We start from the raw sequence: 139,776 nt of genomic DNA on the forward strand, positions 1-139,776 counted from the left end.
AAGTTTTTCTTTCTATTCACTTTATGATTTCTGCAATGACTGGCACTAAATCTCTTTCAGGAGGTGCAAGAGCATTCCTGTGGATGAGAAGCCCATGTAACTGCCTCCTTTTTGATCATCAGCTTTGTGTGTAGGGACATTCATCTGGAAGGGCTGGGGCTGGGTGGAAGACTACGTGCAGCAGCTGCCACTGGTAGTTGATGGTGCTTGAATCCACAACCAACCACAGTAGGGTTGGTGCAGCTGGAGATTGCACTTATGTAGAAAGCAAAGCTTTATCCAGAAATGTGCTGTGAACATATGCTTTCTATCTTATGGTTGTTCTTATCTTATTAGACAGTCAGGTTTGCCTTTGCACAATTAGCTGTCATAGGGCACTGGTGACTCATTTTCAGCTGCTTCCTATCAGAATTCTTTAGCCTTATGTGGAGGCCATGCTCTCCGTGATGACCCCCTTCCCAAAAATATGGTAGGCATTCTTATTTCCTGGATGTGCACTCTTGCGTTCTTCAGTGGTACACTGGATAGATGCTACAAGCTGCCTGGAAATGGGACAGGCTCTCAGTGGTAACTCAATATCCTTATTATGGGGTCATCCTTCTTGCAGAGTGCTGAGACATCATGACCCTCCCCCCCCCCCCAAGGATTCTTTGGCAGAGGGGAGGTGGAAGGAGGAAAACAGGAGTCACAGCCGTACAGCTGTGCTCTGAGTAGTGTATCTTCACTCTCGCTCTCTTGGCATCCACATGAAGAGGTTATTCTTTCAGCTGTTTCTGTCAGGCTGGGAGAGGGGCTGAGAGCAGTCAAACAAAACACTGGTAGTGTCTGGCTTGGGATGGAGGCTCAAGCTGCTCCGTCCTGAGTCAGAGGGCAGCAAATCCCAGCAATATTGGAGTGCCACCTTAATGTAGTTAAGACTGTGAATAAATAACTGTCTTTCATTTCCTGAAAGTTTGCAAGGATTTTCTTAACTTTTTTTCTTCTTTTTAATCTGTAGCTCAAACTAGACAAGCATGGCCTGTCCCTTAGTGTGCCGATGTGCACTGGGTTTGATTTTCTCTTTAGCTAACACTGACTGGCAGGGGCTGGGGAGATCCAGGCAGCATTCTCCTGGAAATCAATGATGACACCTGTCTGAGGAGGCAGCTCACTAAGGGAAGGGCCAAAATTCAGGACTGCTGCTGCCAGTCTCCTTCCAGGTGGTTGGTGCCCTGTACTTTGCTTTATACTTCTTTCCCAGAGCACAACCATTATAATCATCCTCTTCACTTTTATGTTTCATTTAGCTAATAAATGTGCCTACAAGTGGAACTTCACTTGGCATCAGTTCTCAGCAAATGATGAAGTTTAACTTCTTTATCTGAAAATAACTCAGTGCAATCATGATTTGCCAAATAGAATCTGACCTATAATTGTGCAAATTATCTTACATTTATATATGTAATAAATAATTTCTGTGCTTCGAACTCATAGCCTGTTCACACCATTCTGAAAAGTTTCTCACATGTTATATGTTCTGTAAATATTGATTATTTCCAGGATTTTCAAAACCATCCTGAACCCTTCTCAATCTCTAGATGAAAAAAATCATATATTAAACACAGAAGCTGCAACAGGCCTTGTTTTAAATCAGTATAAATACTTATATTTTAAAGTATTTAATCATCATTTATTGTTTCTCTTACTTCTTTTACCCCTAGTCGTTCCTATACTCCCCAAAAAAGAGTTGCAAGTTAAAATCATATAAAGAGTAAGGTACGTAAAGAATTAATGCACATCAAGTCCTTTCTTATTTACCACCTGGTGTTACTAGAGAAGATCTACTTACATTGGCATTAGCACATATCAATTCATTATTCACTTGAGTTAGATACAGCTGGTTTTGTTTGTTTGTTTTCTTCTTGTGAGACTTAAGCTTAATAAACCTATCATTGTATCATTTGGGAACCTAAAAATATCAGGAGAGCCAGTGGTATATTATAGGGTGATATAATTGGGATATATATATTAAATGCTGTTTGAATTGTCTTGCAGGTTTGATTAGAAAATAGATCACTATGGAAAAGTGAACATTGATCTCTACGCTCAGGCAGAATTATCTTCCCCAGAGCACTGCAGAGAGAAGACCAGGATAGCTAGCCTGTAGAAGCTGCTGAACTTGGAGTGCAGAAGATTTTGTGTTATGAAGCTGTAGGACATGCTTTGGCACCTCTTATAAAAGGTTATTAAGGATTAACGCATGGAGAAGGAAGGACTGGAAAAATACCTCCAAGTTTCTCATATGGTTTCTTGGGTCCCCAAAGTAGCTGGATGGAAGGTGTCCTGCCATCCTTTCACTGTCAACATCTATTCTGTTAGTTAACTTTCAGTAAGTGAATGTAAGTAGTAACTAGCTGGGTAGGTTAACAAGATCAGTTACGGGACAAGAAAAGCTGAAGTATGGCTTTTGGTTATACTGAAATACTTGCTCTTTCCAGTTTACCTACCAGTCCCACCAGTTTGTATCACTATTTCTCTTTCCTCCAGACTCAGTTTTGTTTTCTTTGAGATTGGGAACTAATCCTTGAGTAACTCACAAGAAGATTTGTTGATGAATCCTTGTTCACAATCCTAGTTCCAGCACTTAGCCAGTTTTTCATCTAAGTGAATGTTACTTCAATGTTACTCCTTTTTAGTTTATTTAAAAAATTATCAGGTAGTCCACAGTTGGATGCTTCTTGGAAGACATTGTATTACATCAGCACTGCTACCTTTTTCAAACTTCCTGACCTGACGAAAGCAAAGAGTTATACTACAAATCCATATTGACTGGCATTAATATTTTCCTCCTTAATTCTTGAGCAGCTCTCATTTTGGCTCATTAGCGTCTGGTTGAGACCTTGAATTTCCTTGCTTTTCCTCTTCACCTTTTTGAATGTTCAGCAGGTTTGTTTTCTTTCACTCCTCTGAAACTTCTCCAACCATCTGATCGTTTTTGGAAAATCAGTATTAATGCTCTGGGGAAGCTCACTGGCTAATTCCTCATAACAACTTTTGGGGCAAATTGAATTGGTAATTGCAAAATGTCTACTCTAGTAGCCACTACTAAGCATCATTCTGAGTTAGGACTGGAGTGGAAAGTGTCTTAATATCCTGCAATATGACTCCTACTTCTGGCTTTTTTCCCAAGTGCAGAGGAGCAATTTTTCTTGAAGACTTTCATCTTCTTTGCATCACTGAGTCTGGTATTTTTATCCAGTCATGGATAATTGCTTGCCAATGTGCTTTTCTAAGTACTCTGAATTTAAAAGCCGAGTCTGAGGAAGGAGGGATTAGTGTCAGGTGTGCTGCCATGCACAAAGGCACCTTGGCTCTTGTCCTAACTATGATCAGGTCTTTCTGTGTTTGCGGCTTCCCTCAAGTGCTTCCAGTCTAATGAGGGAATCCCAGGCATGAAGGCAAAGGGATCATAAGGAGTCAGCTATCCCTACCCCAAAGTATGATCAGCTCACCACAGGTTGTTTCTAATAGACCTTGGAAATATCTGATAGACGCTTCATGATCTTTCCAGGCACATTGTTGTCACTGTTAGAAAGCATTTCCAGTCCCTTGCCTAGATCTCCCTTGTCACAGTTTAAGTTTGTTGCTTCTTGCCTTGTCTCTTGTGCACATGGTAAATGTTTATTCTCTTTAATTTTGTGGCTGTGTATTTGAAGACTGTTATGGCTGCTTTCAAAAAGGGAGCCTCTGTTATCACTGGGCTAGAACTGTATTGAATTGAAAATAGCTGCATCATGTGGTGAGACATGGAAGAACTATGTTCCAAATACAGACTTGTTTCAGGGATTTCTGAGATACAGGCTGCTAAAACAAACACTTGCAAAATACAAATGCTAGCCTACTTATAATAGTCTATGTACATCTAATGGTACCTTCCCCTCGGTGCTGGGGAAGGCTGGGAAGGGGACATGGCTCTGCTGTGCAGACATGAGATGAGGGTGGAATAATGTAGCAACAAAACACCCTCACGAGAGCTCTGGCTGTTTTCAAAATCTCCAATGCCTTGTGGAGGGCAGAGGGGACAAAGGGGCCTATGGTTTGTGTCATCTTTTTAATGCCCTGCCTTTTTAAGGCCCACAGAAGGAGCAGACATGCCACTGTGTGTGTCTCAGAGATGAAGTGTGGTGCTTACCTCAGTCTCTGGCTGTATTTGCAGGAGGCAGAGGGGAGGATCATAGGGGATGATGAGAGGCTTACTTACAGTGAGCCCTGCAGATTGTCTGTGCTGCCTTCAGAGCTGGGGTCTGGCCAGGATAATTTTGAAACATGAGGCTGGGAAGTGATTTAATCAGGAAACTGAATTGCTCGCTCTCTGGGGGATAGCCCACCCTGTTCCACTGTTGTCCCAAAGACGTATCTCCAGCACCACTACTCTGTGCTCCCCTTTCCCTCCCTAGAGCACAAAAAGGGCTGAAGTACATAACTGGGCCAGGGCCTGCTTATTCCAACTTAATGTCTGTGAGTAAATTGTCCCTGAAGCAGTGTTGGGGATGCACCTGTGACTCCTACTCTCTCACTTTACCATGCAAGAGCCAGGCAATCTCCCTGCAGGGTTTCCAGGGGCTCCAGGGCAGCTGCCCATGTTTGCAAGGCACTACCTGCAGGGTCCCCACTGCTCCCGCAGAGCACAGGTTTGCGTCATTTGGGCTGTGTTGATAATAGCAGAGCTCCCATCTCCCGAGGCCTCAGAGAGAATCATCAGAGCAACTGCTTTCAGCCATCTCTAGTCCTGGCCTGGGTGGCCTGGGACGTGACACCCCTTCTTGGTGCCTCATGCATCTTGTGGCTGGATGAGACATGCTTCTAGGAGGAGGGCTATGGGCTGATTCAGTCATGTGTCTCTGTCATTTCAATGATGGAGAAATTACCACGTCCCACGTAAAAGCATCCTAGGTGTCAGGTTTTTTCCCCAGCAAAAAATCCACTGACTCTTTCCAGTCTGAATTTGAGGTTTTTTCCCTTGAGTAGAGTCCTTTTTGTGGGAACTCTTATCCCAGTGCATGGCCTTGCCTTCTTTAACCTCCTTTGCAAAACTGGATTGTCCCAGCAGCTCTCATATGAGTCCTCCCCAATTCAGCAGCGTCTTTAGTGAGGCTCAGACCCATCCCTGGCCATTGTCTCCCACGTGCAGCAGTGATGCTACCTTCCTACTCCTACTTCTGAAAGTAGGGGATTATCATCTAAGGATCACATTAACCCTCTTAGCCACAGCACAGCCCCAGGAGCACATGCTCAGTTGTTTATGCCCCATGACCTCTAAATCTCTTTCAGAGAAGCAGTTTTCCAGAGCCCCATCACGGGCCATTATTCCACTATGACCTACATACTTTACTCCAATGCATTTTAATTAGACTGATTACCATGAATCCCAGGTAAGGCTGATCATTATAGCAGAGATTAAATGCAGACAATTGGTAAGGAGAGTTCAATCTATCTGCCTCCCTGTCTAGCTGTTGGATACTTTATTCTTAATGAAGAGTGACTTTCTTATCAAGGAAAAGAAATTTCCCTAGTGAACAGTGATGAGGATGGGTGTCTAGATGGATTAACACACGTGATTCACTTTTTAATTCACATTATTTACAGTGGCTCACAAATTTTTTAATCAGTTCTGTCCATAACTCTTGTCATCTTTAGAGGATCTGCCCCAGTGCTGAGATAGTTTTCTGCTCAGTATTGTCCTTTTTTATTGTCTACTATTGTCAGACCAGGTCTGACTGAGTAAATATGGTTATATTTATCTATCTGTAAGTCCTAAGTTCCAAGCTACCTTTGCACAGCAGCCATAGCCCCTTGGGCACCTCAGTTTCTGTGGGACTAGCCAGGGCCCATTCTCCCACAGCACCCATAAATGAAATGCCCCTTCCAGAGCAGCAGATCTGCTCTTCGAGGTGCTCTGTTGACCAGGACAGGCTTTGTTCAGCTAACACTCTCCAACTCTGCTATGCAAGCAGGTATGGGCTTTTCCCCTGGTGATTTGGGAAGCTGCACAGACCCATAAAAGGCTGTGCCCAGGTCCTGTCCTGCAACTGTGGGACAGCAGCCATGAGCAGGGCTTTGCATGCCCAGGAAGAGCAGCCAGTTGCTCTCTACACAGCTGGGGGTACCAGCTAATTTTGGCCTTGCCGAGCACAGGAAGATCATGGCTCCAGAGTGGGAGTGGGTGAAACTAGCCTCCCTTTCCCCAAGCTTTTGGCAACTTTCCTGAGCATCTGTTGGGGTAGCAAGGTGGCCAAAGTCAGACCGCTGCCTGGCTGCCCACTTCCACGTGCGGATTATGAGAGGGGGGAGACAACACAAACAACCAACTAGTCAGAGCCATCACAGAACCAGTGTTTATAAGGGTGGCTGAATCAGCCCTCTTCTTACAAGCCATTATACAGAGGTTCCAAGCAGAGCCACAACATGGCAGGAACGTACCACTCTGTTGGCAACAGCAGCCTCCGCTGCGCCGTACCTCTCGACACATGACAGCCACGCAGTGCAAGCGCCAGGGTAGGGGCCAGACAGCAGCTACAATGCAAGGGCAAGGCAGAACAAGGAGCATTGTTTGCAGACAGCACACCATCAAAGAGCCACAGGCAGGTTCACCAAAGAGCTGGTGTATTGTACAGAGCTCTTCCCACGTGCACGCTGTGCTTTAGGCCCCCAGGCAGGCTCGGACCAGCCAGCAACCAGGGCCAGGCAGGAGAAGGAATATGAACAGTTCACCCACTGCCTGTGCCCAGCTCCTCAATGGGGCACAGCCAGCCCCACAGGAAGATGCAGAGGCTGCTGCACATCCACCATGGCTGCAGAGACCAGGGCATCCATGCTGCAAGACTTAGCAGTTAGGCAACCTAGTGCTTGAGTGATTGTTTCCTCCGTATATTTCTTCCAAAATATGCTAAAACCATATGGGCCTGCACTTTAGGTAGGGACTGTCGTCCATGTGTATAACTAGCCCATTGCATTGTCCCTGCTGGGGCCATCTCAACAGAGCCACTGAGCAGGGACTCCTGGCGATCACTCCATAAACACGCTATCATGAGCCCTGGAGTGCATGGGGCATTGTTGGAGAGGAACAGTCACCAAAAAGCACCTGTGGAATCCTGGCCTGAGCACAGGCTGGGTAACTGACAGCCTGGCAGAAGCAGGCACGGCAGGCTGAGCATTCCTTGCCCATGCAGAGAATGGCACAGGCAGAGCTGTTAGGGCACAGGGGGAAGGAGAAGGGCTGAGATTCAGCTACACTCAATGCAGTGCAGCCCAGGGAAGGCCACTGGGGACTGCCGCGTCAAGAGCAGGGCCTAGGAGGTTGCCGGAGCCTGCATGTCAGGAGTAGGTCTGGGCCCCATGGCTGCGCCATCCTCAGGACCGCACGGATCAGCCTCTGGCTGGCCCAACATGGTTGCAGCAGGGCAGGCGGTACAGCTGTGTGCCAGGTTCCAACACACCCTGAACCAGTCATCCCTTGCTGTCAGCGAGCCAGCCCTACACCTCCCTGGGCAAGGGAGCCAGGCTCCTACAGTGCAAGTCTGCACTGAATCCCGCTGTAGACCTGCTGAAGAACAGGCTATCTGCTTGTGTCCTGTAAGCACCCAGCCACTCACCCAGGCCTTGTCCTGCTTCCAGCTTGCATGCTCCCTAAAGCCCAGAGCCCCCAGCTGCCCTGTGGCCCCACTCAGCCTGACCTTTTGGGGGACCAACTCCTGTGAGCAATGCAGACCAGCCAGCTGAGGGGATGGCCAGCAACATGCTGAGTGCCCACTGTCTTTGCAGAGCACAGGGACGCAGGCAGGGAACTGCACTTGGTTCCTTCTTGAGCCAAGGAGGAACCTTGAGGGGCCTTCTTCTGGCCCCTCCCTCTTTCTGCTAGTGGGCTCAGAAGTACAGGAGGCATCAGGGCTGCAGGAAGAGCCCATACTGCGGCCAGGATGGGTAGCCCCCCAGGCTGCCTGTCCCAGCCCCCTGAGGGCCCTCTGCATCCCCAGCAGCTCAGGACCTGCACTGCTGGGTCAGCGGAAACAAGACATGCTGTTTTGGGGTCTGGGCAGGCTTGACCTGGGGCTCCAGGGAAATTGATGAGGACAAGGCTCCTTGTCACCAGGCCAGGCACTGTGTTTTGGAGGATGAAAGCTGGTTCCCAAGTGCTGGGGATAGGAAGGGAGGGAGCCAGCTCCCCCCTCCATGCTCTACTGGGAGTGGGTAGGGATGCATGAGTGTCACAGTCCCCCCCTGGAGAGAGCCACATGCCCAGGGCAGACCTGGCCCTGGTGGCTCTCGCTGCAGAAGAGACTGTGGAGAGTGGGGGGGGGGGAGGGGGGGGTTGGGCTTTGTCTGGGGGAGGAGGACAAATGCTCCCAGAGCTGTAGTGACCCAGATGCCCCGTCCCTTACAACATCATCTCTTAGACTCCTCAGTGTCTGCATCCGGCAGCCCCACTGCAGGCTGGGGGCTCGGCTGGACTGCTTGTACTGTCTCCTCCAGACTGCCACTGGGAAACACCACGTACCGGGCACTCACATGCTGTGGCTTGGGCTCCCGCAGGTTCTCTTTGCTGTGCCAGATGCCATAACCGAAATATACAAGTAAGCCTGGAGCAGGGAGGGAAGCAAGAGAAACAGAGAACCTGTTGTAGAAGAGGTCAGAGGAGTCCTGCGGTGGCTGGTATGCTCCTCTGGATGCAGCCAAGAGAAGTCAGGCATCCTGAGAGAGCAGCACATATCACAGTGCCTGTGGGGGCCCAGTCACTGCCCCATTCCCACCCCAAACCCCTCTCCATGAACCTTTCCATGCTCTTTGTTCACAGGAGCTCAAATTCCATCTCCCCAGGGCAGCCCTTTGATGTGATATCTGCCCTCTCAGTGGGTTAAAACTGAATCGCAGAGGCCATTGCCTCTTCCTGTCCCTCTCCAGGGAGCCAGTTCTTCAGCAAGGTCCTGGAGCAGCCTCCGTCACACATCATTTGAGAGCTCCATGTGCTTAAGGCAGAGGAAAAAGCTTATCTCCTTCTCAACCAGCAGCAGAACTGCCACAAGGAATCACAGCCTGGGCAGCCAGGAGCTTCACCAGCTCAGGTAGTGATTGGAGATGATCAAACGCACTCAGAAGACTTACAGAGGAAGAAGTCAGTTTTCCAGGTAAATACAACCCTGAGAGCCCGATCCCAACTGCACTCAAGGTGCTAGACCCAGTGCTAGAGAACAAAAATCAAAGACATGGGATCAAATGTAATGTGGTGCCTGAAGGTAGATTGTGCCAGGCTAATCTGACAGCCTTCCTTGATGACATGCTCTGCCATGAACAGAGGAAAGAGGGACTTCCTCGGTCTAGATTCCAGCAATGTTTCCACAAAGGCCCAAGGGAAACTGAACTGGAAAGGATGAGGATGAGGCAAATGGGGAAGCATGTACCCAGAGAGAAGAGGACCATAGCAGTCCTTAGAGAGAGAAGGGGCAGGGGAGACTCCAAGGGGAGCACCTCAAAGAACTGTTGTGGCACAAAACCTGGGAACGTGCTCATGGGTTGAAGTCTTGTCAGTGCAGGAGAGGATGAGGAAACTATATGGGAAGAACCAAAGGGCCTCAAAGGCTGGAATCAAAAAGGGATGATGCAGGACTGTGTCACACATCTCAGGGGTAATACTGAAGATTTCTACTGGCTGGTAGGGGCTGGATGTGATGAGGGAAGCTTAAAACCAGCTGACTGCAGGAAGGAAATCTTCCAGTGGGTTACAGCAAAGAGAGGGAAACAGTCCCTAGCTACATCAGAAGCACCTTGCATGGAGAGAGGGAGCTCTGAATGACTTTATGAGCACTGGCAAACCGCCTCTGGGATAAGATGCAGCTCTGTTCCAGTGCTTTTATGAAAGAGGACCCAAACTGAAACAGGAACAAAGATGTAACACAGTCAGGGGAACCAAGGAGTGTCAGGGAGATCCCAAAAGACCTTGGTTTCTGACTTTGAATGTAAACTGAAGGCAGAGAGGGCAAATGATGCACTTATAAACTTCATAAACAGTGGAGAAAAGAGCTGTTGAAGCCACCAGACACTGCTGGCATAAGAACTGATCGAGTATGCACACACCTGAGCTGAGAGGGGACAGATCCCTGCTGACCCTCTTTTCCTGCTCTCTGCTTGCTCTGACCATGTTCTCCAGAGCTCCCCATGTTAGCTCGCACTGGACATTTCACTCTCTCCTCCTTTAAAGAGCCACTGATTTCCCGGGAGTTTATACCCCTGTAGAAATACTCACCTATGATCAGCCAGATAGCAAACCGGAGCCATGTCATATAGCTGAGCTTCAGCATGAGATATATATTCAGGACAATACTCAGTGCGGGGGACAGGGGCACCAGGGGTATCTGCAAGTAAAATAGAGGAAGTGATGAGAGAGAGACCTGCCCCACAGCAGCCAGCAGCAGCTCCCACATACATTAGACACAGCTGTGGGCAACCACTCTGGAAGACAATGTTACTTATCCTTAAAATTGCAGAGACAAAACCTAGCAGTCGTACATACTAAGGACAAAGTGACCTGAACCCGTTATCTGGGCTTTCTGAAAATGGTCCAAGACAGCCAAAAGGAACAACAGGACAAGTGTCAAGCCAACAGGGTGGACATGGGGCACTGGGGAGCACAGACTCCAGAAACAGCTGGGGTTAACAGTGGCAAGGACCAAACAAGCTCCAAGCGCAAAAATGATTTAGAGGCCAAAGAAAAGAGTTCAGTCATGTAGTTCACTGAGGGAAAGCTGAAGGCTGAAATAGTGGGGACAGGCAGAAGGAAAGCTTGTAGCTGCTTCCTCCCACCAAGCTGTCCTTAACAGGGCCTGTCTGATGTGGAGGAGGGAAGACCAGGGAAGGCAGGACTGTGACCCTCAAATGCAAAACATGTTGCTTCCTGAGGGACAGGATAGGATGGGGTCCTGACCTGCTGTGAGGCATTAGGAAATGCTGAGAGTGCAGCCTGGGGCGCTTGGGGACATCTGCTCCTAGGATGTGGCTGCTACCACCACAGGGTTTGAAGGACCCATTAGCCCAACACCTGCCAGGGATGGTCTCAGTGGAGAGGATCACGCCCTGGGTCAGGGGACAGGACCTCTTCAGGTCTTCTCCAGCACCACCTTCCTGACGTCTCAACCCAGGATCATGTCTGTCCTCCTAGCCACAGCACAGCACCACAGCATATATCCCACTAGCTTTGCCCACTACACTGAGTTCCTCTCAGAGTCACTGCTCCGCCTTGCCCAACCCTAACTGGTCCTTAGCCCTCTGTCCCTGGCATCCAGCTGCACACAGCTATAAGCTGCTCATCAATACCTCCCCACGCTCAGTGCTCACTAACACTCTCCTCCTTTTCGTCTCTTCTTCAGTTATTGCAGTGATTTTACCCAATGGTGACTGAGGCCTCCTGTGGGTCCATCAGAACTGCTCCACCCTGCTGAACCTGGCAGAGGGGCTGGTCCTGCCTTCATCCAGTGCAACCTCCAGCCCCCAGTGCATACCTGGAAGGTCTGTGTGCTGTGCTGCTGCTCATGGGCCCAGATGAGGAGGAGGCTGAGCAGAAACCCCAGGCTGAAGAGGACCAGCAGCAGGGAGTAGCTCCAGGTTGGCAGGTGGAGGTGGGTGTTGCCAAACACCAAGATAGAGCACAGGCAGATGGCGGACACCATCAGGGTAACCACACCAATGGTGACCACCTCTCCTGGGTAGAAGTCACTGAGGAACTCCAGGTAGGGTTCAAAAGCTGCCTTCAGCTGCCCTGGCTCCCGCTGCTCTTTGCTCTTGTCTCCATCCACCAGCTGGAGCTTGTCGGAGAAGGACTCGTACTCCTTCAGCTCACCAGTGGCAGGGCCCTCGCTGGGCCCAGGACTGGTCTGCTTGCCGGCTGGCTGACCGGGAATATCTATTTTCTGCTGCTGGAAGCGCAGCACAATGATGCTGGCAGCCACAAAGGTGTAGGCCAGAAGAGTGCCAATGGACAGGAACTGCACCAGGGCCTCCAGGTCGAAGATAAGGGCCAGCAGTGCCATGAGCATCCCAAACACCACAATGCCAATGACGGGCACCTGTGTGCGGGGGTGGACCCGGGAGAACACCTGGAAGAAGAGCCCATCCTCTGCCATGGCATAGACAATGCGTGGCAGGGAGAAGAGGTTGCTCAGCAGGACTGTGTTCATGGCTGAGGGAGAAGCAGAGAGGGGACCCTCGTCAGACCTGGCACATGGCCCAAACCACCCCAGGATCCCAGCTGGTAGCATTGCAGCCCCAAGCTCACATGTACCAACCCAGAGAGAGAAGAGGAGACAGCTCCCACCCTGTCCTGCCCACTGCCACCCCCAGCCTGCCTGTACTCACCGCAGATGGAGCCAGCAGCTACCAGAAATCCTGCCCAGGAGTAACCCCTCCGGTAAAATGCATCCGCCAGGGCAGAGTCAGGGTCCAGTGTATACCAGGGCACCATCAGCGTCAACACCATAGACACTAGGATGTAAGCCCCAGTGGCCAGCCCCAAGGAGAAAGCTATCGCTCTAGGAACTGCCTTCTGGGGGTTCCTGGCTTCTTCACTCGAGGCTGCTATGACGTCAAAGCCCACAAAGGCATAGAAGCATGTGGCTGTTCCGGCCATGATGCCTGACAGCCCAAATGGGGCAAAACCTCCTTCCTTAGCACTCCAGTTCTTGGGCTGTGCAAGGATGAAGCCTGTGATGAGAATGAAGAGGATGACACCCATGCTGATGGCTGAAAAGACATGGTTGAGCCAGGAGGAAACTTTGGCCCCAAAGGAGATGAATGCAGTGGCTACTAGCAAGATGCCAGCTGCCAGGAAGTCCGGGTAGTGCGCCAGGAATGGCACCTGCCATGTGCCAATGTGGGTCTCAGTGAAGTTCTTTATTTTGTGGTTAAAGATGGAATCCAGGTAACCACTCCATGCCCTGGCCACTGCAGCTCCTCCGATCATGTATTCCAGCAGCACATTCCAACCGATGAGGAAGGCCCAGATCTCACCCACAGACACGTAGGTGAACATATAGGCAGAGCCTGTCTTGGGTACCCGGGCCCCAAACTCAGCATAGCAGAGAGCAGCCAGGAGCGAGGCAAAGCCAGCAATGATGAAAGAGACAATGACAGCAGGGCCAGCAATCTCCTTGGCTACAGTGCCTGTGAGGACATAGAGCCCAGAGCCCACCATGCCCCCGATGCCCAGCAGTGTCAAGTCAATGGTGGAGAGGCATCTGTTGAAGGATGTCTCCATCATGTTGTCCTCCAAGGTCTTTACTCGGTTGAGTTTCTGGCAGAAGCGGGTCAGGTCTGCAGAGCGAGGCAGCCATCTCGCCATCTTTGAAACACACAGGGCCTTGCCCTCTGGGAGTGCAATGGGGGACACAGCAGCAAGGCTCTTAAGATATCCCTGCTCAGAGACCTAATGGGGAAGTAGGAAGATGTGAGCAAGCCTATTCACATAAACAGCCTGAAAGCCAGCTCAGAGTAATGCTCAGCTCAAAAACACTCTGATTACATTCTGCTACACTGGACTGAGCCAGACTGAGTCACCTTACTACAACCCTGCAGAGACTCGTCTAAGCTGCCCTGTCTTCCATCACCCTGATCCCACACCTCAGGCAAGCGCATCTCAGTCACTGTGGGCAAGAGCTGAGCAGCCTGATGAGTGCGGTGAAACTCAAGAGGAAGATGGCCTCAAAGCGCCAGGTCAGAAGTGGTGGGGACGGGGCAAAAAAATCACTGGAACACATTTCCCCAGACTGAAACCTCCTAGGTCTAAGTGTCCCTCTGTCTTTAGCAACTAGGTATGGGGCTCAGCACTGAACTGTGCCTGTACTCCTCCAGGGTGGCTGGAACAGGAGAGCTAGCCATCCCTGCCAGCCACCCACGCACTCACACAGTGGAGACCTGTGCTGCGGTGCTGACCCAGAGGAATAGCCAGGAAGAAATCACAACATCCACAGGACAGGTTTTCCCCAGCTTTTCTTTTTAAAATAGGCATTAAAGCCCAAATCAAGCAGCTTTAGCCCTGCTGAATGTTTCTTTGCAGCTTCCCCTCCAACTTTTAATGCCTGCCTGGCCCTCTCACTTGCCACTGGTGGCCCTGACCAGCTGGGAACCTACTGTGGTCGCCTACAAGGGCTCTTCCCTATGCAGCATCTTGCTTTTTCCACAGGGAAAACCCAGGCACAGAGATGTGCAGCAGACAGCATGGAGAGGCCAGGCACAGGGAATTCCAGACCAACTCCAGGGATAATGTGGGCGTTCTTTGCCAGAACAGGAAACATATCAACTGCTTGGGTACCAGATAGATACAGAGCTAAGGGGGCTGGCAGTCATTTCTGAACAGCTGAAGGCTGTGGGAGGAGGCAACTCCTTGTATGGTAGGACTCTAATTCATGGATGCTCCTATAGAGCTGTCTGGAAGTTCGAGGCCACACGGACAGGCTCTCCGGTTCCAGCTGCCTCCTTCTTCCTCTGTATCCCAGGGCTGTCCACTAGGGCATGTCTCCATGCATCTGCAGTCCCCACAGGCCCTACTTAGAAGACCCAGAGCTAGAATGCAGGTCTGTGTAGCTGGGGACCCCAGCTGCTCAACCCTCCTGGGCCCATCTGCTCGCTGAACTCCGAGGCCTGAAGGTCACAGAAAGACCTCAGCCATCCTAAGCCAGTGGCAACGATCCCTGTCCACAGGGGAAACAGGCTTTGCCTGTATTGGTTACATTTGCTATGTGTTACAGGAGGGGAGCTGAGCCACCCCCAACCCTGCTCACAGAGATACATGCGCAAATCCTGCATCTGTGTTGCCAAAAAAAAAAAAAAAAGGTAGTCATCAGAAACATTTGTGCACTTGACTCAAATTCACCAAATAGTTTCAGCAGAAAAAGAGGATGTGAAGAATGACCCCTGAGCAGTGTGGAGGGGACGGTGCACCCGTGGCCCCGTATGGACCCACCTGGAGAAGACCCACATCTGAGTCCCTCCTGCACCTGCTGAGCTGAAGCTCTCAGTTCAAGCACTGCTTCCACCCCAGTTCAGACAGGGAGAGGGGAGGTGTAAACTCTGCTGCCAGAGCTGCTCAGGCTTCCCTGAACAAGCAAGCCCTCCTGGACCAGGAATTCAGAGCCTCAATCCGTCATCAAGCCACTGGAACCTGCACCCTTTGTTTGAGCAGTTACTTATCTAAGTCAGGAGCTCTGCAGCAGGGCCAGAGCTTCACAGAGTGTCCTATTGCCAGGTGGGTAAGGGGTGGCAGCGTTGGGTGATGGTCCCCAGGCAGGCTGAGGGACCCAGTGTTCCCTGGGACAAGCAGGCCCTTTGCTGCGCTCTCCCAGGACAGAAGTTTGGCCTCCTGTTTTATTTTTACTGTTTTGCTCCTTTGGGGGGAAAAGGAGAAAGTTTAAATCCTGATCAGCTCTTCCTACATGTTGTCCTTTGGGCAGCAGCCGAGCCCGAGCCCAAGACCAGCTTCCATGAGTCCACAAAAGCGCAAAGCACCGAGTGGCGCACCCGACGGCGCGGGCCGGGCCCCGGCAGCCCGCCCCGCCCCACCGCGCAGGCCGGCACCCCGGGATCCCGCTGCCCGGCCCGGCCCCGGCGAGCCCCGAGGGAGGGGGTCCCGCCGCGCCGCACCGCCCCGGCCCCGGCCCCGAGGGAGGGGGTCCCGCTGCCGCGCCCGACCCCGGCCCCGGGGGAGGGGGTCCCGCCGCCCGACTCGGCCCCGGGGCGCCCCGGGGGAGGGGGGTCCCGCCGCCCCGGCGTCTCCGGGGCGGCCTGTGCTCACCTGCGCTGGAGCAGCGCCGAGGCGGGCGGTGCCGTCGGCCCTGCACCACGGCCGCTCCGCGGGGGCGCGGCGAGGGGTCTAGGCCGGCTCTGCTGCCAGCCCTCGCTCTGCCACCGCCACCGGCCCCGGCCCCGGCCTCCGCCCGCACCTGCTCGGCTGCAGAGCCGCCGCCGCGGCCCGCCCCAGCCCCGCCCCTCGCTGGTGGCGGCCAGCCCGGGCCCGCCCCCGCGGCGGAAGGACGGGGACGCTGCGGGGGCCCGGCCCGCCTGCGCTCCGCGGGCAGCGCACCGCCTGGCCTCGGGGCAGCCCTGGGGCCGGGCTGGGCAGCGTTGGGCTTTGCTATCTCCGAAGGGAGACCGAGGGCACGGGAGGGTGGCGGGAGACAGACCCTGCCTGCGGGGGGCTGGCACGGCAGGAGACACGAGTCGTCCTTCAGCTGCTGGTGAGCCCCGTGAAAGCCAGCATGCAGGGCAGAGCCTCCAAAAGGCCCTTGTTGTACCAAAGCGTTCTGGTGGGGAACCGCCTCAGCTGTCTACCATCAGTTTCCCCTTTAGGCCAGGGCTTCCCACCATGCTAAGGGAATGGGGGTTGGCTGAAGAACCCCACCGAGGCGCCAAACCCAAATGTTTTGGGATGCTACAAAAGAAAGCCAGGTTGTACTAGTGCCAGTGGCGTTAAAGGATTATCTTTGAAATTGTGGAGATGAACAAAGCCGGAACACTTTTGTTTAAGGACAAAGCTTGGGATAGCTGGAAAATGCCCAGAAATGCTGAAGACCACCACAGTGGAGCAGGCAGTGTGTGACTGCACATTCCCCGTCAAGAGCAAATGGCAGGATTTTGCACAGGGTCCTGTCATGCTCATAGGCAGCATCTGCAGGCTGGACACAGATTGCTATGGGTGTAAAGGGCTTGACTACTGCAGTATGAGCGTTAACACATAAAGGAAACAGTAGAGGGTGAAGTTGCTGTCCCAAATCTGGACACAGTAGTTCTAGATGGAGTGAAGGACTCAGACCCTGCTCCTTTCCTTAATCTAAGGAGTTCTGCCTATATTCTAGAGCTCATGGCTAGAAGACAGAGACTACCTCCAAGCTCAGATATTTCTCATGAAAAGACAGAGATGTAGAGCGAGACAGAAAAAAACAAACAAAAGTAAAAACACCAAACAACCCCTCAGCTAGAGGGGCAACAATGGAAGATGACCTCTGGAACACATAAACAAGTCTGTCCAGCTCAAGGTCCTGCCTTCAAGAGTGACAAAAAGAAGGTGCCTGAGGAAGAGTATAAGAACTGAGTACATAATACTTCCACCTTGCTCCACCAGGCTGCAAGCATCTGCAGCTCAGAGATTTTTGAGATGTGATCCTCTTTTACTAAGTCACAGAATCACAGAATCGTTTAGGTTGGAAGGGACCTCTGGAGATCAGCTAGTCCAACCTCCCTGCTCCAGCAGGGTCACCTAGAGCATATTGCCCAGGATCACATCCAGACGGCTTTTGAATATCTCCAGCGAAGGAGACTCCACTACCTCTCTGGGCAACCTGTTCCAATGCTCTGTCACCCTCACAGTGAAGAAGTTTTTCCTCAGGTACAGATGGAACTTCCTGTGGTTCAGTTTGTGCCCGTTGCCTCTTGTCCTGTTGCTGGGCACCACGGAGAAGAGGCTGGCCTCATCCTCTTGACACTCCCCCTTCAGATACTTGTACACATTGATGAGATCGCCTCTCAATCTTCTCTTCTCCAGGCTGAAACAGGCCCAGCTCTTGCAGTCTTTCTTCCTAGGAGAGGTGCTCCAGTCCCCTCATCATCTTCCCAGGCCTCCGCTGGACTCTCTCCAGGAGTGCCGTGCCTCTCTTGTACTGGGGAGCAGCCCAGAATTGGACGCAGTACTCCGGGTGAGGCCTCCCCAGGGCTGAGGAGAGGGGCAGGATCACCTCCCTCCACCTGCTGGCAACACTCTGCCTAAGGCACCCCAGCGTACCATTGGCCTTCTTGGCCACAAGGGCACACTGCTGCCTCATGTTTAACTTGTTGTCCACCAGCACTCCCAGGTCCTTCTCTGCAGAGCTACTTTCCAGCAGGTCAACCCCCAGCCTGTCCTGGTGCAGGGGGTTAGTCCTCCCCAGGTGCACGACCCTGCAGCACTTGCCTTTGTTGAACTTCAGGAGGTTCCTCTCCGCCCAGCTCTCCAGCCTGCCCAGGTCCCTCTGAATGGCAGCACAGCCTTCTGGTGTGTCAGCCACTCCCCCCAGTTTGGTATCATCGGCAAACGTGCACTCTGAGTGCACTCTGTGCCTTCCTCCAGGTCATTGAGGAATACGTTGAGCAAGACTGGAGCCAGGACTGCCCCCTGGGGGACACCACTTAGCTACAGGCCTCCAAGTAGACTCTGTGCCGCTGATCACAACCCTCGGAGCTCTGCCATCCCGCCAGTTCTCAATCCACCTCACTGTCCACTCATCCAACCCACACTTCCTGAGTTTCCCTGTGAGGATGTGATGGGAGACAGTGTCCAAAGCCTTGCTCAAGTCCAGGGAGACAACATCCACTGCTCTGCCCCCATCTACCCAGCCAGTCATTCCGTCATAGAAGGCTATCAGATTGGTCAAGCATGATTTCCCTTTGGTGAATCCATGCTGACTACTCCTGATCACCTTCCTGTCCTCCACATGCTTAGTGATGACCTTCAGGAGGAGCTGTTCCATCACCTTGCCAGGGATGGAGGGGAGGCTGACAGGCCTGGAGTTCCCTGGCTCCTCCTTCTTGCCCTTTTGGAAGGCTGCAGTGACGCTGGCTTTCTTCCAGTCCTCAGGCACCTCTCCTGATCCCTATGACCTTTCCAAGATGATGGAGAGTGGCCTAGCAATAACGTCCGCCAGCTCCCTCAGCACTCGTGGGTGCATCCCCTCAGGGCCCATGGATTTATGGATGTCCGGTTTGGACAAAAGATCTCTAACCTGATCCTCCTCAACCAAGGGAGAGTCTTCCTTTCTCCAGACTTCCTCTCTTGTCCCCAGGGTCTGGAATTCCTGAGGACTGGCCTTAGCAGTGAAGACTGAAGCAAAGAAGGCATTCAATAACTCTGCCTTCTCTGCATCCTTCGTCCTGCTCTAGTTCTGTACACTGTACACTTCCTTCTTCTGCTGGAGTTTTGCCAGGAGTTCCTTGCTCATCCATGCAGGTCTCCTGCCCGCTTTGCTCGACTTCTTCCTCAGAGGGATGCACTGATCTTGAGCCTGGAGGAAGTGATGCTTGAATATTAACCAGCTTTCTTGGACCCCTCTTCCTTCTAGGGCCCTACCCCATGAGATTCCCCTAAGTAGGTCCCTCAAGAGGCCAAAGTCAGCTCTCCTCAAGTCCAGCGTTGCAATCCTACTTATTGCCCTGCTCCCTTCTCGGAGGATCCTGAACTCCACCATCTCATGGTCACTGCAGCCAAGGCTGCCCCCAACCTTCATGTCTCCAACTAGACCTTCTTTGTTTGTTAGTACAAGGTCCAGCATTGCACCTCTCCTCGTTGGCAAGTCGTAATGAATTTCTCTTCCAAAACTTCATCTCCTCTTGAACCAAAGTAAACTTTTTACATCCACAACATCCCATGGCAAGGGCTGTCATAGCTCTGCTATCTGTCACACAAAGAATCACATTTTGTTTCTTCTGAACCTGGCTCTTATGACCTTCGTGTAACACCCCAGCTCTTGCATTTGAAGAGAGTGAAGTTCCTTCTCACCCTCTCCACGCCACTTGCAGTTTCCTCTCTATCCTGGCCCCTCTTAGGCATCCTGTTTCCAGGTGGAAGAATCTAGTCTGGTTGGTTCTTCCTTGCATGGCAGGTGGTCCAGACCTTTGGCCTCCCTACTGAGAAGCCTCTGTCTTTCTCAGAATTTCTTCCAGCTCTCCTTTTGGAGACTAAGCGACCTGTGTTCCAAGTGCTGATGTATCAAAGACTTTATAGCAGCATGTTTTCCATTTTCTTCTCCTTTCCCAAATCCTCCCTAATGTCTCAATAACCACTCCCAAATCTCACTCCTGAGTGGTAATGGTCAATGGTCAGAGCCTGTCATTTGACACTAAGTTCTCCCATGTGCATAATTTCACTTTTATCCACACAGAATCTACTTCCTTACTTGGAGGAGACTTTGATAGCCTCCTGTCCAACTCAGAAAGGAGTAGAAAAAGCAAGCAGGGAACCTGATTTGTCCCTAACTAACATCATTGCTCATTCACCTTTTGAGCCCATTAAGAAACACAGGACTGGCACAGAACTGTAGCTCTCCCTTTGGTCACCTTTCACCAGGATGAGAACAGGTAATCCAATCCTCCCTTTTTGCATTCCTTCTTGACATTGCTATTGGCACGCAACGAGACTTTGGCAGTAACTTAAGGTACAGCTCCATGTGTGCTTAAAGGCAGTCTGAACTGCCACCAAAGGGGTAGCTCCAACCACATGCTCCTATTGCTTCTGTGGGGCCAGCCCTAGTGCTCAGTGACTGCACAGTCAATTGAATCAATGAGCCAGCTGAAACACAGTAATCCTTTGTAGCATTTCAAGTCAGATCAACTCCTTTGATTCAATCTCATAAGATTTGACTCTTAACAAAAACACTATAGGCAGTAACAGCACAACCACAATAGCATGGCCTCAGTCAGTCCTGTAGGAAGGCATTACCCTCTAGTGATATAAAGGCACCGATGTGGGGCGCTGGCAGAACGAGTAGGAAAACCTACTACTGAAATAACTTCTTTGGAAAAAAATCTGCATATCCTCAACTATATACTTTCTGGCAGGGCCTCATGTGGGGCTGACCTTTTTGCTGACCTTCTTCCTCCCCCCCCCCCCCTTGAAATTGGGCTGATCAAACCTTCGCAGATCATGAGCTATCCCAGGTGCTTTATTCTTTTTAAATGATCTTTTCAACCAATTAACCACATCTGACTGATCTGTAATTCTCTGCCTCACTCAGAGAGCCTTTTTAAAATGCAACCTGAAGCAGACTGTAGGCATGGAAAATTTCAGCTTGGATTGTTTGCTTGGCAGAGCTATAAGCAACTGAAACCAGATGGTTGGAGCAGGAAGAATGAGAAAACCTCCTGCTCAAGAGCTGCAGCTGGCTTTCGTTGCCATGGTGCTGCAGGGAGGGCCAGGAACAGGTTTTGCAGTGCTCAGGGCTGTGGAAGAGTCATCTCTGGTATAAGGTAGCATTAGGGCAGATGTCAGTGGCCTGCATCATCTCCTGCCACATGTAGCAGACTCTGCACAAGGTGGGCTCTACTCTACTCACTCATACCAGTGTGAAGCCCTCCCACAGCAATCCTGAGCTTCTGCATTACCTGTTCCTGCCAACAGGTAACTGAGCTTTTCCAGCCAAGCTGTAGGTTCTGCCAGCTCCTGCAAACTCCTACTGAAGTGTTTGCTCCAGCAGTGCCAGAATGCTTGTGTCAAAGAACAGAGGGTCCTTTTGGGAGGCAGCAGTACTCCTCTAACATCCATGCACTTAGTCTCCTTTTCTGTAATAGGACCCATATTTAATACCTACTCTCCTCATTGACACTAGGCAACTGAGGAAGCGATTTCCTTACTAAGAACTCTGGCCACACACAGAGGAATACAAACCCTTTCTTTATCTGGTCAGCTTCAGAGAATACTTTGTTTCAGTAAGTGTTCTCAGAGGCAGAGTTCAGATGTCTCCAAAGCAGAAACAGCTGTCCAGGAACTCTACTCCACCCCTCAATATTTTAGCGGTCAAGTGCAGGGCTCCTAGGATCCTAGCTGAGGGTCAAGTGCCCACAGAGTAGGATCTCCTGCAATGGTGCAAGTGCCACTTCATCCCGCTTTCCAGTTGGGAATTTTCCTCAGGGTGGAAAGACTTCACAAGAGATACACCTTTTGTCTCCAGCTATTGAACTGCAGTAGCATGTTCCAGTGAGGGGAAAGTGGTGATGGAATCAGGAGTTAGTCTCAGTTCTGGATTTACAAAAGCCTCTTTGCTCCTGCTAGTGCTATAGAAAATTAGCTTCAGTGCATTTCTCTACAGCAGTGGGCAACTCCTCCTCCACCACCACCTCTCCTTACTAAAAGGCCACTCACCAATTCTCCCAACACCTTTGCAGGTTTCCTTGTTTTAGTTGGCAGAGGCCCCAATTCAGTGAAAAGCTCTATAGCTTCAGTTATTTGCTTTCATAGGAACACAAGGATGTACACTAGCTTCAATAAGGAGCAGTGACCCATCTCCCAGTTTCAGTAATTAGCAGCATACTGAATCTTCTAATACTACTTTTGCTGTAAAAAAATAAAAGATGGTTACATCAATAGCAGAGGAAACAGGCAAGGGCAAACAGTAATGTGCAAGAGATGTCTCCCAAGTATAATCCTTGCTTTGAGAATGTCAGAGAACCTTTAAACAGTGACCTGGGTGTAATCAAAGCCCTACAACACACCAGGTTAAAAGCTAAAGTCTTTCATCCAACCCCAACAGCTGCTCAGATTTGAGGACACACTTATGCATGAAAAAAATAAATTGCCTGCAGACTCTTTCTTGTACCATCCTAAGAGCAGGCTATATGTCAGGCACATTACCTGACACCAACACATTTCTTACACATCTGCAGCAATCTCTTTTTACAAGGAAGCAGCGCATACTCTGATTCCTTTCCTGCACTGAGTCTCAGAAAGGAACAATGGACTGAGGCTGCTGGCTGTTAAGGCTGTAAGCTCCACCATGAAAGCTCTTAGAAACATCTCAAGCCTACCAGTCTTATTTTAGTGCACCTGTCAAACCCATACTCATCAAGCAGGCATGGAAGAACGAGAAGCGTGATCACTGACATTTAGAAAGCCGCAGTCTCAGAAGGCTGAACAGAGTGTTTTATTTCTCTCCATTTGGAAATTGTCTTAAAGGAACAAAGCAAATACTCTCAGCCTTCTCTGCTATCCCACTCAGGTAAAAATACCCTGAATATCATAGCCCAAAGCAGGTGGACAGAGGCCTGAATTCCTCTTTTATTAAAACTCAGAGGAGAAGCCTATACTGTTTTCTGCCTAAAGGTCTCTTTGGGAAGGGTCTGCCTGTTTGAAGAGACAATTTCTGCCTCACCATACACACAAGCATCTTCTTCTAGATAAACCTTGGAGATTTTTTTCAGCTGCCAACTGCCATACTCAGCCTGCCCCAGAAGGCAAATCCACTTTGCTTCCTGTCTGATATGGCTGTTATTCCACTTCTCCTTGAATCGGAAGAGGAGATTGTAATTTGGAGCAAACGGTACTGCTCACAAATTCTGTTTGATTCACCTACACATACAGAGGTCATCGATATAGGGCTGGCTGGGTTTCCTGACTCAGTGTATGGCCTAGTCTCCTTTGGCTTTGTAAATCCCTTGCTAACATTGCAGACCATACGCAGTAAATTAATGCCTTCTGTCATCTCTTGCCTCACAGACACGCTTCAAGCGAAAGGAGCTGCTACTTCCAGACCTGTTGGCATACCATTCATATGTCACATCACCTCAGAGTCTGCACTCTGGGGATGGAAGAGATCACGCGGTTCACTAAAGAACCATCTTAGGAACACCCATGAATTACTAATTCCGATTGACTCTCTGAATGAAGGTAAATGGGAATTCCTCAACAGCTACAATCAGCAGCAACACAGCAGGACTTGCAACATGCATCTTGCTCTGAGGACTGGAAAGGCAGTCTGATGCTCTCCAACTACCCCCTCTGCTCTGGGGGTCCACTTCCCCCATTCTCTAAAGGTTATCTATGGGCCTCAGCTAACTCTTCTACACTTCATGGCTAGTAGCGTCTGCCTTATGTACCACAGAGCAAATGTGTTAAACAGTCTATTTTTCAGAGGGAAGTCAGAAGAAAACTCTGGAAAGAAAAACAGCAGATTTGCTTGTTCAGGAAAAAGCCTTCTCTGACTGGGATTCTTTCTGCTGCAACTTCCGAATCAGTTCCAGTAAGTTCATCTGTAACGTCAGCTCCTGTAAAGGAAGAAAGACATTTTTGCAAGAACAAGATGATCCCACTCTCTTCTGCAGAAAGGACTGTTTTGTACCAGCCACTCAAGAGCTAGTAATCTCAAAACAAAGGCTTGATCTAGTTTAAGCATTTCTACAAAATGCAGGTTAATAATATCTTACAAGATCTGCTGAACATCATAGTTGTATTATCCAAGGGCTTTAGAAATCATTGATGATTCAAAAAAGGTTCTTTCTTCTTGATAGTTACTTCGCTATAAGTCCAGTGAGGGATATCAGGCCAGTCAGTTTTGCAGGTTTTTTCTTTTTAACCACACAGCCTCCACAGGATTGGAGCAGCAGTGTCCCATTACACATACCCACGCCGCACACATTGGAGCAATTTCTCCAAATAGGCACAGTTCCCTCCCATTGTTCTCTAACAGCATCTTCAATGTCCTGATTTTGTTCCAGGATAGAAGAAAAGCAAGCAGAAGAATCACTGTGGGTGCTCTCCAATTGTAGTCTGCTGTCCTGGTATATAAGATTCTCCCTAGGTATTTCATTCTCCTTCAAATAGTCCCTTTCCCATGACTGCACTTGAGTTGATATCACTGTCTCCTATATTCACCATCAACGTACTATTTCCTTGTGCTCTCCTTACCCATCTGTTTGTTCTTTACTCATGTTTTGATTACAAACCATTTAGGACAGACTGTATTTTGCCCTGCCTATGTGGGAGTACCTAATGCAGTGGACCCTGTCCTGTGACTCAGACTTGTAGACGTTCTCTTATGGAAACGAAATCCACTCTTGTAAAAATATAAAAACTGCATTAAGTAGGCATTTCATGCAGCAAACTGTGGACATCACATAGGCTGATGGGAAACGTAGGGAAAACAGCTGGGTCTAGCAATAATTTCTTGTGTTATGCCAGTATTCATCAACATAAGACAAAGTTTCAGTCCTATTTTCCATCTATCATAAAAGCAAGCAAATAAAAAATAGCAAATAGGAACCCTGTTAGAGTTATTTGGAAACAATATAAAAGGCAGAGAGGACAGAAAAGCTACTTTCATTATACAGATGAGGAACAGCAGCATAGCAAAAATAGGGGGCTTGTCCAAGGCTACACAATAAGGAATCTCTTTGGAAGGTCTTTATCAAAATGAAATCTAATCAGTTGACAACAAAGAAAAAGAGTTAAAAATAGTCTGTTTTTGCACTCTCTGCAAACTTCTGTGGCATTATGATGAGATTTTTGGAAGCTTATTTTTGCATTCCTGTGATGGTGTTAGAAGACAGAAAAAAAACACTTTATTTTTGCTCTCAAGTGTTAAGAATAGATGCACTGGAGAAACCAAGAACAAGTCTCTAATCACAATCCAATATAATCATCTCCAACAAGAAACATGTAAGAATTAAATGAGATTAAAAAAAAAGACTTACTGAAGGCAATTTGTAGAAGTAACTTAAGTGATAAACCCACTCTCATCTATTCATTTTAGTATTATACACATACACCCAAGAGTCACAGAACTGCAGGCTCTTAGCATAGCCTTTCTTCCTACCACAGTGTGAAAAAGCTGCTGGGGTTGTTGTACTCTCTAGTGGGTTTCTGCTGCTTATTTATGAACCTGCTACCACATCAAAGCAGGGCACACTGCACATCAACTAATGAGGAGGAGGACTAATCACTTTCTGAGCCAGCTATTCAGAGTTCACTAGGAAAGGAGGAGATTTAAAAAAAAAAAAAAAAAAGATGTTAGCACAATAGCACTGTCAGATCCAATACTCACTGCTTATACACTAACCTGGGGGTTTGTGGTGATGTAGAACCCAGACACCCCAGCCTTTTCCAGGGTGCTCTGTTGGTCTATCACTTTTTGGTCCAGTTCCAAGACTATTTTCTCATCCATCATTCGCTGTTCCTCTCGAATTCGTTGTTCCACAGCCTGAAAAGAACATAATATTTCAGATACTATTCTGTTTTTCAACAGAAAAAGTGGAATATCCTCCTGCCTACTATTGTTTTCCTCATCTCTAAGTCCTTTACTGAAGCCCAAAAGCTAGATCCTAAAGTGCTCAAACTCTGACAACTTTGCTTCCTCCAAAGACAGCAGAGGGCAGCAAGCACAGCCCCATACCTTACATTGTCCAGTTATGGCACTCACCATTCCTTACTGCAAATTACTACTCAAAAAAGGACAGGGGAAGTAGCTTGGAACAGTCTGCTGCAATTACCAGAACAATTAATACAGCCTGGTTTCTGTGCATTTTTGAGTTATACACAGGAAAGCGGCCATATGAAACAGAGCAGTCTGAGTGACTTACCCTGATGAGCCACTATCTCACCAGCAGGCTGTAGTTGAGTATTCCAGCAGTACATGCTCTAAAGAAGTCAGTAGTCCAAAAATCGCATATCCCTCATAACACTGGAGAAGCTAAAGACAGACTCATACAAGCATATATGGGCCACTGAAGCTCACTGCAATGCCAACTCAAGTGCCTCCTAAAGCTTCCATGTTCTCTCAGCACTAACACGCAAAGACAGCTAGACCTACTCCCAGTTTATCCACTAAGCTAAACTCCTATAACTGCCAACTTTACAAAAGAAAATCAATTTCTTTTGCCTAGTGCTGACAATAGTAAACTAAGTCTTGCTTGGAATTGCAGCAAGCTGGAACTCTATTAATAGGAGGCTGAGAACGTTATCATATAGGACTGTGTCAGGAAGTCCTTATCAGGAGAACAACACTGGCCTCCCTGCCTTGTAAACACTTACCTAGGCCTTGCAGAAAAATACTTTACCTCAGAAGAAGAAATGGAGATCAGAGCACGATAAAGGTATAGTCTAGCTGCCTGAGCAAGGGATAGCAGAGCTGGAACTCACTTGGACACAGACACATTGTGTAACTGGCCTGATGCAAGCAATCTCTTTTACTTCTCTCTATAACACAGGGCAACTTACTTGCTTACTTACTTGCTACTTCAAAGACACACTGGAAATTGAGTGTTTCGGGCACGCGCTAAAAGCAATATTGCTAGCTGCAGAAAGGCGCACTGCGTATCAGTGACAGAGATAACGTCAACTTACAATGCTATAAAACTCTGCCAGACTGCAGAGAGGGAAGGACAATGTGAAAGGGCTGCCTGGGACAAGGAGAGCCCACCTTAGACAGAAAGCTGCATATATGGGGAGGTAAGATCACACCAATATGAAATCACACACTTCTGCACTGAACAACAGAATTCCTTTACAAGCCTCAGGGAAAGTCAAGAAACATCAAATCCAATCTAAATACAAAGGAAGGCTCCTTCCCATGTAGGAATTAAATGACACAAGTTTAAACACATTATTCACACAAAACTGTCCCTTCAAAACATGGCAAACAACGGGAAGTGTTTAGCTGGAAATATTCAAAGGGGTAAGTTAGCCTCATTGCACAGAAAGGGATTTACACCAATGGCTGGTAGTTTGGAGGACTTAGACAGATCCTCTATAAGGGACATTGAAAACACTGTGCACAGTTTTTAAATCCTGTGGAAAAGTTAGAGTTTGAATGATGTAGGTCTCAGTCCTAAATGGTCTGGAAAAAAGCTGAGGTTTCTCTACAACATAAAAGTATCAGAGGCTATATGAAAAAGGCCCGGCCTAAACAAAGAAAAATTATTGTTTACATGCAGAAAACGCTACCTCATGTATCCTTTCTTGAAGGTACTGCAGTGTCTTAAAGTTTTAATTATTTCCACAGATTTGGGAAAGCTAACTTAAGCTTCACAAAACATACTTGATTAAAGAGTGTATTATGCTTTTCCTACTGTATAGCAATGTGCTTATGGACTAAGACATTATGAGAAAGACACCAATAAGTATGCAAAGTCCTAACTGTTAAAAGCTAAATGACTAGGAGGATGCAGCACTCTGATACATCAGAAAATTACCATACTTCATCCTCTGCACAGCAAACACCTAGGGACATGCTCTTATTAGAATAAATATGAAATAATTCAAGACAGCTTAAACCTCAATAGAACATAAGGTGGAGGGGCTAATTGTCTCATATTTATAAGATGCTACAGAATATGAATAGAGTGACAGACAATTAATTATTTGTGTCAAAGGCCAGAAGCAATAAAATCCCTTTGTAAGTGCCTCTGGTTTTCAAAAACACCCAAATGCCTTAACATCAGAATTCCTCTAGTGCCTATTATTAACTAGTAAAATTCTGCAGATGCCTGAATTTGTGGCTGCAGCATAGGTGCAATCACCTGTGTCTTGACAATAGCAAGCAGGAATAGCATTCTCACTCCTGCCTAAGCCTTGACAACATTCAGCCCTTTACAGTAAGTACTAATTGGATCAGGGTTTGGAATGAACCCTCCATGCTCAGCTAAAATGTCTCCTCGTTAGAGGAAATTCACTCTTGCTTGCTTTCTTTTCTAATACATATTTAAATTGTCATGTAAACTGGAAGAGTTCCAATAAGAAATACCAAGAAGAGAACAGAAGGAGAAACTTTTTCATGACAAAGACAATCAAACAGTAGGACAGATTGCCCAGAGGTTGTGCAGTCTCCATTCTTTGGGATTTTAAAGGCTTAAGTAGACAAGGCCATGAGTAACCTGGTCTGACCTCACAGCTGACTGCTTTGAGCAAAAGGAGTTTGATCAGAGGCCTCCTGAGGTCCCTTCCAACACAAATTATCCTATGAACCTAACAAAACTCTATCCTTAGACCAAGAGCCTGAACCTCTAGACTGGAAAAATTCTACAGAAGAAATGAAGGATTCAAATCCTTTGACTCCCACATTCCTCAAAGACTTTCCTACCTCCTGCCTGACTTGGGGGACAGAGGAGGTACCACACCATCTCCTCTTCCACTTACTGTTCTAGAGGAGTGACTTTCCTGTCCTTGGTTTTTTTTTTTTTTTTTAAACAGATTGTAGTGTCTAAATATAGTTTAGGATAGGCCTCCTTTTCTGAGCTACTGGAAAATGCCCAAATCTTGGAGAAAAACAAAGCTTAAACACAAGCTTTTGCTTCAGCTCAGATGACTGGCTACCCACTCTGCTGGGCCAAGCTCTTTTAGTACAGCAGATTCCATTAGGAAGTTGGACATCTAAAAAATACATACTATATTATCCCTCCTGTGAGTCCAGTCCCAAGCTATCTTGTGGAAACTGGTCTTCCAAACCTTTAACCACAGAGAGCAGCTCTGATTAGACAAGTAACAGCTGTTAATAAGATGACTAATCTATTCCCAAAATGCTGTATAACAGAAATATTAGAATGTAAGAAAGGGACAAAAAAGTAACCATAGTAACACCTGACAGAGGACAACAGAACACAAAAAAAAGCATTAGGAAGGTAAAAGGAAGCAAGTAAAAAGTTATACATGATACAATACAAGGAAAAATAGATGGACATTTATGGGTATGCTCATCATCTCTTTTTAATAAAGTCTATTTAATGAGTGAAAACAACATTGGAAATGTCATAGGACAGCTAGTATAGATTATTACTTATTACGATACTGCAAGTGTAGAGTATTTAGACACAGAAGTGAAAGGTATAGATAATATAGGCCCAGCCTGACTTTGGTCATCTTAATAGGAAATGAGGTAAGTGGAAAACACTAACACAAAATATCTAGAAATGATTCTAACCCAGTGCTTCACATGAGCAAAGGTCAGGGAACAGCCTGTATTCAAAAAGTTGTACGTGTGAAATTATATATGTGTGAAATTACTTTATTCTATATATTTAAATTACATTGATGAAGATGACTAGCTACTTGTAATTTCTCTTACCTTATAAAGTTACATTATCTATACATTTGTCACAAGATAAAGAGACGATATTCCTCTGGGACTGAACCTGCCACTCACGGTGAAGTTCCTTTCTACAAATGCCTTGAGGTGCTCTAAGAAACAATACCTTAGTTTAGGTATTTTAGGTTATTTCTTCCTTATTAGTGCAAAAGTAAAACTTGAGTTTTGAATATTCTCTGCCTTCTCATATTAGCCGCATAATGGTAAATTTTACACATGTTCTTCATGTTTTGTATTACATTGCTCTCCATCCACATACAGGCTTAAGCCTACAATATAACATATAAAGACTCCTTAACGTACTGCCGAGAGGACTAGGTGCTTCTGGAGTAGGCTCCTTGAACATTTGCAATTCCCAGATCGTGTCTGGACCCTAACTGCCACAGGATGGCAACAGTCTAGGGCAATCACTATGGGTGTCAGAGGGGACAAGGATCCGTAAAAAGAGCAGAGAGACAGAAAACGTACCCATCCAGTTGCAGTGCCTAGCAGGCAGCCCTGCTGGCAGCCCACAAAGCCACAGGGAGGGCTAATTACACCTTCCAGAGGTGCTAGAGCTCACAGTGCCCCTCAAGCAGGCCGGCTTCAACCCTGGGACAGGCAGGACAAGCCTCACAGTGAAAGGGCAGCAAGCTCCAGGGAGGGGAATCCCTGCAGCTGGGCAAAAGGCTCCAAGGCGACGGATGGGTCCAGCCCGGCCTCGACCCCTTTACCTCCATCTCCCGCTGCTGGGCTGCACGGAGGAGCGGCAGGTTGTGCGGCCTGCAGCACTGCTGGGCCTCCTTGTGCCGGTGGAAGAGCTCCTGCTTGAGCCCTGCGCCGAGGGAAGGGTCAGCGGCAGAGCTCCACACCCCCGCGCGCCCGCTCCCCTTCCCGGCCCCCCCCGTCCCCTCGCCCGCTCCCCCGGAGCCCCGCACCCCGGCCCGGCCCGTCCCCCCCCCCCGTCCCCTCGCCCCGCCCCTCGCCCGCTCCCCCGGGGCCACGCTCCCCGGCCCGGCCCCCCCCCCCGTCCCCTCGCCCGCTCCCCCGGAGCCCCGCACCCCGGCCCGGCCCGGCCCCCCCCCGTCCCTTCGCCCCGCCCCTCGCCCGCTCCCCCGGGGCCACGCTCCCCGGCCCGGCCCCCCCCCCCCCGTCCCCTCGCCCGCTCCCCCGGGGCCACGCTCCCCGGCCCGGCCCCCCCCCCCCGTCCCCTCGCCCGCTCCCCCGGGGCCACGCTCCCCGGCCCGGCCCCCCGCCCCGTCCCCTCGCCCGCTCCCCCGGGGCCCCGCACCCCGGCCCGGCCCCCCCCCCCCGTCCCCTCGCCCGCTCCCCCGGGGCCACGCTCCCCGGCCCGGCCCCCCCCCCCCGTCCCCTCGCCCGCTCCCCCGGGGCCCCGCACCCCGGCCCGGCCAGGCCCCCCCCATCCCCTCGCCCCGCCCCTCGCCCGCTCGCCCGGGGCCCCGCCCCCAGGCTCGGCCCTCCCCCCCCCGCCCGTCTGGCCCTGCCTTACCCCCGCTCCCGCTCCCCCGGAGCTCTATCCCCCCCGCCTGCTCCCCTGGGGTCCTGGATCCCGCCCGCCCGCCCGCGCCCGCGCCCTGGCCCCGCCCCCCGCCGCCTCACCGCGGTGCTCGCTGTGCAGCTTCAGACGCTGGCTGTACAGGTTCTTCTCGGTGAGGTGCTGGATCTCCATCAGGCCCTGCACGATCTCGAAGACGGTCCCGTCGAGCAGCGCCAGCGCCAGGTCGCTCAGCGTCGTGTAGGACAGGCGCTGCTGGCAGGAGCTGCGGGCGAGGGGCCGAGTGAGCGCGCCCCGCTCGCCGCCGCGCCCGCCGCGCCGCCGCGCCGCTCACCTGGGCAGCGCCTTCACCAGCGCCTGGAGCTCGGAGAGCAGCTGGTAGTGCCGCTCCTGCTGCCGGGAGAGGTCCGCCGCCGCCGCCTCCTCATACCCGCCGCCGAAGCGCTCCATGGCCGCCGCCGACGTGCGCGCCGCCGCCGCGCGCGCCGCCGCCGCCCCACCCGCACCGCCCCCTGGCGGGAGGGGCGGGCAGAGCAGCGGCGGCGGAGCCCTTCCCGGCCGGCAGGGCTGGCCTGGCCCGGCTCGCCGCGCCTGGCCCCGCCCCGCTCCCGCGCAGGCTCCCCGCGCTGCGCCGTCCTGGGCTCCGGCGGGCGCGGGGGTGCGGGCGGAGGGCGAGGCAACCAAAGCAAACCACCCAGGCAGGTCAGAGAGCGGCATAGCCGCTCCTCGGCGCCCGGCCGGCCCGGCCTGGCCCGGCGGAGGCCCCGGTCTGGGCGTCTCCGTCAGCCGCTGCGGCAGCCGCCTCTTTGGAGACAGGTCAGCCCGGCCAGGCCTGAGCCGCCTCTGCTGAATGGCACTCTGTGCCCCATGTCACCGCGTTCGACAGGAATCCTCTCTCCTCAAGTAACACTGTTTTGCATTTATGCAGCTCCTTTACAGGCAAAGCCCTAAACTTGTTGCAGATGTTATATAGGAATGATCAGCCACTGCAGAATTGCAGAAAGGTATGTTTTGAAATGCATTTCTAAGGTAGCTTGAGTCTACTAGGGTTATTTTATGTACTCTCCATTTTCAAACCTAAAGGTGATTTTATTCCATATAATTGTTAGGGGTTAAACACTTACTGCCTAGCCACAATATTTAGAGCTTATGTACTTTGTAGACATGACACACAGTAGATGGTGACTTTGAGCTAAGACTGAGCTTAACCGTTATTTGAATATTTTCAGTAGGTTGAGAGACATTCCCAGAGGGTTTATGACCATGACAGCACAGTAACAGCGTCAGAAAATTGCACTCCTTAATAGGAAGAAGACGCTTAGTGCTTCCCAGAGTCAATGGGAAAAGGTTTTGTGTGAATTAGGAAATAAGTGAGCATTGCCATGGGTTGAATTTAACTCATGCAGAAATGCATCTGAATTGTTCAAGACTTCATCCTGTCACATGCAGGATGAAGATGCAGAGGGAACAGGTTGTAAAAACAGATTCTGGCACAGCCAAAATAAAATTCTTGCAACTTTTCTTGTTGCTTCAGAAAACAGAGATACAGAGAACAGCTCCAAAACCAGCAACAAAATGCCACAGGAATGCCCATGGTTACTTGTGCACAGTGTGGTTGTGACAGTAGGTGAGTGTTATTTTCCAAGTTTCACCCCCTAGCTAAAATGATATGTTGTGATAGGACAAATATACTTACTGCAAAGCATTGTATTTGTTTCTCTTTCGACTGAGGAAATAACTAAGGGTTTACAGAACAAGATATCCTTTTTAAACCATAGAAGCAGTAAAACTTCTCTGAGAGTTGTTCATACGTGATTGACATGGAAATAATCCATTATCTGCTTGATTATTTTCAGGACAGCAATGATACTGGGTTAGGAGTATTTGCAAATGCAAAGAGTTAATGCAATCAAATCAAAGGATTTGAATTCTGGAAATGTGTTTTCAATGGGCATTGCTACTCTTAACTTTGGGCAACTAAAGAGTCTACAAATTAGTGAAAATGAGAATGAATATTTTCTTCTGGTCATGGTTTGTCTCATATACTGCGTAATACAGGAAGGAACATTCAAATTATATCATTATTTGCTCTTCAAGGCTGCTAACATGTTTTTAATTAGTTTACGTGTCAAAGGAGTTTCAGAATTACAGTAGGCATTTTAGTTTATTATCCTTAAATATATGGAAATTTTGAGGCCTGGCCATGCATCTGAAAGCATTTGAAACATCTTTCAGTGATGAGAACTTACAACTGCACTTTAGAGGTGTAATCCTTCTTCTCCCAGTCTAGATGTCTCTTAGTGAGATGTCCATTTCTAGACAGCTGTTAGGTTTTCCCTAGAATAAATGGAGAGAAATACACATCTCTGCAGGACAGTTCATCCATCTTAAAATAATGTCCAAGAGAATCGGGATAAACTAGCACCTGGGAGTAACTGTTCCTCACCATTAACTAGAGATCTAAATCGCAGAAGACGAGTTTGGACTTAGACAATTATTAGGTGTCTCACATGAAGTAAGATGAATCCCACACTCGGGGATGAATGCTCAACGGTACTTTTTTACATTCTGTCAGAAATGACGAAGGTAGAGACTGAACGCTCTCCTGCTTCATTCAAAACGTGCTACAAGTTTTCTTTGCCAGCCTCCAAACTACGACGATGTGTTCTTGCATATGCTAAACTTTACTTCACAATGCAATTATCAGTCACCTCCAAGTGTTGTTCATACTTCAGTTAGGTATACTTTAGCTTTCAAATAACTGACTTCACTTTTTGATTTTAGCATATATAAAACATACTTTAATGTGATCCAGCCACCTTCTCTGAAAAAAATTCTAACTTTAAGGGAATTTTTATCATTGCTAGCTAGAGCAAACTGGCCAACAAAACTATCTGTGGATTGATTGGGGAATATTGAGCATGGAGAGATTCTGTACCTTATGGCCATGCTTTGATAACACCAGGAAACATTGTCTTCAAGTCCTTGCTCTTTTAATTTTTGTACAACACATGGAATTTATTAAATTCATTTCTACTTCAAATGCATTGTTGGAATGAAAAATATTTTCTTTTTGTGAAGCACTTTTGTACAGGTAATGAGATCAATATTCAGTAGATTTCTGCAAAAGCTAAGTTTCACATTAATTTCAGCAATACACGTAAAAAGATTCCTGAATTGAATTAGAAAAAGGAAAGATACACTGAAATGTATTAAGAAGCTTAAGAAGCATCATTTTTAATATTACTTCAGAGCTCACAATAATTTGATTGTATAGCTGAGGGTAGTAGGAATGCCCACTTTAGAGAAGAGCACTTAACATACCCAGGGAAATGGTGCATCCCTAACATGTCCCTTATTATAAATTGTCCCTTTGTAAAAGTTGGTTACCTTGTAGTTTTGCCCAAGGAAGGTGATCCCCCCAGATCCCAGGTCCTAGAAAGGAATTAGGTAGGTTGACTACAGAGCCTTCTACCTCTGGGTTGCCTAGACCAGTGCCTTGTAATTAATCCTGCCATGTCTGCCTCTGGCCTGCTCATCCTGTGGCTGTTGTTCTTCCCTCTCCTTCACTGTGGTGCTTGTTCTCCTGCTTCTCCCCCTGCCTATTTTTAAGCCAGCCGTATTCCACCTCCCTTCCTGATGCTGCAGTCCAGAGATAGATGGAAGATGAGCAATCTTCCTGCTTCCCATTCTTGCCTCTGCAAAGAGCCTGAGCCCAGCAACGATGTGACGGACAATTTGCAGGAGGTTTGATGCCTGAAGTCTTGAAGCCTCAGGGAGAGCAGTGCCTCCCTGGGAGCTCTGGAGGGGCCTACTGGAGGGACAGTCAGCTTGTGGTAGAGAACCAGGAACTGCCTGGAATGTGCCAACCAGGGGATATAGTCTACACATTTTGCAGTGGTTGGGGATGTTCGTATTGAAAATAGATTGTAAGAGTGGAGAAATGTGTCATATTTGTGCTGTGAAAAACACAGGCTGTGTTGTTGTGCCCAGCACACCATGTCAGCTGTCATCCTGATGGAGGGAGGCATAGGTGGGGCCTCTTGAATCCTGTGCAGTGTGAGAGAAGGTCCTGTGCTGGGAGGGAGCAGCAGGGAGCCTGTTGCTGGGAACAAAGGTGACAAGCACCCTCAGGAGGAGCGGCCTGACAGCTAATGGATGGGCATGACCCTGGAGGAAGCAGGAGACAAATAGCCCTGAGTGTTCAAACCAGCATCACTTGATTTCCCTGGACTGTGGGTCATGTTGCAAACTGGCTTTATTTCAGAATTTTGAACACAGCCTTCTAGAAACTGAATTTGACCCTGGCTGCTGCCATCCAGTGCCATCCAGGGGTCTGGCCTGTAACCATGGTAGAGGTGGCAGGAAGGCTCAGCCCTAACTGCAGATACACCCAGCCATACAGCAGTAGCTTCTCCAGAAGAAGTGTCTGCATGAAAAGGCTGTGGTACATTTTTAAGGAGCAAATCAACCTCCATTTTCCTAACCCACCATTCTCAGAAACAGCCAAAGCGTTTTGCCCAGATTTAGCTGCCAGAGTAGATATGTGGCACAGAGCCCAGGTGATTTCACTCTGATGAGGTTCTAGGGAATAGAAAACAGGGTCTTTTAATTAAGAGGTGTTAGCCATGGTGTGCCAGTTCTGACTGGGAGAATACTGAAGACTGGCATAAAAGCACCATTAAAAGTATACTGGCCCAAGCCCCAAACCTTTGCCATTGTTTGGCATGAAGATTTGATGATAGGTTTTGTTGCATATATGAATTTGGGCAGTTTAAACAGGCCGTATTAGGGTGCTGGGGCCCTGCTGTGCTTTGTTATCACCAGAGCTAATGCGCTGAATCCTCATAGCCTTCCGGTTGCCCCATGGCCATTACATAGCTCCTTCCCCTGCGTGCTCTGATCATGCCTTTTGTAGCAGCTTGGCATTGCTTTCAGCTCCCTGGCCATATCTGCAGTGTTTCTCCTGGCTTCCAGCTCCTTAGCACTTTGGCAGAACAGCTACCTGGGCTCTATGCCATGTGCCTGTCCCACAACCTTGTTGACTACAAATAACTCCTATTAGAAATGAGTTTCAAATTCCTCCAAAGCTGGGATATGCCTTTGGTGCTGACTCTGGAGGGACTGGAGCTCTTTCTGCTGCTGGCTGCCTGGCACAGTCTGGGTGTCCTTACCTGCTGGCAGGCTTGTGTCAGCCAGGGAAGAAAAAGTGTTCTCCCTGCCAGGGGTTTTGGGTGAAATTGCTGCTAGCATTGGCACAGGCTGCCACCCTTGTCCCGTTGCCCCTTTGGCTCTCTACCCAGGACCTCCTGTGCTCAGCCACATACCTTCCCCAGCACAGAGAGCTGCATGAGACCTGTCATGTGTGTGGCTCTTAGCCATGGCTGAGGATCTCTGATGTGCAGCTGCTGTGCACCAATGAACTGAGCAGAGGGCAGGCTCCCTAAATCCTATGGAAGGAGCAGGTTCCCAAGTCTTTCACAGTGTCTTTCCCTGGCTGAGGGGACAGCTGAGCTTGGCCTAGAGCCTCACACCAGCGCAGCTCCAGCTCAGTACTCTACTTGAATAAAGGGTTGGGGTGACTGTTGGATGCCTGTGGTCCAGTGTCCCCCTACACCAGAAGACAGGGGTGTCACGGATGCCTGAGCACAGAGCAGGGCTCACCCTGTGCAACAGCTGATTTGGAGACTCTTAACTGAGGCACCACTGAGCAGTCCTGGAAGGACCAGAACATGGTGTAAGGCTGTTTCTTGAACTTTTGGATTGTCTTGCTCATGGAACAAGACATAGCTGGAATTCAGCAACTTAGGACCTCTTGATCTTTGCCTATTCCTGTACATGAACTGGATCCCAACCAGACAACACTTTGCTGTCCCAGCGTCCTCTTTTGTATGTAGCTATATGTAGCTACAGCTATGTCAAGGTATTCCCTCAGCAATGCAGTCTGGAAGCATTTCAGCAGGCTTGGGTGCTCAGGGTTTGGGCCAGTGGTTCACATGTCACCAGCACAGACCAGGGCAGCTGGCTGCCCCTTACACAGCACAGGGGTTGCAGTGATACTGTATGGTCACCTGCACTGGTAAGGACAACCATAAAAGTATTTGACTTGTCCCCTTCGGAGTCACTGCAGAATCACCACAGCACAGAGCAGACCTTGCCTTGATCTCTCCAACCTGTAATCCATCACAAGCCACTTCCACCAGGTCTCTGGGTTTTCTGCTCTCCTCTCAATGCCATTTGTAGTGAGAGCTTAAGCTTGTTTGTGTGTGGCTTGGGCAATGTTGAGTCAAGCTCCTGGAGAATGTTTTCTTGCTCTCAGAACTTTGAACAGCAAATCAATTACCAGATTGGAGAGAAGAGACCTGGTATGTGAGCCTGTTAGAGGGCCAGCATGTCTATGAGAAATAGCTGCCTTTTACAGTGGCTACAAATTGCCCATGCATCCCTGAAAATGGAAAGGCAGCCAGGGACTGGAAGGTCTTAGGCTGCGGAGGGGGAGGCAGGTTTCCAGGTACAAAGCTCCAGAGCGCTGGCAAAAAAGCAGCAAACAGCCTGTGCTACCCTGTTCAGATCACAGAATCACAGAACAGTTGAGATTGGCAGGAACCTCTGGAGATCATCTGGTCCAACCCCCTGGCTCAAGCAGGTCAGCTAGAGCGGGTTGCACAGGACTGTGTCCAGCTGGGTTTTAAATATCTCCAGGGATGGAGATTCCACAACCTCTCTGGGCAACCTGTTCCAGTTTTCAGCCACCCTCACAGTGAAGAAGAGTTTTCTTGCATTCAAGTGGTATTTTCTTTGTTTCAGTGTGTGCCCGTTGCCTCTTGTCCTGTAACGGGTACCAGATCTGGTACCCTTTATACCCATACCACAGGAGTGCAGTCTAAATGAGACGTACTAGGGGACCTGCTGCAGTCAACATGCAACATTTCTGCATGTGGAGGCCCCAGCCTCCTGATGAAGCCAAGGGATGCCTCTGTGGCTATAGGAGGGGGCAGGCCCTGCCTGCTGGGTCCTGGAGAGAGGCTGACTACCTCACAAGCCATGTAGGGAGGAAGGCTGGTTCCCTGGGCATCTGATGGGGCGATCAGTGCCCAGAGCCAGGCAGAGGGAGAGGGCTGCGTGCTGGCCAAATTCGCTGTGTGCGGGAGAGACCTGTGCCCTGAGGCCTCTGCTGCAACGCGGACATTCCTCTTGCTTCCTTTGTGCTGCAGGAAATATGTGCTTCCTCTGTTCCCAATGCTGCTCCTTGCTCAATCACTACCAGATGTGGGTTCCATGCGCTTCTCATTAGTCTGGCAGGCTTGAGACTCTGCCTTTTCCAGGCTCGGTGGGCTGAGTCTTAGGCAAGCTGGGCTTCTTGTGGGAACTGGCACATTTTTTTAACCTGTTCTGCATGCAACAGGGCCTGCCAGGCAGCTGGACCTAGGTGGATAGAGCTAATGCTGCCTTTATGCTGGGCCAGGATGTTGCCTGTAGCAATGCAGGACACTCATGATAAGTGGATGGAGCTGGGCTGCTTGCCAGTTAGCGCAGCCAGGCTGCAGCAGGGTTGCAGCAGGGTTACCAAGGGCCAGCATCTTTGGGGGGCTGGGCTCCTCTGATAAGCTGCGCAGGTGGGAGGAGAGGATGGCATTACGCTTGGGGAATGAACATGCCAGTGGCCTGAGTTGAGGGAATGAAGCCTGTGATCTGAAGAGTAGCTGGCTCGCCCATTGGGAAGAGTCTGCCCTGGCCACCCCTCTCTGCCCCCAGGCTTTGCCCAGGAGTACTGTGGAAGCTGGTGGGTGGCACATCTGGGGACCGAGCTGGAGGGACAGCCCTGAGCACTGGTGACCTGGGAGATATCATGTGTGCCATCTCCTCCAGGATAGTCCACATAGGGAACATATGGTGATGTCCTCGGGTATGCATGAGGCAGAGAGGGCTCAGATGTGGGCTCAAGATGGGGTTGGGGGCTCCTCCCCAAGAAGGAGCCAACGTAAGCCAGTGGTGCCACAAGCAGCACATGGACCATCCTGCATGGGGCAAGATTTGAGGAGCTCAGGTGGTGCAATGGAGTCTGAAGAAGGGCTGCTGGAGTGGTTGTATATGCAACCCTTCCTGCATGTCCTGGAGCCTGCTAGCACCAGAGAGAAGCTCATGGCTGCTGGACCCAGTGGTGTTACAACAGAAACAGCCCCACAGTTGGTTTGTGAGGTCCAGGAATAGCCTTAACCTATCTGGATTGAGCTACAAAGAGACAAACACAACAAGAAAGCTCTTACTCTCCTTCCCCTGCCCTACCACCCATGCTTCAGAGCTCCCTTGGATAAGAGGGCTAGGAAAGAGCCAAATGGGACCTGCCCGTGGATCCATCTTGTCATCCTGCTCTGGCTGCTGCTGGCCGATGTGCATAGGGCTGTACAGGAATATGACTACACTGTCTGGGCAGGCAGGATGAGGCCTTGCACAGTGCGACTGGGGAGCCGTGTTCGGCCCTGCAGCGTACTCATGGCCAGGGAAGCACTGGGAAAGTAAGATGCTCCTTGCATAGAAGCAGGGACATTGCTGAGGCAGTAGGCCAGGAGCTGAGCCTAGCCTGCTGCCTCTTCTCAAACCCCAAAACAAACTCCAGGTCCTTCCTCACACTGCTGGTGGCTAGTGCTGCACAAACCTGAAGCAAAGGTGTGTGGTGAGAAGTGCCGAGAGAGAGCACTGCAGAGCGCGCATATCAGGTTTGAGCCTGTGCCCTGTAGTTTTGCAGAGTTGTCTACTGGCTCCAGCGGGAAGCAGAGCCAGCCAAGTGGTCCCCATCTGGGCTGCTGCACTACCAAGAGCACATTCCTGGTGGCAGGGATCTGCAGGCTGGTCACCTACAGGAAAGACCTCCTGAGATGGAGAGGTCACCAGGCTTGATTTCCAGAGATGCCCAGCAATGGACAATTCACTACACACTTAGGGAATGGCAGCCTGGATGTTTCCTTCCCTCTGTGCCCTGAAGGGTATGTTTACCTGTCCCCAAATACCCCAGGCTTCCAGAGGAGATCAACCTTTTTATGACTTTGCTGGTCTCCTGACTCAGACAAGGCAAAGGGAGCGGGCTGCACAAATGCAGGCGGAGAAGTTGCTTGTTCTTGTAACTGGAGCATGTTTCAATTAGGAATAATCCTACAGAGAAATCCAAGCACAAACCATTCCACAGGAGGTTTCTACCAGAGCCTGCTGTCCCCGAAGGAGAGTGGTCATATTGCCACAGCTGTCTGAGTCACTGGCTCCAGACCCTGGAGTTCTCTGTGCAGCAGCCCAGCACTCAGGGCGTGTGGTTTTACTAGGCAGCCAGCAATCTCCAAAAGACGCTGATGCACTGTGGCTTTTGCACAAAATGTGGCTTTAGAGCTGTAAATGGGAAGCCTGATTTCCTGTCCACCGTCTGATGGCACATTAAAGGATGAGGGAGGGGCTGATGTGCAGTGCCACAGACATCTGTCCTACTGAAGGACCTAGGCGGGGGCTGTGGCTGGGCTGCGGCGCTCCTCCAGCTGGGCATGGGGGCCACCAGCTCTGCTACATGCCAATGTGCAGTAGAATGCTTACAGTGGCTTTCAATGGCAAGCACTATCGGGGGCTATTTTCTCACAATATCAAATACGTTAAGTGGGTAGAGAACAGGGAGGCCCAGTGTAACACTGTGCGGAACTATCCCTGGAGCCCTTCAGCTCTGGCATGGAGCTGGTGTCCTCAGAGTGCGTTACCCGCTAGGGGGAAGCCTGCGACGGGCTTTGACTCCCACAGCGCCTCGGGGAGTGGAGCTAGGTCCCTCCTCACAGGCCTGTGAGTGCAGTGTGGGCTGCTGCTTGGACCAGGAGCCAGGAGAATATTCAAACACAGAGTCCATGGGTCTGCTCCCTGCAGCATGGCTGAACAGCTGTGCATTTCTGAGACACGGATTTGGCACTCAGCCCTGCCTGAGGTGCTTGTCTGCCACTGCACGTTCATTTTATCCCTGGTTGTTCGGTTTATCCCTGCTGCCCTGTGCTGGGGATGGAGCCAAGGTGCTCACTGGAGCAGGGATCACCCAGTAGGCCAGGACCAGGAGGCCTGAGCTCCTGAGGGGGCTGGGTCATAGGCTGGCCCATCTCCTCAGGGCCTGCCCTCCCAGCCTGGCCCGACAGTCTCAGCAAAGCTTGTCTCACGTGTGGGCACACTTGAGCACTTTGGTTTGCAGCAAGAGAGACAGTCATAGGAATAATTGGACACAGAGATTCAGAGCGAAGGCTGTGCCAGACAGGAAGTGGGAAAGTGGAGGCTTTCTTCAAAAACAATGGCTCATCTTTTTAAAAAGGGCTTGATGTCTGTAATGACTTCCCAGAATTGCTCTCCTCTAGCTTTTCCTCAGACCCTCAGTAAGTAGCACCAGCCCCCTGCACCCTGTAGAAACAGCTCTGCCACCAGCCCTTCGTCCCCATCCTCTGCAGTTCCTGTACTCACTGCCTTCCTGCTTTCCCAGTCACTGTGTTGGAGGATCCTCCTGCTCCTTCCTCCAAGGATGCACTCACCTGCTCATCTGTCCGTAGTGGCTTCACAGGGACTTCTTCCCTCCTCTTTCTGCCCTCTTTCCTGTGGGGAGCACTGTCCTACAAGCCTCAGTTCAGTGGATTTACTTTCATCTTTTGTCTAGCCTCTGCCTCTCCTTGTGTCCGCATGAACACTCATCTCCTTGCTCCTGACACGGCCAAGCCAAACCCTTCCTTGCTCCTGCCTTCTCTCCCAAATCCTAGCAAGTGTGCCCTGGGAGGGTCTCAGCTTTGCACAGACCTCCAGTCGTGTGATTTGGGTGTTGAGCACATCACAGGAAAAAGCCTTTTCTCCATATTTTGTCTGCATCTGCTTCCAAGCACTAACATGGAGCCAGCAGCTTGAGACCTTGTGCAAGAAAGGGTTCCTGGGCATGTAGCAAATTTGGAAACATTAGTTTTGGACCAAGTGAAGACTCCTTCCCAGCAAACTGATTCAGGAATGAAACCTGACAGACAGCTGAAAATGGGAAATGACCAAATCAAACACTGGATGAGTTTGCTCCATGCCACAGAAATGCAAGGGGAGTGTGTAGCCAGGTGGGAGAGGGAGTCTCAGAGCTGGCTCATCAGGCTCATCCAGATTTATTCAGATTTAACAAACATCATGTAGTAAATCTGCTCCCCCCACTATGGCCTCAGGAGCTAAGCATCTGAATGGGAATTTCACCCCTGAGCTGTAGCTAAGATAAGATCTGGATTCAGGTGGTCCCACTCACTATGTCTAAGTATGACTGGAAGACAGCACAAAGTCTCCATGGTAGAGATCTCCTGTCTCTGTTGATGATTTGTGCCACCTGAAATTTCCACACTTCCTTCCTGACCTGCTGGGAACTCAGCTGGAGGCTACAGGCCAGCCCTGACTGGTGCGGGAGGTGAAAAGGAAGCTGATGGAGTATGCAGAGCAAGAACTCCCTCACTGCAGAGATTGTCTGGGCTGCCAAACATCAAGCCTGGAAAAGCTGCATTTGACCTTTAGGAAGGAGCAACATGTCATCAGAAGCTTGTCAGAAAACATGGTCATGCTTTGATTTTCTGAGTTGAGCAACCATCAGAACTTGGATGTGATGCCTTCTACACATATGCATCCTCACTTCCCTCCAGACACTTGCTTCCGAGGGAGGAGTCGAGGACGCATGGCCAGGATAAAATTCATGTTAGCTGTGACTCAGCAGCCCAAAGTGGTGCTCCAGGCCAAGGAGCAACTTGTACCTCTGCTCCCTACAGAGCAGAAGAGTTGTCAGAAGGTCTGTTTTCACAGAATCACAGAATCACAGAATCGTTTAGGTTGGAAGGGACCTCTGGAGATCAGCTAGTCCAACCTCCCTGCTCAAGCAGGGACCTCTAGAGCATATTGCACAGGATCACATCCAGACGGGTTTTGAATATCTCCAGCGAAGGAGACTCCACTACCCCTCTGGGCAACCTGTTCCAATGCTCTGTCACCCTCACAGTGAAGAAGTTTTTCCTCAGGTTCAGATGGAACTTCCTGTGGTTCAGTTTGTGCCCGTTGCCTCTTGTCCTGTTGCTGGGCACCACGGAGAAGAGGCTGGCCTCATCCTCTTGACACTCCCCCTTCAGATACTTGTACACGTTGATGAGATCGCCTCTCAATCTTCTCTTCTCCAGGCTGAAACAGGCCCAGCTCTTGCAGTCTTTCTTCATAGGAGAGGTGCTCCAGCCCTCTAATCATCTTGATCATTTTAACACTGAGTGATAGGTTTATACAACCCTAGACAAGCTGGGGACCCTATTTGCACTATGGGTAAGCCTACAGCCTGTACAGCGCTGCATGGAGAGCCCAAGCTTGCTCTGAGCAAGAAACGGGAGCCAGTTCCCTTGCATTTTCCTAGAGTGGGTCTGCTTTCCCATCCAGCTTACTCAGATTCTCTTGGATCACCGCATGGCGCTTCATACCTGGGAGGAAATGGGGGGGGTGTGAGAAAAGTAGGTGACCCTGCCTAGGCATTATGCACAACAGCTGAGGGCTGCAAGGGATGCAGCAGGACTCAAGGGATGCAGCAGGCTCTGCAGCCATTCCCTTTCAACTCCTTGGCCTGGGGCTGCCTGTTTGCTAGCTGTGCCTCTCTCTTTAGGCGGCCTGACATCTGGAAATAGCTGGGGAGGGGGTGGTCAGCCTAACTTGTGGGTCCTATCATCTGGGCCCAGCAGTTGCCATAGTAGCAGGGGACAGCTTTAGGCCACATCCTGCTCTGTCCTCCTCTTCTCCCTTATGTGGGTAGTGCAAGCTGCCCTGCCCTAAGGGTATTTTCAAGGTTTTCAAAAATTAAAGGGGGACAAATCCTCCTGGTGTGTCCCAGTGGTTTCTCAATAATAAGCCCCATGGATCCCATCTTGGGGGCAGGGTCATCAGGCTGTTGTCTCAGCATTCCCTTGGCACTCCACTGTGCTGGAGCTCGGAGCAGCCAGCTGGAAGTGGGGGCCACTGCTGGTCCTCACCTGTGGACAAGAAGCCTATTCAGTGCTGCTGCCAGGGCTCTGTCGCCCTTCTATCCTATGCAGCATGTTTGTGCTCTGCAGAGAGAGTGTGGCCAGCCGTGAGCAGCAGCCGAGGCTGATCATGTGGCTCCTAATGAAATCCAGACCCTGGCAGAGTGATGACATAGCGCTGTGATTTGTGCTCCCATACAGACTAAACAAGCAGAGGCACTTTATAACGTGCAGTGCTGCAGCCAGGCCAGCGCAGACACAGGGATAAATCAGGTAGCAGCAGTGCAGATGCCTCTGGCTGCCTTTGTTCTTTCTAATTGTTCGTCTCCTGCTTCAAGGGCTTGGACACAAACATACTTGTGCTTTTTCTGAGGCAGAATAGGGGGGGGTTCCAAAGTAGTAGTGAACAGAACTTCGAGAAACTATATTCAGGCACTTGGAGCCATGCAGAGATGGCTCTGGCTCTCCATGGTTTGCACTAAAAATGCATTTTCAGCCCAGAAACACCATAGCTGCCGTGCTTTGTCCATTTGCAATTTACAGTTCATTGTGCCAAGGAAGTAACTGGTCACCTAGATCACATGGAAATACTTCCAGTGCTCCGTTGGGTTAGTGAAATTTTTAAAGCTGAGCCAAAGCGGGTTTGGTAGGTGGGCTGTCTGCCTGTGCTCTATGTGGGGGGTGTACACACATGCCCAGATCTTGCTGAGCGGCTATGCTCCAGCTACCCCAGTGTTGCCCCTGGGCGCCCCAGGAGGGTATGTGACTGCTCAGGGCACAGTACCAATCCCACAGGATGCCACATTCACAAATACCCTGTCCTTTGGCTGCCACAGCAGCAGGCTGGAGGCTCGGAGTGCTGCAGAGGGCACCCTCTAGACCCCCTCTAGCCAAGCACATGTCCCAGACTCAAAGCACTTCCCTCAGCTCCGCCCCAACGGCACTAATATGTTACACTAAAGCAGAGGGGTGAATGGATGGATCAAATGCATGTGACCAACAGGCTGCCCTAGGTTGCCCCGTGAGCCAGCCAGCCTTTGTCCAGCACTAGGTGGCTGTCAGCAAGGATGGAAGCTTAGACTGCTGCAAGGTCTCCCTTGCATAGCGTGGGGCTGCTTGGGAACTCAGGAGGGCACAGGAACCTGCTGGCTTCATGGTGGTGGGACCCCTGTGCTCTCCCAGTGTCTGTGGCTACCAGTCCCTGCGGAGCTCCCAGTGAGCTAAACAACGCTCTGTTTGTTGGACGAAAAGCCAGAAAGACTTAGTCCATTGGCACAGAGTCAGGAAGTGCTTAGGGGAGCGTCAGCTGGATATTTCTACCGGCATGGCTGGCAATGGCCAGGTTTGCACAGAAAAGCAGCCTGGGTGCTGCAGGTTTGGGGCGGACTCTGCCCCATCCTGCAAATGGCCAGCCCCAGCGGATAGCAGGGCAGCCCGGCATACGCTCTAGCCACCCTGGCCTGCTTACACTCACCTTCAGATCCCATATTTTAGTCCCAAGAGCAGTGTGAGGTGGAAAAATGACCCCTTCAGTTGTCAGCTGGAGTGAGGAGTTAACAGAACAAGGATCTGAGAGTTAAGGAAAGAAGCATGGCAGACAATATTCTCCTGCTGAGGAGGGCGATAGATATTTCTTCTCAAGCTGGACCTCCCCTCTTAGTTTCAGATTTCAAGGTTTTGAATTGCACATTTTCTCCTTTTCTCTACCAAGTGCCTCAAAAAGATTCTTCACTAGTGTTTGGGTTTGTTTTCACTTTTCCTACCCTGGAGCTCTGAAAAAACCTCCTCTAACTTCAGAAAGCTGAGGAGCAGGAAAAGGGAAAATGGGAAACTTGAACCCTCCCTGTGCCTCCGGTTTGAATGCATTTTGTGGAGAAGGACTGAAGGAACAAAATCAACCTCTCAGCAGTTCTCCATGTAGGGAAAATGCAGAACTGGGTGTAAACAGCCAGAAAAAGGCTCTGCCATCTCCCAGGAGAACACCGTACATGCTAGTTAAAGGTCTTCATGCAGCTCTGGGGCTCAGGGCACCAAGTCCCAGAACCACAGCCCATCCTTATGGGGACACCAGGAACCCTGAGGAGCTTCTCCTACCCCTGAGCACCACACACACTTTGCTTCTTTCCTCTATGGAAGATGGGGCTGCTGATGATGTGGGGTGACCTTGAGGGACCACATTGTGTCTACTTGTGGTGGCACGGGCTCCTTCGTGCTTGGGGCTGGCAGCACAGCTGCTCCCTGCTCATGAGGAGGTGACCTGGCAGGCGCTGGTGGCAGCACCCCAGTGTTTCTGTAGAGCAAAGCATGGAAACACATGCACAAGGCAAAGGCCTGCAGAAGGGTTTCACTGTGGCTATTTATTTAGACTCAGCTACAAGAGGCATCCTCCAGGGACCTTGCTGAGGTCACCAATTGCTATGGTAATGAATATGAAATGAAATTGATGACGTTGCTGTGGCAAATCCTCTTTGGGATGACTCCCCACAAGGTGATCTTCTGCCCCTGGTTGTGGGGAGTCACTTACAAGCTGAATATTGTGCATGCACGGAGGACACTTATGTGGCTGGGGGTCATTTCTGAGCCCTTAGGCTCTAGACATCCCAGGAGCTGAGTGTCCTTGGGGAAGGCAGCCAGGCAGCTACCCTGCAGCCCCTGCTGGGCTTTAGCCTCCTGAAGCTCAGGCAGGCTCTCCCCATGCCGTGTGCTTTCCTCCAGCCACTGCTTCTTCTTCTGGCATTGCAGAATGGCTGGACAGACTCTCCAAGGGCATAGAAGTGGCCTGCAGCCACTGTGGCCTGCCCTGTCTCCCGTGGCTGATTCTGATTTGGAAGAAGCCAATGGATGGAAGCACACATTTCTCTGGCTCATTCCCTCTGAAATTGTGTGTCCAAATTTGCTCGCTTGAGCCATTACATCCATTTTGGGGGGTAAAGGAGGAAAGGAAGAGAGGGTCATATCCCCATGGGTAGCATATATCCATGTGAAGTATTAGGACACCTGCATTGCTACATAAGATGTACGCTGCTTATATATATCTATATCTATATTGATTCACTCTGGTTTGTGAAATACCACTCTCCGATTTGCTGGAGTTCCCTGAACCCCTAGCAATCTTCATGTTTCCCTCACAATATTAAATCACAGAATCACAGAATGGTTGAGGTTGGAAGGGACCTCTGGAGATCAGCTAGTCCAACCTCCCTGCTCCAGCAGGGTCACCTAGAGCACTTTGCCCAGGATCGCGTCCAGGCGGGTTTTGAATAGCTCCAGGGAAGGAGACTCCACTACCTCTCTGGGCAACCTCTTCCAGTGCTCCGTCACCCTCACAGGAAAGAAGTTTTTCCTCCTGTTCAGATGGAACTTCCTGGGTTTCACTTTGTGCCCACTGCCTCTTGTCCTGTCGCTGGGCACCACGGAGAAGGGTCTGGCCCCATCCTCTTGACACCCTCCCTTCGCATACTTGTACACATTGATGAGATCCCCTCTCAGTCTTCCCTTCTCCAGGCTCAACAGGCCCAGCTCTCGCAGTCTTTCCTCATAGGAAAGATGCTCCAACCCCTTAATCATTTCTTAGTAGGCCTCTGCTGGACTGTCTCCAGTAGTGACATGTCTCTCTTGTATTGGGGAGCCCAGAACTGGATGCAGTACCCCAGGTGGGGCCTCCCCAGGGCTGAGGAGAGGGGCAGGGTCACCTCCCTCCACCTGCTGGCAACACTCTGCCTAAGGCACCCCAGCATACCATTGGCCTTCTTGGCCACAAGGGCACACTGCTGGCTCGTGGTCAACTTGTTGTCCACCACGACTCCCAGGTCCTTCTCTGCAGAGCTACTTTCCACCAGGTCAACCCCCAGCCTGTCCTGGTGCAGGGGGTTAGTCCTCCCCAGGTGCAGGACCCTGCAGCACTTGCCTTTGTTGAACTTCAGGAGGTTCCTCTCCGCCCAGCTCTCCAGCCTGCCCAGGTCCCTTGGAATGGCAGCACAGCCTTCTGGTGTGTCAGCCACTCCCCCCAGTTTGGTATCATCGGCAAACGTGCACTCTGAGTGCACTCTGTGCCTTCCTCCAGGTCATTGAGGAATACGTTGAGCAAGACTGGAGCCAGGACTGCCCCCTGGGGGACACCACTTAGCTACAGGCCTCCAAGTAGACTCTGTGCCGCTGATCACAACCCTCTGAGCTCTGCCATCCCGCCGGTTCTCAATCCACCTCACTGTCCACTCATCCAACCCACACTTCCTGAGTTTCCCTGTGAGGATGTGACGGGAGACAGTGTCCAAAGCCTTGCTGAAGTCCAGGGAGGCAACATCCACTGCTCTGCCCTCATCTATCCAGCATATTGTCCCATCATAGAAGGCAATATATAATGATACCACTGGCACTGCTGTTCCCCCTTCCAGACAGTGTTTAGAGAATTTTCTTATATAATCTTGCAAGCTCATTGTCTCATGCATATTTCATTCTTATTTGAATTTCCCTTTAGAGTTTATTTTTGGTAGGGCCTGAAATAGGAAACGAATTGTTGGCAATGGGTTCATTTTTATCGCAGCTGTCTGGCCAAGCCAAAATAAATGTGCTGCTTTCCAGTCCAACAACTCCTTTTTCAGTTTTTGAAAATTAGGAAGAAATGGGAATAATATTAATTTTACAGTTTTGATCGAGGGGAGAAGAGCTCCTGGGCTGATGGCAGTTGTGTGTTTAGAACACCCAGCCTGAAACGTGGCTTGCAGCTGCTGGGTCGCAGGTTCAGCTAGCCCAGCCTCTCCTTATCTAGCGCTACCACTTGTTTGGCCTGTGGAGCACCAACGCCATTCAGGACAGAAGTGGCACCTGGTCCCTGGACCAGTGAGTGGGGCATGGAAAAGAAGGGCTGGTGGCAGCTGGGCACGTTCTTCTCTATCACTGAAATTCCCTCCAGCCTGATCCACTAAATCTTCAGTTGGAGAGAAGCCATGCAATGTACTTACATAAGCCTTTGTGTTGCTGCTGAAACCAATCCCTGACTCATCTTTCAGGGAAGGTGGCTTCAGAAGAGGCCTTCCAGTCCATCTCAGGGGAGAGGAAGACCTGTCCACATTAGGATATCCTCCTGTGATCTAACACAGCTGGCTAAGAGATCAGTGAAAAGTGACTAAGAAAAGCAAGTTTATTTATGCTATGTGTGAATTTTTTAGTGGGGTTCTCAGTGGCAGGGGAAATTGTTTGGGGGTCCACGAATCAACAGAGGTTGAAAGCCATAACATTAAATTCATGCACTGTGTCTATTACATGGCATTGTCTGTTAAAGATAAACCAAAGTGCAGCTGGGGGAGGAAAGCCTGCAGGCCCCTGGCAGCAGACTTGGAAAAGAGATTCACAGTCACATTATGAGGAAAGAACGGTCCTTCCTAATGCTGTGGTGTGACAATGCCTCATTCATTACACTGGTAATAGCCTTCATGTCCTGGGGCATCACAGATTTCCTTGGGATGCATCTGACCTGTCTGCACTGGACAGACCCAGCAGTAAAGGACATGGAGGTAGATGTCAGGTTGAACATTAGCTTGCAGTTCCTCTCATCATGAATAAGGCAAAACATATAGTGGGCTATGTTAGGAAGAGCATGAGCAGCAGACTGAAGGCTGCTACCTCCTTCACTGACTGCTGCATCTCAGTAGTGTCTGGATGTAGAACTTCTGGTTCAAGAGGGATGTGAAGAAACTGGAGAGGTCCAGAGTAGGGTTACCAACCTGGTCATGGATCTAGAGCATGTCTCACAAGGAGAGATGGAGGGAGCTGGGCTAGTTTGGTCTGTCCAAGAGGAGGTAAAGGGGGTCTAATAGCAGCCAACAACTGCTGGAGGGGCAGTTGCAAAGATGATGGCATCAAATCCTTCTCAGTGGTGCCATATGATATGATGAGAGCCACAAATTGCAGCTTAGTTCAGGCTAGTTCCCTGGGACTGGCACCACGGAGTTGGGGGCTCTCCATACTTGGAGGCTTCCAAGACTTGGGTAGACAAAGCCACAGCTGCCTCGATATGGTGCTGGTGCCATTCCTGCCTTGAGGCTGCCATGGCCAGAACTCAGGAGCAATTCCATGCCTGGATGCTGGCTGAGGCTTCCTCACAGTGCGCACAGCCATGCCAAAGCCTTGATGTTCACTCCCATGCCCCGGAGCTGAGGAGCTTCAAGGAGAAAACCCTGTTCCTCAGCTCACCTTGTTTAGCCACTTGCACAGGCCTGAGGGGAGCCCAGGAGGCTGGAGATGCACATCCCCCTTTTGCTGAACTTGTGGGGACCACGTTTCCTTGTCCCCCAAAACTGCTTTTATTTCTTATGGCATCAGGGACCCCCTTCCCCCCACCCCATGGCTCCGGCCACAGGATCTTCAAGGAAAAGCCAGCTGGAGCACCAGTATGGGAAGTGCTGCCAGCCTGGTATGCTGAAGGAGGCTCCAAATGAGGCTGAAGGAGCCTCACAGGCTTGGAGCTGTTGGCAGGCGAGAAGCAGCATGCCTCTGAAGCCCCAGTCAGCATCAGCAGGACCCAAAGCCTCCCTTGCTGAAGCAGCTGCATTTGCAGCACTGAGGAAGGGGGCCTTCAGGGGGGCCCCTGAAAGGGACCCCAGCCTCACTGCCCCAACAGAAGGAACCCCCACCCCCCCCTACAGCTCCAAGATGGGAGGGCTTTGCTGGCCTTAAAATCTTCTGGGAGAAGGCCAAGGAGCACTGATGATGCCCCACCACGGGTCCAGGCAGTGAAAGAGAGCACAGGCTGCATGTAGGTAGTGTGCATGTAATGTGTAGGTAAAGTGCAGGCAAAGTGCAGACGGAATGCGGGCAGAGTGAAGGAAGCATGCAGGTAGTGTGCAGGTAGCGTGCAAGCAAAACATACATTGTGCGCAGCTAGAGTACAAAGTGCAGGCAGTGTGCAGGTGAAGTGCAGGCAGAGTGCAGGTAGTGTGCAGGTGAAGTGCAGGCAGAGTGCAGGTAGTGTGCAGGTGAAGTGCAGGCAGAGAGGAGGCAGGACTGCTTGGGAATCCCAGGTAGAGCCTGTGTGCGAGGAAGCACACTTTCCATTTGGGCTTGTCCCAGTGTCTGCGATCTAGCCAGACAATGGCTCGGGCAGCAGCACAGCACCTTGAGACTACCTCAGCCCTTGTGAGGGCAGCCAGTACCAGTGGGCACAGAGCCACTCTCTGAGGGGGCCATTCTTGGAAGTGCTGGTTGCTGCGGCCATGCGGATGGCTGAAATGTGCATGACTTGCAGTTGGCAAGGAGGGTATGTGGTATGCCCAGTCATGCCGTGCTGCAGTGCTCCATCTCCCCAGCACCCCGCTGTCTCCGCTCTCTGGAGAGAGGAGCTCACAAGACACAGCAGCATGGTAGACCTTGCTAGTGTGCCAGGTAGCATGGCCAAGGTGTGCCACAGGCTGGCATGCTTGGTGGGTGCTGGTAGCAGCAGGATGGCTCAGTGGTCAAGGCAGGGCCTTGGAAAGCTGAGGTCAGACCCCTGTAATCCAGGATCAGCCTCCCTCCCCGGTCAGTAGAGCACTGCCTTTGCTCTGGAGCCCCCTTGGACCACCATCCCCGCTAGGTCCCTAGAGTGGGAATGCTTATCCTAGGGATTCTTGGAGCTATATGCCATTAGGATGTGGTCCTAGGCCCTCCTGCCCTTTCCTTGCCTGAAGACGGGATAGATCTTTTCATGCCTTTATGGCTCAGGCTCCCCAGAGCACCTGGCCAAGGATTGTGACTACCTTCTCCTCAGTGGCCAAAGCATCAAATCCTGACTATGCTGGAGAACGTCTGACCAGGAGCACCCCACATCCCTGTTTCCACCAGGGCTCTTGCCTGGCTGGGGAGGAGATGCTGCAATGCTGGGGGGAGCAGTGCTCCTAATCTTCCCACCAAGGCTGGTCTCTGCTGCCAGGTGTAAAGCCACATCCCCAGCAAAGGACAACGCATAAGAGCAAATACAGCAGGGCTGTGTTTGACCAGCCTCCTCTACCCCAGGCCTACATATCTGACAGCATCACATCGCTACTGCTGTGCGGAGGTGCCTGACAGCACAGGTGCCTTTGCAATCCTTGTCCTAGTGGCTTTAGGGCTGGTGCATTACAGCACCATCATCATTTCTGGGGAGGGAAGTGCAGCTGGTAAATGCCCCTACAGTGGTGCTAGGGGTGGGCTCACCCACGCCCACCTACACCAGGAGCACAAAGAAAGGCCTGTGCTGAAACAAGACTTTGCCATCTCCCTCCCTGCTCCCCCAGGAAAGCTTGGGCCCACAGGGGATTCATGCTGCTGAGTACCAAAGCAAGGACAGGCGATTCCCAGCATGTTGCCTGTCCAAGGGCAGCCTGGCAGGAGCTGTGACATGGACAGACAGCACCTGGATACAGGAGAAATACACTTTTATTAGGAAAGCTTTCTGCAGAGATGCCAGGCTCTGTCGTACCAAACTAATCCGTCCAACTCCGCTGGATGGGACCCCCGTAGCCAGGACAGCCTCTCTGAACAGCGTCCAGGCTCAGGCCATAAATAGTGCTTTCCTCCCAGCCACTCCTGGCAGAAACAGACTCAGCTGCGGAGGGGCCATCAGTCGAAACCAGCTCGACCTCACGCTGACTGGGGCAGCGTGGCTGTGGAGGGACAGTGGCGCCTGGGGCAGCTACATCTCCAGGAGGGGAAAAGCTGAAATGGCAAGAGACATGCATGGAGCCGGGGCACCGCGCAGCACTAGGAGAGTGCAACCGCCCTGCGGCATGCTGCTCCGCATGCTGCGCTGGTGCAGGGGCAAGGCGCTGCCACTGGTGAAGATGTGGGCACAGGTGCAGGGATGGCCTGGCTTGCCTCCTCGTAGGCTGAGCAGTGAGCCTGCCCTCCAGCTGCCACTTCCCATGCAATGAAAACTTGATAGACCAGACTAGGAGGCAGGAAGCAAGTGACTCCGTTACTGCAGAATATAACACGGGTACGGCTAGTACAACAAGCACTGCTTATGCAATTGATAATACTGCTACAAAAGGGGTGACCAGTGGGTCAGAGCTGCGCATGGCCCAAGGTTTTTGGCCAGGGCGGTACTGCTGGGCCACAGCGGGATGGCTCTGTGAGGTCCTTCTTGCAGGGAAGGTGAGCTGCCAGAACCGTGCAGAGGAGAAGCGGGGAGCAGGGCACAGCCATGGGAGGGCATCTCTGATGGATGGGGAGTACCAGGTCCCAGAGCAGGGGAGAGATGAAAAAAAGAACAGGGGAATGAGAGAGAAAGAAGGAAAGAGACAGCTCAGAGCCTCTTCCAGTGCCCCCTGCCCAGTTCAGGCCTCCATTTCCATCGGGTGTGCCTGCAAACTTCCTTCCTCCTGCCAAAATGTCTGATGCACGGCAGGCCAGCGCCAGGCCGGGCCCCCCCCCCCGCCCCAGGTCCTCATTACTGCACTGTCTGAGAGGGCACTACGGCTGCTTTGGGCTGCTCCAGGGTAGCTTCTCGACTTTTCTTTCTGGGAGGCTTTTTAATGGGCGTTTTCTTTGCCACTTGGTCGCTTGGGGGAGCCTGGTCCTGGCTGCTGCCAGAGTTTTGCTTCTCTGCCCGCTTGGGCTCCCCAACCGTGGGCTCTGCCATGGGGGGGATCAGTTTCTGCAGGTTGGGAGAGGTGGGCAGCATAGGCTTGCTGGCCTTCTGGCTGCTGGCGGCCACCGAACGCTTGGCTTTTTGGGGCGGGGTGGGTTTTTCCCGCTGGGGCTGCAAAGCGCTCAGCCCGTTCTGCCGGGCACTGCCATCTCCCTTGTTTAGGCTCTGAGTCTTTTCCTTCAGCTGGGCAGCCAGCAGTGTGGCTGCCTCCGAGGTCAGGTGGGGATGGAGGGCCTCGGAGCGCAGCTTGCTTGTGCTGGGGCTGCGAGGAGCCTCCTTGCTGTCCCCAGCACGTCTCTCCGGGTGGAAACCACCCATCTTTTTGAAGGCATTCTGGACTGCCCCATTGATATTCTCCATCTGCTCTGTGTTGGCCTTGCTCCTCTGCTTGGGCTTGGATGGTGACTGGGGCTCTGCGAGGAGAGAAGCTTTGCCCTCAGGGAAGCTTGGCTCCTTTGGATGCTTGTGCGCTTTCTCCTTGCTCCTTGTACTGCCCTTCTCGTCTGTTTTGCCGTGCACACTGGCCGAAGTCTCGCTTGGACTCCTCTTCCTCTTGGACAAGCCCTGGCCATGCTCAGGGCTGCTGAGCTGGGCGGTGGCTCTCTCTGGGGACTGGCTGGGTGCAGGCAGCGAGTTGGACTGGTTGGAGTTGTACCTGCTGTGGATCCAGGATACTTTGGGCTTTGTGGATGGGTCAGGGGGACGGGGCTTGGTTCTCTCAGGAGAAGGTGGCTTCCCGCTCCCTCCAGGGCTCCTGGGCTCTGCGGTGCTTTCTTCCTCATCCTTGGACTGTTTGGAGAGCCGGGCAATCCTGGCATAGAGTGCTGCGCTGGCAGAGCCTGACCCGCAGGACGAGCGCTCGCTGTCAGAGGACTTGAGCAGGGGTGTTTCACTGCTGTCAGCCTGGAAAGCTTTGACAGAGCCTGTCTCCTTAAGAAAGGTGTATTCGCCCGCCTCTTCTGCACCGACTGGGGGCATCAGTTTCTCTCCTAGGCTGCAGGATGTTCCCTTGTCCTTGCTGTCACCCACACTCTCTGCAAAAGGAGAGTATGGAGCTGTTACATGGGCAGGAGGCTGGGCACCATGGTGGGCTGGCCAGGATGTCCCCGAGGAGAGGAGAGGAGGGGAAGGAAAGGGAAGGGAAGGACTGAACTGCTCTCTGCTCTCACAGCAGACCAGGAGACATGCAGGACGGTGGGGCAGAGACCAGGTTGTCCCACTCAGTCTGTCTCTGCCTTCCAAGAGGTTCATTTTGGCCTGTTTTACCTTCTGGTCCACCTCCCTGCAGCAAATATTCTGGGAGCTTGTTCAAGGACCCCAGCAGACACGAAACCTTAAAACAATACCAGTGTCTCTGGAAGAAGGACGCTCTGAAACCCCATGGGAAGCAACTGCAGAGGCTGGGGCTCAGGGATGGGGACAGGCTGGGCTCAAGTTCCCCTTCCTGGACACTAAGGCATGCTCCTGAGGAGCAGGACTGACACGTGCATGGCCCTCTCCATGCAAGGGTGACACCTCTCCTCCCTCCATCTCTCCACAGAATAGGAAATACTCCCGGAGCTCCACGGCCACCTTGGAAAGCGCCCTGTCCCTCTGCTTACCCTCATGGGGGACACAGTACACCGGCCCCTCGTCCGTAGTGTCAAATGAGGAGAAGGAGCCACGGGAAGACCAGGATGGGGAGGGCTGCTCCACCACAGAGGGTGGCTCGATGAAGCTGCAGTTCATGGTGTTCTCCAGGTCGTGGTGAGCCACTGCAAGGGCAGAGAGCTGGCTGTCAGCGAGCTGCTGCCTGCCCTGCCTGCTCTCCATTCTCTCCAGGACCCCCACGTCCACTTCATTCCACCCCCACGTCCACTTCCCTGCTAGAAGGGATGTGGGTGCTGGACAGCCCCTTTGCCCATCTTGCCTGTGGATTTCAGAAGCCTGCACAGCCCTTGGATGCAAACTGGACCAAGCCTACAGAAAGGCTATGCTAAACCCCTGGAAGAGGATACCACTCCACCTGCCACTGCTGCCTCAGGCACTTGCTGGGGTCGCGGTCCCACTCTTGCATCATCCCCACTGGAGCAACACAAGGTGGACAAAAGGTAGGCTCTGGCACCACATCCAACCCAGGACCATCTGGAAACCCCCTGTGCTGCACAGCCCCACCCAGTCTCCAAGCCCCTCTGGGAGCCCTAGACAGGTGCCCACAGTCCTGGGATGGGCTTGCAGCAAAGGCAAGCAGGCAGTGACAAAGAAGTCCTCCATGACTGAAAACAAATGCCAGTGGCCACCACAGCTCGTGTGAGCCTTACAACCATTTCCCTCTCCTCCCACCCTGGCCCTCTGTGGCTGGTCTCCAGGTGCCAGAATCAAGGATGTACATTGTGGAGAAACAAGCTATAAGGAAGCCTGGGTGCAAACATCTGGCCTGTATCAGCAGGTCTCACATCTGGTATTGAGCAAGAGAGGACATCACCAGGTCCCACAAGGACACAGAAACAGCCCTGGGATTTACCCAGGCTCAGACAACAGCGATCTGACAAGCCCGGTACAACAATTCTGCAAAGAAAGTCTCATCGTTTGAACTGTGCCTGGAGGCACAATTTTCTTCCCAGGGAAAGAAATGAGCTGCCAGTTTTAATTGCAGTAGTTTTAATTTCAAATTTATGATCTTTATTTTCTTTCTTCTTCCACAAAAGAAGGTAAAGGAAGAAATGCCTGCGGTTAGGTCTTTCAGCATCATCTTTTATCAATTCTGCTACTTTTCAATCCCTTCACCAACTTCTCCAGAAACAAAGACAAGGAGGAGCACATCCCTGCTGGCCAAGGGACTGTTTCCTCTGCAGTTGGTGGCAAAATACTGAAAAGAAAAAGCCAAGGGAAAACCACCAGAGAAGAAAAACGTGTTGTTAAAAATATTTTTTTAGTTTCAACAGTAAAAAAAGCTGAAAAAAGACAGTTGCCTGGTCTGGGGGATAGGGGGCCTGGAATTTTTGTTTGATCATTTTTAAGTATTTTCACTGAGAAAGTCTAAGTCAGGAAAAAAAAAAAAAAAACGGGGAGAATGACCAGCAGTGAAATCCTGCTCTGCCAATGCTAAACACAACCCCCATCCCAGTGCTTCCTGGTGCACTGGCACTGCCTCAGGGTTTCTGTCAGAAATGCTGCCATCACCCCTCACACATGCCCCACACTGGGACCCCAACAGATTTGGAAACACCAGCAGTCGGTGCAATACCCTGAAGCCCTGCTCTGCCTGCCTCTGCCTGAGGCCAAACCACTGAGGGTAGCAGCGAGCCGTGGCAGGATGGTGCAGGCATAAAAGCTTCCTTCCTACAGGGCATGGGACACAGAGCGTTTCCCTGCCCTACCACTGGCATGCAGCTCCACGCCTGGGGTTTGAGGCCAGTGGGAGAGCGGCATCGCCACTGGGCTGACCGAGCTAGGACGAATTTACTGGTCAGGGTCGCTGGTCCCAGCGCACTGCCAATGCGCGCTTTAGAGTGATGCAGTTGGGCGAAGGGGACGGAAAACTTTGGTGGCAGCTGCAGGGCAGACCTGAACTGACTTTTCCTGGAGAGCCCGGCACTATCAGCTGCTGAAACAGAGATGCTTTTTGTGCTCATCTCCTGATGTACAGATTTCTGCATGTTCATTTTTCTTTCTCAGCTCAGTAACTCATTAAACGTGGCCCTGAGTGCCTGTAGAACTGTGTCATTTTGCAACAAAGACACCAGAAAAGCACCGTCCCTTACTACACAGGGCACTGCACAGTGCACTGGTGGGAAGGGAAGCAACCAGCAGGTTTTCGCTGGCAGACAGCTTTATAGTAAGTCAGTATTTCCAGTTGTATATCGTATTGTTTGTACTCTCTGCCAGCGCACCCAAATTCTGTCTTGATTCGGCCCATTCAAGGCCTATAGATAGCAACTGGCACAGGAGCTGGCCAAACGATGCATTGTGAGACACCATACTCCTCCCAAAAATATCACCTCTCCCATACAGGGCAGAGCAACTGCTTATCACCAAGTGGTTAGTTGTGCAGTGATTTACTGAGCAGTTGGTTGGACTTTTTGACTCTTGTAACATTTTAATGTTTTATAATAAATTAATTCTTCAAATGCTGCAAGTTGTCCAGCTAGGATGCCCAGCAGCATCATAACATTTATTGTTTATTGGAAAGTATAACTTCATAAATGTAAAGAACCAGAAGAACTATAGGGTGGTAAATGGTTCATTGAAACTACAGGAGTGATGTGTGCTTGGCCTACCCGGTTCAGGCTCTTAGAGAAGACAAAAGAGTGTGAGAAATAGCAGATGTCTGAAATATCAGATATATAAATGCAAAATAGATAAAGGCAAGGGATGCATAGCAAGAGCAATGATTTAAACCACCCACACTCCTCACTCGCATCTCAGTGAGCCATGTAGCTCAGGAGAGAGACTTGCTGTCCTCATAGAGACCCTTCTGTGTATGAAGGTGAGCAAGAGGACAAAGGAGATGACTGAATGTGTAAGAGAATAAAACTGAAACTGGTATGGCCTGAAATGAGGGAGCTTCATCAGTCAATGCCTGCTTAGCTCCAAGTACCCTGCCTTGCAGGGGCATCGCAGGACAGAAGAGATTGAGCAGGGTACCATGGATGGCTAAAGGAAAGAAGGATGCTAAAATAATGGAGTTAATGAACTTCAGAGGAGAAGCACTGAAACAAAAGTGGCTCCAATATTTAAAGAGTAAACGGCACTCAGAGTGGGGGAAGCAGTAGCTTCAACATGACTTTTCTTGCAATGAAAACCAAAAAGGAAAAATCAAAAGCAGATCATTGGAAGCAGATGAAGTGAGGTGCTTCCTGAGAGAAGGCATGACTAGGTTCTGGGACTCACAGCCATGAGGCATCTCTGAGAGAATGACAGGCTTCAGAAGAGACTAAAGAATGGGGCTTAGGAAGAAAAAGGATCTCCAGAACATCAATAGCAAGGGGGAAAGCAATACAGCTCCCATGTGGGCCCAGGAAAGAGAGAGTCCTCCTGCTCCGAGGAAGAGCCCAGCAGAACCTGGCAGGCAAGGAGGGGACAGCAAGGGACAGGGAATGGTCAGCATAGGACTGCCAGCTGCAGCAGACTTTGCTGGGTTTTTACACTGTCAGGAGCTGTGGGTTGGGGCTTGGGGGCTCTATTTCTGTGCAGTCAGGCTCCTACGTGACCTTGCTGGAAAGTGGGGCTCACTGATATTAAAAATACAGCTGGAGCAAGAAAGCACAGAAGCCGTTTGGGGAAAGGCTTGGGGCCAGCAGACCGCAGAGCATTTCTCTGCCCCTTCCACCTGTGCCCTGCCAGCTCCCCTCACCTCCGGGGAGCATGGCTGCTGCTACAGCCTCTTCTCACAAGCCAGAAACATCATGTTGTCCCAGCCCATGCGAGGAACACTGGGCGCTGGGGCAAGTCAGACAGGCCAAGGAGGGAATTGCTGCCGAGAGCCCCTGGCAGGCAGACAGGAGCCTGTTCGGAGCGGGCTAAGCTGAGAGCAGCATGGAGGAGAGTGAGGCTGAGCTCTTGGAGGAGCGCGGGCTGAGTGGTGCCAGCTCCGAGAACAGGAGGCTGCTGTGCAGAGCAGAGCCTCGAGGGACAGCGTTTCCTGTTCAGCTCCAACATCTGGCTCTGGGGGACTCGGCAGATAAATCACAAGCTGACGGGCTGGGAGAAATCTGGCCACTTCCTGTGGGCCTCTTCCCTGCCGCCGGAGCCGCCAAACACCAGCTGAACTCCCTCTGCTGAACAAAGAGCCCAGCCGCCTCTGCTCTTTCCCTTCTGGCGGAAACCTCCCCACTTGGGACAGTGCAGATGCCACATGGATGGGGCACCCATGGACAGGACACCCAACTGCCCCCGCTCACAGCCAAGTCCAGAGCGTCAATCTGACCCAGGGCCACAAGTCCTGCTACACGCTGCTGTCTCTGACTGCACCCAGTACAAAAACTCCCTCTGCTTGCATGTCGCAGAAACACAGAGAGATTTTGCAGTGGCCAGTTTGGGGCTGGTCCAGGGAGCAGCCGAACTCAGGGTGCTGCGCAGCATCTCTGCCAACAACTCACCTGGGTGGTCGACTGTAAACTTCTACAGTATCAACTGAAAATGAGTATTGCCTTCCACGCCTCCCAAATGGCCGCATGTGAGTGGCAGGTGATATCAGCTCTAAAAATACTTCTTATGTGTCTCTGGGGACATTGACATTTGGACTCAAGACTGGCACAAAGCACTGAGAAACATGAGAAGGTAACGGGTAAGGGCTGGCCTGGTTGCACCAAAGCCCTGAGAGCAGCATGGGGGACCTCACTGGATGAGCAAGTCCTTTTGTCTGGAGGGACACCGAGGTGCACGCCGAGGAGAGGCAGGTTCCTCGTGCACTCTGATACTAGATCCTGCTGCTGCTATTTACGTCAGGACATTTTGGCAGGGAAGATGAGGTTTTGGGATTTCCTGACCTGCTCGGCCAGTGTTATGGCTGGGAGAGGCTGTTGACCCCTGTGCTCCTTGGGCAGAGGCCAGCCCAGCACTAGGGCTGGAAGGGACGCCCAGGTTGTTGCTTCACAGCCAACCTCGTGTGGCTTGGATCGCTGTGGCACACAGGTCTTGGCCTGCTTCCCCAGCACAGCTCCATTTTACTCCAAGTATGCCTTAAGGGTGCAGAAGAACCATTGCTGTTATCATCCCCTCATTTCTCCCAGATCTCCATCTCTGAGGTCCTCAAAAGTCCTGTTTCAGAGGGCTGATGTGCACAAAAGCCAGTGGATGATCCGAGGACAAAGACCCACTTTCCTGGCAGCTGGGAAACTGAATTCCTCACAAACTTCCTCCTCCTTAGGCAGGGAGTGGTCTCCTCCAGCAGAGCCACAGCACTGAGATAGAGAAGTCACTGGCCAAGACCTGAGGAGTTTTAAGTCCCCTTACTTTCTGGTCAGTCCCATCCTGCTCATCCCAAGCAAATGACAGTTCATAAAGGTTGTTCTTAACCTTGAGGTGTTTGATCTTTGCAACTTGGAAAAGAGACACTGAGGTGTGGAGCAGGAGCATGTAGGGGCCTGCGAGGAGCAGAGCACAGATTAGCCCAGGTGTCTGCAGAGCTACACACAACCAAGACCCACACAGGCATCCCAGCGCCAGTACCGCTCACATCCCCAACAAGTGAACCCTGTGAAACCCATGTACACAGGGAGACCCTAAGCACGCGCCCTTGGCACTGCGGCCACAAGCAGGCAAGAGGCTTTTCTGTGCTGGCAGCTAGGAATAGCTGGAGGTGGGTGCATGGGGAAGCAGGATGTAACTGCACTAAAATGATCTGATACTGGGGTATGGAGAGCAGATGTGCTCCTATGGCGAGGCTGGTTCCCTCTGGTCTCCCTCTCTGGCTCAATCTGGTGGGACAGAGCAGCTGGTCCTGGCCATACTCCTCCTGCATGCACTTTCTCGAACCTGAGAGTCACCACAAACAACATTTTCTGCAGCAACTCTCACTTTCCCTGCTCTGAACCCAGTAAAAGCAGGCTGTGCTGAGTCAGGAGCGGTTATAGAGCAGGTAGAAATTTGTTCAGTGACCTGAATTACCTGACTAAACAGCTAGAACCTGAAAGTGGGTTTTAATGCAGCTGAGAGCAAGGAATTAGTTCAAAAAAACCCAGGCAAAAAGGGATCTGACCAGTCTTTTATTAGCATGCTGGGTCAACACTACTAGGGGAGAGCACCTAGCTACACTGACTGCTGGCACAAGTTCAAATGGTGCAAACTGGCCAAGGACCTGCTACAAATCTGAGGCCAGTGCTGAAGTTGTGAAGCAGCTTTCTGACTACTGTGGCAAGGGTGTAAGCCCTGCTTTTTATAACAGGAAGTGGATTATACGATTTGGAGATAATAAGAGCAACGTCTGGCGAATTGACGAAGAGGTATTCCCAACCTGGGCTTTCTGCTGCCCAGTAAGTCACCTACAGCTACAGGACAAGCTTCAGTGGGGCTTAGAAAAATGTTACTGCTCCTGAGGCAGTTCTTTCACATGTGCATTTGTGGTTGCAGATGGTAATTAGCAGAGCAATCGCATTCAACCTCAGAACAGGAAAACCTGTCCAGCTCAGAGTGCTAGGAATTACAAGGTAAGGACAGTGCTCTCCAAACGTGAGCAGAGCAAGGGACATCCATCTACCAGACGTCACTGGCTTCAAACAGCACTGGTTTCACTCCAGAATCCCCATAGCATGCTGGGCATAGCATCTAGGTCAGCTCCAGCGCTGACCTGGCACTCATGCTGGGGGGTGCGGGACAAAGCATTCCAGCAATCCTACAGACTTTCCTGTCCTGTGTTTCCCTCTAGGGCCATTTCAGGGTCAAAGACCCACAGAGAACATGAGGACTGCTATGGAGTAACACCTGCTTTGACTTCCGAATGCACTAGATTTCCAGGTGGAGTTATGCAGTGGCACCTTAGTCACAGGTGTCAAAGGGACACAGAAGCCACTGACACCATCCCAGCATGTTTTCCTTGCTCCAGCGATCCCCAGACACTCTCAGGAGGAGGCAGGTTGATATATCACCCAGTCTGCCTGCTGGAGGGGCCAGGCGCTCCCAAAGCTGGCTTTGGTTCTGCCTCTCCATCCCCATGTTGCCAGGCATGGGCACCCTCCATGCTGCACGGGGTGGAGGCCAGCCTCCAGCCTGCCTCTCGCACTGGATAATAATAAGAACACATGGCGCTGCATGGGCCAAGGCAAACAAAAGCAGCCTGTGACCAAAGCATTTCATTCCAGTGAAATAACAGCCCCCAGCCCCAGCAACACAAACAGGCTGCAGGGCCTCTCGCCCAGCCAAGCACGCGCATTGCAGTGTGGCTCTCCTTCCCGAGGAGCCTCGGCCGAATGGCACCCTGGCCCCCTACTCTGCTGGGCCTCCCGCTGAGCACCTGTGCTGGGCTTCGAGAGCATCCTGAGCACTTCCCCAACCCTGCGCTGGCACAGGCTCCTCAGCCCAGAGGAAGCTGAGGCTTAGCTGTGAGGGGCAGCCTTTCATGGAGCCAGGACTGGGGCCATGGGGGCTGTTGTTGCCCATCTCCCTGTTTACACAGAGCAGCTGGGTGGGAGCCAGCTGCCTTCGGGCCGCTCCAGGAAACGTGCGCACACAGCCCCATTCAGTCCCAGCCAGCACTACCCCCACCCAGCCCTGCCACACACAGGGACCCTCTATCTTCCCCGAGCCCTGCCCGGCTGCTTCCATAAACACGGCCTCTGTTATCATTGCAGCAGGAATGTTTCTCCAGCCTCAGTGCACTCTGCTCTGGGCCAGAGCTCTACCATGTCCAGAGAGGCCACCTTTGACGCGGCCCCTGCCACAGGTTGCTGGAGCTCACACATGGCTTGCAGAGAGACTGGTGACATCTCCCCACCTGCCCCCACGGGTGCTCATGCCCTTCTGCACCCTGGAAGGGGAGAACTGGCCACGTGCAGGCCCCATGCATTGCACACACTGCTGCTCCATGCCTAGAGCCAGTTTGCCCGGGCGCCAAGCAGCACCACTGGCACATCCCCTGCACTGGGCTGACAGCCTCTGAGACAGGGGGTTGCAAGAAGCATTGCAAAGGCTACCAAGGACCATCTTCCCTCCTTCACATCCCCCTGCTTTGAGCGCAAGTTACTCTGCTCACAGTTCACATATGGCCATGAAATCCCAAACAACATGACAACAGGATTCATGGACAGAGGATGCTGCATCGGACTGGACCACCAGCTAGTCTTCCATGACATCCACACTGGTGCTGTGCACACTTCTCCAGGAAAGTGATGGGCTTGTCATGATACAAAGCTGGCCTGACATGCCAGTACAGGGTGGGGAGCACTGTTTTATATGCCCAGTTTATTTGAAATGGCCTGCTCAGAGGCAGCAGCTAATGCCTCACGCCTCACAATGGGATGAGTGGAGAGCAGTGATCTTTGCAGGGCTTCTTCCTGATCTCCTAAAAGGAGGTTGTTTCTTTTAAGAACGCAGGGAGATTTTTGGAGCAAACGAGACTACTTGTGGTTCCAGGAGCCAGCAGACTTCCCAGCTGCCTGGATTCGTCCCTGACAGCCTACGTTAAAAGGTTTTCGCTGGGTACTGATGATAGAGTGCAACTGGACCACTATGAGCCTAGTAGCGTGGGGTTTGTGCTTGGGTAACGCAGGGAAATAAGACGACGAATTCTCTGCCCTGGGTCTGCCTCTCTGTCCTCATCCCTGCTGTACCTGGCACTGGGTGCACTCAGGCGCTGACTCGGGTGCTGTGTTCATGGCATGTGCTTCTGCGCCTGGCTCCGAGTCCAGGGTGCAAAGCTGGGGTAGGGCAAGGCCAAGACCAAAGCACAAACAAGAGGTTTCACTGCTGTGAGGAGGACCATTCCTCTACATGGGGAACTGAAACTGAAGTAGCACGCACAAAACAGCTCAGCAGAGCTCCAGGCACCTGTGCAAACCACTGCAGCACTTGCACAAGCAAAATGATGCATGTCAAGATTCAGATAAAGCAGGCAGAGGGAGGAAAGGTTCAAATCCCATCAGGTATAACCAGCTGGCAGAGCACAGTGAGGCTCATGCAAGCAGGAGTATCCAAGGGGAACAGTCACGCTGTGGAAACACTGCCCTTTAATGCTGCTGGGGACCTGCATCCCCACTGTCAAGAGCACTGCAGTATTGCTCGGGCCCCACACCTCCACTCAGAGGGCTACAGTATTGTTTGGGACCCACACATCCACCCAATCGCTGCAATGCCCCTGGGAACCTACACCTCCCCAAGTACTGCAATAACTCGGGAGACCTGATCCTCATCTTCCCGAAAGCTACAACACTGCCAGGGAGTTGATCCTCTTCCCTGAGCACTGCAGTACTGCTGAAGCCCTGCCATGCACTACACGGGAGAGAAAGAGCCTACAACACACCAAACACAGCCCTACGGTAGTATAAAGTGCACATTGCCTACTCATCAGCAGTTGCACACTGCACAGCACGTTCATGACATGGCCACGTACACAGACTGTGCTCACGGCACTGCACATGACTTATTCCTGCATTGAGAGGATTCTCATAGTGGGTTTGGGGCTGGAATGAGTGTTGCAAGTTGCATAATCTGTCCTGCCTGGGTTAGACCTTCTGCCTTTCCCTGTGTCATATATGGGTTTGGCTCTCCATCCCAGCCTAGATATCCTCTCCAAACATTAGCACCTTACCTACAACCTTGGGCAATTTCTGGCGGCGCAGGGGAATTCGGGGGAGTTTCATGCTGATTCGACTGAAACGTCCACATAAACATCTTGGTGTTTTCTTGGCTGCTGCTGGGTCCTGGTTTGCACTGCAAGAAAAGACAGCACTCCCATCAGAAAGATGGCAGGACATAAGCCAGGGCAACTGTACCTGCTCTGCTGGGGGTGGCAAGGGCATAACGTTTTTTATGGAATAATATACCAAGTCCTGGTGCCAGAGGTTCAGGGCTGTTGCAGATTCAGAGGTTTCAGAGAAGAGCCAGGACAGGAACTGAGAGATCACAAAACACAAGCTGCAGCAAGGGACCCCAGGAGCACAGTCCACATTGCTTTTCCCCAGAGGAGTTTTAAACTCAAGCACAGTGGTGGCTCAAGGCAGGAACACACCCAGGATACACACGGTCAGACACTCACTGCTGTTGCTTTCAGCCTTACGTATCAGTAGGCACGTGTCAGGCATGTCATGCTGGGACTCGGAGCAGCCCAAAAGCCGAGTGCCTCATAGAGGGCAGGACACCGGCAGTCCTGCCTCAAAACACCCACAGGGCCCAGCTAAGCTCCTGAATCATATGATTAAGAAAAAAACAAACAAACACGTGGCCCTTCTTTATTTGCTCTCTGGTTTTGAAGCCTCTTGGGGTTGAGCTTTCAAGCAATTATCTGCAGCCACAAGAGCTAGAGGCTTAATGTGTTTATTAAATTCAACCTGAAATGCTCTCATCTCCACAGCGCTGCACGGGCCAGGGCAGGACGCATTTTCCCTCTGTCCATGGCATGCGTGGCTGCTTGCGTGGTAGGAAGCGGAGGCCCACTGGCTGGCCTGGCTCGCTGCTTGCCTGTGCAGGTTGCCAAGTGGTCGCTTGCTCAAGAGCTGGGGAGGCCACAGCCAGGCAGCTCCCACCACTGAGAAGCACCACAGGTGCTCGGGCAGCCTGGTGCAGGAGCCATTGCTTGCTTTCCCAACGACTCTCTGCCCTATGTCCAGTGCCAGTGGCTGCAAAGATGTTTTGGGATGGGAGGAGCAGAAGGAGAAGGCAACCCCTCTCTGATACGTTCCTGCCCTACAATGTTGTGGGACTTAGCATTAACCTCTGGTGCAAGCCAAGACACTGGGTGTGACCCCCCAGCTCTGTGGCTGTGGCTTCTTGTGCAACTGGACACATGGAAAGCTACTGGCAGGAGATGGGGAGAGGGACTAGGTGATGGAAAAGGGAAGGCGCCCAGCCTCTGGGAGCAGAGCTTGGCTGCCCAGCAGCCTGGCACGGCCATGACATGGCATGGGGTGAGTCACCAACGCACGCCCCGCCAACATGGCTCTGCTCTGAGCTCCCAGAACCACAAAAGCCTTGGAAGAGGCCACCCCACCACGTCTGTATGTGGCCCGACAGAGCTCTGCCTAACTGGGAGCACAAGGCTCCACTCCAATGGGAGTGGGAGATGAGACTGCTCCTGGAGCAGAGCATGCAAAAAAAAAAACAACCCCAAAACCAAAAAAGCCAAAAAGCAGATGAGGGGGGTCATAGCCACTGTGCTGGGAGGGGACAGTGCTCACTTTGCAGGGCTGCCCTGGTGTTGTACACCGTGTGTGTGTGCTCCGCCGGCAGCTCCATTTTGCTGCTCCATGGCACCGGCAGCGAGATCCGAGCTTTCCCAGCCTAGCAGGGCTCTCTCAGCTGGCAGGGGCATTCACCACTTGAGCTCTGTGCTGGGGCAGGAGCACCAGGCAAACGGTGCCCCGCACGGAGCCAGGTCAGCCCCGCAGAGCCGGGGAGCCCAGCACACCACGGACAAAGGAAACTATTTTGAGTGATTTCCCACGAAATACTTCTTAAAGAGAGCCTGTGTTTGTGAAGTGGCTTCTTTTATCTGCAGGATAATTACATGCAGACCACAGGCTCTCCAAACCAGATGTACTGGACTGGAATTTAATTGGCACAGCTGCCAAATGGAGGCTTCCGGAAAATTCCCATGCAGCAGCCGACGGCATGAGGCGCAGCCGCAGTGCGGGGAGGTTTTTTCCGCAGTTATTTAAGCTGGAAGAGCTCTCCCAGCCCCCTCCTCCTTAAGAAGACAGCACAAAGCTTCCCACAGAAAAATGGCTGCCTTCTGCCTGCTGCGAGCTCTACTGCTGTCGGACCTACGTCACGAGTTTCGGCAGACCCAGAGAGAGAGCCTTCGAGGGGAACTGTGCCCCGTCCCTGTTCAGATGACAGAGGCAGGAGGCACCGTGAGGTGACTTCCCTTGCTAGCAGGTTGCAATTTCTGCTTCGCTCCTGAGCATGGAGCCCAAGCGGTGGAAGACGTCCCCATGCCGGGTGCCTGTGCCTCAGAGAGAGGTGGCACAAGCGGAGTAGCTGGTAACCCAGTGGGCCACGAGCGTGGTGGCACATGCTCCCCGAAGCCGGAGATGATGGGGCAGCAGGGCCATGCAGGATTGTAGCTTTGCAGGGCAGAGGAAGCTTAATTTGCCTGACCAGGTTACCCGGTGTTCACAGCTCCTCAGTATCTGCATGGCTGCCTCCAGCGGTAAAAATTTCTCTTGAGCATCCTACTGCCAAGGCAGCCTCAGGCAAGCAGCACTTTAAGGAGTGGGGGGCAAGGGGGACTCATTTTACTCCACAGACTGAACGATTCATGTCCAACCACCCTGCAAAAGTGTGCTCTTCAGAGCTGTCAAAAGTGCAGACATCTTGACTTTGCTGCAGGCACTGATTTGAAAACTTCTGCCTTGAAAGACTGCTCGAATGACCTCTGTGCCAGCAGCACCCTCTGGATTGCCTTAGTTTGGCCAACAAACACAGAAATTGGTCAATTTTCTTTTCGATTAAATCTATACAATTGGAAATACTCCACACTTCTGGGTGAGTTTGGGAGAAAGCGTTCAACTGAATTTCCCTGAGCTTAGCAAATATTTCTTTTCTGTGGGTTTAGTAGGAGCCATGAGGCTGCATGGCAGGATACAGGCATTAGCTCTCCATGACATGCAGTAAAACTGCCCCTTTTTCTCCTAAGTTATACTCACTTGACTCTTTTTGCTGGTCCAGGTTTGTCATTCCGCTGCCTCGAACATTCCCACGGGGTGGGACAAAAATACAAAACAGTGCTGGGCACTGGACAAGTAGTGCTTAGGGTACAGCAGGCTGTGTGCCTCCCCCAAAGACCCTTTGCCAGTTGCCAGCGAACCCGCTCACACCTCAGGGTCCTGCTACCAGCGCCACGGTCCCGGCGGGCATGAGCTGCCAACAGCACTGCTGTTTCCAAGCACCAGCACACTGTGCTGCAGCCCCCTCGTCGACCCCGCCACAGGCTGGCTTTGGTCACGGGCTGTAACACCTCTTGTCCTCGTTGTAACACATCACTGCTGCCCCAGACTGCATCTCCCAACTTTGCCCGCTCTGCTGCAGCCAAGTGCGGCCTCAACCCCACTGTACACCAAGGAGACCAGAGTGGGAGAGACCAGCCCAGAGCCACAGCTGTGTTCAGCTTTTCTACCCAACCCAAGAAGCCCCATGGAGAGCCGAGGGCAGCAGCACTCGAAGGCTGTCCCTCACCAGTCACAGCCCTGCCGCTCTGGGGTGCAACGATGTCCCCAGCTCCCCCCAGATCTGCAGGGCCTAGCTGCACCCTGCTGACTCAGAGGCTGCAGCAGAAACTGGCTGGACTGGGACTGAACCCCAAAAACCTCTGGGAACACTGCACTGTGCAGCTTGGATCCCAGCACTCACCCATGGACTTCGTCTTTCTTGCGACAGACGCAGCAGCAGCAGAGCAGCGAGAGTAGGAGGATGAGCAGCAATGCCAGCAGGGCTCCTGCCCCGATCACCCCCATCCGCTGGTTGGCCTCTGCAAGACAGACCAGGCGCTGTTAGCTGCAGTGCTGGGAGCCTGAGGCTGGGGAAGGAGGGAGGAAAAAGCAAGGAGTGCATGCAAACAGGAGCTCCAAATGCAACCGCATCAAGAGCCCAGCCGTTAACTCAGTGATAACTCGCAAGCCCTCTGCAAGCCTTGCTTTCCTGTTCGTGCTTGCAGGCTAGGGAAGCCCCCGGGTCCTGGTGTGCCAGGGGATGCCCCAATCCACACTCGGTGGCACTCACCCATGTGGCAGGCGCCTGTCAGCGGATCACAGGTGTCATCATGGCAGATGCAGGCCTCAGCGCAGTTGGCTCCATAGTGGCCTGGCGGGCAAGTCAGGTTACAGCTGGGAAGGGAAGGGGCCATGTTGGAGCGGTCCAAGTTCCCGCCAAGCCCAAGCATCGCTGCGAGGGCTGCTCTGCCCTCACCACTCTGGCTGGCTACTTCTCTCTCCTAAAACCTCTGTGCTTTTGGAAAGAGTGGGATTGCCTTGCTGTCCACCTGCTTTGCCGCCTCAGGCCCTGTGTCAGCGCAGGCTAGGGTCGCGCTTCTCCAGGCTGCTCTCCGATGCAGGTTTCCTCCTTTGGAACCCTGCTCATTGCGATCCCTCATGACTCACCCACCTGCCAAGAGGCTTTTCTAGTCCCCTGCCTGCTTGGGGCATTTGGGCCAGCTCTGGCTCAGATGCTTTTGCTGTCTGTCCTCCACACAGCTAGATATTCCTCCTCCACTCCTGCTTATTTTGCAAGGCTGTGCAATTAAGTTCATGGCATAGCAGTTATGGAAGGTCATTAGCCCATCAGTCACACTTAAAGATACACCAGAGAGCAACAACTTAGTCCTAAGAGTCACGTGCATGGTTTCTAACTCAGCTATTTCATCGGTAATGTGGTCTCAGTACCCTGCTGGGCTGGCTCTATGCATCTCCCAAAGCACGTGCTGAGTGGAGCCCTTCCACTGCAGCCCACGATCTTGGAAGACTCCCAGATTTTTCTGCCAGAAGGGAAAACAACTGACCAACTCCTAGAAGAGATGGCTGAGGCATCTGCTTTGTCAAGCCAAATCTTGCTTCAGCTGAGCCCGGCATCAATTCTCCTCAGACAAAATGACTGCTCCTGGGAGAAGCCAGCCATCTGCTCTCTGGTCAACCTTCACCCCCTAGGTGAGGGGCTCATGCAGAAACAGGGCTGCTACCTACAAACATCAGCACTTGAGCATGGAAAATATGTGCTAAACACATGTGAAAGCACTCAGGGCTCTTGCTCTCTGCTGGTGGCATTTTGCTCTTGGACAAGGTGAGACCTGCAGCACCTGTCTCTACCCCAGCACGCCCCCCACTAGGGTTACTGTCAGGGAAAACGACAGCTGAGAGACACAAAATGCCTTTCTTTTCTAACATACTTTATTCAACAGCGGTCTGGTTGATATTCAGAAATATGGCTGAGCTGGGATGCCTTCTCACGAGTAAACCTGTCACTTCACAGTGAAGACGCTCTAGAAAGCAAACAGCAGCCTGCAGGTTTGCTTCTGAGACGGATCTGCCCATGCAGAGCAGAGACTGCACACACAACCACACATCCATAGCCTCTGGGATTTTTAAAGGAAATGTTTTCATTTTTTTCTTTGAAATTAAGTGTCTACAACAGCCACAGAAAGCATAGCCAAGGACTTTAATTATAGGAATTCAGACATAATTTGAATGGAGCAAATCAAACACTAAGCAAAACAAAAACAGCCTACGTCATGATCCAACGGCTCCAGAATCAGAGTGGAGTCACAGCCAAAGCCAGCGCTGCCAGAAAAGAGGGGCAGAGCTGCCTAGAGCTCACTTCCTACAGTCTGCCTCTGCCAGCTCATCCTAAATGCTGCCCTAGGAGCTCTCCGGTGTTCAGAAATCACTGCCAATCTTCTGCAGGAAGAGCCAAGTACAGAATGAGGTGTGTGAGACCACAAAGGGTGAAGCTCACCTCACCAGCAGTGGGACAGGTACCACGATGGAGAATTTGGATGGATTTAAGGAGTGCTGCACCAAAGCTCTGCAGCAGCCCAGAGAAAGCAGCAACAACAAGCTCTACCTGCAAGGGGATAGGTGGCACTGCTGGACGCTGAACCCTTTGCCAGCTGCTCCCAGGTGGCATCAACCCAAAGAGAGACACTGCATGCCACGTGAGCCAGCCAGGCCCCAGCCCAAGCCCTGCTCTCCTGGGACCACCAGCAGACACATCTGCTCCATCTGACACGGTCCAGCCACCTCCAGATGCCCTCGGGCACTGTGGGACATACAGCTGGGCTGGCCCTGACTAAAGACATTTCATGCTGCTTCAGCTTTCAAAGTTGCACCCTTGCACAGCCCCATGCCCACACGCCGCCACGTGCCTGTCACGGATGGGAGATTGATGCAGAGCCCACGCAGATGACCCAGCTGCTCAAAGCGGCTGGGCTGGGATAGCAAACGTGGCAGGACAGAGGGACGGAAGCAGTGATATTTTCTAGGCAGTCCAAGACACGACTCTTTAGTGCAGTTACCCAACACTTCTTGCGCTTGCAGCTGCCCCATCAGTTTGATCCAAATGTCTGTCCCAGGCTAACAGGTGTTGGGGGAGAAAAGAGTGAGGCAATTTTTTTCCAAGCAGGTCCAAACATCTCTGGGAATGATGCTGAGGAAATAAATTGCTTTGTGCACATTACAAACATTTTACCAGCCTTTCCTTTAGCATCCTTGTGACACACAGCTGAGAGGACACCCCTACAGAGTGAAGACATCCCTTTTGCCATCCTTTCAAAAACCTTCCTATATTTGGCCAAATTATAAGCTTCTGAAAAAAATAGTAGTTTGCACATAGTCACAGAGATTTGCCTGACCACCAAGAAAATCCTCAAGCGTCCGTGCCCACTAGGCATGTACTGTTTTAGCACAACTTTCCCTGTGATTACAGCTCTGGGATACTGCCAGGGCACGGCCCTATCCTCCTGCCTGCTTTCTGCCCCTTCTCTCCTCACTTGCACCTTAGGGCCAGTTCCAGCAAGGACAAGAGCACCCCCATTCACTGTACCACAAAGTGCTGCAGAGGGGCCTTTAGCTCTCATTTGAGTTCTGCCTTCAATCACTGTGCCAAAAGTGGCGCCATGCAACATCCCCTTCCCTCCCCCCAAAAGGTTCCTGCTGTGCTGGAAATCTCTTACTTTCTACTTTTCTACCAAAGCACCAAAGAAAACCACAAATCTTAAGCATGGGCTTTCTAGGTTGGTTTTGCTTCCATAACGCTATTTCCCAGCCAGGCAGCTTCCACTATCATCTGTGCAGATCTTTCAGCATGCGCAGAAGAGCACAAATATTGCACAAATCCAAAAAATCCAACAGAAAAGCCAAGGAAGGGGCTTAGACATCCCCCTCCCTGGGCTGCTAGCTTCATTCCAGCATAGAAAGGTCTCGGAGCTCATGATAGGCCTCTCCAAAACATGGGCTTTTCTGTGCACTTGGAGGTTAAGTGGCACTTTCATCTAACACCACGCCACCATTTGCCTGGCTGAGCAGAGCTGCATGCACAGCAGGGTGTTATTTCGGAGGCTGGAGGTCAGGAACGGGCTCCTTGCTTCATCACGGCTCTTGACAGTGAGTCCCAAGAAAAAAAGTGAGAAAAATTCTCAAATACAAATGCTCCCCATGTCTGCTCTCTGAGAGAACTGCTGGCACAGGCTGGAAGCCAGCCAGGCAGACCCCCAAATCTTTCTTCAACTGCCATCAGCCTCACAGTTAACTGCCGGGAAAAGCAGACACATGGTGGGACCCTTGGGAAGCTCACTTCCATGCCTGAGCTGGATGGGAAACAGTTTCCTCATGTTTTCAAAAGACATTTCTGTTCCACATTGCAAAAAAAGAGAGAAGGAATGAGAACACAATCGACCACCCTCTTCCCCAGCTCAGAGGCAGTGGAAGGAACGGATGCTGAGCAAGCAAGGGCCATCTTTTCCTTTCTTTGGGGAGGGGGGAAAAGGGAAGGGGCCAGGGTTAGGGCTTATCCCTGTGATGTGGAACATCCAGGTTTGAGTTGCAGTTCAGAGTAGGAACAACACGCAAATGCCGTAACTGTGAGGCTATTTGCTATTCTGGGATGTGGTTTTCTCTCTCTCTCTCTCTCTCTCTTTCTTTTTGACTAGAAATTCCATCTTGAAAACACTTTTTAATGAAGGCATTTGTTTTTGCCAAACTGACATTTCCTAAAGTAAAATCCCTTTGTCAAGAATTCCTCACTGACTCTGGCCCATCCACCTATTACTGGGAGAGTGAGATTTATATCACAACTTGGTGGTATTTGACCGAAAGCCCTGAGGGCATTGCTTTCCCAGCCAGGGGCTCTCCAGGCGGGCATCTACTCTCCAAAGAACTCGAAGGTCCTTTGAATGGCATAAGATGCCACCACCCTCACCACTGTAAACATGTTTTCACCTGTCACAGTCAGTGCATAGGACCAGGTTCCCAGCATCTCCCCGGTTTACTTCCCAAATTGCAGATTTATCATGCTTGAGGATGAAGGTACCACAACTCAGGGAGCAAGCACTTTGCACTGTGCTCCACAAACCTCCCAAGAATTGTCATACAAGAATGCAAGAAGCCTTTTTCTATGAACTGCATAGGACCTAAGTCAGCAGTGTGCCAAACTTCCTCTCCACAAGACTTCGTGTAGGGGCTAGAAGTGTCACCAAGTGCTGCAGCCCCACTGCTTTGCTAAATATCCCCTGCTAGGAAGCAAGGCTCTGGAGAAACAGAACAATTATGGAGCTGCTCAAGGGATCCGGGCTCTGAAATCTGCCCAAATAGGCCTCAAAAACTTTCACTCCAGATATGCAAGAAGTGAAGATGAGCTCTGTGCAAGTACATGGTGGGCTCTATCCAGTGCAGACACACAGCACATCATTCGGCACCCACCCTGGGAATTCAGTGTACCCCCGCCAAAATGGCAGCACCCCTCTGCTCCTCCCAGCCTGGCTGGCACACGGCAGATTGCTCTGAACTCACTGGAATGGTGCACATGCCCAAGGTCTGTCCCAAAGCACGCTCAGGTGCTGCTCACTTACTAAGTGCCATGGGACCCTGCCCGGCAGAGGCATCTGCCCGTCTCGAAGTGACACTCGCCATTGACGCAGTCGCTGCACACGAAGGCACAGTTCTCGCCGTACGTCCCGTTTCGACACTTGGTTTCACACCTAGGGAGCATGTGAAAAGAAGCAGCTAGAGCATCCCAGGAGCCCATGGGGACCAGTTTTTCTTTGGCAAATGGGACAACGGTCACTATTTCACAAGCCCTTCTTCTCTCCAGGGAAGGGAATGAGAGGCCCTGAGGGCAGCAGCAGGCAGTGGATACAGCTAGCTCCCCAGCATCATCCCTTCCAGCCCTACTGCCCTGTGCTGTGAGCTGCTGCTCACCAAGAGCTGTAGGTCAGCACCTGGCCCTCCTGCCTGCTCAGCGGAGCTACCAGGGAGGGAGACGGGGCTGCGTGGTGCCAGGACCGCTCCGAGTTCTGTTTGAGCTCCTAAGGTTACCCTGGGATCAACCAATAGACATACCAGGTCACAGGGACGGGGTCAGGCAGGCTTCCTATGGTCCCACAGCCAGGCCAGCAGGCTCAACCCACCTCTGTCCTCCCCTCCTGGTTGCAGAGACATGGGCCACAGCCACAAGTCTGCCTCTGGGCTCTCTGGTCATGGGCTAGCAGAGAGGCTTTGACACTGCTCCACCAAGATGCCAGAGCCTGGTGGGGACCAGCTATGTTGCCTCATGGCAGGCCCACTGGTATTAAGCGGCCTGGGCCAGTCCGTTCCCACATGTAGCCTCAGCCCTTCAGCCTGACTCACCGGTCTCCAATCCAGCCAGGGTTGCAGTGTGAGCACTTGCCATTGATGTGGTTGCAGGTGTGACCATCTTTGCATGGAGGACAAATTTTCTCGCAGCCCTCTCCATAGAAGCCGGGTGAGCAGGGCTGGTCACACTTGGTGCCGTTCCAGCCAGCCTCACAGGTTAGGCAGCGTCCGTCAGCGACAGTGCAAGGCTGCAGACTCTTGCACTGTCCACAGCTACAATGGTCAAGGAAGGAAATGTCACATATTGCAGCACCCCCATGGTTGCTTTGAGTTCCTAGCCATGCAGAGCCTGAGCACAGCCCCTAAGTTATCTTCCAACTTTACCCTGACAAGACCCATCTCCTGTGCTTAGTGCTCCATCATTCACATCTGCCAAAATCAGGTGCCATCCTGCACACTCTGGCATGGGGTTTTCCATCACCCCTTCCAGAGACCCAGCAGGCAGGACACCCATGCTGGCCCTTTCCCTCCTCTCTGTCTTCCCCAGTACGTGACATGAGTGCAGTCTGTCAGAGCACGGGTCAGTGCCAAAGGCTAGAGCAGGGCCCAGTGTGGCACAGCGAGGTCTGAACACTTACCGCCTCCTGCAGCCTTGGCCGTAGAAGCCAGCTGGGCAAGGTTCACGGCAGTATTTGCCCCGGTATCCTGGCTCACAAGTGCAGGTCCCGTCCACCTGGTTGCATTTGCCCTTGTAGCACTGGCAGTAGCGGTCGCAGCGTGGCCCAAATGTCCGGTCACGGCACTGGCAGCGCCCTGTAAACTGCTCGCAGGGTGAGTTGTTGCAGGAACACTGATTGTTGCAGCCACGGCCCCACCAGCCTGGCTGGCACAGGCAGTTGCCTGTCTGCTGGTCGCACTGTGAGTTGTGGCTGCAGTAGCAGGAGCTGGAGCACTGGGGACCCCACCAGTTGGGCTCACAGGTGCATTTGCCCGTTTTCTGATCACACTTGCCATGCTTGCAAAGGCAGCCATTTTCACACTTGGGCCCCCAGCGGTTGGGGTTGCAGGTGCACTGGCCTGTCACATCCTCGCACTGGCCATTTGGGTGGCAGCTGCACATCTCCTTGCAGTCAGGACCCCAGAACTGGCGGGGGCACTCTGCAGAACAACCGAGGCACCAGGAGGTAATGGTAGGCAGTCCCAGCCATGGCACGTGGCACCTCCCCATGACCCCCCATATCCTGGCCGCTAACCAACTCCTGCACCGTGGAGACCCCCCACCCCAAATTGGATCTTTTGACCATGGTCCCCACCAGACAGCACACCCTCTCCTCTCCTCTCAGTCCAGATTTAGAGGATTGGATCAGAGAGGAGACCCCTAAGGGATGACACCCTGGGCATAAAATCAGGGGACTGGCAAGGTGGGCAGGGCAGAGCAGGAGCATCGCAGTGTTTGCAGACACCTTTCTCTGATACTCTTCTCTGTAATGTCATCCCATGATGATCCAGCGCATTAGCCCTGGGGCCATCCCAGCTAATAGTGCTGAGGACGTGCAGGGTCCTGGGAGCTGCCTACCTTGAGCAGGCACTGGTGGTCCCAAGCTGGGACAAGGACAGGGCACCAGATCAGTCTATATGGTGAAAATAATCAGGTCCTGGGGCAAACCGTGCCCCTTGGAGCCGGACACCAGGCCCCGGTGCTGGCTGGTGCCTCTGAAGGGATACATCAGCCCAGGGCTGCTGTTAGTGGGGCAGCCCTGGAGAGGAACTCTTGTTTGCACAAACCGGATGGGCGCTATGCTCACTCGCAGGTGATGTGGGAGAAGGGGCCATGCCATGCCATGCGGTGTCCACTGGTACTCACTGGTGTCGCAGTTGGCGCCAAAGTACCCGTGGCGACAGCGGCACTCGCTGGGCCTCACACACACCTCGTTCTCCTTGCAGGTGAAGTTCCCCTCGCACACAGCTGGACAGATGGACAGATGGCACCTGTGACTGTGCAGCACGGGCAGGGCAAGGCCAGCTTGCATGGCCCGGCCCCTGCCAGTCTTGGGGCACCAGGTTCCACGAGACACATTTCCCAGTGCCTACGGAGATGAGCCCCACACTGGCCATGCCTTCCCATCCCACCCTGCCCTGCAGAGTGCAGACACCAGCTCTGCCAGTCCCCAGGTGTCTGAGATAGCCGCAGATGGCCCTGGGCATGGGAAGGGGTGTGTGGGTGTGCTCTGGGTGCTGCTAAGCCCTGGCATGGTGCCTGTCCCCTGCAAGACTGGACAGGGACCTCACCAGAAAGATGCCACCAGCCACCCTGCTCAGCTCTGTCCCAGCAGCAGCAGCTCTCGCTCCCAGAATGGGACAGGTTCTCTCCCGGCTCCCCAGGCAGCTCCACATCCCTAGCAGAGGCAGCTCTGGGCAGGGGCTAGCTCCAGCCTCAGGGAAGGACGGAGGCACTGCGGGGGAGTGTGCAGCTGGCCATGAGCCCAGTTCCCCTTCCCACACTCACTGCGGACAGCAGTGGGCTCGCGGCCACCCCAGAAACCATGTCTCCCATTGCACCTTGGTCCCTGGGCCAGGCCAGGCCAGCAGCCCACCGAAGCCCACAAGACCATCTCCTGTCGAGGGGAGTTTGCGGTAGGGTGAACTCCCTGTGCGAGGGGAGGCGCAGAGTATCACGGGGCACGCTGCACAGCCTCCCTGTGCGGGCAGTCATGCCTGCCCACAGAAACCACTGCGGTGAGGGAACGCGTGGGCAGGCAGCGCGTCTCCCCCAGCAGAGCCTCCTTAACCACAGGGAGAGGGAGAGCAGAAGACTCATACAATCCACCTTACCTGGGAGCTCTTAGACCTACGGTGATGGATACTATAGAAAACCCTAAAATAGACAGATTAAACAGGTTAGGAGCAGTGAGTCTAATGGTTAGAGCAGGGTTGTGGGGGAAGGGGAGAGAGGAGACAGGGACAGCTTGCATTTTCTTCCTGATAGGACTGTTCCCTCCCAGCTCCTGGGAAATCTGTCCTTCATGCTCCCTGATGGAAAGATGTAGGGGCCACGTCCTATTTTCAGGGCACAGGCACCAAACGCATGCAGAGAGCAGTTAAGAGGACTCATGCACGGTGAGTTAGTTTGTTATGTGATCCTTGCCCCCAGCTACAAGTCAATGGACCTGCCCACAGAGTTTCTATGGCTTTAGCGGGGCAATTGCAGCAAGGCTCTCCCCTGGCACAAACACAGGAAACCTCTCCTCTTGCCTGGAAACACAGGCCTGTCAGGGCAGCCCTCAGAGCCTCCGCGTGGCCCCCAGGACTGCTCCACAACAGGAAGCGAGAGACAGCACGGCCAGATGAAGCTGCGGGGAATTTCACAGCAACCTAAAAATAGCCTCCCGCACACTGGGGCACTGAGGCATCCAAGAACTCCCGGCGCTCGCAGGCTCGCTGGCTGCTTGCACCGGTCCTGCGGCCGCTCTCTGCACCAGGCTCGCTGTGCCAAGTGGTAGCCCTCCGCAGGCACCAGCATGCAGCCCTGACCAGAACGCTGTGAAGTCCAGCACGCCCCCAGCAAGAGCTACCCTGCCCGCTGCAGCGAGCGGCTGCTGCTCCTGCTGGCCTGCTCGGCATCCCTTGGCTCACAGCCTGGCTTCCTCCAGGCGGGCCCGGCTGTCAGGACTCTCCCTGATGGGCCACAGCTGACACATGCCTGTTCCCAGCATTTTTTTCCTCCACTCGCTGTTGGCAGGCTCAGGCTCGATTCCCAGCGCTGCAGCAACATCCGCAGGAGCCCTCCGGGTCCCATCCCTGCCACTGCCCCTTCCCTCATCTTTACACCCCCACCCACACCTCTGGCTTTGCCGGACCCTGGAGGACACCTCGCTGCCCCTCGTGTCTGAGAGCAGAGTCCCCAAAACCTCAACGGCCCCCCTCACTCTTTGAATCCAGGGCAGTTGGAGGGGCCGCCCTGGCATGGAGGAAAACCTCCTGGCCTGGGAGGGGGCTCAGACTCCTGCAGACCCCAAAGAAGAGCCAGCGAGAGGCTGGGACACCCTCCCTCTCCAGGGAGCAGGCAGCCGTTGGGGCAGCTAGCATTGCTGTGGGAGGCAGGGCTGTCCCTGGGGGCCTGGCTCTGTGACAGGGGCCCCCAGGACATGGGGGACCCCAGAACGCGCTGCCAGAGGAGCCGTGGGAAGCACCCTTTCCATCTGCTGTCCGCACACCATGCTTGCTCTGAGAGCTGAAAAAAAGACAGGAAAGTCTCTAGACTCTCAGGGGAGCGTCTGAGCCCAGCTGTACACAGAGATCCCTCAGTAAAGGCTATTCTCTGCTGAGCAAGTATGGGAGGCCTTCAACAGCGGGAAGAGCCGGCCAGGCTAGGAGGGCGCAGTAAAGGGAGGACAAAAGAGCAATGTCTAACACAGCAAAACGCCAATGCTTACCTATTAAACACTCATTTCCTTGTTGCTTCCATCCTGGGCAGCACACAAGCGCTGAGAAGCTGCATGAAAGAAAACGCAAACGATGACAATCCTCAGAAACTCTCAGTCCTTCCTGAAAACCTGCCAAGAGCACTGGCCCACACATGGCACCACGATGGTGAGACACACACCTCCCGGCTCATCAGGTCTGGTGTGAGGGGCTGCCAACTCCTCCTCCACAACAGACTCTTCCTCCTCTTTGCATGGGGCACCTGAGCCAGAGATGAGCTGCTGGGGAGCCCACGTGGGTGCACGGAGCAGCCCACGTGAGTGCACAGTGGGACCCATGTGGGCACCGGCTTGAGAGGCCATGCCAGCAAGCCAAGGTGGCACTGGAAGCACAGGGAAGGAGGTATGAAGAGAGAATCGGAAAAGTTCCTCCCAGAATCACTAATTAGCACCAATTTGCCTTTTGAAAACACATGCAATTTCCCCACAACTGCCTACATGTTTCTTCTGAAAAATCCAGGGGAAGTGTAATGAGAAATATCCTATCTGCCCCTCAGAAACATCACAGATTATCAGTTTTTGTGTGTTACTAATTCTGCGTGGACAGTTCAATACTGGTGTCTCTTCCTAAACAAAGTAGGAGCAAAAAAATAAATAAAAATTTCATTTTCAAATATTATTGTCTACCCCCTCACAACAAACATACAAACAAACAAACAACCCCCCCCCCCAAAATAACGCCTGAAAACATGGGAAATCTGTAAATGTCCCAGGGAAGAAACAATGGCCTTGCCCCTGCAGGTCCAGCAAAGCATCCTGTTCCCCAGTGAGCTGGGATCGGGGCACAGGCAGAGGTGGGGGGCCCTGGTCTGCCTCGGCTGCTCTGGCCCGGTGCGGAGCGAGCGCTCGGTCTCTGCGCAGCGAGATGCCTGGCTCACTTTCTTTGGACAGCGTTGCAGTGACCCAGGCCTTTGGCACAAAGCAGAGACCAGACGAATCTCCTGCTGCAGATCACGGCCTGAGCACCACTCACAGCTTCCCCTTGCTGTTACAGAAGCAGCGCTGGGAGCACTAAACCTCCCCGCTCCAAACGCAGGCGTGAGTCTGCAGCGGCAAGTGGGAGAGAGACACGCAAGTAGGGCGTTTTGCCCAGTCCCATACCCATAGACGCTCCCATTTCTATTCTGCTCCTTTTTCCCCACCCAAATTTGGCAGCAAGGCCGAGAGTTGGAAAACGAGGAGCTTCTGCAAGTCTTCTTGTTCTGCATCCTTCAATCTGGGAGAATTAGTTCCTGCCTAGTATGTTTTAGGCACTTTGTGGTAAGCATAGCGGTAGGCTCCCCTTCTGTGCTCCCAGGTCTGCAGCCCACAGAGGCTCTCACAGGCCAGCACAAGTACCCCACTGCCCCATGCAAGCCCATGGGGGCCACGTGCCACCCACAGATCATATAGGGAATGGCCCGCACAACTCAGGCATGATCTGTACCCCTCCAGGTAGTGCAAGGACAATTGGTCACCATTTGGCATAGGCTTTCTCTGAGACCACTGGATGGCACGGTTAAACAAAAGCACTTCTTGCACTGCCCTGTTTCGCTCTGGAGCTCACTGCCTCAGGATGCAAAAGAACAAACATAATCCAAAAACAGCCATCCGCTTCAGTGCAGATGGAAACCACCAGCACTGAAAGGTCTCAAATCCTGCCTGTCAGGGCCTGTGTAAGGAGGCAAGTCATGCAGGCAAGGGGATCTGGACCCCGGGGACCTCCACATTGACCCACATCAGGCAAAACACGGTTGCAGGGAACCTCACAGCTAGCACGAGGTGAAACCAGTGCCATTCACCAGCTCACAGCGTATTACGTTCTGCCTCTCCCAAAGCAACAGAATGCCCTGCTCTCAGGAAATGGATCATGTTCCTGCCAGCCAAGGCTTAAGGATAGAATAAACTGAACGTATTCCTTGATCAAGGCGTCAGAAAATGATATTTAGAAATGAAGTTACAAAAGAAGAGCTCAGACAAAGCAAGGAACTTTAATGAATAGCTAAACATAGGTTTGTTGCTTGGCAGCCTCCATGTCTCGACAGCCCTGGGGGATGGCAGCTCTGCTCCCCAGCCCCAGCCCAGGGCTGGGCCACCCCCAAGCCATCCTGGAGCTTGGGCTTCTCTTGCCACCCGGGGGGAAGAGGGCCGCCACCCGCCCCGTACAGCTGTCCAGCACAACCAACTCCTCCTTGTAGTTCACAGGGAACATCCTGGTCTTTCTGACCTGCGCCTTGTTTGCAATCACTCCCATGAGCCAGGATGAGGGGCAGGTATGCCACGCAGCAACGCAGGTAAGGGGACACCCTCTACCCACTCTGGCCATTCTGCACGTACATTTCTACTGCATTCTTTGACTAACACATCTTTTCCAGCCTGCTGGCTTTTCCTGTTTATTAATATTTTACAATAGCAGTGAAATATTATAGCAACATATGGCTGGGAATATTTGCAGCACTTGCAAGCTTATAGATCCAAAACTATCCTTGCTGGGACCTCACGGAGAGCCCATCAAATGCACAGACTGGCCAACAGTGTGTTTTCTAAGTGACCAAAGTGACCTTTGCTAAGTTCCTCTTCCCCAGCTTGTTTCACCACCCAGTTAGACCCAGTTGCCCAGCCAGCACAAGCAGGAGGCTGTCCACAGGGCTTCCTGTGCCCTCCGAAGCACCTCCAGGGGCGAACGCCAGGAGCTGGACTAGAGCAACGCTGGGTTTTTCCCATCCTGCACCCTGAGTCTCTTGGACAAGAGCCTCATGCCAAGACCAAGTCCCCTCTGGAAATGCTTGGAAAATGGAAAGCACTTCAGAACAGGGAAAGGATTTTCTCTGGATACTTTGGCTTTTGCTAACATTTCCCAGCTGCCCTCAGCTCCAGCCCTGTGCATGACACTTAGCAAGGGAAAACAGAACCTCTAGGTTCAAACAAAACTGGGCAGAGATCAGCGACTCCCCAGAGAGGAAAAATGAAGTGACAGGGACTCTCCTGCACTCTGGATCATGGCAGGGTGCCCAGCACACCATGATGGCAATGGGCAGACAGCAGTGAGACTGTGGTGCTTGCAGCCTCGGTATCAACTGAGCGATGCACTAGCAACTGCCCTGGGCTGGCAGCAACCTTGCAGCGCCTCTGCTCCCTTCCTAGGCATGAGTCAAAGCACCTGCCAGCACATGAGCAGGGCAGCCTGAGCATCCCTCCCTGCCTGTGCCGTGCCTTGGCAGCTGTGGACCCAACAAGAAGAGCCCATGGGGTGGGGGTCAGAGAGGAGGATGCTGGGGGCGGGGGGGGAGCACATAGGGACTGAGGCTCAGGATTGCCCTGACAGATCTGGGGATGAAAGCATTCACCTGGCCCGCCTGCTCTTCCAGCATCACCGTATCACTGGGAAACATCAGGAAGGGTTTCTTCGTGGATCTCTTCTAATGCCACTTGCCTAGACTCACAAAGGGGCTTGCCAATACCCTCCACGTGCTCTGCTGACTGAAGGTGGCTAGGACAAGGTCCCTGAGTCCTTCGAGGTCCGGGGACAGGGACCATGTGTCAGACCTCTGGTGCCCCCAGGTCCTCGGAGCACTGTGCACAGACTGGATAATCTGCCATCAGCCAGATGGCTCCTGGGACAGGCCTGTGCCCAGTCAAGGACACAGAGACAAGGCGCTCATGTCCCCAGATGGGGCATGTGGGGACTAAGCAGGGACTCTTTGGACACACTCATATAATGATTCTCCCTCAATAAGTGGCTTGGGGTAGCCTCATGGGCCCTCACGGCAGTGTTATAGGGACTGTCCTGCACTAGTTGGCTTTCTGCATAAGGAGCTGGGAGGCTGGCAGCACAATCCTCTCCTGGCAGCACAACAGTGCTGATTCACACTGGTTTCCACTGTGAGCAAGTGCCCAACACCAGGATCAGCCCTCCATCCTCACCCTCCCTTGCCTCCCAGCCTGTCAGCTCTGCTTCTCTTTCCCTCTGCACCCTTCCCAGCTCTCCTTCACCTCTGCTCGTTGGAGGCCAGAGTTTGGCCCCCAGCACTCTCCTCCCTTCCACCCTCTGCCCTTCCCCTTCTGGGCATGCATCCACAAATGCAGCTTGCACTGCACTCCAGGCCTCCGGCTCTCCATCCAAACTAACTCTTGGCCTGCCCTCTCCCAAGCTCTGCACAGCCAAACTCCCTCATCTCAGCTGCCAGCTTCCTTTTCTCTTCAGTCCATAACCTCAGCGCTGCTCTCCCCAAACACATACAGCACAGGTCAGCATCCTGCTGAGCCTCCCTCCCACACCATCTCCATGCCCTTCTGCTGACCAGAGCTCCCCTCCTCTCCTAAGCCCAGGCAGGCCCTGCCCTCCCTCCAATGTTATCTGTCTGCCACTTGCATTTCAGAGCCCTTTCTCCTACACCGGTCTCCAGTCTGCCTCTCTTTTCCTTCCCAGCTCTCACACACAACTCCCCGCCACAGGGACGCTGCTCTCCAGAACGCAGCTGCCCTGCAGTCCTCTCCATATGGCCCCGCTACCCACGCCAGCCCCAGCACCCGCTGCTCCACTAGCATTTCTGAGCCAAGCCAGGTTCATCACTCCCACCGTGGCTCCACAATAGCCCAAGGCTGGGGGTGCCTCCTAGACCCCCCCAAACCCCCCCCACCTTCTTAGCTGTCCATCACTGTCCTTGACGGAGATTTTTTGCCACTCCAGTTGCTATTTCCAACTCTGTGCAGCAGAGGATGCCTGGCCAGGTAGTGCCTGCTACGTCCCGATGCAACCCAGGTGCTGGGAAGGATGCATGGAAAATGTATGCCCTCTCCCAGGGAAACGGCACATGGTGCTGCCTCAGTCCAATGCTGTCTTGGGTACCCTGGCAAAGCAAAAAGGCACAGTGGCAGCCCAGGGCCCACCATCCCAAGGTGCAACCACCGACACATGCAATGGGCAACCCCAGTGGGAACCCAACTTGCCCCGCTAGAGCCTGGTGGCACATCCCACCAAGGTCCCACGTCTACAAAGCAGAGAGGCAGGGCCAGCCCCGGGGAAACAACACATTCAACAGGAACTATGTGGCCACTGCTTGAGATGGGAGCTATTTTGGAGGTTGATTAACTGGCCAAAAGGACGCTGCAGTCAAGGAAAACTTTAGCACAGGCTGGTTCAGCAGTGAAAGATAGAACTTGGAATGCTTTTTTTTTTTCTTTACGTGTAACAAACGCAAAAAAGGAGGAGGAGACAGTAAGAAAGTATTTGGTCTAAACCAAGCACAGTCACAGGATCATGTCTGTCTGCCAGAATGACTTGTCCTGGGCTTGGGGGTGGGGGGGGTGGGGGGGGGCTGAACAGCAGCCTCAAGCAAAATACAGGCAATGAGGAGACCAAAATCAATTTTCAAAGCCATGTAAACAGGCAAGCACTGAGGCAACAGTGCTTCCTCAAGCAGCATCAGCAAGATTGATACCGAAACGCCGCATCTACGTTTCATAAAGGATGTTGAAAAATTGGAAGGGAGGCAGAAAAGAACCACAAAAATGATTCAAGGCCTGGAAAAAATGCCTTACAGTCAGAGACCAAAATAGCTCAATCTATTTAGTCAATCAAAAAGTAGATTATGAGACAATGTGATTGCAGTGTGAGAGTACCTCCATGGAGGGAACTCAGGGTTCAAGCAGGGTCTCTAATCCAGCAGAAAAGGCAGTGCAGGACCCAGTGGCCAGGAGACGAGCCAGAAGGGTCCAGCATGCGAGGAGATACACTTTGTTAACAATGAGGGGGATTAACCATTAAAACCAATGCTCTGGGGAGGGGGTGGGTCCGAGGCTCTTCAAACCCAGACGAGATTCCTCTCTGCGAGACACGTTAGTCCAACACCAGTTATTGGGCTCTGTCCAGGATAACGGGATGAAGTTTAGCGGGCTGTGACAGATAGGAGGGGAGCTGATCAGGAATGTTCTGACAAAAGCCTTTTGCCCCAGCACGCTCTCCCCAGGGACAGCCACATGCCGTGGCAGCCCCTGCCCTGCATGAGCACCCAGCCCTGGCCTGGCCACCCGTGCCGTTTTCCTCTAGCTGCGCAGCTCCTGCCATGTACGTCTGCTGAGCAGCGCCCTAGGCAGAAAAAAGCTTCGGATTACCTGTGTTGGGATGCTCAGACACTGACAGGGAAAGTTCATCTCCCGCAGCCTTGGCGAGGAGGTGAGGTAGGGGTTCTGGCTCTTTGACACTCCCGCTGGGGGTCTAAAGCACCCATTATTTTACATGGGATTAATTTTATTCCTCTACTTTTTTTCCTATCTTTAGAAATTCAGTGTCTGATATTTTTAAATGTCCCAAAGGAAAGAGTCACACGTTTGCAATGGGAAACACTTCACTAGAAAAACCCTCATTTGGTCTCTTAGCCTGTCCATTTCCAGTACAAACCACAAATTTTCTCTTTTTCTCCCTCTCCTTGCAGGGACGCACCTCCAAGATACCTGCAGTCATCCAGGCACACCAAAACAGTACAGCTTGGCTGGGAAAAGGACTATCTCAGATGCATGAGAAGTCCCGAAGTCCCAAGCATCTGTCAACTGTGAGGTCCTCCATCATGGCATGGAAACATAGCATCAGGAAGTAAAACTAACTGTGCCCCAAGAATAAACCCAAGCATGCATCTGAGAACCAAGTGCCTAAGAGATGCCAAGGGCATCATCTCAGAGCCCCTATCCACCCAACTCCCAGTGTGACCACCCTCCTTGTTCTCTGAAAAAGGGGGGAAATTCAGATGGCACTACAAACTTCTGGAGGACAGAGAACAGGGTGAGGAAATGAAAGCTCCCTTCTGAGCCTTGCAGGCCCACATATGCCTAAAGCATATGTGCTTTGAACCCACCCGCAGACAGAGAGATCCCGGCCCTTTGGGCATGTGCAGGATGATGCAGACAAGCTGCTCCAAAGATAAAAAAGACTGAAGGCTTGCAGGTGCTGAGGCCAAGCAGGACATAACCACAATCTAGCCTTGTTCCAGCCCACACACAGCGCCTCTCCTGGAAATAGGATTAGGGTATATCTTTTAAGAGATATCTAATCTCTCTCTAACTATGCCAGGCGATGATGTCCAACACCTCTTTGGTCAGCCTTTCCCTCATTTATCAGCTGCTTTGACAGCTAATAAACTCACTTGCACTTCAAAGTTCAACTTATCTATCTGCAACGCCCAACTGCTGGCGCTGCCAGCAAGGTAGAAAAGGCCTCAGCTCCCAGCGACTCATTGCAAAGCACAAGTGCTCCTTGTTGCTTCAGTCAGAAAGTGCCCCGCTCTGATCAACTTCGGACAGACAGGACTGTGCCAAGAAGAGGGGTCAGCCCTCCCATCCTCCCAGAGGCTCTTCCACCCTGCCAGGGCCTTTCCACCAAACGGCACATACATGCCTTCATGCCTTGCCCTAGAGCAGCACCTGGACCAGACCCAGAGCAAAGCTGGCTTTGGGGCAGTGTCAGACCCACAGAGGAGCAGTGGTGGCTGCAGAGAGGGATTGAACCTGTGGTCCGAATCCAATAGCAGTTGGAAAGTGTTAGGTACATTTCTGAAATGCACCTCTCAGTGCCCTTCCCTTCAAAGGGGATTTAGTTTGTGTGCCCCATGACTTCTCTGCAACACGCACTGAAGCGCTGTAAGTGGGACAACTGGGAGATGTGTTTAAAAATCTCTCTCCCACATCAAATTAACATGATAACATAGACATGCCCTGTATGAACAAGGGCTCCAATGTGATTTTTCTTTTCTTCTAAGTGCAGGAAAAAAAAGGAGAGAAAAACCACCTCTGGGATGTGACCAGGTCTCAGGAGTTTTAAAAGATCCAGAAGAAAAGGAGCATGGACCTGGGCAGAGGTGGAGCTGTGACATGCAGAAAGGAATGTCAACTTTTCCCACTGCTTCTGATACACGGCTGCATCCCACTTATGATAACCAACAACAGGATGTAGGAGCTGGGGAAATTTGCAGGTTTTTTAACAGTTTATTCTAGTACAGAAGCAATTTTTTTCTTGCAGAACCTAAATAATCTTTGTTTTGGTGCTAATTCCTTGAAGCAGTAGCTACTTTAGCTACTGCTACGGATAGGTTTCCTGACACAGGAGAGACTGTTCCCCATCTAGGCCAACACAATCTTCCACAATTAAAGAGCAGTAGGCCACACACCCAAAGACCTTTCTCTTGCAGAAGAGGAAAACCCATGGTTCGGATGAGAGTTGCTGCCAGAAGATCCAAGTTAAAAGCTCCCTGCTAATCCACCTTGCAGAAGGAAGCCGCAGAGGAACCCTATGGATGCACAGCGCATCCCCTAAGCCCAGTGCAACACTGCCACCTTCCCCAGCCACACACCCATCCCAGTTTTCAGTTCTCTGCAAACTGTGTTCCACAAAGCGCTATCCAAACTGGAAAGAGGCACTGTCCTGACACTGAGCCCCTTCTTTCTCTTTATCACCCATCACTTGGTGCTGTCCATGCCTCCCCTTGGTGATTAGTAGCATGCTGGACACCATCAACACACAGACCCCTCAGGGTCACCAGGCCCCAGACAGCTTCCTCCCTCACAGAACTGGATACGGGGATCCAGTATCTCCATCCTAAATTGGCTGTAATTCCCCAACCCGAATCCCATTAGAAACCACTAGTGTAGGGGTCCAGACAAAGACAGTTTCCTCAGTGCAGTGTAGAACTGCATACTCGAAAGAAAACCTTCAGGCAGAGAAAGAAAAGGAAAAAAAAAAAAAGATTACTGAAGGAGAGTTTTAATGAGAAAAGGCGGAGGACAAAACAATTCCCAGTTCGCATGCAGGGCTTGCTTTCACCAGCCTACATACCTGATTCTCAAATTGCAGCTTCAGAGAGGGTCTTGTTAACTTTTAACTGATTATAAAAGAAAATCAAATTTAAGAAGTGCATTTGTATTTGTGTATTTAGTACACAAAACTGTAACACCAGGTGGCTCCAAAATATGCCCCTTTCTCCTCCCTTAAAAAGTTTGTTTGAAATTCTGCCTGCTACTCAGAAGCTTGCAACATGACAATGAAGCAAAAGAGAATCCTCCTTCCAAGTACTCTTAAAAACTGTGACCTGCATCAGGGAACCCTTCCCTACTTCCCCTTAATCAGAGGTCTCTCGCCTGCCTCAGGGCTTGTATCATCTCTAGAAGCATGGAAGCTGTTCAGTGCCACACTGCAGCAATGAGGACAGGGTGACTGAAGGAGCTGCAGACACCCGCCTGGAGGGAACGGCCAAGGGGAGCTGAAGGAGCAGGACACAGCTCCTCCAGGTGTGGCCCGGCTAGCCCAGGTTTGCAGCCCGCACTGTGGTGGAAAAGCACAGCGATTTCCAAATCAATTGCATTTTCAGTCTTACAGGAAAAGGAGCGAGATCATTCTGGGATCTATCATACCCCGAGGGGCCGCCTAGACACACACAGCAGAGCCCAGCGCTCATACAACCATCTAGCGAAACATGTGGCAAAGAGTAAAACCAGCAGCTTTAATGAGCTCAAATGTTTAGGAAAGCTGCAGAACTGGGGGAGGGGGAACTGGAAAACCAAAGATTGGCTGGTGGCTTGCATGTGTGAGGGGGATGCCTGCACCTCCTCTCCTATGGAGATCCAAACCAGCTGCGCCCAGACCCCACGTCCAGAGCAGGACCTTCCAGCACCTCTCCCAGGCTTTTGTTCACTGACGAAATCCAGTTTGGCAGTACAACATAGCATGTGCTCAATGTACAGAGTACCAAGGGCAGCAGAAGAGACAACATGGGGTGGGTGCTACACAGGGGGTGCGTGCCAGGAACACGTAGGTGGGAAGGGAAAGGAAGAAGAAGGATTTTCTGAAGAGTGGGGGTGAAAAAAATGATGCATCCATCTTCTCTACTTCCTAGGTATTGTCCCCTCCCCATCTCTTCTGGCTTACTAGGCTGGTTTCAGGGTCTATTACAGCCATGGGAAGATGGACAAAACTGTTCTTCATCTGCCTGCCCCAGACTCCCTATGCCTGCTTGCCAGCTAGCACCTCTCACACCCACCATGGTACCTGGGGCACAATCTTGGCACAAGGCACAGGCTGCAAGTGAGCCCGAGGCCCTGAGATGCTGGGTGAGCATGTGGACTCCCAGGCAGGAGCGTGTTATTCCTGCAGCACAGAGAAGAGGGGTCCTGCACCCCAGTTGGGGGAAAGGGACAGACAAAAAGCACAGTTCGCTTTTGCTTTCATAGGCACCAGGCCTAGAAAAGCTTTTTAGTGCTCAACTCTCCCAACATCAGTAGGAGCTCACCATTTTCCCCCACCTCCACTCAGCACAGCTGGGTGGGTTCCTGGACAGAGAGACAGTCCCTGTACAGAGGGGGAAGCAAGCAGGTGCCCTCTCCCTGCCTGCCCAGTGCCTTGAATAGTCCCAGGACATTGGGAATAGTGGGATGGCTGCTCATAGACCTGAACTTCCTTTGTTGCCCCTAGGAGGGGATGGCAGCTGGGCCAGAAACCAGCCCTGTGGGTCACCAGGCTAAGAGAACTGGTGCATCCTCTCCCAGTGCATCCTCCCCCATCCAGTAACAGCACAAGGCTGTGAGCACAGCGGCTCAGCTAGCATCTGGCTGGAAACTGTGGGCTGCTCTGGCTCATGAAATGCCTCCTTAGGAAACTCAGCCTGTAATTTGAGGAGGGGGCACCAGTGCCCTGCGGCCCTGCTGAATGGAGCCATTATGCGGGCCCCTCTAGCTTGCAGCACATGTTTTCCTTGTGGACTTGCCTGACCTCATGGGCACAACGTAAAGGTGCATTTATGGCCTGGGCCCCCCATAAAAGCAACAGCCTGGGGAACCTGCCCTTCCAGCCGGGACAAAGCAGTTCTGGGTGCTCCTCGCTTTCCAGGAGACAGCCTGGCCAGGAGCGCTTGGCTAACACTAAACCTGAGCACTGCGAAGAAGCTGGGCTTGTCCTGAGGTGATGCTCTGCATGGTGATCAGCAGTGTCAGCAGCACAAGGAGAGCAGAGGGAGCAGCGACAAGGCTGTGCTAGCTCCCAGAGCCCTCACCCTGGCCAGGCAGGCAGGATGGGACTCCCCAGCTGTACCAGGCTCCCCGGGAGAGCTAGGCTGTGCCAGCATTCCCTTTTTGAAGCCAAACCCAAGTGTCCCAGTGCTGCCAGCTCTGCCATCCTGAGCAGCCTGGGGCAGCTCCACCAGGACACCCAGAGCATCCCACACCCTGCCAACCCACACTCCCAGGCTCTTCCTGCAGCAGGATCGGTCCTGGGGGGCTGCAGGACCAGCTCCCCACAGCACGATCAGCCCCGTACCGGCTCCCCACAACAGTATCAGCCTCTGAGGTCACCAAGACTGATGCGCTGCAGCATGACCAGCTCCCCCAGGTCACCCAGGACTGATGTCCTGCAGCAGGACCGGTCCGAGGCAGAACAGGAGCGGCTCGCCGCAGCTCAACGGACTCCCTCCCCGGGTCGCCCAGAATCAGTTCCCCGCAGCAGGACTGCCCCAGAGAGAGCAGGACAGGCTCTCTGCAGCACGACCGGCCCCAGGAAGAGCAGGACTGGCCCCCTAGGGCACACACAATCGGCTTCCCGCAGCACGACCGGCCCCCGAAGAGGAGCAGGACCGGCCCCCCGCTGCCACTCGTGCTGGGCTTCTCGCCCCTTCCCCGGCGCCCGGCCCGGCCCGACGTGCCCAGCTCCCCCCACCTCAGCCCCGCACAAACGGACTTTGTCTTGGAAGGAGCCCAGGGCCCCGGCTCGCACGGGGGAGGGGAGCGGCGAGCCCGCCGCGCCGCCTCGCCGCCTGCCCGGTGGCCGGCGAGCGCCGAGCCGCGAAGCGGGGGGACGGGCTGCCCGCCGCGGCCCGCCCGGCCCGGGCACACCTGCCCGCCCTCCCGCCGCTCCTACCCGGCGGCTCTGCAGACGTTCCTGCCGCGGGGGCTCAGCTCCTGCGCGGCTCCGCAGCTCAGCAGCAGCAGCAGCAGCAGCAGCGCGGCTCCGGCTCCGGCTCCGGCTCGGGCGCGGCGGGTCTGCCGCAGCCCGCCGGCCGCCATAGCCGTCGGCGCCGCGGGGCCCGGCCCGGCCCGGCCCATCCCATGCGGGGCGCGGCGCCCCGGCTCCGCGGCTCCCCGCTGCCCGCCCTGCCCTGCCCTGGCTGCCGCACGGCGGGCGGAAGCTACAGTGCGAGCGCCGCACTGCCGCCGCCGCCGCCTCCCCCGCGCCCCTCTCGGCGGCGGCGGGAGGGGCCCGCCGCCAGCCAGGAAATTCCGCATTGGTTCCCCTGACGGCGGGCCAGGCTCCGGGGGCCGCGGGGCCGCCGCCTCCTCGCGCCCCCGCCGCCCGCCGCGGGCAGCGCTGCCGCCGCCCCGCGCCAGGGTGCCAGAGCTGCGGATCCTGCCCCCGGGCGGGCGCTTGCGCCGGGGCGGGGGGACAAGGCAGGGGGCCGCGGGCCTCTGCGGGCTGCGAGCCCCGCAGAGCCAACGGCAGGTCCTCGAGGGGGCGCAGTTGCAAAGTCCTGGCCCCCAGCTCAGCCGCAGCGTCCAGCAGAGCCCCCGGCGTCCTGCAGTCCCCGGGGGTCTGGCAGCCCCAGGTGCCGGACGGTGCCGGCTGTCCAGCAGCGCGGGGGGGCTGGCAGAGCCCCAGGTGCCAGCAGCCCCAGGTGTCCAGCAGTCCCGGGGTCTGGCAGCTCCTGGTGCCAGAAGCCCCGGGTCCCCAACAGCCTCGGGTGACCGGCAGAGCCAGCCTGTTGGGAGCCACCTGGCTGCTCAGGGACCTGTGGGAGCTGGGTGGTACCTGCAGCAGGCATGCCTGTGGGAGCAGGAGCTGGAGCAGAGACAGAAAAGCTCCGGGGCAGCAACTCCTTAGCTGACTGTAATGACGCAGCTAGGAACAGGGGGCAGATGTTGGACACCCAGAGTAGTCCCACACCACTAGCCCAGCAGGGCAGCCTGAGCAACAGGCCTTCTCAGCCAGGGGTGAGTAGAGCAGGCAGTGGTGCTGCCTCTGCAGGCAGGGTAGCAGGGCCCATGTGGGCCGTCGGGTAGCCAGGGCTCCCAGGGAGGTGGAGGCAACAGGAAGGCAGAAGCTCTGCAGGAAACCCAAAGCCTCTAAAGCGCCAAACATCCCCCCATGGTGGAATGGCCTGTGGACACAGTACCTGCACTTCTGGGAGGGGACAGCTCAGTGAGGAGTGGCTTCTAGCCCAGCTTGTGATGGAGAACACCTGTCCTCAAGACAAGCAAGTATAACTGAGCTGGCTGTCAGTGGGAGAAGGGCTGCTGAGCAAGTTAACTCCTACTGCTGATGAGGCTCCCATAGATCTGGCTAACTGGCCTTGTGCACTCTTGCTACGATATAGATACTGGCTTGCCCTAGCCACCCCCTCCTCAAGTGGGCAAGGGGAAGAGAGTGTCCCACTGCTCAGGGTACAGGATGAGTCCAGCATGCAATGGGCAGTCAGTGCAATCCTCCCCTACCTCTTCAGAGCCAACACCAGTACAGCATGGGTCAGGAAGCCAAGATTCCCCAGACCATCACTCCATACCAGCTGGCTTTTCAACTTTGATGGTCACTGCAACAGACAGACCAGAAAGCCAAGCTTATCTGAGCTCCAAGGACATCCTTTAGGTGTGTGTTTAAAGCATGCATGGAGGACACCCTAACCATCTGCCATGAGGTAGCAAACATGAAGCTAAGTAGTAGATAACCCTTGCTACTCAGTGTTTCTTGAAAACTGTGGAGCATCATCACTCTGCAGGCTCAGCTTTCTCAGGGAGTCAAGTGAAATCATTTCCATTTTAATCACTGCTTCACTCTTCTGCTGAAAGCTGGCTTTGTTCAAGGAGCTGTGTAATGGTATATGGACAATGTGTATCTCATACGGAGCTATGTCTGAGGGCCGCAGTTACCTCTGGGGGTTACCTGTGGAGGGACTGCAGTCTCCATCATGCTAAGCATGGGTTAGACAGCATCCCTCACGAGTCCTGCGTGGTCTCCCAAGCAACTTCCCAGTCCTGAGATTCCTTCACTGAACAAAGAGTAAATGAGAAGTTTGGTGACTTCTCTCCACCAACTTCCTCTGGTATTTCCAGTACATGGAGCTGATGTGCACAGAAGGTTTTTATCCTGCACAAGCCCAGACAGAAAAGAGGTTCCCAACAGAAAACTGCCTGGTGAACTTACTGGCAGAGGTTCTCTTTTGCAGTTGCATCCCAATAAACATGACTGCAGGAATATTGCCTGCCTCCTAATGCCCAAACATAAGCAGTGGTCTGTGCAAAGTGGTTCAGAATCTAAACAACTGTTTCTTGAAAAAAATCAATTCCTTATATTAGCTCTTTCAGAGACCATCCTAGAAGCCACTGACAAGCTGCAGTTTTTACAGTCCAGGCTTATAATGTTCTGGTCCAATGCTGTGTCTACCAGGGTGTAGCAAGACCGCTCTTCCTGTGGCCTTTGCATATCAGTGATGCCACAGAAAGGAGCAGTCAGGACCCATCTGTGGCACGGTGAAGCCAGGAAGGCAAAGCTGAACATGTTCCTCCTTCCCACTGAGCAATATTGTCATTGGGCCACTGATGGGGACTCAGATAGTAGTGACCGCACATGACAGAGTTGCCCTTTTCCCATTCCCTGTGCCATGGGTATATCCAGATCGTGGCCAGTGTCCCGCACATAAGCAGCTTGGTACAGAGCAGTGCTCTTGCAGATGTTGGCTGGCAGGGAAATATCTCACTGCCCTAAAGTGCTGGAGGGGCAAGGGGTCACAATTCCTGAGCTGCACTCAGCTCTTCCCTACTCTCTTTGTCTTTCTGTCCAGAAACTCTCTCCCATCTTCCCAGGCATTACCAATGTAACTCACTTTCTTTTTCAGACTTAGCTTTCCTCTTGGCTTGTGAATGTCTGGTATCACCCCCTTTTCCCCCTGTGAAGCCAACCAGACCACAGCCAGCACCTTTTGTCTGCCCTTGGCCTCCTTTCACACACTTGGCAGTAGTATCTGCCATGCCATGGAGCAGTTGCCCTTGCATGTTTTTTTCTGCCTCCGTATCTCTCTCCCACTGTCCACCCTTGTCCTGCTCAGAGGGTTTGTCTGGCACGTGCCCAGAAACACCAGGGTGGCCCTGCTCCACTCCCAGGGCCCGGGGTGGGAATGCTGAGGCTGTGCCGGCTCCAGCCACGTCGAGGCATGAGGAATTCCCTCAGGACAATTGCTCAGCCGGGAGCTGAGCTTAACATAACTTTCTGTCTGGGAAGAAGGGCTGGGGAGGGGGTTAACTCCAAAAAAAGGGTCATCAAGAGGGGCCGGGTATAGATACATTAAGCCACTGGCACAGAGGCTGTAACATCTGTTCTTTCACTTCTCCCCCTCTGGTGAAACTCGGGGAAGCGAGGAAGGCTCACAGCTCAGCAAGCAGCCCTGGTGCCGGGGGGACGCCCTCTGTTTCCAACAGAGGGCAGTGGGGCTCTGGGCTGGGGGGCTCCCCGCCCCCCACCCCAGCAGTCTGCCCCTAGGCCGGCTCTCTAGGCAGGCCTGCTCCCTGCGAGCCCAACACCCTATGCAGCTCCAGCTCGTGGTGGAAGGGATTGCTTGTGAGTCACTTCCAGCCACGGCCCTGCCAGGCCCCTGTTGCAGCAAGAACATCGCCGGCCTTGTGGCCTTGCCAATTCTGCTCTAGCAGGAAGCTGGGCTCACAGGCCCGTGACACGCTTGGCAGTCACATCCCCGTGCCTCCCCTGGCAGCCCTGCCCAGCCTGGAGTTGCCGGCCTCACTCCGGCCCGATTCCATGACCGGGATTCCCTTCCTATCTGTTCTCTCTATTACCTTTCTGCTGTGCTGAGCATGTCTGGTGCTCTTCTGCCCCGCTCTCTTCCTACTTCTCTGTGCTTTCTTGTTTCCTAGATGAGCTAGAGCAAGCTCTCACCTCCACACTTTTTCCACACTCTGTTGTTCTGTGCAAGGATACATTTCCTTTTGGCTGTTACCTTGGCTTCCATAAGCAGCTTTATCTTTTCTTATGATTCAAGGGGGCAGGCAGTATATTCTATACCGCTCCATTTTTTACCAGGGCTTACCAAAGCCAGAGCAGGGTTTGTGCTATAGCTGGCTAAGCATGCGGCTCACCTGGCTATGCCTCTGCACAACCTGTGACTGGGAGATAAGCCAGTCCTTCTGCAGATAGGCTGGCTAGAGAAGCTGCTGAGGATGCTGCAGAAAGGAGGCGTAGGGAGGATTTATAGTGTCTTGGAGAATATTTTGGTCTCAGCTGGCTTGCTGCACTTCTTCCCCAGTCTGTCCTCAGCTCAGCTCCCTCTGTTGCAGGCCCATGCACATGCATCCATCTCCACACATGCCTGTCCACAAACAATACCGTACCCCATGCAGGTATGAACACAAGCACAGCCAGCTACATCTGCACATCTTCTATATGCACAGCCACACTCTTTATAAAAAGAGGCACGTGTGCACACACACACACATCTTGCCTGAAGTGGGATGCAGCATGGTAAGGGGGCCAGCCTCATTGATGGGACTGCAGGGGATACAGAGGCAGCCTGGCAAGGCTAGCAGCCAGGTTTATTGAGTAGGAAAGGGCAAGAAAGGGTATCGAGTGTGTGGAAAACGCTAGGGCAGAGGGCTGCTGTGCCTGGGCTTACAGCTGTCCACCTGCCAGAGCAGACCGAGGTCTTGCTCCCTCTGCCAGCCACTGACCCTGCTTCTCCCTCTAGAAGCAGAAAAGCAAAATTTTGCCTCTGCTTTTGAGCATGACTAGAGGCAGAGTGGACTGTGCTTGTGCTCCGTAAGCTCGTCTTGACACTTTCCATTACAACGTTTGCAGTTTCTTTTTCAAACTTCAGCTGTTTGCGCTGAAACTGCTCTGCTACGTGCCTGCCTCCCATTGAACTGTGTTTTTAAAAATTTCAGCAAAAGAAAAAAACTGAAGCATTTCCAAACAAAAAATTGAGGAAAAAAATATGCTCTTTTGTAGATGTTTCAAAAATCCCTGCAGCTGTTTCACCGAGAAGAACTGCACAACAGGTCAGTAGGGGAGTCATTTGATATGAGGTGCTCATCACCATCCTGCTGGGACGCAGCCAGGCTTTGGTCCTTGGAAGGAGCCTCAGCTCACGTGTGCTTGGGGCACTCACAGCATTTGAACAAAGTCTGCAGAGATCATTTCTGCAAAGACGCAAGCTCTCTTCCCTGCAACTCCCCCTGCTGCTGTAATCAGCACCCTTGCAAGCAAGCATGCTGCAGCATGGCTGACAGCATAGCCCAGCCATTTCATGCCTCACCTCCCCACACCTCCAGGTAGGCAGGTGACAGCTTCCCACAGCAAGAGCTAAAACTGGACAGGGTGGGGAAAGCCTGAGCTATAGGGAAGGCTTAGCATGGACAACGTGCCTATAAATAAGAGGAATAGCTGCTGCTTCTGGCTGAGCATGGATAAAAGCAGCTGGGAACATTGGGACTGGGGTGCTACATTGGCACCCAGGCTTGCAAGGCCTTACAGTACCTTGGGTATACAGCAGGTAGCACCCTCTACCCCAATCCCATAGACATCCCCTGGAAGCAGCAGTGCACAAGCATGTTAGAGACATGCTGCAGAGCTGCCTAGAGACGCACAAACAACTCCCACAATAGCTGCTGGGTAGGAGAGCACTGGTCTTTGCACAGACCCACACAAGCTTGCAGCAGGTGAAGGCTGCTCAGGCACTGAACCCATCCCAGGATCAGCAGTGCTGGCCAAAACCAGGCCGCAGGGCAGCAGTGTGCTCCGTGTCACCTCCTCTCTTCTGCTGAGGACACAAATGCACACAGCATAGACACCTTCAGCAGCTTCCTGGGCACAGTGTGCCCACAGTCACTGCTGCAGCACCCAGCAGCCAACAATCAGCTCACAGGAAGGGGAAACCAACCCCTCCCCTCCCCCTCCCCAGGGGGCTGGGGAGAAGATTAGGGTTACCTACTCCCCCAGTAGCACTGCATGTGGGGAGTGGAGGACCAGGACTGCAGAGATGAAGGCGCAGCCCCCAGAGGCTCACCTTCCTTCAACAATTCAAAGACGACCTCCTTTCATGTATCCAGATCCCCAGTCTCCAGGCATTGAGGATGCAATGAGTTTTTGAGTCCAGGACTTGACGTTCTAAGCAGTCTCTCCACATAACACAGGCTGCAGGGATGCCCCACAAGAAATGGTTGGAAGGAGCTGGAGAGGCAATGCAGTGGGTGGACCACATCTACTCTTCTCCCAGAAATATCAGGAGTCCTGCCTGTACCCGCACAAACACCATTGGCTCCAGCGTCCTGGCTACCCTGCAGCCATGCTTCCTGCCCCTCCATGTATTTTATGAGACAGGAGAGTTAAATAGAAGCGCCAGCTAGAGGAAAGGCAGCAGGGAAGTATGTCTGGGAGGTCCAAACTTCCCCTCTTTAGCTTTCCGTAAGCCCTGGCAAGGCCATTGCTCACAGGGGGAAGCGGAGAAAACAGTGGGGAGAAGTAGACTGTCTCAGCTGCCAGGGAGGAAAGCCCAGAGGTGCTCATGGCCTTACAGAGCCAAATACAAGTCCAGGAGGGATGAGGAGGAACTGCCCTACAATTAGAGGGGCTGAGGAGTGCCCAAGGGGACTCTTGTTGAAGGGTACAGAGGGAGGTTGGCCAGGCTGGGAAAACACTACAGGGACCAGCATGCAACTGTATGCCAGCCAATGAGTAGCCTGAGGTACAGGCAGCATACCTCCCATGGCAGTGAGGAAAAGCAGGGCATACAGCACCCAAAAGCCAGGTGCAGGGAAGATGGTCACTATCTCTCATCCCAGCTGCACGCACAGCTGCCTTTCCTACTCCCCAGGTAGGATGGAGCTCTGAGCAGCCCCAGCACAGCTCTCACCCCTCCAGTCACTGAGAACAGTACTCAAAGGTCTGGGCTGAGGTGGCACCTGGGCTCCCAAGTCCTCCCCTGCCCTCCAAAGCAGTTCCCAGATGGCTCTGCAGCCCCCACCATTTTCAGGGCCAGGAAAGTTTGGCCTAGCTGTAGCAGGCCACAGACACTTGGTCCAGACCAGCTCAGCCTCTGTTCCATTAGCCCTGGCCACTGGCTCAGGCCAAGGCATGCAACTTGCGGGAGCTGAGGAACAGGCACTAACCCTCACTTAGGAGACTGGGGAGCGAGGCAGAACCCAGGTGCTCAAGGATAGCTGCCCAATAAATCCAACAGACAGGCTGGGAACAGTTGTGATTTAATCACTATTCGCCACAAATCCAGTGTATGGCAGAGCCAGCTAGCCAGACCAGCTCCCAGGCGCTCCCTGCAGAAGCATGCAGCCTCCCTGGCCCTCCCCTGCTCACAACACAGGTTTGGCACAGCACTTGCTCTCACAGCACTGTGTACGCCTTGCGTCAGAGTAGCGGTGCCCATGACCAAGGTCTGCCCCCGCCAGCAGGGCGGGAACACTGAGGCGACTACTGCAAGCCAGCTTTGCTCCCCAGTCTGCCCCAGCCACATGCCTGAGGGCCAACATGGCACAGTTCAGGCTGTGGGTGGAAGATGCAGAGACCTACAGCCCTGGGAACCTTTGGCTCTGCTCAGCCCTGCAGGATAAGGTTAAGAGTCTGGCCCTGCTCAAGACAAGCCTGGCTCAGGTTTGTGCAAAGCTGGTGAGTATCCAGGGATCAGCTGCCCTCAGACTGGCAGGAGGCACCCTCAGCCTGCACCTGCTCAGCACTGCCAGGTCCACCTATGACCTTCCAATGGTCATCTCACCAGCTTCAGTTTCTACATCTGCATTGAGGCAGCTAGGAGACAGGTCAAACTACAGCTCCAGCTGGAGGACGTGGCCCTGGTCATCCCATGCTGTTGGCTCAGAGAAGGCTGGGGACAGCTAAGCCCTTGGCCTTTGGACCTCAGCACATGCCACAAAGCAGGGGGCTGCTCCTCCACCCTCAAGCTCACCATAGCAAAGGACCTGGACAACTTTCACCAAGGCAGGGGATCTTCAGCATCTGAGCTGCACTCCCCAGACACAGCCCAGGCACAGGGCTGCAGCTCAGGCCAAGCACATGGCAGAAGGGACATGCCTCTAGGCATTTCCAGCTGGCAGTCAGGGCAGCCCTACACCAGCGACCTCCAGAAGGCATACGTGGTTCAAACAGCAACAGGAGCACATCTCTGCCTAGGGCAAAGGCCTCTGGGTGAAAAACTACACTAGAACTAGGAAAGGGAACTGCAACAGTGGTTATACACAAAGGCCTGTGGGCACAGGCTGAGCCAAGTGCCGCATCTGGATCCCACTGGGCAGGGCAGTTAGTGGTTTGGGCCAAAGAGGCTGCCTGCAAAGAGACGTCTCTTGAACTCGCTCCAGAGGAGGTCCCGCTCTCGGTTCGCTCTCTTCATGAAGCCTCTGTTTTCCTGGGCCCTCCTGGACAGGTAGGGGAGCACCTCATTCACCGGGCCATAAGGCACATACTTGTAGACAGGGAAGCCCGCCTGACCTGGAGAGAGAGGCTGGTCATGAAAACGCCCTGAGCCAAAGACAGCCTACCTAATTCCCATCTTCCTGCTCTCCCATCTTCCTTGGGTTCTGTTGCAACGGGAGCACAGGGCTAGACATCTCTCTCTCCTGGGTAACAGCAACAAGCCAGTGGGACAGGCAGCTGGGGAAGAGGAGCTGGGCACTGGGGATGGAGCCATTTCTGATTTATTCCTAGATAGAGGTGCCCAAACTACTCCATATTGGCTGCTGTGATTTACAGGCAGACCATAGAGATGTGAGCTGGTGGAAAATGGGGCAGTGACAACATGCGAGACCAGCTCCCCAGCTTTGAAGGGCTCAGGGAATCAGGAGCAAGTCCTTTGCAGCAGGGCAGGCAGCAGCTAATTTCACTCGCCGGAAGACACAGCCAAGCAGCCGAGAGGGGAAGTCTGAGAGCAGCCCAGGCAGATGTGGATGAGCCTGCCCAGAGCAGAGGGAAGCAAAGGCAAGTCCCTCCTCCTGCTCAGCACTGGAAGCTTGGGAACAAGCCGGAGAGGAGAGGGCCAAGGTCACTGGGAGCCCTGGGAATGTCAGCAGCCAGGGCCCAGCCAATTCAAGAAGCATTCAACCAGAAACATCAAGTTAACACATTTTTCCAGCATGACCAGAGGAGACTGCAGACACACAGCCAAACCCAGCTTGCTAGGGGAACTCCAGGACAGAGCAGTATCCATGCTGGACAATTGCCCAGTCTGCCTCACGCTGCTGTCCTGGCCTCAGGGTCTCTACTCTGGAGACCTGTGCAGGGAGGGAGATCAGTCAGTGACCTGCATGTGTCTGGGCTGGGCTATTTGGATCTTTGCATGTGCCTCAGTCTGTCTGGGCTGAGGCTGGTCCCCTAAGATGTCTAATCTACTGCCTGGGCCAGGAACAGAGCTGGAAAGGAGAGGACTAGGCTGGGGTCACTCAACAGCCTGTCCCTATCCAGCTACAGGAGAGCAGAGAGCCCAGAACTCAGCTGTGCATTGCATTGACACTCCTCCAGAGGAGCAAAGTAACACTCCTGGACCAAGGAGTGATGTACAGAAAAGGGTTTGCTGTCTGCCAGGATCCATCTCACTTCCTCCCTAAAGCTTACTAACAGCACAAAACAACAGGCAATGGGGTCCAAATGGCCAAGAACAATCAGCCCAGGCAAAGAAAGGAAGAACAGAACTGCTACTGAGCAGGATCATCCAGCCCCAGATATCACAGCCCTTCTGTTTACTGGTAGCTACATGCAAGAGCTTCCAAACCCATTGCTCAGCCTCCCCCTCAACAGTCCCCATGGCATCCAGCCTTTTCCAAGATGGGGCATTCTCATCACCCAGTGCCAGTCTCTCCCTGAACTTCACCACTTCTCTGTCCAGACAACAGGACAGCATCCTTAGGCAGTCCCACTGCCTGCTCCTGGCAGCACCGGTTACATCAGGACAGATCCATAGCCCTGCTCCATCAGTCCATTCACCCCACAATGGCTCTAGTTCTCAGCAGTTGCTCAGTAAGGCCTCAGGGGTCTCTAGGCTCAGAGGAGAATGGGACAGGACCATGCCTGCTGAGTCTTCCCCCCCTCCCCCCGTTTCCAGGTACTGGAGCTGCAGCACTCACCTAATGGGAAAGTGATCTGGTCGCACATGCCCAGCAGCTGCCCAAAGTACACCTTCTTCTCCGAGGGATGGATTCCAAGCTCCATCATCCTGCAAGCCATGCCTTAGTGTTAGAGAAAAGCAGAGACAGCAGAGCAGGCAGGAGCAGTGCATCCCACGCACAAAGCGGGGACTGCTTCTGAACACAACAGCAAGGCACTGACCATATCCCAGCCAGAAGCTGCGGTCCAAAGACTTGAGGAATTTAAAGAGCCTCCAGGCTGTGCCACGGGACTCACTCTGCAATTGCTGTGGCCTACTGTGCTGTACCCCAGCTCCAACCCCACACCAAGTCTCTGAGCACCAGATCCAGGGTAGGATCACAGTACCTGAGCATAGAGGACAGATCTGAAAAGTAGCAAGTTTCACCATAGCTCTGCCAGGCCCCACCTTCCCCAGGCCCTCAGGCCCAAGGCTTGGCACACTCCTGTCTCTCGACCACCTCCCCAGCTCCCACCTGCGCAGGGTGAACTTGACTGTGTCTTCATTGTGAGATGCTACCATCACATTGGCTTTCCAGCTGTGCTTGATCTCTTCCAGGATATAGTCCAGGCACCTGCAGAGCAGTTCAGGGCTATGTGGGGAGACTGCCCAAGTCCATGCCCAGCAGGGAGAAAGGAAGAGTACAGCTGTGGCTATCCCCTACCTGTGGTACATCTCACTGGTCTTCTCATAGGTGGGGTTGATGGGATCCTCATAGCCGATCTGGGCAGCTCTGTTTCGTTCCTGCTCCATGTAGGCACCACGGACCAGCTTGGTGCCAAAGTGCCAGCCCTCCCGGCGTGACAGCTCCACATCCACAGTCACATTGTCGTAAGCCTCCTGCCACCAGGTGGAAGAGACAGTGCACGGTCATCATATCAGTGCCACATCTGCCTCGCACCTCCAGGAACCAGCCCTGGCGCAACATCAAATGGCTTATGGCATTGCCATAGTTTCAGGAGCCAAAGTCTCCATGGGATCCAGCTGCTGCAGCAGGCCCTTTCCCCTGCTGTGCACCCTGGACCCTGCACAGCCTCCTGCAGGGCTTCACCTTCAAGTAGCACTGGTAGGTGTTGAAGATGATTGCCCGGTCCCTGTTGAAACGACGTTGCATCTCCAGGGTGAGTCTGCTGATGGCTGGCTGGAAGTAGGTCTGCTCTGCGTCCACCATGAGCCTCACACCAGTTTCTGTGGCCCTCTGGAAGGCAAACACCATAGAGGCTGGGCTGCTAGGACTGTCTGCCAATGCATCACCCTCTGCAGTAGGGCCTGCTCCCAAGCCAAGCACCTCCTCACCTTGGCAAGGACATCCATCCTCTGCAGCATCCGTTTCATCTGCAGATCCTCCTCCTCAGTGAAGCGTGAGAGCAGAGGCTCAAGCTGACCAGTCTGAAATGAGAACAGCCATGGGCGCATGGCACCCTCCTGGCCTCGGGAAAAAGTGCTGCAGGAAGCTGCTGCCTATGGCCAGGCCTGCTTGCCTGGAAACAGAAAAGCCCCACAGGAAGCCACTTGCCACTCATCTCCAGAACCGCTGCCTGCCCCAGCTCCTCAAGCACAGCATGCAAAGGATGCCCACCCTACAGGCCTGGCTGCTGCTTGGCAAGGCACAGAAAGACCAGGACAAACCCTCCCAGACTGGCACAGATGGCTGGGCATGGGTGCCTAAGTGAGTCCAGCCTCCTAACAGGGCTGCAGGAGCCCAATGATGGTGATGCCCCAGGACAGCTGTGAGCAGCAGCTAGCACAGTGATGAACATCCACATCGATGGGGCACTGTTAGGATAGCAGCAATCCTGTAGGCCGGATGCAGCAGCTGATGTGGCCGTCCAGGAGAGGAAGCTGGCACAAGCTGAGCAGGGAGGCAACATGCACTCACATGGCCCTGGAGCTGCCTGTGCACCACAGATTAGAGCATGGCTGACTTCCAGCAGCACCAATGCCAGCCAGTGCTGCAGTCACAGCTGTGAGCAAGCTGCCGGACAGGGCCAGCAGACCTACAACCTATCCCCTCACACTGCTTCCCCCTAGGCCTTCAAGGGCTGTTGACCAGCACAGATACCACTGCTGCCCCTCTGTCCAGCTACTCCTCCCCTGTTCTCCTCTCCAGTGCTGGCCTGTAACTGCCAGCTCTGTACCAATTCTGGCTGTGCCTTAAGCAGGGCACTGCAGAAGGACCACTCAAGAGCACATGGCCAGCCCTGCCCAATCCTTTCTGGGTATGTGATTGCCTAACTCCTGGCTGGTCCATTCACATCCCTTTGCAGGAGGTTCACAAAAAGGTCTGCAGCAGCTCTCCAGGCTTACACCCCCTCTTTGGTCCCCATGGAGGGTCCCCCTCTTCCCATGGGGAGGGGGACAAGCTCCTGCCTCAGGCACAGCTTGAAAGCCAAAGACAGAGAAGAAAGTAGATACCTAATGGAGGAGGGTCCTCACAGCACCCTGACCTCAGAGCAGCAGTCAGGCACCAGAGAGGGACAGGGAGGAGCTGCCTTGCATTGGCACTGCCCTGCCTGCAGGGCTGCTCTGGGGACTGAGTCTGGCCAAAGCACTTACCCACCTGCATGTTAGGGACAAGTAGCAGCTTGGATATCTTGGTGCGGCTGTCGATTAGGCTGTTCCAGTCCAGCAGGTCCACAGTACTGTAAGCAGAGTGCCAGGTCAGTACCTGTGGGGTACTTGAGGCAGAGGGAGGTCTCTGCCAGCTTCCATGCTTCCACCCTCCACCAGCATGCAGGGTGTGCTGTGTGTGGCAGACTGTACCACTGGCCCATCTTGTCACCTCCATCAGAACCTCCTCTGCTTGGAGAGACCCCGGCCCCTTGCCAAGCCAGTGCTGGCCTTCAGAGAGTTCTCCTTGCTGCTGCACTGACTGCATCCCAAGAACTGAGGGAGGCTGAATGAAGTTCCCCCCCGTGCTTCCCCCACAGCACCTTGCAGGTCCCACAGAACTTACCCGCTCACACCCAGGTTCTCGCCTGTGAACCAGTGCTGACTCTCTGCTTTGGTCGCAATGCCGAGGTTAGCCAGAGCCTCCTGCCAGCAAAAGAAGTGTCAGTACCAATGCTAGGGGTAGGAAGACACCCAGAGCCAGTGCTGGCATAGCTCCCTCCGCACAAGGAGAACCCAATTCCAGCAAGGCAATGGGTTCAAGGAGGAGCATGACAGGACTGGGATCATGGCAAAAGGGAAAAGTGGGAGTCCATCATAACTGGGGACAGTAATAAACCAGCAGGGGAAAGGCAGGGCCAAGGACAAGTCTGGAGGTAACAGCACCATACTGGGCTACAAAGCCAGGTATGAAGAAACCAGTCTAGATCCGAGTCATCACAGTTCAGAGCTGCTCTGGGGGCCCTGTGGAAACCAGCCACCTCCAACAGTGCATCCCTAGTGGTAGGTCCTCCCCAGCCCTCAGGCAGCACAGCCTTGTCCCTCGGACATCACTCAGCTCACCTGCAGCTTCTCCACCTCCAGCTTTGTCTCCAGTGCTGCTCGCCCAGCCTGGCCCTGCTCAGCAGCCATTTGATGGAAAAACCTCCGCCACTTCACCAGCACCTCTGAGAACTGCAGCTGCAGGATCAGAGCTTGGTGTGAACTGCCCATGCTAGGCACAGGCAGCTCAGAGCCTCTTGTGGTGCCAGGGCTTGGCAGGACCCTACCCAGCCTGAGGCAGGCCCCGCAAGCAGACCTTGACTGTGTATTGCCTCTAGCAGGGGGATCCTCACCTCTGGACAGGAAGCCACAAGAAGTACAGACCGCTCACAGCCTCACGTAGGGACTTCTAAATGTCTAAACTCTTGTATTGTGTGCTCCCAAAGGTTGAGGCAGAACCTCCCAGAAGGTCTCAGGCACAGAGGGGACAGCCTATTGGAGCCCGTTCTACTCTGTCACCAGCAGAGACACCACCTGCAGCAAGCATCCTATGGCAGAGCCAAGGCACCTGCCCCTGCAGATATGTCACCTGGCATTCTCCCCACCTCACCATTATACAGCCCTGGCACCCAGGGGCACTCACCAGGAACTGGGGTCTGCCCAGTGCTGTCAGCTTGATGGCCGAGAAGCCGTCCTCAGAGCTGCCACCTGGACAGAGCCACAAAGCACAAAGCTGACTAGACAAGAAGAGCTCCCAGGCAGGAGAAAGATATCCGAGATATGGGCATAGGCTGTGCAAACAGGCCAGCTAGGCAGGGGCTGCAGAGGGCGCGGACAGCTTCCTGCAGGGTCCCTCGAGTACTAATGCACAGTGGGGCTGCTCAGGCCATGTCAAGCACTTACTCGAGGCATCGATGCAGCGGAGGAAGGTCTCCATGTGCTGGTCACACTTGGCCTCATCAGCATAGAAGTATGTGCGGGCACTGATAACTCCACCGCGGCGATCTCCAAATCCACGATGGGCCCGGTACTGCTTCTCCCTCTGCTCTGCTCCTGGGAAAGGAGAGGCCAGAGATGGGCTATGCAATACAACTTGTATTTTGAGGCTGTGGGAGCCGGGTCCTTCCCCTATGGCAAGCCCATGACATCCAGACTGGCTGGACTTTCAGGCAGGAACTATTTACTGTGAGCAGGAGAGGCTGGTTCACTCACCTCCCATTTCCTTCTCAGATGCAGAGGTGCAGGAGCTAAGAAAAGAAACAGAAACAAAGGGCCACATCAGCAATTCTCTGAACCCCATGCCGGTGAGCAGGGTAGCCCCCCAGGCTCTAGCTGCTAGCCCACACAGCAGGGCTGTTCTTCCCTTGCACTCCTAGCAATAACACATTAAACTCTGCTCAGTTAAACCTCCACTGGCAGATCAGGTGCTTCAAATGCTCCTGTGGAAACAAAGGGGTTTCAATGTCCAAGGAAACTTTATTCAGGGACCTGTGACAGCACAGGATGGGCATTCCATCCTGTGGGCGAGAACTGCTCTCAGAACAGCTCTGGCAAGGGATCCAGAGGGCTGATAAACCCCAGGCCAGCTGCAGTTGATGTCATCCATCCCAAAGCAAGAAGAGGTCAGTCCTGGTGGAGCCAGGTGCCCTGCCTCTGACCATGGCAGCCCATGTTCCTCACCACAGTGGTGCACCATTCATGCCAAACCTTGGCCTGACGCCTCTGCGCCCTGGAAAAGCACCAGGTGCCATTCACCAAGCAAAGGACTTTTCCAGACCGTCAGGCTGTAGGATCTCCTGCTAACAGGTCAGCTGTCCTGATACTCTTCACCTAAGCGTTAGTCAACAAATCACAAACAAAACAAGGCTCAGCTTCAACTCCAGCTGACCTTGCATGACATTTCAAGACCAAGCTTTGTGCCACAAAGATAACAGGGCTCTGACAGTCCCAGCAGGCTGATGCTGGCCAAGTCATGATTTCCTCCTCAAACTTGAGCAGCTAAGCCTCCTCACTGACACCTTAAATCCAGCCTACAGATACGGATCTCACAGAGCAAGGCATGGGAATATTGCCAGCCCCTAGAAAGCGACCTCAAGCAGTTGGAGAGCTGTCTCCTCCCAGAAGCTCTATCTTGCCCAACTCCAAAGTCAGTGTCCCAAAACTGACCTTCCCTTAGGACATGCAGAACAGGGTCTTAAGGGGAAGCACAGCATGAGCAGAGCAGGAAACCCATACAGCAGGAGCCAGAGGGCCTCTCACAGGAGATCAGAGAGGCATGCGACCCTGTCACAGAACAAATTCACCCACATGGAAGCCTTGTGACAGGGATTAGGGGCCACTGGAAACAAACAAGCAGAGCCAAGCCCTTCCTCATGCTGAGGGTCCCCAGAGCCAGGAAAATCCTGCATTGCTCAAAGCACAGTGAAGCCTCACATGAACCAGGGCAAAAGCAGCCAGAGCTCATCAGTAGCAGCAGGCACTGTGCCATAGCCAGTCATTCTGCAGTCTCTTCTCCATGATTTTGCTTCCCCCAGGACAGGTAAAGAAACGTTCTGCCTCTAAATACAAAGAGAGGAAGAAAGGAAGGAGAAGAGAGATTATACATCCAGGGATAAGATGCAGTAGCAGAGGCCACAACAAATAGAAGCCCCCCTTGGAGCAAGCAGCATGTCACAGTGGAAGACTTCAGCTGGACACACTGCTGGGACTCTAAGGATATGTCAGGAGAGATGTGCCCTACAGGCAGATCCCAGGTGCAGCACAGCAGGACAGCTCTGTAACCACAAAGCACACCAAGTGCAGAGCCCTTACATCCAGCATCTAAGATGCTAGAAACAAGTGGCAGGAAGCAAAGCTTCCCCAAACCTATGCAGACTGAATGTACATAACTGAACTATCAAAAAACACCCTTGAATTTGAAGCATTTTGTGTTTCTGAAGACAAGCACACCCTCTCCAGCAGCATTCCTGCTGCATGACTGTAATGAGTCCTTTGTTCCCTGAGGGGGCATATAAAGCAATGCCATGGTGTTCACTTTATTATTCCGCATCAAGCAAAATAAAGGAGACTCCTCCTTCCAGCTGAAGAAATAGATCTTCCTGGATATTATCTGTTTTACTTGTAATATTAGTCTTGGCTAGCAATTCCTAGCTATGGCTGTAGCCATTCCTACAGCATCGAAATGCCACTTATCCCAGACCAAACGAAGTTAGCTTATACCTGGCCACCCTTTTGCCAACGGACAGCAAATGTCCCAAAATAGGAAGAAGCTCCATGCACTACCCTAAAACTTCTAGTAAGGAACTATCTGCAAGACGCTATCAGGTCTTGTCAGGGCCTGGGAAGTGATACCCACACAGCAAAGCATGCAAGTGTCACTACACGCATAAGCCCTATGCTGTTGAGCACAGCACAAACCAGGCTCCCCCCAAGGTGCTGCAGAGCAGGTTATTAACAAAGCTGTAGCACGATGGAACAGCAAGCTTGTTGAGCTGCAAACTGCAGCATGTAACTCACTTCAGTCTCACAGCCTAGCAAATATGACATTTACCTTTAGAAGTTTCCAGCACCAAACCAGAGAAAGTGTAAAAGTGAGTTTACACAATTCTGCTTTAGTGGGGAAGAATCAACGTAGCAGTGAGGAAAAAACAAGTCTGTTGGATTGCTGTGAAAGACTAATTCAGCTCACACAGCAGACTTGGACTCTCAGGAAGCTTTGATCAGGCTCAAATAAGCTGTCTCAGAAGCACAAAGGTCCTCTTGTCAGAAGTAAGTACATAACAACCCATTTCACACTGGAGGTTACAGCAGGGTGCCAGAAGAACAGGGTATTTGCTTTACCCATCAGCAGATGGGTCTGGGAAAAGGGATGAGCAACCATCAGGCAAAAGTTGTTCCAAATTATCACAGCCAAGGCAAATATAATGGTCACAGGAAGCTCAGGTCTGAACTATGGACAGTGTATAAAACCATGTAGGCAAGATAAAGCAAAGCATTTGGCAGGAAAAGTCCCTCAAACCTCCCCCCACGCAGTGAGGTTTTTTCACACACCAGTCCAATGCTGGGACTGCTGCAGCAACTCTTTACACAACCTGCCATCAAGACTAAAGAGAAACCATCCTGCTGCCAGGGAGATTCACAGCACACCCAAGCACAGCTCAGGGCACCTCTGTGCAGCCATCTCGGCAGATGGCAAGAGCACTGGAGCAGGTGGAGGGAAGGAGAAGAAGCTGCTCTGAGCCTCAAGAACTGCTCTGTGAGGTTGGATTAGCCAGACTGGAATTCTTATGGTGGAGCATATATCTGGTGTCCACACAAGAAGTCTCTAGAAGAAGCAAACTTTGCTCCCTCTAAAGTCCAAGTGCTGCATGGTGGAGCCATTCACAGGCTGTTTGTGACAGTGTTCAGCAGGTGTGAAATGGGAGCAAGCACTGGTAGGGAGCATGGTACCTGCACTGTGAAACATGCTGCCAGAGGCCAAGACACAAGCAGGCTCTGAAAGACTAGAGATTCCTGAAGAGCTCTTTCAGCTGTTACGATCTCAGTGTAGCTTCTGACTCAGGAAGACCATAGGTCAGCAACAGCTTGGAGGCTGCATGATCAACCCTGCCAGTGGGGGGCAGGGGGAGGGTTTCTGTTCGTCCCATGGGGGCTGAAGCCCCTTCCCAGCTGCCCTGCCTCTTCACCTGCAAGTGCACATGGTGTCACCTTTCTATCTGCCCAGCAGAGGCAGAGAAGGTCAGCCAAAATCCCACCTTGTGCCTCTACTCTTGCAGCGCTGCCTCGAGCTACTCTCGGGCTTCCAACACCCCCAGGCCATACACTGCCAAGGGAGTAAACAGCCACCCCTGCCAGGGCCCTGCTGCCTGCAAGAGAGTCCTTTCCCTAGCCATATCACCATGACTTCCCTGCAAGTCTGGTCCTTGCACCTTGAGGACACAGTCAAGGACTCCTGGGACAAGTCAGCAGCATGCTGGGTACCAGCCAAAGAAGGGCAGCAGAGACTAGCCTACAGCAGGTAGAAAGCACCCAGGGGCACAGGGTCAGCCAACACCAGATAAGCCAGCACCTGCTTTAATGTTCCACTCAGAGGTTGGCTGTAAGGAGCAACCACAGCCTGTTACCAAGCATTTCCATGCTGCCGTCTCTAGCTTGCTCTGGAGGAACAGGTTGACGCTGGTAGACCAGCAAGGTTCTCCCTGCACAAGCTCTGTGTCAGGAAACAGCAGACGGCACCAGAAAACCCCACTGTATGTGGTTTCTACCACACTGCTTCCTGGATTGTCAGTGGGGGTAAAGCCCTGAAGCATTCACATTAGAGCTGAAGCAGAATCCTCACGTTTAAAAGCTACAAGCCCTGGACAACTCACATCCTCCCAACCACATGCTTCACTGTCAAAAGCATCAGCAGTTTGGGTTTCTGACTCTGACCAGAACAGATGTAGAGCTGTGCTTGACATAGGCCAGGGCACAACACAGCCACTGCAGTGCCACAAACACCTCACCCTGGGCCTCGTCCCCCCTCCATGACATCCCTGGATGACCACCAGGATGGAATTTTTTCCTGTCCATTTATGAGATATTGGTTTGAGTGAATCCTGCTGGGGCTGAGGGAGGGTGACATTGCAGGGAGTAAGCGCAGAAGGAGCTGCTGATTCAGTGCATGGCTCTGCAGAGCTCTCCTGGTTAGGACACAGCTGGAAACACCCACACAGGCCAGGCCCATCCCAGATCTGCTCCAGGGACCCAGCACAGCCCAGATACACTGCTCACACACCAGCACCCTTCTGGAGTAGCCCAACACACAGGTGCTGGCTGAGTTTGTGCCTGTGAAAGCCCTTGGTAGTCACCAACAAAAAATGCTAAACACATGCATGACAAGACCAAGAGACTGCAGCAAGGCCAACCAAGGACAAACAGGGCTCCCTCATTCCACATGCAGACAGCATCAGCATTACCAGTCAGCCTGTGCCCTGGATCATGCTGGGGGAGAATCAAATTCCATTTGGATGCTGAGCAGGGCTGGAACAGCAATTTCTGTATGTACTGCGTCCGTTGCCTCTGCTGCTGCATGTCCAGAGAAGCAGTCAGAATTCAGCTGCTCTTGAAAACATCACTACTTCGTCTTGAAAAAGAACAGCCCTCCCTTTTGCCCAGGTTACAAGTGGTGTATTTTGAAGTTTTTACATAAAATTTTAACAGCCTTATCTCCGAGTACTGAGGAGGGGCTCGGATCACATTCCCCCGTGCAGCTCAAACACTACTAGAACAGGCCCCGGAGAGGTATGGGGGTCAGGCAGCAGTGCAGGAAGGTGCCCGGCTCCCTTTGTCAACAGTCAGTACTTTTACACTGACCGACTCACACAGCAGGCTGGGCCACCTCCGAGTGGGGCGATACTGATAAACAGCGGCCAAGTGGAAAGGAGAGATAACAGTCGTGCTGGGAGGAGCATAACCACAGGCGCTGTGCGAGCGGGGACGCACCAGGTGCTCCAGCAGAGCGAGGTGAAGTCAGAAGAGCGGTCCTGGCAGCAGCTGTGCAAACACCAGAAGCACCACCACCTGCATCACTACCCTAACCTGAAACCAGTCTTGTGCAAATCAGGCTGATGCTTTTTCCTAGTCTATTTTTACCACTATGCAAGGACACTGTAACCAGTGCCAAACTAGGGGGAGAGGCACTGGCACAGACCAGGGCGTTGGGAGGCAGCACCCAGGCCCAAGGGGCTGATGAGGAGAATTTCCCAGAGGGAGGAGGCAGGGGGCTGGGGGCTGGGCAGCCGGGAGGAGGGAAGAGGGGGCAGCACCCCATGATGAGGAAGGGGGAGGGTGGGGGGCAGCACCCCATGCAGCAAAAGGAGGTGGGGGGGAGGGGGGCAGCGCCCCGCCGTGGGGGGGGGGGAAGGGGCGGGGGCGGGGAGGGGAGGGGGGCAGCGCCCCGCCGTGGGGGGGGAGGGAAGGGGCGGGGAGGGGAGGGGAGGGGGGCAGCACCCCGCCGTGGGGGGGGAGGGAAGGGGCGGGGAGGGGAGGGGAGGGGGGCAGCACCCCGCCGTGGGGGGGGAGGGAAGGGGCGGGGGCGGGGAGGGGAGGGGGGCAGCACCCCGCCGTGGGGGGGGAGGGAAGGGGCGGGGGCGGGGAGGGGAGGGGGGCAGCGCCCCGCCGTGGGGGGGGGGGGAAGGGGCGGGGGCGGGGAGGGGAGGGGGGCAGCGCCCCGCCGTGGGGGGGGGGGAAGGGGCGGGGGCGGGGAGGGGAGGGGGGCAGCGCCCCGCCGGGGGGGGGGGGGAAGGGGCGGGGGCGGGGAGGGGAGGGGGCAGCGCCCCGCCGGGGGGGGGGGGAAGGGGCGGGGAGGGGAGGGGGGCAGCGCCCCGCCGGGGGGGGGGGAAGGGGCGGGGAGGGGAGGGGGGCAGCGCCCCGCCGTGGGGGGGGGGAAGGGGCGGGGAGGGGGGCAGCGGCGGAAACGCCTGCCGGAGGCGAGGCCACGACGCGGCGCCGCAGCCAATGGGAGCGGGGGGCTGGGCGCGGACAGCCAATGGGGGCCCGGCCAATGCGGGCCGGCTGCCACAGCGCGCGGTGCCCCGCCGGCGCGCCCAGCCCGCAGGCTGCGGAGCGAGCCCCGGCAGGTGCCTCTGGGACTCGAGCCAGCCGCAGGGAGGGCCGCAGCGGAGGAGCCGCCTCGGGGCTGCCCCGGTGCTCCCAGGACCGGCCGCCTCGAGAGGCTGCGCCCCGGCAGGGGCAGCCCCGCAGCCCGCGCGGGCACCCGCGCAGCGCAGCCTGCCCCTCCGGCCCGCTCCCAGCCGCGGCGGCTGAGGCGCCTCCAGCCGCAGCTCCGAGTCGAGCCGGGAGAGGAGCCGCACGAGGGGCGGCACGGAGACGGGACGGGGCCGCGACGCCCGGCCAGCCCCAGCGGGGCACCATCGGGGCCGGTCCCTGCCGGCATCCGCACTTACTCCAGCTCCTTCTGCTCGGCCTCCTCGGTGGTCAGGTCTTCCTCCACGCTGTAGTCCAGTACGGCGCCCACGCCGAAGGCCTGGTTCCGCCTGATGAGGGGCTTGATGGCCTCCTGGTCCTCCCCGGCCACGAACTGCCCGTAGAAGGTCATCTTCATCAGCCTCTCGAAGAGCGGCTGCCCCAGCACCCGCCTGCCCAGCAGCAGCAGCTAGGGGACAGCGGGAGGTGAGCGCGCCGCCGCCGCCGCCCGGACCGCCGCCCCGGCCCGGCGCATCCGCCTCGGCCCGCCGCCCACCTCGCGGTTGCGCTCCACCAGCGGCCCCACGGCGCACAGCCCCAGCACCACCAGCCCGCGCAGCAGCTCGGCGCTGCTCTTGCTCCGGAACGCCTCGCGGGGGTCCCCGAAGTCCACGGCGGGCGGCGGCTCCCGGGCGGCGCCCCGCGGGGGCGGCGACGGGGCCGGCCGGGCCCCCGTGTCCGCGGGCGGCGGCCGGCGGGGAGCGGCGGCCGGCGAGGAGTGCGGGCGGCGCGGGGCGCCTAGGCGGGCGGCGGCGGCGGCGCGCAGCGCCATGGGGCACGGCAGGGCCGCCCGCCCGCGCCGCCGCCTTAAGTATGCACCCGGCCCCCGCCCCCGCGGCCGGCACCGCCCCGCGGGGCTTCCCCGCCGCGCCGCACGGGCCTACCCTCGGCCGCGAGTGGGCAGCGCGCGCGGGCCTTCGCGGGGGGTCCCCCACCGGTGGGGCTGCCACGGGCGAGGCGTGCTCGTAAGCCATCGCTGGCACCGCGCTGGCGTGAAGGGTTTGGGTGCCGGCTGAACGGCGCCCTCGGTGGCGCGCGGCACCCGAGGGGCGCGGGGGCGGCTCGGCGCGGCCACGCGCCGGTGCCTGCGGCCAGGCCGGCTCCCGCCCCGGCGCTGCGGCTTCGGCGGCCTCGCGCTGCAGCGGGAGCGCGGGCGGGCCCCTGCCAGGCTCCCGGCCGCCGCGCCCCGCGCGGGACCGGCGCCGCCCGTGCCGCTCCCCGCACACCTTCCCCCTCGGCTTGTTCCCGCTCGGAACTGGCCTTCCCGAGATCCGCCAAAGCCTTCCCTGCTCTGCTGCTGGCTACGCTCATGACTCTTGGCTCGAGGAGCGGGGAACCGATACCTCCCCTCCCTTTTTTCAGGACCCTGTTACAGCTGTGAGTACTGCAACCTTGCCCCCTCTCCGTTCCTTCTCCTGCAGTCTTTTCTGGAAGATGAATTTAGGCAGATGCAGGGCTGCACAGAACCTTGTCATTCTGGCTCTTCAGTGACATCTTGTGCCTAGTAATGCTCATCACAGACGGCGTTTGCAAGGCAGGACGAGAGCAGACAGCGCAGCAGACCTGCAAGTATTTGTTGGGATTGGAAACCACTCTTTCACTGGGCTGGCGCAGCAAGAGACAGCCTTTAAAGGACTTCCATGCTTTTGAGAGGACTCCTGAAGTTTTGATGCAAAGCAGTCTTTTCTTTTTCCAAAACATCCCCCAGTCCACCAAGATCTAAACATTTGAAAGCAGTCTTGTGTAGTGTGGATGAGGCATAGTTACCAGGGGGGGCTAGCAGCACAGGAACAATTAGGGTAAATAGCGTTTCCTCCACACCCTAGTGGTGCCATTTCTGCAGTTCCCCCAGCTGTAATTAACAGTGAAATCGTGGAGGTTCCTTGAGCTCACTTGCAAGGTTTCTTTTTGGTCTTTCCCATCCTTCCCTTGAGTCAGCCAGAGAAAAGGCTGAGAAACAGTGGCATTGCTGCACATAAAAGACCTGCCTAAAAATCAATTACCAAAAAGCATCAATTTCTTTAAAAAGGTTTCCTGCACTGCATTAACCCTTTCATGGTATTCATAGTGAACTAAGTCATTCAAAATTCCCTACTGTGACGAGGTTGAGTGCCTGGAGTCTCAGGCAGTAGTTTGAACTCCTGTTAAAGAGAAAAAAAAAAAGTTTAAATTATGCTGAGTAGCATTAAAGCTTGAGGAGCAGATATTTCAGCTGCAGTTGTTTTAAAATTACAACATGTAATCAGCCTGAACTTTTGCTCTTTTTGTAGCTTCAGTGCTGCTTCTGGCAGGCCTAGGCATGACTCCCTGTTTCTATCAGAACAGCAGCCACAACCAGACCTCGCTATTGCTGGAGGGGGGCTTGTTTCTCATCCAGGCATCACAGAGAAAATTCCCTTGAAAGGATCTAATGGGATCAGCTCACCTGAGTCATCCCAGGGGCATATTTGCCTGATGGCCTCCTGGTCCTCCCCGGCCACGAACTGCCCGTCCCCCGGCTGTCACCATGTGGACCGCCTGGTGTCTGGTAGTTCTCAGACCTCTTTCTCCTCCTCATTCCTGCTGCACCTGGTCCAACATGGTGAGGTTTGGATGATGTGGGGAGTCCCCTGGTCCCCAGGCAACTCCTCGGAGTCCCCAGCCCCAGGGTTTTCCTAACAGGCTGCACTAGAAACCCCAGGATGTTTGGCCCTGAGCCTTTCTGCCCTGTCACATCAGCGGAGCCCATTCACTTCACCTTTCCCAAAAGACCCCAGCTGCCACCATGGCCTTGAAGAGCAGTGACCACCAGTTTCCGGGACCCCTCGGCCCTAACTTTATTACTGCCCTTCACTGTCCTGGTGTCCCACCATGTCCAGCCACACCCTGGCATGAGCTGCTGGCGAAAGGCGGGGGGGGCAGTGCATGTGCAAATTCTGCTCCTGTCAGTGCGGTGGCTGCATCTAGCCCCCATACTTGACCTGTGAAGTCCAGTCTGGTCTGAGGCACAGGTACCAGGCATTATGTGAATGTAGCCAAGCTGTTGTATCTAGCACTGGGAAGGTGCCCCAGGAACAAAAGCATACCTTCCTCAGAGAAAACCAAGTCCGAGTCCTTCAGTGGGTGTACTCAGCTGCACCAGCAATAGTGCTAAGCCGGGGAGAGTCTATTATTGTTGGCCTGAGAACCCATAAGATGCAAAGAAACAAATATCAATGCAAGACAAATAGGCAAGAAGGGGATTTAGTGTGGGAGGAGAGGGGAAAGGGGGAAGACACTGCATGTGTATTTCATGGGCTGGTGCACAGTGGAGATGCATTTGACACAGCCGAAATAACAGACGGCAACAAGTTACAGGAGCCACTCATGGCACCTGGGAAGGGAATTTGTAAGGTGAAAATTGCTCCTTCTGTGTTTCAGCAGAGATGTGGGGCAGCCCTGGCAGGCTGTGTTCTGCTAGTCGCCTTGGTGCTGTATGTGCTGATGAGCTGAAGCTGCCCAGGCAGGAGCTTGGCTGGGGCCAAGGGAAGAACTGCTTTCCACTGTGGCTGCACTTATGCTCCCAGGGGGGATTTGCTGAGCTGAGGTGCTCCCATCTGGCCCTAGGATTACAGGGATGGCAGGCTGCAGTTTCTCCAGGGCCAGGGAGCAGAGAGCAGTGGCAGCAGGGCAGCAGTCTCTTTCTCTTCCCCTCCTCATGGAGGCCTTTAGCATTCTTCCCCTCAGCATCAGCTTCCTCCAGGAGTCACCCTCAGCTCTGGAGCTAGGGGGAGTCCTGCCTCATCCTGGGGTCTCTGAGGATGGATCCTTTCCTCCCTCGCTCTAGGAGCTCCGCCAGCCCTTGTAAGCCCTGCTTGCTCTCAGCACATCTCGCTGTGATGTGCACCCTGCGTTCACAGAATCTGTCTTCTGTGGTTTCCCTGGAGAGTGCTGATTCAGATCCTCATTGGTCTGGTGTTTCTCAAGCTGATCATACCCTTGTCTCATGTCCAGCATCAGTGCTATGAAGCCTCTTCCACCCAGAGAGCAGGATGTCAGAAGACATGTCCTGACACCCTGCCAGGCCTACTCCATGCTCCCTGTCCCTGCCCAGCTGGTGCCTGGGCTGTGGTCGCGGTGACACTCCATGCTGTGCTGTCAAAGCATATTCTCAGGAGATGTATGATAGCTTATCCCCATCCACCTTGTGCTGGCAGCAAAGGTCAAAGCCCCTTTGCCAGGAGGCAGACAGGGACATAAGGAACAGCAGAGAACCTGAGCTAACATCTAGCTTTGCTGCCAAGGGCAGATGTGCTCTCGAGTGGGACGTGCCGGACTGACAGGATGGCCAGGAACACTTTTCCTTCCTTGGCATGGGTCAGGGCAGCAGTATACTCACCAGCAACACCCGTGAGGAAATGGAGCCAGCAGCCAGGCGAATGGCCCAGGCATGGGCTGGGCTGTGGGCAGAGGTAGGAAAAGCTATTCTCAGATTGAAAACATGTATGTCTCATAGTCTGATGAAGGTGTTATTTTTCTTCATGAAACACTTAGTAGTCTTCTCCCTGACATTCTTCAGGAAGACCCAGACACCCTGCAGTACCCACACTGACAAATCCATGGGAACAGAGCCCACATGGGGTGCACAGGAACTCCCAGCACTAGGACAGGGTTGGGACTGTTACCCTACAACAGTTAGGTGATGAGCAGATTCTTTCTAACCTCTCCAAGCAGCCCCCTGCATCCCTACTGCCCTCCCTCTGGGCAGCTCTGGCTCTTGCCATGGCTCATGTGCAAGTAGCCAGAGGTGCAGTACAGATAGCTCCAAGCACTGCTCAGCTGTGCTCTGCAGCAGAGGAGCAGCCAGGCCAGCCCTGTGCAGCAACTTGGCAGAGAAGTCAGCCCATCACCTTCAGGAACTGGGGAAACACATCCTTCCAGTTCTCTCTGGTACTAAAGGGGTCCCTGGATATTTAACCGCTACAGCAAAGGGCCCAGAATTCCAGTGTCGCATCAGCAGGGTGACACATTGAGTTGTGGAGCACTCATGTCCTACCTCTACAGGACAAATGACTCAATATGTATCTCACTTTACTAGTGAACTGCAAGTTTAGGGGACTTGCTGGAAGTCCCAGGAGAAGACCTCTAGCTCCTCTGACATTTCTGTTGTTTGGGTGCGGATAGGAGAGCAGTTGAGAGTTGCCTGCAGAGCTACTGCTGTTACTGCTGAGGGGAAGTGATGTGGTGGTGCTCCACCCTCACATCTCATAACAGTCCATACAGACCTAATTTCAATGCCGTCCAGGACCTTGCTCCCTCAGTGCAGATGGGATCAGAATCTGGCCTGGGCTGAGAAAGTGCTCCCCATTCCCTGGCATTTTCTACTTGCATCCAAATGATTTTCAGTGAATCACTTGCAGTGTAAGAAATAAATGTCAGACTCCTTCCGATTCTCCCTCTGAGTTCCTGAAGAGCTGATGTGGCTGAGCAGCCAAGAGAGAATACCTTGGTGAATTCCCATCTCCAGAAAGGTCAAAGCTGTACAAAAAAAGAAGTTACCTCCTAACAGGCACCTGGGAAATATTTGAGAGCAGAGAAGTGCACATCAGACTTTCCTGGGTTGGTTTTTTTGCAGAAGGTCCCTTTGTTTTTCTGTCAGCCCTCAAATGCTGTCAGACAGAGCACTCAGCCTGCATAAAGGTGGGTTGTGTGAGATAACCAGAAGTGTCTGGGGAAGAAGGAAGGTCAGCAAATGCCTAAACCAATTTTGCCACACTTACACTAGAAATGAATATGTTTAAAGATTTCTGTGGAAGTGGAGTCTAGGGAATAAACATAAAAAGTCTTTTTCCAAGCTGACTCCCTTGGCTGGTGGGTTGTTTATGGAATCTGGATGCCAGAACACCTGGAAGTGAGCCAGGTCTATTTTAGACCTTCATAAATGATTTAAACACCTTGTGCTAGAGACCGTTCCCAGGAAAGCAGCGCGGAAGAGAAGACGAAGAATAAAAGTGCCCTGGCATGGGGCAGCCAGTGGCACAGGCAGTGGTGGGCTGAGAGAAGGGGCCACTTGGGTCTGCTTGCCCTGCGGATGGGGAGGCCCAGGCCTGGGGAGATGCAGCTGAGGGCAGAAGTGATCAGCCCTGGGCAGGGACGGTAGAACTGTTTGGTGGGGGCTGTCCTGACTTGGCTGGCTGTTCCCCTTCTGCCCCCCAGCCAGCACTGAGAGCTGCTGATGAGAAATGAACTTAGGTAGGAGTATGCACAGAGAGAAGTAGAATTTAACCCTGGCAGGCCAGTTTGCCTCTGAGGGCAGCTCACCCTCGGAGGCCAGGGAGCCTCCTTCCAAAGCAGTCAGCTTCCTCCCAGGTGACTTTTGAGGTGCAGGCACTAAGAGCCCCTTCTATCCTGCTTTGCAGCCCACAGCCTGCAAAGAGCACCCCCTCTCCAGGCCTGCAGAGATGGGCTCCTTGCACTGAGCCAGACCGGCCGAAAAGACAAATTGAAGATCTCCTTGGTGTGGGTATGAGAGCCCAGGATTCTGAGGCTCGGGGCAGGACTATCTGCAGTTGCCCTCTGATTTGAGGGCAGCCAGTAATCTGTGGACTTGGGGTAAGCAGCAATTTCAAGGCTGAAGCAGATTCACTCGAGCAGCCTTTACCCTTGAGAACTTGGCAGTTCCTTATTGATTAATGTGGTGTCTCATTCTTCTAAAAATACACTCTTAATTACTGTGTCTCAGGAAGAAGAGATGTCTCTCAGCAAAACCTCATCGATTTGAGGGTTGCTACAGACACAGCAAAGCCCCTTTGATGTCCACTACACAGTGGCTCCTTTCAGCATGCAGATTCCTGTCTGGTTCATGGGATGGGTTGATTCCCAGCTCACAGCAGGTGATTGACACTTCCTTTTGTCCAAGCGTCACTTATTTTGCTTCTTAACTTTCTCTGTGTTTAATTGAGAGCGGGCAGCACAAAGTGACACTTGGACTTCTCTTCCACTAGAAACAAGTAAAGAAAAAAAAAGTTCCCTTTCCCAATTCATTCCTGAGATATCCATGGAGAAAAGAGGAAAAGCTGTTCCTGTCTCTTTTGTGGTTCTCCTGCTGTCCCCCTTTTCACCAGAGGAAAGGGATAAAAAAGTAAAAAAACAAAAACAAAACAAAACCCCTAAAAGCAGGAGAAGTTTGGCTTTTCCCCACTGTAACAGAACATGCTGTACTGCGGGGAACTTTGAGTGTAGTTTGGGTGGGAGGATCCAGAGTGTTTCCTGGCCCTGTACAAGCACACAGTCATTTCACCCTGAAAATGGTATGTCCAATTTTCTAGAAGTCAGATGTTTTGCAGAAAATTCAGCACCTTATTCTTATGTCCCAGGGAAGCATGGAGGGAAAGCAGCACCTGTCAGCACCAGGACCTCTCGGACAAACAGGAACAGCCTGTGAATGGGAGGACAGGGGACATTCTGGGACAAGCTAAGGATAAAAAGTAGGAATTGCTTCAGTAAGAAGTGACTGAGACTGCTGAAAACACCTGGCTGCCAGTGCTGACCGTGCCTGACTTCCTCCCTAGCAAGCATATCCAGTGGCAATGTGCAAGCCATCCATCATCTGACAGAGGAGCTGGGCAGAGCTCTCCATCTCCATCTGCCTCTGTCTATGCTCCATATCCTCTGCTGTATCATGTGATCCCAGCGGAGCCCCGACTCCTGAGTTAAGGAAGACGAGCACCTAAGGGTCAGAGGACACCAGAAGAAAGAAGATTCATTTGCTTTTGCACCCATAACTTCCATAGGCATTAGGAGAGAATGGTGAACTACATGCATGCAAAAACGTATATCCTCACTCATATCTTGGGCTGCAGGTCAGCACTCCCTTAATCCCGGAGCTCCCCTTTCTCTTATTGCAGCATTTGCTGCCCATCTTTTGATTTCGGCACCAAAGAAGGGCATACATATGACTTCATTTCTCCACAGCCTGACATCCCCCAGAGCTCTCTGACCATCCTGTGTGATAAATATGGCCTGTGAAAAACAGACTATGTGGCTGGTGTCACTTCAAGATGTATTTTACTGCGTGGAAATGCTGCATGGAAATGTTTTTTGAAGCTGAATCCAGTCTTTCAGTGTAGCGGTTGGGGGGCTTCATTTTGCATGTTTGAAGTTCCTTCTAATGGGTTTTTAAAATGTGCTCCCTTAATTGTTATCAGAGGAAGCGTCAAAGAAATTCCATTGTATGGAGGCGTTTGGGACCCCAGATTCCCTGTTTCCACTCATGGCACTGAGAGTCAAATGACATAACAAAATGGCCTTGTCTTCTCTGCCTAAAACAGACATCAGAAGGCAAAAAAAGTCCTGGCCGTTGCTCCAACTTCTGGAGAGAAACGTGTCCTGTAACTCTCCTTGCTTCTTCCCCAGTTCTTTTACTGCTGTCATGCCCTGCTCTTGCCATTCAGAGAGCCAAGGGAGGAGGTGGAATGTCTTTCACAGGAGGGATTCAGGGCTCGGCTGGAGAAATCACAGCTGACCAGTGGTCATTCAGCTTGTATCAGGCCTTCTTCAAACAGGAGGCTGATCTAGAGATGCCAGAGGCCCCCACAACCCACAGCTCTGCTTTCCTGTGACCCCTGTTCCTGGTTGTTCATTGCATGTGTGGCAGCCACCCCAAAAACTGCAATGTGAGGGAGAATCCAAGACAGAGCCTGTGCAAGCGTTCTGGAAGATAGTCCTGCTGAGGAGCTGTGAGATGACATCAGGCCTGGGGCAGCAGAGCTGTCAGCTGCTAGCAAAAATCACATCCTGAATATATGAGGACTAAAATAATTTTTCAGCATCATTGGCCAAATTTCGGCAGATTTTCCTGGGGAGAGTAAAAGACAATATTCCAAGTGCCCATTCTACAAGCTGGAGGTGTGACAGCTTTCCACTGGAGTGACTGATTTTTTTTTTTTTAACAGAGGCCAAAGAAAGTCATTTTCTCTCATTAGAGCTGCTGATACAGCTGGAAAAAGTGAGCTTGCTCTCTGAAAGTTTCTCATTCATTTTCAGTTAATCTGCAGCTCTGATGAAGGGCATCGTTTCTCCCAGCAAACTTTGGGTGTTTGGCTCTCTCAGCTTCAATACTTCTTGTCCCCCTAGCTGTGCTCAGAAATGACCACTGTTTTCCCTGAAGCTTTGAAAGGAAAAGACCCTGGGATGGAAAATTTCAGCCCTAAAGAGTAAGGCTGGGCAAAATATAGGTGAATGGGAGCAGGGTTTTATCACAGGACTTGGCAGGCAGACTTAGTAAAGGTGATTCTTCTTGCCTGCCATTTTTGTTTTTGTGCTTTAGAGAACCGCCGTCCTCAGTTCCTTTTGACCCCTATCATTCCTGTGAGCCCTTCCCTGCCTCCCAGCCCTCCTTTTACCATTCTGTATGACTCTGCTCAGGTCAGTTCCTGTTTTGCTGGCATAAGAAACGACTTTGCCAGCAAGGCAAATGACCTTCTCTGGGCTTTCCCTGCCTCAAGGGCCAACTTAGACAATGGACTACCCTCCTCCCAGCTGGGCTGTGCCGTTCTCTAGGATAGAATCTCAGATTGTTTAGTACTGCACATCATAGTGACTTCACATCTTTTGGGAATAGGTGTGCTATCTGTCTCATCCCACTCTTTCACCATCTGAGAAGTAGCTGGAATGCTTTGGCCAGCTGGCTGGTTGTGCACAGCAGATGCTGTCCATACGTCGCTGCACCAGAACAATCCTAACACACCTCAGATGCAACTGGTTGGTGGAAATTAGATACTGGGATCTTTTTGCTGGTCCTAGTTAGAGGCAATTATTTCTAAAGTAAGCTGCTATTCAGCATGTCTGTATGTTAGAAGATGGCTCTTAGCTTCACATGAGGTTGCTTTCATCATGAAACATGCTGGAAACCTGGTTCAGCTCCTTTTCCCTCCTGTGACTTCTTGCCCTCTGGTTTTGCCTGGAAAACAAGCCAGCGTGTTTCTGAAAGGCTTGATGAGTTCTCCAGAAGGAGCCTCTCCTCTTGCACAGGCTATGCTGAGTACTGTGCTCCTTTCTGCTGCAGGGAAGGACTGTGCAACACTCCAAGGCTGTTGAATCACCTCTCCAGGAAGTCCCTTTGGAGCTGAGGGAGCTGAGGCCAAAGAGAGAGCAAATTCAGCCCCAGGGGAATAGCTGTGAAAGGAAATTGGATCTGAGTCATTCTAAATATACGAACTTTTTGGAGTGCCTTTTTTTTTTTTTTTTTTTTTTTTTAGCAGTAGGGCATCTAGTTCAGGGTGAGAAAAAGTAGGATGAGGATGAGGTGTTTTAAACTTCTCTGAGGGAAGTACAAGGTTGCCATTACTACACCTTAGGTGGGATTGCTCTCAGCTCCTTGTCTCCTGAGAAAACTGGCACCTCTTGTCCCCTGTGGTTTCCTCTTGGGAGAACTGATGCGTGTTGCTAACCTAGGATCACATAAGTAGCTCCAGCAAAGCCTATATGAGGGATCTTGGAATGAGAAATGGAGTCTACCCTTCATCCCAACTAGCCCCCAGCTCTCCCCAGTTATGGAGCACCCACAGGCCATTCTGAGCTGGTCCCAGTGCTGCTTTTTGCTATGAGAGTGGCTGACCATCAGCTCAGCAGGTGCCAATTCTCTCCTCCTTCTCTTTTTGGATGACGGTTTGGAGAGGCCTGACTGGTTGCCAGCTCTGCCCCTACTAGGGTGGAGCCAGGCCTGATAAGAGCCAGCTTCTAGGGGGCTGAGATCATCTGTTGTGCAGTGGTGAGACATCAGCTGCATCTGTGAGGCCAGCTGAAAACAGCCCGTTCCCTGGAAACTTGCGGGGTCTCTTCCTCCAGGGTCAGGTGGGAAGGGCAAGGAGAGTCTGCTGTGTTCACGGCAAGGGAGAGAACAATCCAACCAGCATGGCAGTGGCAGGGCTGGAGGACCTTGCTTCTCCTGGGCTCATTTGCTGGTATTTACTGGGGAACAGGAGAGGCAACGAACAACATGAGCTGTACCTTTCGGGAGGCTTGCCCTTCTGCTCAGCTTACCATGGATATTCTGATGAGTGTGGTGGTCTCTTGTTCTTCCCTCCATTGGCCATGTTTCTGGAAACAGCTACTTAGATGTTGTCAGAAAATCAGAGGCCAGAGAAGCACTGGAACCCACAAAAGGCCAGGAAAGGGCTGATCAGGACTTCTGATCTTTTGGGAGGTGAATGCAGCTGGCCTGTATCATGGAGCAGAGATGTCCAAAACACTATGATGCAAATATGGTCTTCAGGAGATGTTCCTGCCGTGCCACCAATGTGAGGCAGCATGTGATGTTTGGACATGTTTTGGGGGAGTACACAGAAATTGTAGTGGTTCCTATCTAGCAGGAGAGCAGATGAGCAGCTGCTCTAACCCTTGCATGCAGGCAGTGCTAGGGCACCACCATGGAGCAGCCAGGCCACAGGCCGAGCAAGGGGCTGGGCCCTATGAAATCAGGTGAACTCCAAGCTGTAGCATCAAGCTATGCAGGGAGGGTTGTGGGGAGGAAGGCTAGCTGTGCAGTCTGAGAGGGAGGAAGGATGGGGTGTCTGCGAGGTCGGGGTGCCAGTGCCAGGATGCTGGGCATGGCATGGTAGGTACTGGTAGCATTGGGAGGAAGGATGCAGGGTTGCAGGGATGAGGTGCTGGGTACACAGCAGCCAGCAAAGACCGTGATTTGGATTTGGGATGCGGGGATGTATATTGCAAGGTGAAAGCACCTGATGATGGAGAGGCAGCACTGGCTACTGTGCAATCTTATGATGAAGAAATCTGTTTGGCCCTGAGTCTGAGCTTGAGATTTTTGCTTCTGACAAAGCTCCCTGGCACTGGAGCTGCTTGGTGACCCTTGGGGCCAGGGGAGTGTGGGGCGTTGTCCGTTGGCCTGCACAAGATGGGGCCAGGAGGCGAAAGCAGCTCTATGAGGGAGGCCGCCTGCATCGAACGGCTCCGGCAGTGCTCCCGATCAGCCCACTGGTCCGGCTCCCGTTGCTCTTTAGCGACGCAGCAGCTGCTACGAAATGCCGCAGGAGGAGTAGGCGGACGCTCCCGGCTTGTGTTAAACGGCGAAAAACACACGCCGCCCTCTGCGGGCGCCAAACGCGGGGACGGGCCGCGACTCGGGGCGCGCAGCAGCGGGGCGCCGCGGGGCGCCGCGAGGTGGCGCTGCGGCTGCGCCCGCCGCCGCGCGCCGCGCCCGGTGCGCGGGGCCGGGGCGGTGCGCGGGGCCGGGGCGGTGCGCGGGGCCGGGGCCGGGGCGGTGCGCGGGGCCGGGGCGGTGCGCGGGGCCGGGGCCGGGGCGGTGCGTGGGGACGGGGCGGTGCGCGGAGCCGGGGCCCGGGCGGTGCGCGGGGCCGGGGCGGTGCGCGGGGCCGGGGCGGTGCGCGGGGCCGGGGCCGGGGCGGTGCGCGGGGCCGGGGCGGTGCGCGGGGACGGGGCCGGGGCCGGGGCCGGGGCCGGGGCGGTGCGCGGGGCCGGGAAGTGTAGCCCGGCCTCTCCTCAGCAGCGCAGCGCTGCTGCCGGGCACGGCTGGAGGGCAGGGAGCAACCCCTTCACAGCCCACAACTGTCCTGGGGGGTTTCGGTGGCCTGCAATATTTCCTGGAGGAGGGTCGCAGGTTTTTCCCAAGCAGGTTTTTCTTGTCTCCGATTTCCTTCCGTGGGCTGGCCTGTGTGACCCCTGGCTGGACGGACACAGCTTGCCACTCCATGTTTTCAAAGGCACAGGCAAACTCTCAGTTTAGCCATGCTTTAAAGGCATTGAATGCTTTAACAAAAAGGCTGTGAACTTCTCTACACCATGCAAATAGCAAGACTGCTTAAGACTCTGGTTTATTAAAGTCTAAATTTGCTGAAATTGTGTGGTCAAGCTACCCCAAAGGGGCTTTTCCTGCTCTCCTTTTTGGTTACTCTTGGTAATCTTCTTCTTCAGCCAAGTCCCCAGAGTGGGGGCCTCTGTTGAAATGGTTGCTCACTTGAACTTATCCTGCTTCCAGGTCCTCAGGGTGCTGCAGTAATCTGACCTAGCCTCTGGGACACCCTCTGCAGAGCACTGGACACTCCATCCCTCTAGAAACTCAAGATGACTGATCTTGCCATGCTATGGCCAATGTGTCCTGGCCAGCTGTCCTCCAGCCTGAAGGAGAAGAACCTTCTGGAGCACTGCATCCCCTCTGCAGCCTGGGATTTGCTGCTGGCAGGGGTTGTGGTGCATGTAGGAAGGTGCATTCAACTCTCCTGTGGACAAAATTCTACTTTCACTCCAACCTACAATCACAAGACTGCAGGGAACTACTGGGCAAGCGCTCCTGGAGCCCCAGTATAGATGCACTGACAGGCACTGAGATCCCTTGGGAAGGATCAACGGCTGCTTCTGCTTGCTGGGGTGTCTTCCCTAGCTAGTGGCAGCACAGGGCTCCTGGCAGCGTGCTGGGAGAGGGGAGGTGGGTTGGAAACACCTGGGTTTATCCCCATTCATGGACACAGGGAATGGTAGCTCTTTGGGCCAAGTGTCTCTGAAGAAGCTCTCTTCCAAAGCATATTGTCTGCCTATTCCACCAGGGTAATTACTGGGAGAGAAGGGCTTTCAGGGGCCTTGTGAGTGATGCTAGGTGGTGTGTGTGTGTGTGTGTGTGTGTGTGTGTGTGTGTGTACACCAGCATGGGGGAGTCTGGACCCAGACCCACGCAGGCAGTGTGTGTGTATGTAGATATGTGAGTGGGTGTCAGCAGTGTGTGTGCAGGTGACTGTGTGGAGCTTAGTGTTTTTATATGTATGGACATAGGTTGTATACAGTGTAAGAGCAGGCGTGTGTGTGTGCTTGTGTGTGGAGTGTGCAGGGATATATGTAGGTGTGTGCATGCATGTGTGGGATGAATGCGTGGGCATATGGGTGGTGTGTGAGGGGAGTGTGTATGTGTGCACATGTATTGTGTGCAGGAATGCTTGTATATGTGAGGAAGTGTATGTGCATACAAGACTGTGCAAGAGTGTGTGTGTGTGTCTACATACATGGGACTGTGTGCTAGGAGTGTGTGCAAGGAATGTTCATGCAGGGACATGATGAGGGGTGTTTATTGGGGGGCAGAATTATCGGAGGGCTAGAGGATGTAGAGACGTGTGCATGTATAGCTGTGCCCAGCAAGACCAAGGCAGGTTTAGCGGCCCTGCACCTGGAAACATGGTAGATTGGCCCTGGGGGGGGCCAGGCTGGTACAGCGCTCCTTCCTGAAAGGCTCCGTTCTAGGTCCAGCTCTGTGTTTCTGGTCCTGATCAGAACAGCCTTGGCAGTTTATTGCTGCACCCTGGAAAGTCGCTGGAGCTCTTGCAGAGAGCATCCTGTAAGGACCTCCCAGCCCATCCATCACACACAGCCTTGGCATTTATGAGGGATTGGAAGCAATAAATTCTGCCTAGTACGTGCCTGGAAGTTTGTGTCAAGGACTGACTCTGCAAAGCCTCTCCAGGTGCCATGTGCCAGCACTGCAGCTCTCAGCAGGTGCTGCACGGCCTGTGCTTGCCTGTTCTGTCCTAGCACCTGCAGGGTGACCTTTCAGACTGACACAGGCCTCAGAGCACTACCCTATCTCAGGCAGCACCATCCCAGCTGGCATAGGTGCAAAGTGTCCCCTTGGCCCTGCTGGAATATGCTAGCCTGCCAGCCCTGCCCCGTGCTGTCAGCCAGGCAGGCACACTAACTGTTAGGGCTTACGAGTGTCTCTCAAGAACACTTCCCACAGCCTCCTTCTCTGATACTGGAGTGATTACTGGAGAGTCATAGCTTTACTATAAGGATAAGTGAGACCGCATCTCGAGTGCTGTGTCCAGTTACGGGGTTCCCCAGTACAAGAAAGACATGGACTTACTGGTGCGAGTGCAGCAAAGGGCCATGAAGATGATTAAGGGACTGGAGTGTCTTGTGTACAAGGAGAGGCTGAGTGAGCTGGGACTTTTCAGCCTGGAGAAGAGAAGGCTGACTGGGGATCTTATCAATATATGTAGAAATATGATGGGAGAGTGTCAAGAGGACGGAGCTCTACTCTTCTCAGTGGTGCCCAGTGACAGGACAAGAGGCAATGGGCACAAAGTGAAACAGGAAATTCCGCTTAAACATAAGAAAAAAACCTTTTTACTGAGAGCATAGTCTAACACTGGAACAGGTTGTCCAGAGAGGTTGTGGAGTCTCCATCCTCAGAGATATTCAAAGCTTGACTGGACATGGTCCCAAGCAACCTGCTCCAGGTGACCCTGTTCTGAGCAGAGGGGTTGAGCTAGGTGACCTCCAAAGGTGCCTCCAACCTCAGAGATTCAGTGTTTCTGTAACAAGCTTGCTGAGCGCTGGAAAGATGGAGCAAATGTCCAAGACCAGAAAACAAAGAGAAATAAAATGTTGGTCCAGCCCCTTCCTTGTCTTTTTTCCATGTTTCCCTTTTCTACTTTGTCACTTTTTGAAGCATTGCCACCTGTGGAGAATTGACAGAGATGAAGAGGCAAACTGGGTGGTGGTGGGGATGAAAAAGGAGAAATCTCCCAGACCTCCCTTTGGCTGTTCAATGTCACAGGGCATCAATGGGGAACTTGACATATTCCCAAAGATGACAGCAGTTCGGGCCCAAATGCACATTTCCCTGCCCATTGCTGGATCACAATAACAACAATTTTCATAAACAGTATGTAAGTTGTCCTTTTTTTTTTTTTTTTTTTTTTCTGTGAAGGATGCTGGGTTTCTGATTAAACCCAATTTTATCACGACATTTTGCTCTGTGAGTAAACTCCTCGTGGCTATGCCCAATGCTGTAGTCTTGCTCAGCAGAGCACAGACGGCCTGATAACAATTTGGCTGCTAAAAATTCTATAAATAAAAGCTATCTTCTTTTTCCCCCTCCAAAGAAACATTGCAGAATCACACCTTCCTCTTGGTCCAAACTGTCAAGGCTGTTTGGAGGGAAGGGCTGTTGTGCACGACATTGAACTCCAAGAATGCATCATTTTGCTTTTCTGTAATACTTTGTTTTGAAAAGTGATATTTTTTCAGGTTTTGGCAGTGGCTGAGGAAACAGGGAAGCAAATGTTGTGGAGTGTATTCAAACATTAGTCATTGGTTTGGAAGTAGCATGGCTACCCAGAGAGGAGCTTTTCGAAGGGCTGCTCTGGGAAGTGTTTGTCCATAAGAGGAGAGTGAGGTGTAGAGGGATAGAGCTCACCCCTTTGCTCCCTGGGGATGTGGATAGTTCCTGTCTTAGGAGCTATATTGTACTAGTTTAAACTGGGAACTCCGTCCTGCTGCATTCCCCCCCCACCCTCCCTTTTGGAGCAGGGCAGTTATTTGGGGCTTTTGGCACTCAGCTGCTCTGCCTACCTAACACTGTCATTGAGTTAACAATCTGCAGTTGCTGGCCCTGACCAGTCCCTGTCCCTTCTGAGAATGGGACAAGTGAACCAGGGCCAAAGGGAGATGGGAACTGGCATGACGGCCCTGGTTCTGCAGTGAGCAGAGGGTTAGCCACCACCATGTGCAGAGGTAGAAGGACCTGGCTTGCCCTGGAACACGTCAGGACTTCACTTGTGTGCAGACTTGAGAATCTACACACTTTGCAGCAAATGGTAACTCGCTGAGACTTTGTAAGAGCCAAAAGAATAGTGGTGAAGAAATTCCTGCTCATCTGGGTTCCTTGCATGTTTGCCCTCCACATTGCCCCAGAAGGCTAAGCTGGCAGGCTGAGCTGAAGCTGTTGGTGATCATTGCTTAAAGGGAGGAGGCTCAGGAGTGGGTCTGGAGGGAGAACTGAATGTGTAATTTAGTTGTAAGTAAAAAATAACAGTAGATTGTTTTTATAGGAATATAATATATATACATTTATATATACATACACATTTTTGTAATAGTTCTTTGGTCAAAACCATGCATTTCCCATCACCTGAAATGTTCTGTTCAACTCAGAGGAATTGCTTTACTTTGGAGAACTATTGAAGAGGTGAGAGAATCAGTGGAGTTTGACTCCTTCAGATGGAGTTTGGCTCTGGGAGAGGTGAGAAGTGTGCACAGCTGAGCAGGAGAGAGCAAGGCCTGCCCTGCTAGCTGTAGCAGTCCTGGGACTCTTCTCCACAAGCTGCTGTTTGCTACATCTTTCAGAAGATTCAGTGCTCAAAACCCAACACTTCCCGGAGGCAGGGTCTTGCCAGCAATGAGCAATGGGGCTGTTTCACCAGCTGTGCTTACAGAAACGCTCTGTCAAATGCATCCTGGCAGGTTTTACCTTTTCTGCAGCACCGCTGGCCTACTTGGTCCCTGTCTTCCATTCCAGAGAAAGATTTGCCACTTATCACTGCTGAATTTCTGCCAGGGTATTTGGGTTCCCCAGCTGTTTTGAACTCATCTTGTCCTCCCACATGCTACAACTCTCCCTGTCTGGGTGCCACCCACACATTTTGGGTGTTCTGTCAGTCCCAAAAGCTGAGCTACTAAAGGGAAAAGGAATCAAACAGGACCCAGTACAGACCTCTGCAAAACCCTTTGCAGCATGCTCTCAGCCTGCTAGGGAAGTTACAGCTGACTTTGCTTCAAGCATCAATTTGCAGTCAGTTTTACCTGTCTCCCAGGGTTTTTGCTCAGATTATATTTCCCTGTCTTGTTTATGAGAATGTCACACAGGGCAACACCAGAAGCTTTGCTTAAGATGTATCACATCCACTGCTTCCTCTTCCTCCACTAGACCAATTACCCTGGCAAAGAGGGAAATTAGATCACCTGATATGAATCGTTCTTGATAAAATTGTGCTGACTGTTCTTTCTTTCTTTCTTTTTTCTATATCATGTTATAGTCCTCTAGATGTTTACAAGCGGATAGTTCAACAGTATTTTCCAAAATTTTTCCAGGAACTGAAGCCAGGCTGACTGGTCTGTAACTAACTCCCCAACTTCTCTATACACTTCTTTACAGAGAGATGCTATATTTGACTTCTCTGGGACCTCTCGAGCCTTCATAAATTACCAGAAACTAGTGTTAACAGTTCACAGATTGCTTAGATTTTCCATGGCCATTTTTCTTGATCCCTGATTGCTAAAATACATTTGGCTTATCTCAGTATCCTATAACTCTTCCTTCCCTACGTTGGCCTAGTATCCTATCCCCTAACTAAAGATAAATGTCCTAGGTATGGATCACAACCTTAAACTGAGAAAACCGTGGTGAGGAAAGCACTGGATACTTCAGTTCTTTCTATGTAATCTCTTTGCTTCCTCTCTCCATTACAAGTAATAGGTGTAGAGTCTCTTTTCTCTCCATTATACTTCTAATGTATTTCTAGAACTTCTTTTGTTGTTTTATGCTCTTTGCTGGTGAATTACAATTCACATAGCTCCTTTGTCTTGCTCATTCTGCCCATAAGTGCTTGAGCTATCCCTTTACACTCATCCTTATATCCTCATTCCCACTTTTTACAGGATTCCTTTGTGATTTTCAGGACACTAAAGTGCTCCTGATGCAGCAACATTGGTCCTTTACTGTGGTCATATTCTTCCTCTGCATCTGGGCGTTTAGCTGCTGTGCACCTAACATATTTGCTTTTAGTAACTTCTTGCACTCCTGTATTATTTTTCCCTTAGGACATTTTCCCAAGGGACTGTTACATCCCCATGAGTCTGATAAGCTTGTGTTTGTACAACCAAATGTCTTCTTTTGTATACTCTCTTCCTTTTTAATGTCAAAACAAATGAACCACAGTGTTTGTGATCACTATCATTCACATGATACTGCTTCTCTGGATGCCTCACCAGTTCTTCCATACCGGTCAGAATTAAGACTAGAGTACCTGCCCCCACCCGCTGAGGATTCTACCACTTTCTGGCAGAAAAAAAGGCAAGGGAACTTTCCAAAAGTTGTCTGGGTAGTCTGTGTCCCCCTCTATTTATTTTTCCAATAGAATGTCAAAATGAAATGGTTTAGATATAAAAAGTTGCTGTTTATTTAGCCAATTGCTTGCTGAATGAGACCTTAAGAATAATTGCAGATAAAATGAAGCTATATTTTTGATGAATAAATTGTTCTTCTTTCAAATGTGCTCTATTTGAGGTTTAGTGCTATGATAAATCTTCACTAACTTCTGTTCATGAGAGGAACAGCAGAAAAGAGATAGAATGTGCCCAGCCCTGGTTTGGGACAGATGGTCCGTGTAGCAATTGTGCAGGAAGGGCTCTCCCTACCCTCTGTTGAGGGAGCAAGCAGGAACCTGGCAGGAGCAAATGCCTTAGTGAACCTCACAAACGCCACATGCATCTTAGAGAAGCAGGCAAGAACATCCCTGCAGTCCTCACCAGTTTGACCGGGGGGAAATTCTTTCCTGAGGATCAACCTGGTGAGAAATTGATCCTGAGTGAGACCCTCCAGCAGCCAGTTGTGAGGTCTTATGGTCCCTTTCCACACTCAGGCATCCTTTTCCCATGGGCTGATGCTAGCTATGCACAGCCTGAAAGTGCTCTGGGTCTGAGAGGAGAGTGGGAGCTCCGGCTCGCAGGCAGGACCAGGCATAGTACTCTTTTGGGATATCTGCTTGGGTACCCGGTGCTCCACAAGCACCAGACACCAGCCCACACCACTTTCCTCCTCCCAGGAGGCTTTGGGTGAAAATCCACAGAGGTGCCAAGGAATGGGGCCTATAATGGACTTTGCACTGCAGCGGAGTTGAGAGGATGCAACTTGGGCTGCCTGTGTGAGCTGAGCCAATTTGCAGTCCTGAGGCACCTGTCAAAGGAGTCACATTTCCATCTCTGCTACCTCAGCCCACTGAATGGCACTAGCACAGCTTTGTGCTTGTGTCCTGGGGGAGTGCAACACAAGTTATGGCTGGCCTATGGTCCCTGGGACTGGAGGCCTTCAAGGGGTGCCCAAACCTGCAATTGCAAAGGCTGTGACTTGGAGGGCCATACATCATAGGTGTGACCTCAAAAGGAAACCACTAAGCTGCTCTGCTTTTGGAGAAGCTTAACACTTAAAGCTGATTTCAACAGCTTTCCCCTAAAGTTTTAAAACCCATCACTAATCAGCAGCTGGTTTATGGATGTTGTAAAAGATCAGAAAAAATAAAGAAATCTTCCAAAGTTGAGGGGGAGCGTTTCCCAGCTCCCACATCCATCACCTGCAGTGCTGACATTTATGAGTGCAGGGAGCCATAAATCCATGTGGGGCAGACACCAGCCCAGGAATCTGTGCTGAAGGGGAAGCGGTGTGTCTGAGTCCATGTCTTGCCCTGGGAAAAACTTGATTAATGCTTCATATGGTGAGCTAGACGCATCCAAGTCTATTTCTGCCTGTGCTTGGCAATCATTTTGGGATGATTTTCTGCTTGCCCAGTGCTGAGCCCCATTGTGCCTCCATTGGACAGAAGAGCTGGATGTTTTGTTAGGAGGAAAGGCAGACAGGGGAACCTTCTCCCATGATTTCTGTTAGTCTCCTGCCTTCCCCCTGTGGTGGTGCATTTCTGAGAGTGATAGTGAGGTTTCCTGAGAAGTCTTAATACAAACTGTGTCTCTCCTTGTGCTCTGAGCTCTTGCATAGACTCAGCTAACTAAGGAAGGGAGGAAATATGCTCCAGACTAGCACCTTCTTCAAAATCCCTTGCTCCCTAGGGAAAATTGGTTTGCTTCAGACCATGGGCCTCCCAGCGTTGTGGGGCAAGGTGCCTTTAGAGGGATAGCTGTGATATGAGGTGTATCTTTTCACTTCACAAGTACTTCTACTGACAGTGGGGCCGGGCGCTGCTGCCGTACAAATCCGCTCAGGAAGACGTCCAGCTCTGCATTTCACACCCTCAGACTTGCATTAAAATCCAGCCTGTGGGGAGGATATTATGGGGAGCAAAACAGTGTCTCTGCTCTGGTCTTTGAGAGATGTTGGGACCTCTCAGGGCATGTGGGTCTGCTGAAATGCAGCAGAGGAGCAGAGGGGCCAGGAGCGACAGACTGGTGAGGCCAGGAGCCATGGGTGTTTGCTGTACAGGGATGGGAGGCCAGGGAAGGGGAGCAAGCGTGTCAGTGCAGGGAGTTCACAGGGTATGCATACTCCTCATCCTACTTGGCTTGTGGGCAGCACAGGTCTGTGGCAGACTCTCTGAGTCTGAGATGGACCCACAAATGCTCCAGAGAAAGTGAGACCAGCTGAGATGCCAGTGTTCCTGCCCGAAGGTTAAGAGGCAGCTACAGACATGGCCCCAGTGTAGGGATGGAGTGGCTGCTTTCCTGCTTTTGATCCCGTTGACAGCACTGAGAGCCAATGACCACTAACTTACAGGGAGATCAGCGTGCCAGTGCCATTGGCACCTCAAACTGATCCAAACTGCTGCCAAATCATGGGAGCTGTGACACAACTATAAGAGCTGGCAGTGCTGCTGAGCCCCCTTGGACCGCTGGTGTCCTCTGCCCCCTCCATGGATGTAAGGCCACAGCACACGTCCCCAGGCAGCCCCATGTTTTGTCATGAGGAGAGCCTGAGTGTCTGGCAGCACCCCGTGGGTCCAGGCAGCCCAGTGCTGTTCCTGGATGAGCCTGGTGCCAGCAGAAGTGCACTTTACAGCCCTGATCATCTCTGGGTTGAGCCTTACTGCTGACAGCCTTCCAGGAGCACTGCATAGTCTGCTTAGCCTTGCTGTGTAATGGTTATTGCACACAGGGAGACGGGCCTCCAGGCCCCACCAGTGTGGTACCAGCGTCCTTTCCAGGCCGGTGAAAAAATGAGAATAAACAGGGCAGCTGAAGTGAGAGGAGTGCAGGGAAACTGGGGAGCTAACTCAGCAGATTGAATGGCTTGATCTCCATCCTAGTGAGCACAAGCAAAACAAGGCACCCACACAAGCCAGCAGTTAGAGTCACGTGGCCCTTGGAAGTGAGCGGGGCAATGTTCTTGCTCAGCCACCAGCCCTCCAACAGATCAACTTCAAGTGCAAAACCTTGCTCCAGTAAAATATTTCCTTTATAAACCTAAGTAAACTGTGTCTGTGTGTGTGGGGAGAAGCCTGAGACATCCCCAGCTACAGCATTTGCTCTGATTACACATAAATTGACATCTTGTAAGAGAGCTGTCCAGAATACTGAGTAATTATAGCTCATACTGTATCACAGAGGAATGTAGGCACAGTGTCTCTCCTACAAATCATTCCAAAGACCCTGCAGATTAAATTCTCTATCCCCCCCGACCATAAAGGGATGAATTTGTGCTGTAAACAGTAAAAATAGCAAGAGCTGTTATTAACTAAGATGTACTGCAACTGCTGACTCCAATGCAAAACGTGTCATTACAGTTGAAGGACAAAAACAATATTTTATGTTTCTCACAGTTATTGTTCATCAAATGTTTATGAAAATGCACAATGACTGTGTATGATGAGCTCATTGTTCAATAAAGGGAATGAGATGAGAACCCATATGAATTTCCAACCTAAATAATAAAGAGTATTAAATTAATAACTTAATTATATCATAAATTTCAGAACACTTTTTAGAATGCATTTTATTTTTATTTAACCTAATAACATGTTTATCTGCCTCTCTTTTAGGGATCCGTACATAAACCCACAGCAGTGCTTATGGGAGAAGTGTGCTGTAATGGAAACTTCCCTGGAACTCACCTTATATTTTTATCACTCTTCTGGAAGCTGTCGAGGGCCCAGGTCCCACAGCCATCCAGTCCCACAGTGCACACTGAGGCCAGTGAAAGTGTGATGTACAGGTTGCAGAACTGGGCTCTGAATCCCTTATCTCAGAGATACTGAGTGCATTATGATACTGATCCCTCTTTGCCAGGAGCCACGTGGATTATTCTTTTACTCACATATTCTGAGGTGCCTTACTGCCATTTCAGGACCATGCAGAAACTATACAAGTGATATTCAATATTGCATTTTTCAAGCAAGCAAGTAATTACTGTTCATTAACTTCACTTCCCCACTGTGCAACTGTCCAACTTCATGCGAAGTACATTATCTCATTTCTGTGCAGCAGTACTCCACTCTAATGAGTCCATGACTGGATCCTCCAGCCAAGTACTGCATCCCCCCTTCAGTGAGGATGTTGACAAACTGGAAGAAGTTCAGAAAAGAGCTACAGGAGGGACAGAGGGCTAGAAAACCTGTCTCACTCTGGGAAACGAAAGAAGGTCCATCTGCTCAGCTTAAAGAGAAAGTTACAAGCTGACTTGCCTGCAGTTTGTAAGTCCTTACATTGGGACACCCGTTCTGATAAGTGACAGGTGTTCATATGATCAGGTAAACATATAAAGAAGAGCAGTGATGGAAACAGACCTTAGAAAGAGTAAGATTGGAAATAGAAAAGAATATGAACAACTCAATTAAGGAGCTGGCAGATTTGGTATCACTGATGCTCTTGGGAGCTGTCAGTGAGTGACCCAGAGAGTCCTGGGTCTCTGTCCTGTTACATTGGTGTTATGAAGTCAGTGGCGAAAGAGGGTGGAGAAATGATTACTTTTTTAGTTTGAGGTAGGACCACTGGTCGCCGTGGCCCTTCTTTCACCTTTCTGACCATCACCTGCTCCCATGTCTGCTGCACACTCCATCCATCTTGCGTCCTCCTGCACATCCTCCACACTCTTGAGTGAGGCCCCAGACTTGTGCTCCCACGTGGACTAATCTCCAGGCCTCCACTTCCCTGAAGCACCAATCTTTGCTCCCCGGCTCAGCCTACCTTGACCTGTTTCTGTGCCTACTCCTCGTCCATGTTGAAGTGGGGCTAGCAGTGGCTCTCTGCATGGAAGTGCTTGCTCCACAGCCAGAGGAAACCTTAGAAATGAATCATGTAGCAGTTTGGGAACATTAATACTAAGGGGCTAAGGGCCTCTCATGTCTGGCCTCTTGTGCCCAGGGGCTCAGGATTCAGCCTATAGCCTATCTTTTTGTGCAGGTCACTTTGGAGGATCACACCAGTCTCTATAAAAAGCAATTAGTCTTTTCCTTTCCATTTTCTGTCAGTAGAATACATGAAAAAGTCCCTGCATCTGATTAACGTGTCAGACAAGGAAATCTGAGGCTTGTGCCTCAAAAGATCCACTAAATGTGCTCTGGAACACAGCAATGGGTAATTCAGTAATAACCAATCCCCCATTAACATCAAGCAAAGCCTTGAAACAGGCTTGTGAGAGGCATCGTATAATTAGCTGAAACTTTTGTAAACTATAAATATCTAATTAGAGTCTCTCTGACAAATTACGGTGATGGAGGGAGTGGAGTATGTGCACACTTCCCTGACACAGATGCCTCTGCCAGTGAGGACAGCACATTCAGAGGCTCAGCACTTATGCCCATTTAATCTTTCACTTGCAAAAAGGTATATTATTAAATGATGATTTGAAAGGCAATTGTATTAATTTTCCATTGATTGTATATATAATTTTAAATGAACTAACTTGCACTTCACTTTCCTACTTGGATTTTGAATTAATCTCAACAGTCAAGATGCTTGCAAACACAAAAACTAACAGAGTCAAGGGCTTGTCATCTGCACGTCACCCAATCATGCAGGTGCTGAATACTCACCCTTTACACCCAAAGAAAGAGGCCAATTGCTTTACAGAGATTGTTGCTTTTAGGGGTTTCCATTCAGTCAGTGCCCTTGGCCCGACCATGAGTCCTCCGCTCATTGAGGCACTGTTGGAGATCAAATCATATTCAGGTCGGACATGCCAGGCTCATCACAAATGGTCATTGCCAGCAGGTGCAGGTCTCTGAAAAACGGTACCTGCGAGGGACAACAATCTGCTGGTATCTGTGGTGTCCTGCTGGGGATAGCTGACCTTGGTGCTGGAAAGTAATAGGATTGTTCTCCTCTTGCTTGGAAGGAAGAATTTCCCCTGGCCTGGACCTTCTATATGTCCCTGGATTTCTCTGTACTTTACCATGAGGTTGTAGGAGTCAATGTGACAGAGGAGTGCATTCTTCCAGCCTCAGCTCTCTTCCCATAACCATGACTGATCCTAAGACAGCTTCCAGGGCCTCCTGCCCTTGTTGTACCCCTTGTTTGTCCAAGGTCTGAGGGATAGAGTGGCTGGATGAAGATGCATACCCGCAGGGAGGTACAGTGAGGTGGGATGGGCAGGGTGATGGCAAGAGCCTGCAGTGAAGGTGGGAACTGTGCAGTGGCCAGGGTGGAGGTGAGACTCTCCTTCAAGTGGGTGTGGAGCACGTTCATCTAGGAGAACGTAGAACAAAAGTGTGTGTGCGAAACAGGCTGGCAGAGCAGACACATGGTGCAGTGTCATCTGGTAGGTCTTTGGGATGCAAGTGCAGAAATGCGTGCTGTCATCTGAACATGTTGGGAAAGGCTGTAGGAGCTACGTGATGTCCTTGCCCCAGACACTGATGTCCCTGCTTCTGCCACACCCTGGCTCAGTGTCTCTGTTGCTTAACACGGAGAGGTTTCTTATGGTATAATATCATTAAATATGGGTGCAACTTGTGTTCTCTAAAGCCGTAATGCCCCTTCCTGTTACTGCCTTACAATTAACTGGAATAGAAAGCTTTCAAACATATTGCAGACACTAATTCAACTGGATGGTGAAGAAACATGGTTTTGTTGGGCAATTACAATGCTTGGAACATGGTCCAATCCATGCTATCTCTCCCCAGTAGAAACAGGGGCTACCAGGCCATGCCACTAAGAGAGGTTCAGATGTAGTATCAAAATAACCATGTCTCCAGGCTGCAGATATGGTTTTATTTACATCTTAATAAAAACTATCCAGGAGTTATGTCAGAGCTCATGAAAGCATCGAGCACAGCAAGCTGGCTAGCTGCAGATCAGAGCAGGGCCAGCTCCTTTCCAACTTGTTTCTGTGCCACCCCCCAGCCATCCCTGAACACTCTCCTAATGCCTGTCTGCTCACTCTGTAACTCCCAGTTTAGTTTCAGATGCCTGGTCCATGCCTCTACCCTCCATATTCAGCCAACACTTATTGTTTTGGTCTCTAGAGAGATCTACAACCATTCTTTGGAGAATCTCTCCAGCCCCATGCAACTCCTGATGCACCCCAAGTATGTGCAGATTGCTGGAGTCTCTTGAAAGTTCAGGAGAAGGAATGAGGACATGGCAGCTCTCTGATTCTCAGTCTTATGTATGGGATCCTGGTCCTTCAGCAGGGACCTGTCCCAGTGCCAGGGCAAACTAGGCAGGGAGATGAGGAAAGGTGTTGAGCTGGTCTGGTCTGGGAGGGAAGTAAGAGAACCTAGGTAAGCTGGGAGTCGTCCTGGGAACATTGCTACGAGAGCTACCATGTAGGAGAGAGTCTCCATTTCTCAACTCCTGCAGTATATGCAGGTTGTCCCAGAGACAGATCTCCCAGTTCTTGACATGGAAGACACATAACATGGCATGCCACACATCAGAATTGGAGGAAAGGGCTTGATCTGGAGCTGGGAGTAGATGTGAGCTATTTCAGCTATGTGCAGAGCTTTCTCTGGAGACCATACTCCACCAAAGTGCTCCCACACATCCCTACAGACACTTGAAAAAGTGAATCTATACAGTGTACACACATGTGTGAGCAAACGTGCCACAAGAGATCAAACTAGGCAGACATGAGAGACAAAGGAAGGTGAAGCAGCCCTGACAGCATCCTCAGCCTGTTTGGACTGACTTGCTTTGTGGCTGTGCCGAAGCCACATGGCTTTACTGAGCCTAAGTTTCCATCTAAAAACAGGGCTGATGATATTTGACCACTGGAGCTGTCAGAAGGTATCACCCTGTGAGCTGGTGGGAGCTCTGTGACACAGGGAACAGTCCAGAGAAGGGCTGGATGCTCTTGCTGTAGCTTTGCAGCTGCCTGTTCCACCTGTCTCTCTGCGCTGTGAGAATTATCAGGGAAAGTGGCTTTCTGGTTCTCTGCAAAGCCCAGTGAGATGATATCCACTTTCTGGGAAGTTTCCTGGCTGGCAGAAGCAATGCAAAGCAAAAGAGAAGAATCCAGGCCCGTGGGTGTGAGCATCCACTGTGCTCCCTGTGAGTATCCCACAAGGACTTTCCAGGTGGAGGCACGGTGCTGAGATTTCCCTGCCCTGTTTAGTGATGGAGCCACTGACCTGCGGCAGAAACACATGAGATGCCCCTCACCACACTGATTCACCTCATTCATGACACTACTACCTTGGCAAAGAATCTGCCCTCGAGCACAACCAAATAGAGTCTATTCTTGCTCCTGTTTGAGAGATGGTTTTTCTGAGGTGTCCAGGTCCCATGGCAACTCAAATTCACCTGCACAACTGTGCTGGCTCTATCTTAAAGCCTCAAAGCTGGGCACGGAGGCAGGGAAGTAGGGCGGTGAATAACTTTTGCTACTGATGAGCATGGGTGGTGTAGGCAGCCTTGCTGAGAGGATCGAGGGGAAAACCTGACTGGGGAACAGTCTTCTCTCCTTTTCTCATCAATAAGGTTACTCCCTCAGATCAGAGGAGGGAGGCTGACATGCAACCC

General features: G+C 52.6%; 4 protein-coding genes and 2 long non-coding RNA genes across 8 annotated transcripts; 2 read left to right on the forward strand and 4 right to left on the reverse strand.

Annotated features, from left to right (window-relative positions):
- Positions 1-6,351: 6,351 nt before the first annotated feature.
- SLC7A4 (solute carrier family 7 member 4) lies at positions 6,352-15,951 on the reverse strand. The gene is made up of 5 exons (XM_068910642.1): positions 15,812-15,951; positions 12,382-13,447; positions 11,529-12,205; positions 10,277-10,385; positions 6,352-8,615 (listed from the first exon to the last, which is right to left on the reverse strand). The coding sequence occupies exons 2-5, from the start codon at positions 13,361-13,363 to the stop codon at positions 8,422-8,424; spliced, it is 1,962 nt and encodes a 653-aa protein (XP_068766743.1). The 5' UTR covers positions 13,364-13,447; positions 15,812-15,951; the 3' UTR covers positions 6,352-8,421.
- Positions 15,952-22,657: 6,706 nt separating this feature from the next.
- Positions 22,658-31,618, reverse strand: DGCR6 (DiGeorge syndrome critical region gene 6). Of its 2 annotated transcripts, none has more exons than XR_011135196.1 (5): positions 31,439-31,588; positions 31,209-31,369; positions 30,078-30,423; positions 25,590-25,730; positions 22,658-23,799 (listed from the first exon to the last, which is right to left on the reverse strand). XR_011135196.1 is itself a non-coding variant. In XM_068911712.1 (5 exons), the coding sequence occupies exons 1-5, from the start codon at positions 31,552-31,554 to the stop codon at positions 23,716-23,718; spliced, it is 603 nt and encodes a 200-aa protein (XP_068767813.1). In that variant the 5' UTR covers positions 31,555-31,618; the 3' UTR covers positions 22,658-23,715. The 2 variants fall into 2 exon arrangements, 1 of the variants encoding a protein (XP_068767813.1); XM_068911712.1 differs by having other exon boundaries at positions 30,323-30,423; positions 31,439-31,618.
- An 85-nt stretch (positions 31,619-31,703) lies between these two features.
- LOC138061439 (uncharacterized) lies at positions 31,704-57,826 on the forward strand. Its single transcript, XR_011135197.1, has 4 exons — positions 31,704-31,920; positions 32,033-32,108; positions 32,639-32,731; positions 55,256-57,826. It is a non-coding gene; the product is annotated as an uncharacterized lncRNA (long non-coding RNA).
- On the reverse strand, positions 52,636-91,162 carry SCARF2 (scavenger receptor class F member 2). 2 transcript variants are annotated; one of them, XM_068911715.1, is made up of 12 exons: positions 90,978-91,145; positions 79,058-79,116; positions 77,457-77,499; positions 76,489-76,590; positions 75,263-75,782; positions 74,679-74,897; positions 73,901-74,029; positions 69,067-69,170; positions 68,698-68,815; positions 64,940-65,061; positions 55,317-55,469; positions 52,636-54,749 (listed from the first exon to the last, which is right to left on the reverse strand). In XM_068911715.1, the coding sequence occupies exons 5-12, from the start codon at positions 75,742-75,744 to the stop codon at positions 53,515-53,517; spliced, it is 2,562 nt and encodes an 853-aa protein (XP_068767816.1). In that variant the 5' UTR covers positions 75,745-75,782; positions 76,489-76,590; positions 77,457-77,499; positions 79,058-79,116; positions 90,978-91,145; the 3' UTR covers positions 52,636-53,514. The 2 variants fall into 2 exon arrangements, with proteins under 2 accessions (XP_068767816.1, XP_068767814.1); XM_068911713.1 differs by lacking the exon at positions 77,457-77,499 and having other exon boundaries at positions 90,978-91,162.
- A 7,133-nt stretch (positions 91,163-98,295) lies between these two features.
- Positions 98,296-113,116, reverse strand: PRODH (proline dehydrogenase 1). The gene is made up of 14 exons (XM_068911716.1): positions 112,826-113,116; positions 112,530-112,738; positions 105,796-105,830; positions 105,487-105,636; positions 105,227-105,291; positions 104,665-104,781; positions 104,168-104,247; positions 103,772-103,853; positions 102,508-102,600; positions 102,263-102,409; positions 101,876-102,051; positions 101,687-101,785; positions 101,192-101,280; positions 98,296-99,563 (listed from the first exon to the last, which is right to left on the reverse strand). The coding sequence occupies exons 1-14, from the start codon at positions 113,099-113,101 to the stop codon at positions 99,376-99,378; spliced, it is 1,806 nt and encodes a 601-aa protein (XP_068767817.1). The 5' UTR covers positions 113,102-113,116; the 3' UTR covers positions 98,296-99,375.
- LOC138061440 (uncharacterized) lies at positions 112,681-114,328 on the forward strand. Its single transcript, XR_011135198.1, has 2 exons — positions 112,681-112,755; positions 113,692-114,328. It is a non-coding gene; the product is annotated as an uncharacterized lncRNA (long non-coding RNA).
- Positions 114,329-139,776: the final 25,448 nt, after the last annotated feature.

The sequence above is a fragment of the Struthio camelus genome, chromosome 17 (genome assembly GCF_040807025.1).
Source record: "Struthio camelus isolate bStrCam1 chromosome 17, bStrCam1.hap1, whole genome shotgun sequence".
NCBI classification, from domain to species: domain Eukaryota; kingdom Metazoa; phylum Chordata; class Aves; order Struthioniformes; family Struthionidae; genus Struthio; species Struthio camelus.

Bases quoted from the DNA above. Each gene is read 5' to 3' on its own strand.
- SLC7A4 (XM_068910642.1), bottom strand. From the start codon at position 13,363: ATGGCGAGATGGCTGCCTCGCTCTGCAGACCTGACCCGCTTCTGCCAG. The intron at 10,386-11,528 runs GTATGCACTGGG...TTTTACTTGCAG, and splicing joins ACAGCACACAGACCTTCCAG to ATACCCCTGGTGCCCCTGTC. The intron at 8,616-10,276 runs GTGAGTATTTCT...TCCCTGCTCCAG, and splicing joins TGCTATCTGGCTGATCATAG to GCTTACTTGTATATTTCGGT.
- DGCR6 (XM_068911712.1), bottom strand. From the start codon at position 31,554: ATGGAGCGCTTCGGCGGCGGGTATGAGGAGGCGGCGGCGGCGGACCTC. The intron at 31,370-31,438 runs GTGAGCGGCGCG...CCTCGCCCGCAG, and splicing joins CTGGTGAAGGCGCTGCCCAG to CTCCTGCCAGCAGCGCCTGT. The intron at 25,731-30,322 runs GTAAAGGGGTCG...TGTTCTTTTCAG, and splicing joins CCCAGCAGCGGGAGATGGAG to GCTGTGGAACAACGAATTCG.
- SCARF2 (XM_068911713.1), bottom strand. From the start codon at position 91,162: ATGGGCCGGGCCGGGCCGGGCCCCGCGGCGCCGACGGCTATGGCGGCC. The intron at 74,898-75,262 runs GTAAGTGTTCAG...TGACCATTGTAG, and splicing joins GGCCAAGGCTGCAGGAGGCG to CTGTGGACAGTGCAAGAGTC. The intron at 68,816-69,066 runs GTGAGTGCCACC...TCTGTCTTGCAG, and splicing joins GACAGGCGCCTGCCACATGG to AGGCCAACCAGCGGATGGGG.
- PRODH (XM_068911716.1), bottom strand. From the start codon at position 113,101: ATGGCGCTGCGCGCCGCCGCCGCCGCCCGCCTAGGCGCCCCGCGCCGC. The intron at 105,831-112,529 runs GTAAGTGCGGAT...TTCTTTTCTTAG, and splicing joins GCCGAGCAGAAGGAGCTGGA to CTCCTGCACCTCTGCATCTG. The intron at 104,782-105,226 runs GTGAGTGCCCCT...CTGATCCTGCAG, and splicing joins TGGGCAGACCCCAGTTCCTG to CTGCAGTTCTCAGAGGTGCT.